We start from the raw sequence: 117,223 nt of genomic DNA, 5'->3' as shown, positions 1-117,223 counted from the left end.
CTGCCCCGCCTCCCCCAAGGAAACCAGCGCAGAGCATTTACACAGCTGCCTGAATTCCTTTAGCCACTTCCCAATATTAACATTTAGGTGGATATCCATTCTCCCAAACCTTCTCTAGCAGATTTTGAAACTTAAAAAACGAATCAAAATGAACAAATGGGACTGCATCAAACTTTAATTCTTTGCATAGTGAAGGGAACAAAAGGAAAAGACAACCTACTGAATGGGCAAAGACATTCTCAGATATGATCTGATAAGGCATCAACATCAAAAATCTATAAAGAACCCATAAAACTCAAAGTTAAAAAACAACAAAAGGGGAGCCTGGGTGGCTCAGTGGGTTAAGTGCTTGCCTTCAGCTCAGGTCATGATCTGAGTGTCCTGCGGAGAGCCTTCTCCCTTGCCTCTGCCTACTTGTACTTTCTCAATCTACCAAATAAAATATTTAAAAGACAACAAGAAAACTCTCCCAACCCCAAAAATCAATTCCCTTAAAAAATGTGCAGAGGCTCCGCACAGATACTTTTCCAAAGGACACATACAGATGTCAACACGTACATGGAAACATGCTCAATATCACTAATCATCAGGAAAAGGCAAACCAAAACTACAAAGAGCTATTACAAGTGTTGGAATAGCTATTATCAGAAAGACAAGAAGTAACAAGGAGAGTAAGGATGTAAAAAGGGAACCCTCATGCACTATTGGTGGCAATATAAATTGATGCAAACCCCAGATGACTGGATAAAGATGTCTTTATACACATATGCACAATGAAATCTTCCATTTACAACAACAGAGACCCAGAGAGTACCATGCTATATGAAATGAGTCAGAGAAATACCATAGGACTTGACTTACATGTGAAAACCAAAAACAAGTGAAACAGAAACAGATTCCTAGAGAATAAACTGACGATTGCCAGGGAGTGGGAGGAGTATAGTGATGGATAAAGTGAGAGGGATAGGCAAGAAAAATGGGATAAAATATTGTCGAATGTTTATGAAGGTGCATTTTTTTGTCTTGGATCAAGCAGGATTTTAGATCTTAATAGGAGTTTATCATTTATTTTTCCAGATTCTTTATTGTTTAGGATTTAGTATTTATTTAGTATATTATTATTAAGTATTTAGTATTTATTAAGTGTTTAGGATTGCCAGATGGATTTAAAAAAAAAAACCACACTGAGATTTCTCTCAATGATAAAAATTCTCACAATCGCATTTTTTTTTTTTTTAAGTAATTTCTTCACGTAATGTGGGGCTTGAACTGACCACCTGGAAATCAAGAGTTGCAAGATCCTATGGGGCCAGCCAGGAACCCCTTCACGATGGCATCTGACGCAGAAATTTGAAGAAATTGTAATGAGGTTTTTATTTTTTAAAGTATAATTTATGTACCATACATTTCACCATTTTATTTTTTAAGATTTTATTTATTTATTTGACAGACAGAGATCACAAATAGGCAGAGAGGCAGGCAGAGAGAAAGGAGGAAGCAGGCCCCCCGTAGAGCAGAGAGCCCGATGCTGGGCTCTATCCCAGAACTCTGGGATCACGACCTGAGCTGAAGGCAGAGGCTTTAACCACTGAGCCACCCAGATGCCCCTAAATTTCACTATTTTAAAGCAAACAACTTAGTTTTTAGTGTATTTGAAAGGTTATGCAGCCACCACTGCTAATGCTAGAGCACTTCATCACCCCAAAAAGAAACTTGATGCCATTAGCCATCACTCCCTATTCTTTCCTCCTTCCAGCCCCTCACAAATACTCATCACTTTCTATGTATGGATTTACTTTTTATATTTTATATAAATGGAATATGTGCCCTTTTGTGTCTGGATTTTCTCCCTTAGCATAAAGTTTTCAAGAAGGAATAGTATCTTACATTCAGAATGGCAGATTCTTTGTGGGAAAAGTATTTCTCCTTATGAGAACCAGGTTCACCAACAAAAATGAACCTGTGGAATTTTTGTCCTCAAATATTAAGTTCTTTTATCCCTGATGATGACCTCTGTTTGAATTTTTGTATTTTATAAAGTTATTTATATGACACACAAATCACTCAAAGTATAATGTAGTGCACTTGCAAAGAAAAGCCATTTCACCTGATTTGGAGGCCTTTACGAAAACATCACATTTAACTTCATGAACTGGAACACATCTTCGTGTGTATGTAATTTCCAAATAAAAAACCTACCTTCAGTGACTCGTAGAACTTGCCCTGAGCAAATAAAGAATTCAAATAATTAGTGATGAGGTTTCCAATTTGAATTTCAAGCGGAAGAGTGAATAAACAAATGACAAAGCCAAACCAGTTAGTTCCTTACCCTTGTTTTCAGGGTCTAGGGACAGATCAGAGATGTTATCAGTGATTTTAGTACAAGAATGCTCACAGACCTGTTATAGCCGCATAAAGTTAAAATTGATGTTTTGGAAGAATATTTGAACCATGTAATGGACAAATGGTATTTTAATTCATAAACAACATAGCTATAATTAACCATGCAGTATCTGAGGCTTGGACTCCTCACCCTCACATCACGTACCAAAGTACATTCTAGGTGATTTTTATAAACTTGGGATGGGGAAGATCTTAAGGTAGAAACAAAAAACCATGCTAGCACTGAAAACCCAAAAACCTTTTGGGAGTAAGTAAGTTAAGGAGGAGTAAGCAGTAAGGGGTGGTGGGTACTGTAATCAGTTAAGTGGAGACTATCCCTCCACCCCATCCCACTCACTATGCCCGGTCCCTGCCCGAACAAAGGTATTTAAGTTCACATTAAAAAGTTTTAACATGTCAGACAGGACAACTCTGCTGTCAGTCTGCATCCTTACTTAAAAAGAAACTAGACAAATGATTATGTAATTAAAAAATTATTGGGGCACCTGGATGGCTCAGTGGGTTAAGCCTCTGCCTTAGCCTCAGGTCATGATCTCAGGGTGCTGGGATTGAGCCCCACATCAGGCTCTCTGCTCAGTGGGGAGCCTGCTTCTCCCCACCGCCACCCGCCTCACTACCTACTTGTGATCTCTCTTTCTCTATCAAATAAAAATAAAAATCTTTATAAAAAATTTCTGGCAAAAGCAGAATACAATGAAATGACATACAATAGTTTGGAAAACATTTTTCACATGTAAAGAGGTTACTATCTCTTACATATTTAATATAATTTATATAAATACATTATATACATATTTATATATTTTAAAAAAGCTTTGTCCAAAGTAAAAACTGCAAAAAAAATACTAAAGCCAAGAATAAAATATTCCAAGGAGGGGGGGAGAAAAACATAGCCAATAAATATGAAAATAAGCCTAACTCCTGCACTCAGTCTGCCTCGTTTAATATCCCTAACCTGCCATTAACTAGCTGGGTAAGCTTGGGGGAAATTCCTTAATTAAAACCTCAATTTCTTTAACTATACAGATAGAATAGTAGTGCCTACATGTGAAGACTAAATGAAATAAAAAGCGTAAAGCAGGGCGCCTGGGTGGCTCAGTGGGTTAAGCCGCTGCCTTCGGCTCAGGTCATGATCTCAGGGTCCTGGGATCGAGTCCCGCATCGGGCTCTCTGCTCAGCAGGGAGCCTGCTTCCTCCTCTCTCTCTCTGCCTGCCTCTCTGCCTACTTGTGATCTGTCTCTGTCAAATAAATAAATAAAATCTTTAAAAAAAAAAAAAAGGCGTAAAGCAGAGAGAAAACGAGTAGATCAGAAGAAAAAATCTCACTGTCCAATAAACATGGAAAAATGCTCAACCTCTACATGCAGGGAATTATTTATTAAAACTAAGATACCATTTTTCACTCACATTGGCAAAATTAGTAGAGATTAATATTTGATGTTATCAAGGGCATGGATATGGAAAGCTATTTTCTTCCTGGAAATAATTGTTTAAAATAGCGAAAACATGTACTCTACCATTGTCCTAAGAATTCTATCTTTAGGAATGCATTCTTACAGAAATAGAAGAACATTATAGGTTGACTGTATTATAGAATAGTTTGTAGTAGCAAATGCTTGAAAACATCTTCAATGTCCACGAGTAAGGAAGTCACTGGATAAATTACTATATATCTACACTATGGTTAGATCTATATGGACTGACCTATAGGATGGCTTAAAAAAAAGTAAGTTATAGCTAAGTTTCCCTGTTTTTGTTTCCCATTTTGTAGTGGGTGAATGGTAGTCCCCAAAATATGTCCACCATATTTTGTGAATGTGACCCTATTTGGGAAAAAGGTTGTGCTGATGTAATTAAAGATCTTAAGATGAGATCATCCTAAATTAGAGTGGGCCCTAAACCCAATGACAACCATCCTTTTAAAAAATAGGAAGAAGCCTGGGAAAAGAAGGCTATGTGAAGACAAAGACAGGAGTTAGGCTGCCACAAGCAAAGTAATGCATGAAGCCAATGGAAGAGGCAAGCAAAGATTTTCATTTAGAATCTTCAGAGGCCATGTGGTCCCACTGACAACTTGCCTGTATACTTCTGGGCTATAGAACTGTGAAAGAATAAATTTCGGTTCATGTAAGCCCCCAAGTTTGTGGTTATTCGTTATAGCAACCCAAGGAAATTCTCCACATTCTTTAGTTATGTGCTTAAAGTGCTTGAATGAGCATTAAGGAAAACTAGACAACAATTTTATGTATTCTATGACCCAGCAATTCCACTGTTAATATTAAATAGAAATACAGATTTATGACCCCTAAAAGATATATATATATATGTATGTATGTATATACATACATATATATATATATGTTGTATGTATATACATACATATATATATATATATTTATGGCAGAATAATTTTTAAAAGCTCCAAACTAAGAGCAAACCAAACGTCATGAAAAGTAAAGTAGATAACTAAATCATGGTATATTTTTATAACAAGATACTACACAGCCATGAAGATGATAGAGCTACTGACACACAAAACATAAAGCATTCTTACAGACATCTATTATTCACGGGATACACTCTTGGTTCTATCATCTTAGGTGCCTGCCCTCCCCTTGCTGAAGGGTAGGCATGCAACCCAAATAAGTTCATTTGGAGGAACTCTGAATGACAAAGACTGAAAATAGTTGTCAAAACTTCACCCTGAGAGGAGCATTGTGGAATAAAAAATTCTCATAGGACCTGGAGCTCTTCCAACTCTTGACCTTTCCAAAACCTTGAGTCTTCAGCTTTTCCTCAGACTCTGGAGTCTCTCATCCACTCAAATAACTGTTGTGGTTATTCATAATTAATGAGTCTGTTTGCAACTAGAAATTTTAATATACCATCAAATCACAGGTTTAATGGGCTTGTATTTCTTCAAGCATGCATTAAAATACATAACTCTCTATTAAAGGTCTATTCATAAGCCACCTTAGCAGTCATTTGAGTGTACGAGGCTAAATGAACCTTTGACCAATAACTCCTCCCTCCCAAAATCCAAAGCCTTCAAAAAAGCCTTTGTCATGCAATATGTTTATAAAAGGGAAGTACTCAATAGGATTTTGTCTTGATTACAGCCAGGTTGGTAGGCAATTTCTTAAAAACTAAAAACTTGTGTAAAAGAAGCTCCATTCAGTAATACTCAAGGAAATATTCCTATGGACACACCAGTAAGCAAAGTTAGATCCAATTGATAGAGTAGCATGAAAAGCAGTAGGTGGCGTGAAAAATATTTCTATAAAAGTTAGGTTATAATCAAAGTATAAATTTTAAATCTCAACTTTGCTGGACAAATCATCTAACAGCGGGCTGCTTATAAACTTTTCAAGTGTATTAGCAGATTTAGTGGTACGTGAAAGGGTTTTAAGAAGCAAAGTTGTACAGAAAAGTCTATATGACGTTTAAAATTTTGGTGCAATTTATGGGAAAGTGCATTTCAGCAACCTAGAGTCATTCCTCTTTTCCCATTGACATTTTCATGACTTGGCCATCTGTAAAGCAATATATCCTAACATGTCATTACCAAAAAGCAAGTACTTCAGCAGATAAAGTCTTCGGAGGTAGTTTAATAAACTTTCTTACTCTCTTTTGTTCTAATGGAAAATTATGGTTGACAATTTCATAAAGTTAATTCAGTTTCTCAATTCAATTTTTACTTTAGGTTTTCATCACCAAAGGCAATTGGGAACTTAAAGTCACACGCTCCCTGCTTAGTTTTAATTACTGCTGACACAGATGATAAAATGTACAAATCTCAAATTCTGACTGCCAAAGTGAATTTTATATTGGGTTTTCACTTTAGGGGTATTTTTCTTCTCACTGCTTCAATGAGGTATGATTTACTATTAAAATTGTTTATAGGGGCACCTGGGTGGCTCAGTGGGTTAAAGTCTCTGCCTTCAGCTCAGGTCATGATCCCAGGGTCCTGGGATCGAGCCCTACATTGGGCTCTCTGCTCAGCAGGAAGCCTGTTTCCTCCCCTCTCTGGCAGCCTCTCTGCCTACTTGTGATCTCTGTCTGTCAAATAAATAAATAGAAATCTTAAAAAATGTTTATATTTATGGTGTACAATATAATTTGTTAGATGTATACACTGTGAAGGGATAGCCTTTTTAGAGTTCAATAGTTTTCAAACAGCTTTTAGACAGTATGAGTACTAACAATATTAGTACGACCCTTGCCTTCAACAGAAAAATTCTTACAAAGCACAACTTTAAAATACATAGGTGCTCACTCTCCTTGAGTGAGTAACCTCCTTCCATCTATAAAAACATGCAGAAAAACTATTTTTAAAAAGTTAGAAAAATGATGTCAGTAATCAGTATTTCCTGTGAGTCCTATTTTTCAACACTTGCCTGTGTTGAGTGGGTAACAATTTCTTACACATGCAACTAATAGAAAGGGTACTCAAAAGGAATCAAGGAACTGATGAATCTGACCTCCCTGTTCTCACCTTGGGCAGTAGCAGCTGCTCCCTCATATATCTCAGCAGGACTTATGACGATTGCTAATGACAATCCACTACCACATTAAGGATAATGCAAGGTAGCAATTTTAATGCCTATGAGGGTGTTCCATGGAGTTCAGTATTTTCTAAATTACATTTTCGAGTTGGCACTACTTCATTTAAGTAATTTTATCTTGCCTTAGCAACATACCAAAACAATAATCTAAAGTTAGTGCATAAATTAACTTTACTGATTGGAGGTAATTATTCACATGTATTTTCCTTTAATATCTTGTGATTGAGAAATTAAAAAGTATCTTGACCCGTTACCATCTTTAGAAGTTTAGCTATTTTAGTTACGTTGCTTAACTATAGTACAAGAAAAGAAACTGAAGTGTCAATAAATTACAGCAATTACAGTTCATTTTCTTCCTCTTGGGTAACTTTTCTGTCTGCCTTGAGGAAACATGTGGTCATGTTTTAGTTAAAAACCAAACCCTTTATCTTAAGAAATAACTCATTCAACTCATTCAAGTGCCATAATTTTTTTTTAAGATGCAGTTCTGGATTTAAGTCTTTTTTTTTTTTTTTTTTTTTTTTTAAAGATTTTATTTATTTGACAGCGATCACAAGTAGGCAGAGAGAGAGGGGGGGAAGCAGGCTCCCTGCTGAACAGAGAGCCCGATGCGGGGCTTGATCCCAGACCCTGGGATCATGACCTGAGGCGAGAGCAGAGGCTTAACCCACTGAGCGCCCCAGGCGCCCCTCTGGATTTAAGTCTTAATGATTAATTATAACACAGAGATCTTTCTTATCCTAATACCCACGTTCTTTTGGAAAACGTGGTTTTCCCCAGACTGATTAAGGATTAACTTTTGAAAAGCTAAAGTTATTCCACTACATTATTCATTACTTAAAACAAAAAACAGGGGCGCCTGGGTGGCTCAGTGGGTTAAGCCACTGCCTTCGGCTCAGGTCATGATCCCAGGGTCCTGGGATCAAGCCCCGCATCGGGCTCTCTGCTCAGCAGGGAGCCTGCTTCCTCATCTCTCTCTGCCTGCTTGTCATCTCTCTCTGTCAAATAAATAAATAAATAATCTTTTAAAAAAAACCAAAAAACAAAAAAACCAACAAAGTATACAGCTGAAAGCATAACAAGTTCTTTGTATTCATGACTTACCACTATGTAAAATTCTGGAGATAGGATTATAGAAATCAAAACCATAAATAAGCTTTGCAGTAAAATCAGACTTCATCATCCTTTTTATTAGAAAGTAACTTAAGCTGTTGTAATCCTTTTGCCCTGATAACTCCCCATATAAAGTTTGAAGACTTAAGTTAACCTAAGACAAAGTTTTACTTTAACGGAAAAGCTGTAGTAATATGAAGATAAGAACTTCCCATTTGCCTCTTCCAGTATTAGAGACACTGAGGATTCCACCCCATTAACAGGTGGTACCACGGCCAAGGGACTTATCTCAAGATTATCAGAGTCTTTGTTAAAATAGGAGGCCAAGTCTTAAAGAACTGTCCACTGACTGTCCATTTCCTCAGTGGTAGACTCTCTTTGCAGTAATTATGCCTATTTGCTCCAGAGTAGTATAGTCATAAATCCTTCTCTAGATTAATGTATTTCCATTATTTATCACTGTCAAGTCACAAGTTTTTCAGTCTCAGAACTGACTTAAAAAATGACACTCTTACAACACCAAGACAGAATCCTTTGAACTTTGGACTAGTAACCTTGTACTTTGGGTGATTATGATATGCTACTATAGATTCATCAATTACAACAGACTTACCACTCTGGTGGGGCATATTCATAATGGAGGAGGCTATGTATAAATAGAAGCAGGGTATACATGAGAAATCAATTTTATTGTGAACCTAATTCTGTTCTAAAGAACATAGTCTATTAGAAGAAAGGCACTCACTAAAAATTTTAAAGCTGTAAGCAAAACTCAGAATTTTCTCGGTAAATTACTCTTCATTTAATTTATATTCATTTAGTTGCCATTCCAGGTGGGTCTGTGCTATGTTAAATTCTTCAAACAAACCAGTTAATCACAAAACAACATAGATTGTTTAAGATAAATGTATCTTAAATTCTATTATACAATCAAGTTGATTGTAAATAAGATCTACTTTAACAAAGTTTATGACAAATATTCTAGATTTATAGATTTTATTATCTCATCACATTATGTCTCTAGCAAATTATATAAATGCTCAATGCTGATAAAAAAAATAACATCCACCAATATATCACATGAATGGTTAGTGTTTTATTCTTTGAAGAATGGTTCTGAAACATTACACTAAGTCAGGCTGAAAGGTAAAGTTTAAAATAGTTTTATAAGGATATAACATATAACTGTTAGCTTCACAAATTTTTGACCCTTCGAGCTTATGATACACCTAGTCGGCAGTGGCACCCAGGTTTTTCCAAATAGTCATCATTTTTCTCTTGTCTGCATAGACTTCTTCTCATTAGCTGCCTTCTGCTTTTGTTGCATTATCTCAGAGTCCCTATAATGGGGGAAAAGGCTGTAAGTTGTTATAGAAAAACTGATTACATGTTCTTGTTTTGTATACATAACCCATTAAACATATTAGAAAACAAACTAAAAGATATAAAGATTCAAGTGTTTCTGTTTTCATGGCAACAGAATGGGAAAACAAAGTATGGAAGGACTTTGAAGTCACATCTTATTTTGAAAACCATCTCTATTGTTATGATCTTGGGCAAATAATGACCTTTCAAAATCAGAAAAGTAGTCACTAGGGTTGTTTTGTGGCATAGCTATGAATATATCTATCTGACATCAGGCAGCTATATACAGAAATAATGGCAATTACTTTTGTTTTCAACAAGGTTAATATACTCTATTTTTCTCTCAAAGAAGGGGCATTTAAGAAGTCTCCTAAAGCATAAGGAATAACACAGAGGTCATGGGGAGATGGAGAGGAGAAGGGCGTTGGGGGAAATTGGAGGAGACAAACCAGGAGAGACTGTGGACTCTGAGGAACTGAGGGTTTTGGAGGGGAGAGGAGTGGGGGGTTAGGTAAGCCTGGTGGTGGGTATTGTGGAGGGCACGTATTGCATGGAGCACTGTGTGTGGTGCATACACAATGAACTCTGGAACACTGAAAAGAAATTTTAAAAATTAAAAAAAAAAAAAAAAGAAGAAGTCGTCTTCTAGATACGCAAAATGGTCCTAGCTTTAGGACATAGATGTTATGAAGCAATTCAGTTTCTTACAAGCCTGAAAGCCCAATAGCTAGTGATTAAAAATGGATTACCCTAAAAAACAACAGGATATTCAGGCGTTTCCTTAACACTGTGTCTCTGGCTGAACCTCTATATCATATTAATGGTGAACTACAATCAGACTACCTGGGCTAGATGGTTTAGGAAGTCCTTTTTTTTTTATTTAAAGATTTTAGTTATTTATTTGACAGAGAGAGATTACAAGTAGGCAGAGAGGCAGGCAGAGAGAGAGAGGAGGAAGCAGGCTCCCTGCTGAGCAGAGAGCCTGATGCGGGACTCGATCCCAGGACCCTGAAATCATGACCTGAGCCGAAGGCAGTGGCTTAACCCACTGAGCCACCCAGGCGCCCCAGAAGTCCTTATTTTAAAAAATACATTAAATGGCTTTGTAATCGACACCTGGCTATGTGCCAATTTGCTGGCTCTGGGTTAAGTCTAATAGCAACTGTTATTACCCCCATGATTCAAATTAAAAAAGAAAATAGAAGTTTAGAACTAAATAATTTACCTTAAATCATTTAAAACCCAAGTTTGTCTAATTTCAAAGTTCAGGCTCTTTCCTGTTATCACATAGATTTAGTGTGAGATTTTAATACAGGTGAGTAGCTCTGTGCATTATAATAGACATTTCTGTAAAGCCAATAGCAAAGATGAGGAATGAGGATGAAGGAAAACCAAGATGGCTATAAAGAAAGGAAGTATTGGACACCTGGGTGACTCAGTCGTTGAGTGTCTGCCTTTGACTCAGGTCATGATCCTAGAGTCCCAGGATTGAGTCCCGCATCAGGCTTCCTGCTCCGTAGGAAGCCTGCTTTTCTCTCTCCCACTCTCCCTATTTCTGTTCCCTCTCTAGCTGTGTCTCTCTCTGTCAAATAAATAAATAAAATATTTAAAAGAAAAAAAAAAGAAATGAAGTATCATGGAAAATAATAGCATAGTAACTTTTCTGGTTGAAACTGAACTCTATTGTACTTGCTTTACCCTTAGTAATGTTACTGAAATTCAGAACCTCAGTTTCCTATCCTATACATCGAGGCTAATATCACTTTTCAGGGTAACGAATAGAGATAATAAGTATAGAGTACCTAGCACAGAGCTTTCTAACAAATGGATATTCATTTAACAAGGACTATTACTGAGCTAGACTAGGGTTCCCCACTAAAAATTTCAAGGTCACTGATTTGTACTATGTTCACTTTTATTGCAACGTGGGTAAACAGAAATTTAAGGCAAACCTTATCACTTTAATATCACAGAAAAAAAGCGTGAGGTGATAATTAACCCAATGTGGGACTTGAAGTAATGACTCAAGATTCACATTCTCCACTGATTGAGCTAGCTAGGCAGCCCCAAACGATTATTATTATTATTTTTAAAGATTTTATTTATTTGTGTGACAAACAGATCACAAGTGGGCAGAGGGGTGGGCAGAGAGGAGGAAGCAGGCTCGCCGCCGAGCAGAGAGCCCAACTCGGGGCTCGATCCTAGGACCCCGAGATCATGATCTGCACTGAAGGCAGAGGCTTTTTTTTTTTTTTAAAGATTTTTATTTATTTATTTGATAGAGAGAGATCACAAGTAGGCATAGAGGCAGGCAGAGAGAGAGGGGGAAGCAGGCTCCCCACTGAGCAGAGAGCCCGATGTGGGGCTCGATCCCAGAACCCTGAGATCATGACCTGAGCCGAAGGCAGAGGCTTAAACCACTGAGCCACCCAGGCGCCCCTCAGACGATTGTTCTTAACTCTAGTTGCACATCGGAATCACCTGGGGACATTTTTAAAAGCAGGTTTAACTTAGTCACAATAAAATTTACCTAGAGCACCTACTATGCCCAGCCCCAGACCAATTAAATCAGGACTGAATTTAAGGTACAGGTTTGAGTAGCCTTTAGGGTTTCCCAGGTGTTTCTAATGTGCAGGCTAGAGGACCACAGAGAAGCCCCACTGAAGCATGTGTAGGCAATTCTCCACCTGCCCTCCAAGTTGTACCCAGACAAAATTTGTTTTTAGAATAACATTGAGCTTGTTTATATGAATGCTTTTTAAAAAATTTAAGCTGCAATCCAAATATTTCTGTAGCAATTTTGTATTATTTCTCACATATATAATCATATATCAAGGCGGTGCACCTGCAATTTTTCCAACACAAAGAATCGTAAAAAGTCCATACAGCTACATATACTTTTTTGTGTCTCCTTCAGAACCTTAATCCCTGTAATTGAGTCACCTGTCATCTCGACTAGTTTGGGTAGGATGCCTCCTTTGAAAATGCTGTATCCCTAGCACAGAACAGTGCCTACCACGTGGAAGGCATTCAGATATTTTGCTAGATGAAATTTCTATGGTTGTGGTGACTGAAGCCTGAGATTCTCATCAAGACTATTGCTTGAGAGCTGGAAATTTCTCATTCACATATCGGGGATAATTGCTACCTTATAGTTTCAGTGTGCATGTAACAAATGTTTAGCTGTTACCCCCTATGCAGTTCTAGTTCTACCAAGAACTTAAAAAGTTCTCCCCGTTCTCCAAAACACAAACTTCAGTGACTTGAAAATTCCTTTAGTATTGCTTACCTCTGCTTTCTCTGAGAGGTGGTCAAGCTATCCTCTTTTCTTTTTCCCTTGCTAATTTCCTGGGATTTCTTCATGTTTTTCTGGCGGGCAAGTTCTCGCTGATTTCCTCCTACAAAGCCAAACAGTCATGCTTTTTCCCCCATCTCAAAAATAATCACGAATTCCGCAAAAACGCTCTTATTTAAATGCATCTGAAGCTGGCTTTTTAACAGACACTCCAGCAGAGCAATTACACTGAACGCTGTTCCCGTATCTGACGTGGAGGAAGCACAGAGGTAAACACACAAGGTCTTAATACTATCATACCAATGAACGTGTTCACTGGCTGTGAATACCAGGTTTCTTACAACAGGCATTCCACGCCTCTGTCTATGCCGGTTAGTATTCCAGATTAAAGTCTAGCTTTTGAAAACCGTGTATGAAAAGAAGAATAGATACACAGGGAACACAGCTCCACAAGTTGGCCCATCACAACTCGACTGTTAGGCGAACAAATGCGGCTGTTCGAGAACATTACCTGTAGGAGCCAAACAAAAGAACTACGGAGGAGACTCAGTCGGAGCTTCTAGTCCTCATCAGGCCTCAGGATCTTTTAAGTACCAGACAGAAACCCCTTTCAGACCAGGACCCCTCCCGGGGCCGCGATCCACACACCTCACCTCTGGAAAGGTGTTTTTTTACCGTGTAAACTCACACCTGAACAGCAGGTGCATGCCCGATTTCTCAAGCGGACCCGAAGCTAACCATCCCTCTCCCTCTGCGGACTGAGGACAGGATCCTCGCGCAGCCGGACCGAAGGGGATACACCAGCCAGTCCCCGCCTCCCGTCCGGCGGCGCCTCGGAGCTAGGCTCTCTCAGCGGACGTTCCCCGCCGCGTTCCCACACCCGTCCGCACACTCACGGGCCATGCCGACACCGGACCGAGCCTGGGAGAAAGCCGCCACAGAAAGCAACGGCCTCTTAGCACGCTGAGCAGCCGTCCCCACGGGTGGCCCTTGAAGGCTGAGCCCGCGCGGGCCCTCTGCGGGGCAACGCCTCCGCACCTCCCATGGCCCCGCCCACCGAGGCTGGACCGCGGCCGCCCGCAAGCCGGGCGAGGGACTGCGCGTGCGCTGCCGGGGGTAGGCGGGGAAGCCCGGCCAAGGGTCCCGGACCGAGAGCGTCCTGAGATTAATCCGTTCTCTGGGGTCTTTCTGCCACGCGAGTATGGTCGAGTCTAAAACCAGGTCATGAGTCTGTGGATTTTACGCACTGTGTACACAACACTGGGCCCTGGCCAGCCTCCATTTTTTGGTAACGACAAAAACAATAAATGCTACTATATCTCATTTTTCAACAAAGAACATTAACTTTTATTCATCCCTTGCAGAAGTGGGAAGAGAAGGAAGGGGACAAAACAGATTGAGGGTTAACTCTGTAAAAGTCAGTATGGCTCTTTACATATTTTCTTCCTTTATTCCTGCACCAATGCTGTAACTCAGGCTTCATTGTTCTCACTATACAGAAGAGGAGATTGAGACTGAGACCAGGAGCGACTGACCTAACAGGTAGGGAGTTGTAGAAGGGAGATGACAATTTAAGATAGACTCTTAAATCTCATCATTTCCCGTTTAATCCCAGTGCCTTTGTCATGGTCGACAATACTTTAGGAGTTGTAGGTTAATGGCTTTGTGCTTGGGTTGTGTGATGGGAAGGGAATGAGAGGGAATGCAGTTTTATCACACATTCATAATAGCCCAGGATAACCTTGGAACCTGGGTAAAGGCCGTGGTGCGTTTGCCATTGCTAGAAACAGACGTGGAAAGATGCCTGTTGGTCAATGCAATAGTTATATTCTTCATCTATCCCTTAATGATTACAAACTGATAAATGTGTGGAATTCTGTACACCCTAAAATTGCCCTGTTTTTTAAAGAAAAGATTTATTTGAGAGAGAGAGAGAGAGGAATAGACAGCACAAGAAGAAGGAGAAGGGGAAGGAGAGAGGCAGCTTCCCCTCTGAGCGGGAAGCCAGTTGTGGTGCTCCATCCCAGCACCCTGAGATCATGACCTGAGCCCAAACCAAGGGTTGGCTGCTTAACCTACTGAGCCACCTAACTGCTCCCCTAAATCGTCCTGTTTCTAGAAGAATTTTATTTTGGAAAATTTCAAACATATACAAAAGTATAGAAAATACTACAATGCACTCTCAAGTATATATGACCAAGATTCAATAATATTTATTTTAACTCTGAAGAATCACCTATTTTAGAGAAGGTAGGAGAAAATGGTGAAGACTTAGAGCACTGGAATGTCTTGGTTGAAAGCCCAGCTCTACCATGGAGTAGATATGTGAACTTGGGCATGTTACTTCATTGCAGTAAAGCTTCCTTGCCGGTAAAATGGGAAGGCAGATGTTCCTCCTTAATTAACTGAATTAATGTACGTGAAGTACTAAGTGCCCAATATATGGCAGCCCTCAATAAATTAGCTATTATTGTCATTCTTTTAAACTCAGAGGGCCTTGTGTACTTGTCACACTTCTTAAGCCCCACCTCTCTTCAACAGTGCTTATGGGCCAAGTGTCTGATTCCAGTTAAGCAACTTCTTCTGGAGTAAGGAGTAGGGGGAAAAGATTGACTTTCTGGCCAGGCTCATAAAGAAGGAAACGAAGCAGTTTGGGATTGGAAGGTAAGTGGTAGAGTTGTTTCTGTATGTGGTCTTAATTTACAGTCTAATTGAGCTTTTTCTTTGTGGCTGCAAATATACTTTGTGAGTTGTAGGGTTATGTAATGATGTACACAAGAAGTGCTGGGTGTATCTGCCAGAGAAAACGGAATACTTTTGAAATTACTGTGCTACCCTTATGAATTTACTCCACAAACTTGGTTCTGTAACAAATATCTTAGGACTTAATATTTACTTTTTTGTTTTTATTTTTATTTTATTTTTTAAAAAAGATTTTATTTATCCATTCATGACAGAGAGGCAGAGACAGAGGGAGAAGCAGGCTCCAGGGAGCCAGATATGGGATTCGGTCCCAGGATCCTGGGATCATCACCTGAGCTGAAAGTAGTCGCTTAACCGACTGACCCACCCAGGTACCCACTTATTTATTTTTAAATATTTTATTTATTTATTTATTTGAAAGAGAGAGAGAGGGGGTGGGTAGAGAGCGAGCTTGCGGAAGGAGGAACAGAGGGAGGGGGACAAGTAAGACTCCAAGCTGAGTGAAGAGCCCCCACTGGGGCTCAATTTCAGGTCCTGGGAATCATGACCAGAGCTGAAATCAAGAGTCAGAAGCTTAAACAGCGGCGCCATCCAGGTGTGCTTGACTTTATATTTAATAATAAAATTAAATCTGACTTTGTTCCCTTCTTTATACTAATGAGAAATTAAATCATTGTCATTATTGATTGCCTTCCATACAGAATTGTGGGAATGCCCTAGATTCTGAGGTGGAACAGAACATTTGGGGAAAGGCAATGTGCTCTTGTACCAGAATATATTGTGCAAAGCCCTGTGGTCCTGGTAGTGGCTCCAACATTCCTGAAACATCTTTAGTAGGGGTTTCTTTGTTAAGTTCTGGAGCTTCTCTAGGTGTATCTGAAGCCCTGTTCCCTCCCTCCGGGACCCCACAGAAGCTACAGACCTCCAGTTTCTTTCCAGTCTGAAAGGAATCTCTTCTCTCTTCTGTGCTTTCCATCCTTGTTATCTTACTCTCAAAAATACTTGCGTTTCTTTCTCCTTCTTGATGACATAGTAAGGATTAATTAATAAAGGGTTTAATTCCTTTGACATTTTGTTTTTTTTTGTTTTTTTTTTTTATTATTTATTTGACAGAGAGAGATCACAAGTAGACAGAGAGGCAGGCAGAGAGAGAGAGATAGAGGGAAGCAGGCTCCCTGCTGAGCAGAAAGCCCGATGCGGGACTCGATCCCAGGACCCTGAGATCATGACCTGAGCCGAAGGCAGCAGCTTAACCCACTGAGCCACCCAGGTGCTCCTGACATTTTGTTTTTAATGTAGCAGGGTTTTTTGTTAAATCTTGTCCTTCCATGAAGGATGTCCGGCCTCTCTGTTGCAACGAGTCAGAGAATTTATACTGCAAGTTTGAAAACTGGCTCATAGTGTGTAAGGCCAATCTCATCTATGGCCATTTTTCCTGACATTCTAGAAGCCTAACCATCCTACCTAAAATAAGCCAGGCTTCCATTAACTCTGTCATAGTACACTTTACTTATTTAAACATTTTATTTATTTGTTTGACAGAGAGAGAGACAGCACAAGTAGGGGGATTGACAGGCTCCCTGCTCAGCAGGGAGCTGGATGCAGGGCTCTATCCCAGGATCCTGAGATCATGACCCACCAGGAAGGCAGGTGCTTAAGCTACTGAGCCACCCAGGTGTGCCTGTCATAGTACCCTTTAAATTTGTTTCATAGCATTTAATAAATTCTTAAATTATCTTGTTCTTTTGTTGTATTTTTTTCTCCCCAATTCAGAGTGTCTTGTTTATTGCTCTATTTCTATTTTCTGAAGCAGATTAGGAATACTTATGTTAATTTACTCTAACTATATAGTTTTAACTATAATAGTTTTTGAACAGTTATATTAAAAGTACACAAAGGTATACAGTGAGTGGTCTTTCTCCCACAGCATGGTCCAGAAATCTAGCTCCTCTTCTAGGAAGTAATTTACCAGTTTCTTCATACCTGAATTTGTAATTTATGTTCTACTCAATTTAGAATTTCTAAGTTCTGGGGATGTGCTGGTGAACAGGCACTACTATACAACACCGTTTTTTATTTTTTACAAGTTTTTTAAAAAAGATTTTATTATTTATTTGACAGATATATATATATATATATATATATATATATGACCCTGAGATCATGACCTGAGCTGAAAGCAGAGGCTTTAACCCACTGAGCCATCCAGGCGCCCCTAAAAAAAGTTTTTTTTTTTTTTTTAATTGTTTTTAGTAATCTCTACCCCCAATGTGGGGCTTGCACGAAAGTCCCGCACTTTTTCTGATTGAGCCAGTCAGGCTCCCCATGATTTTCATAGTCTCCGAAAGGTTTGGGCTGAGGGGCTTGACTACCTCCTTCCCCTCCTTAAGGATTCCTGATGAGGTGAGAGGGGTTCACCGTGCATCCCAATTTCCGGTTTACAAGAGACTCTATAGTTTGACAGTTACCATGGCTCCGGGAGCTGTGCGTCTTACGTTCTTCCGCGGCGCTGGCTGATGGCGTAATCAGTTCCGGCGCCCTATGAGGGCGGGGAAGCAAGGTACTGGGGGGAAACTTAGCTCTTAGTGTAGCAGGGTCATGAAGAAGAGGCGGCGGCGGGAGGAAGGAGGAGGCGGCGGGGGTGAGAAACTGCGGTAGCTCCCGGCTGGACTGGTGGCGTGGCTGTGTGGAAAGGGCGTAGTTCTTAATCCCTTCTCCGGGCAGCGGCCGGGGCTCGGGGCTGAGAGCGGCCTTGGGGCCGCCTCCCCGGGCCCCCTGGCTCCGCCATGTTCCGTAGGGCACGCCTTAGCGTGAAGCCGAATGTCAGGCCTGGTGTAGGCGCCAGGGGTTCCACCGTCCCCAATCCCCAGCGTGGACAAGAGGCGCCCAGGCCCCAGGATCCTGCAGCGGCCTCCTCCCCGAAGCCAGCAGAGTCTACAGATGTGCCCCCGGTGGATTGCGGGGGATCTGAACCCCAAGAAAAGGCTCCCAAGAGCAGGTAAGTGCATGCGGTGGGGAGCATTTTCCTCTGCCCCGCCTCTATGGGGTTGTCACCTGGAAGCTGACCAGATGAATTCACCGTAGGAGTCTTCCGTCGCCTGCATTAAGCCTTAAGAGTTGAGGCCCTATGAACCTACTCCCAGCTGCAGTTTGTCGTTCTGTCCACAAGGTGTGGCAAATGTGGATTTTGTTAAGGTTTGTAGATTCCCGGGGTGAGGACCATGTCTTCAAAAGGTGGTGGGAAGAATCCACATGTAACAGTTTTGAAGTGAAAAGTATCCACACGTGGTAATGTTCATTAGCTTAGATAACTTTACCGTAGTTTTTATTCTTCCGGAGTACACTGAGGAGGTTAAGTAGTTTTTAAAATTTTAAAAACATTATTCTTTAAAAGACCAATGTTACTTTGGTTCTGCTAATTTGTGTCAGTGGAAAGGAGATGTGGTTACTTGCTTTTCTTTGAGGGCGTGCCCTTTTATAGTGGTCATGTTTTCTGAAGGGAAAAAGCATGTGCCAGTGCCACATTTGGATTTAGGATTTTTTTCTTAATTTAACAATTTGTCAGACTTGGCCGGGCAGAACTTACTTACTCTAAAATGGAGATAATACTACGTGCTTTGGAGAGTTATTGTGGAGTTTAGAAAAAACCGACATAAACTGTCTTGCATAGGACATGGCAGAATAGTTGCCTACAAAAAGTTATTTGTTTAAAATAAATGCGATAAAAAAAAATGCTATGGTAGTAATTAAGAAAGTAATTAAAGTTAAGACATGTTGGGCTGCTAATAGCCCCTGTTTCTGTAATGTGAATGTGAGGAAAGCAATAAAACCTGACCTTATTAAATGACAATGAGATGGTATAAATTCTCTGTATGCTCTGACAGGAAGGTGGAAATTTTACTCCCTTTCTTTTTGGCCATACTTTTGGCCTGTACTGATGCTGGTTATAAGGTGTTATTTTGCCAGCTTAAGTGATGGTAGTAGCTTACAAGTTTTTTGTGTGAATACTTTTTCAAAATTTCTCTAAAAAAGGAAATACAAATATTAGTCACTGTTAATGAAGTTTGAAGAGATCCTGTTAATTACATATAAGTGTGTGAGGTTTGATAATTTATTTATTTATTTATTTATTTTTAAAGATTTTATTTATTTATCAGAGAGACAGAAAGGGGAGAGAGCGAGCACAGGCAGACAGAATGGCAGGCAGAGGCAGAGGGAGAAGCACTCCCTGCTGAGCAAGGAGCCCGATGTGGGACTCGATCCCAGGACGCTGGGATCATGACCTGAGCCGAAGGCAGCGGCTTACCCAACTGAGCCACCCAGGCGTCCCTGAGGTTTGATAATTTAATAAATTACTCAGGTTCTGTAGTCTTGAGACATTTGAGGTTGAGGATATTTGGTTTCTTGGAGTTGGCATATGGGGAGTATATTTGTTTTTTTACCTTTTTTTTGGGTGGGTCTTTGCAGTTGTAAAAATACGTGCTAAAAACACAGGATGTATGTTTTGTCCTTGGGGTTTCAGCATAATTGGGTGAAATGTACATGGTGCATGTATCCCGTTATAAAGGCTGAGATATGAATTTAAATTGGACAATTTTTGGGTACCTGGCTAACTTACTCAGAAGAGCATGCGACTCTTAATCTTGGGGCTGTAAGTTTGGGCCCTATGTTGAGTGTAGAGATTATTTAAAAAAAAAAAAAAAAGAAAACTTCAAAAAAATGGAGATTTCTTGGGACGATTATTCTTTTTTTTTTTTTTTTAAAGATTTTATTTATTTATTTGACAGAGATCGCAAGTAGGCAGAGAGGCAGACAGAGAGAGAGTGGGGGGAAGCAGGCTCCCTGCTGAGCAGAGAGCCTGATTCGGAGCTTGATTCCAGGACCCCAAGATCATGATCTGAGCCGAAGGCAGAGGCTTTAACCCGCTGAGCCACCCAGGTGTCCCTAACCCCTGTATCTTTTTGACTTAATTTCCTTTCAGGCCATTCCAAAAATACGTATATCCAGTCTGAGCTATATGCTTACTATGTAATTTGGAGTGACTGAGTCTTTGAGTAAGGAGTTTGATAGCTTTGTAACTAGTTACCCAACAAAAGATAAATGATTTCTGCTCCATATAATATTTGATTTGATTAATGAAGCTAAATGAATATTCTCAAGTATTGCAGTAAAGATATTTTATAAGTTTGAAGTTTTGTATGTTTGGTTTGGCTGATCTTAGGTTGATAGAGTAAAATTTCAGTAATTTAGGTCAGTTCAGGAGGATGTTAGTATAGATTATAAAGAAAAACATTTGTCAGTTATCTAGTGGTTCAAAATAGGGTAAACTTTAATTTTTAACTTGGCCTTTTGTTTTCCTTGAAAGAGCGTGAGCATGAAATAATATGTTCTATTGTCCTACGGGATTTGAAGTTTAAAAAAGATCAGTAGTCTTTTTAGAATTAATATATCTATTAAAAAATTTAATAAATAAAATTTTTATTGCAGTTGCTGTCATGATTACTGTATATCTCAAGTCAGTGAGTTTTTTAATAATGAGGTTCTATTGTTTTAGATTTTCACCAGGCTAGTTTTTTGAAACTAGAATATAAAAGATCCATGGTACTCTTTTTTTTTCTTTTTTAAAAATTTCAACAGTGATGAAAAGACTGACAGTGAGAATTATGTTGAAGAATCCAGTAAATCTTCCTCTACTGTTTCACAGAGAAGAAAGAGAATATCAAGCACTCCTACTCTGGTTAAGCCTGGTGTCACTGTTCCTTCAGAATCTCATCCCTTATCTACAGTTAATCAAGAAGTTGCACAGCCGAACCCTGTTTCAACAAAAGAGAAACAGCCATGTTCAGACAGATATCGATTATATAAAGCCCAGAAACTAAGAGAAATGTTAAAAGAAGAATTGAGGAAAGAGAAGGTAAGGGAGACAAAAAATCACATTTTGACCGGTCCCTGCTAGAATTCTGTTTTTCTGTTAGGCATCATTTGGAGTAAAAATATCTACAGCATTTAATGGAGCGTAATCAATTCATATCCCTTTTTTTTTTTTTTTTTTTTTAAAGATTTTATTTATTTATTAGAGAGAGAGAGGGAGAGAGCGAGCACAGGCAGACAGAATGGCAGGCAGAGGCAGAGGGAGAAGCAGGCTCCCTGCTGAGCAAGGAGCCCGATGTGGGACTTGATCCCAGGACGCTGGGATCATGACCTGAGCTGAAGGCAGCTGCTTAACCAACTGAGCCACCCAGGCGTCCCTGTTTTTGTTTTTATTATTAACATATAATGTATTACTTGTTTCAGGGGTACAGGTCTGTAATTCATCAGTTAATATCCCTTTTGTTAACTGATTAATAAGCACAATGGACTTAATAAATTTTTTTCCCACTATGTTAATTTTTATATATTCATCTATATCTTTCATTGGTTTTGGTGAAGGCCACAAATAGAAGTTCTGTACATATACATACATAAAAAGTATACCAAGTATATTTATAAAATAAATCTTCAGTCTGGTTTTTCATGATGTCCAAGTGACATGAGTTCTATTTGTTTTAATTAAGACAAATATACTTGAGCAAAATGAATTGGTAATATTTTCTAAGCTGACAATATGGAAATTATAAATGGGAAAAATTGGCACGTATGCGTAGAGTCTGTCTTCTTCCTTTTTTTTTTTTTTTTTAAAGACCATCTTTTAATCTTAAAGATAGGTTATTTTTTGAAAAGGGCACTGTACCAATAGAGAAGCATATAAATCTGCAGTTAGATACTTAAGATTCGAATCTGAGAGTCATTCCTTACTATGTGACCTTGCAAAATTTAATTAATTTTTCTGTGTCCTCATCTGTAAAATAAGACTGACGATAGTATGTATCTCATTGGAGGTTGTAAAGATTAGATGAGCTTATACGTGTAAAACACATTTAGACTACTTTCTGCGATAGTAAGAGCCCAAAACATGTTAGTTCTTATTCTTAAATACAGAATGCCCTTTTTATTTATTTAAAAAAATTTTAAATTTTTTATTAGCACATAATGTGTTATTTGCTTCAGGGGTACAGGTCTGTGAATCATTAGGCTTATACATTTCACAGCACTCATGATAGCACATACCCTCATCAGTGTCCATAACCCAGTCACCTTATCCTTCCTCCCCAATCCCCCACCAACCTTAAGTTTGTTTCCTGAGATGAAGAGTCTCTTATGGTTTGTGTCCTTCCTGGTCCCATCTTGTTTCATTTTTTTCCTACCCTCCACGACTCCCTGCCCTGCCTCTCAAATTCCTTATGTCAGAGATACCATATGATAGTTGTCTTTCTCTGATTGACTTTTTTTTTTTTTAAAGATTTTATTTATTTTTTGACAGAGAAATCACAAGTAGGCAGAGAGGCAGTCAGAGAGAGAGGGGGAAGCAGGCTCTCTGTTGAGAAGAGAGCCTGATTCAGGGCTTGATCCCAGGACCCCGGGATCATGACCCAAGCCGAAGGCAGAGGCTTTAACCCACTGAGCCACCCAGGCACCCCTCTGATTGACTTTTTTCGCTTAGGATAATACCCTCTAGTTTGATCCATGTCATTACAAATGGCAGGATTTTGGTTCCTTTTTGATGGCTGCATAGTATTCCATGGTGTGTGTGTGTATGTATGTATGTATATACATACCACATCTTTATCTGTTCATCTGTTGATGGACATGTAGGCTCTTTCCATAGTTCGGCTATTGTGGACATTGCTGCTATAAACATTTGGGTGCACATGCCCCTTCGGATCACTACATTTGTATCTTCTGGTTAAATACCCAGTAGTGCGATTGCTGGGTTGTAGGGTAGCTCTATTTTAAACTTTTTTTTTTTTTTTTAAAGATTTTATTTATTTATTTGACACAGAGAGAGAGATCACAAGCAGGCAGAGAGGCAGGCAGAGAGAGAGGGGGAAGCAGGCTCCCTGCTGAGCAGAGAGCCCAATGAGGGGCTTGATCCCAGAACCCCGAGACCATGACCTGAGCCGAAGGCAGAGGCTTAACCCACTGAGCCACCCAGGAGCCCCTATTTTCAACTTTTTGAGGAGCCTCCATACTGTGTTCCAGAGTGGCTGCACCAGCTTGCATTCCCACCAACAGGGTAGGAGGATTCTCCTTTCTCTGCATCCTCACGAACATCTGTCATTTCCTGGCTTATTAATTTTAGCCTAGAATGCCCTTTTTAATTAAGAGGAAGGCACTTAACATGGTGCTTTATATTTGTTATTTAATTCTATTACATTTGTGAAGTAGACATCACTGTTTTACACAGATGGAAATAGGCTCATAGATGTTACTTGCTTTGTGTCAAACACCAGTGGGGTTTGAATCTGTTCCCCTAAAATTGAAGTCTTTCCAGATGTTCTATGTTTATTGAATCTGCTTAGGTAGATTTATTCTGGGGAACTAAAAAATTAAACAAACATTTGCTTCAAGAATTTTATGAAATTCACAGAAATCCAATTCACTGCAATGTAAAAAAAAGGCTGTATGTTTATAAATTCTTAGTAAACTCCTGTAGTTAGAAGACATTTGTATGATTTATACATTGAGCTTTTGTCCAGTCCTGGAGACTTTTGTTTTTAAGGTTCCTTGATGCGCTACAACTTTTTAACATTCACTTTTTAAGAAATTTTTCCTTAAATTAGGAATAATTGTGGTAGGAATAATATTAAATCACTTGGAATGAATGCAGCAGTGAGCTATACCTTGGAGTATAGTACATGTGAAATTCTTCCGTATTTGTAAAATAAAAGTGGATCTTTGTATGTGTTTGCGTGTAACAGAAGCAATGGAAAAACAAATATGCCATAAATGAAAGTCAGAAGCCACCAGATCGTTCAAAAATGACTATGAGAGATTTCATATATTACCTGCCAGATAATAATCCAATGACGTAAGTAAACTTTACTTGTTTTCCTTTCTTAGAGTGTATAGTGATTTAAGTATCACTTTTAGAGTAGAGTTTCAATGTTTTCCAAAAGCATGTTGATAAAATTTATAGCACATACAATGTTCTTTTAGAGAATTTTTTAACAAAACTTAGTGATATTTCAGGTAACTGCTTTCTTGGGATGGTATCCTTTACTTCTGAGATTAAAAAGTAAGTTTCTTTTCCTATATTACTAAGTTGTTGTAAAACCAACTAAACAGTTTTTCTCTAATCGATATTATGGATTCTATTTCTTGTACGCTATAACCTGAATCTAAAGGAATGGTCTGATTTTTATGCCCTACCTCCTAATTAAATATAGTGGCATTTGATTAACAAGTTCTCCAAGAACAAAGCTTCTTTAATCAAGTTAGCCTGGAGAAGCAGATGGCTTATAATAAATTTCAGTGTATGTTCTTCATGGTTTAGCTGGTGGATGTAGGAATAGTGCCATGTTTTCAGTATAGCCTTTTTCAGGTTCAGCAGGTCTTTGGCCCAGTGAAGGAAGGGCCAAAGACCTAGGTTTTGCATTATTTGACATCTAAGGGTTGGGAGAAAAGCCACGGCTAAGTTGCTTTAGGCCTTAGGACTAAGAGAGCCTCCTTTTGCTAAGGAATTAGAGAGTAAAAACATTCTCTATGTAGAGTGTAGCAAATTATTTATCCTTTTTTTTTTTTTTTTGTTAACGTATAATGTATTACTTGCTTCAGGGGTACAGGTCTGTGAATCATCAGATTATTTATACTTGATGACAAAAGTTTTTGACTGAGAAATTGACTCTTGGACCACACACTGTCATTAATAATGATGTTATGGTGTATCATTAAAAAAACAAGTTAAAATAATTTCTTTCTTGTGATGGATAGAATAGACATGATGTGTGAATTACTTAAAAGAATTTTTTTACATATTTAAAAACAAATGTTATTTATTTGTTAGTTCTTCCCTGGAGCAAGAAAAGAAAACTGAAAAATCTTTGACACCAGTCCAGACAAGAGAGTAAGCATTTATCATACTGTTTTTTTTTAAAAATAAATTCTTTGGGGGGTAGAGTTTTTAAAAAATGAAATCAAATAAAGCTTTTTGTTATAGTCAAGTCACATGGGATAGGAATGTTTAAGTAGAATAACAAAAATAAAAGTTAATGCTTGATTTAAATCAAAATGAAAGGTCCACACTGTTTGTGTATTATATATGGAAATGGTCAGTGGTATGATTTCAGTTAAAGCTTTCAGAATTAAAAAGGATTTTGTTTTGTTTTAGAATAATGATATAATACAGTTGTACAAAAACCACAGGGAACAAAAGTATACTGAGAAAAATCTTCCAAATCTGTTTTTCTGTCTTCTTGTTCTTCTGTGGAGATAACAAATGTTACTGTTTTTTAAATGTATCTTTCTAGTTCCATTCTGTGTCTCTCCAAATAAGCATGTATATATTTTTCTTTTTCCTTTTCTTTCCTTTCTTTCTTTCTTTTTTTTTTTTTTTAAATATTTTATTTATTTATTTGACAGAGAGACAGAGGTCACAAGGAGGCAGAGAGGCAGGCAGAAAGAGAGGGGGAAGTAGGCTTCTTGTTGAGCAGAGAGCCCGATGTGGGGCTTGATTCCAGGACCCTGAGATCCTGACCTGAGCCGAAGGCAGAGGCTTAACCCAGTGAGCCACCCAGGCACCCCTTTTTCCTTTCTTTTTATAGTTTTGATCCCAGTAGAGAGTCTGTTTTTTTGTACAAGCTTCTTGTTGCCTTCTACGCTGCACTGTAATGTTCCCTTACTACTAGGAAATGTCTTCAAGAGGCTTCCTGGGAAGTTAATGTAGTTTTGAAATTCAGGATGGGGGGATTATGGAAAATTGCCAGAAACATTGGGATTTTCTGGTTGTTATTTCAAAGGTTATTAACTAATGATTGATGTTTTGCTTAGAATTTATATCGTTTTAAAGTAGAAGTCTTAGACTTTATAATAGGCTATATTTTTATAGATTTATGGGTTATGTTTGCTTATGTAAAACCTTAAGGAGACCATGTAGTTGAATGTAAGGTATATGGTATTCAGAATTATTATTTGGGAAACTGTGTTTAGCTTCTTGGTCTGCCTTTATTGTTGTGAAATCTAAAGCAAAGATTATTTATCTACTACAAACCTCAAATGGGTTTGAAAATACTAATGCATGGGGGCCTGGGTGGCTCAGTTGGTTTAGTATCTGCGTTCAGCTCAGGTCATGATCCTGGTGTCCTGGTTTCAAGCCCCACATTGGGCTCCCTGCTCAGTGGAGAGCTTGCTTCTCCCTCTCCCTCCCTTCCTCTCGTGCTCGTTCGCTCGCTTTCTCTCTCAAATAAATTTTTTAAAATCTTAAAAAAAAAAAAAAAGAAAATACTAATCTCCAAGGATTGTTATGAAGAGTTAATAGAATGATCTGCAAACTAATGCTTTATAACTGTAAGGGTGTGTGTGTATGTGAGTGTGTGTGTGAATTCCCCAGTATCTATTTGGTTTATCTGATACTCTGTTGGGACAGAGAAGATGAGAGTTTTTTTCTTTATTTTCAAAAGTGAGTTTCTTTATTTTCAAAAATTGAGGCTTTTTAATAAATGCTACTGGATAGAATTAGAAAAATCTTATAGCCCTGTCCTTAACGTGAATTTTTTCATTTAGGTTATAGGGAAAGTTGGAAATAGAAGGTAGAATTTGAAGTAATTTATTTCACAAGTTCATAGTATTCAGAAGATACTTCTCATGGATATATGAATTATCCTGTCTTTCCGTTTGGTAGGCAAGAAGGTAAGAGTACTCCTGATACTGCAGATAATGAAGAACTAGAAGAAGAGGTGGATGACGGGCCATTGCTGGTTCCTCGAGTAAAAGTGGCAGAAGATGGTTCCATTATTTTGGATGAAGAAAGGTAAGTTTAAAAAACAAAAAAGACTGTGATTTCAAACCTGAGAACAAATGTGCTTTGTTTAATGAGAGAGAGTGTTTCCACATCAGTCATTGTCACTTAGACACTGATTTTTTAAATTTTTGTAATGGATGTTGTAAATGGAAAAGTGAGTTAGGAAATTTTTTAGGAATTTTTATGCTATGTTTTATATGAGAAGATAGTACTCTTGATCTATCATCCATTAACCTACCATCCATTGTTTACTATCTTTACTGATAATTGGGATGAGCTACTGAACTAATCATAATGCTGGCCTCTACTGATGATAGATTTCAAAAATTGTCTTGAAGTCAAAATTCAGGTTTTTGTATTAACTAATACTATGTTTTATTGTCTGATAAGTAATGAAAATGGAACAAATCATAGGTTTAGTATTCTATGATTTCTGTTTTGACAATGTTTAATTCACCTTGTAGTTTAATTTTTCAATTATAACATTAAATTTTTCAGATTTGACATTGTGGAATTTGTTGTTTGTCCAAAGTATGTTTTTTTAAAAAGAAAATAAATTCATAGGTAGTAAGTAAATAGGAAAAGGGTGATAGATAGTCTTCCAACAGTTTAGTTAGTTAAAAAGTCTTTTTATAGCATATAAAATTCTATGATAATTAAACATTAATGCAATACTATTAGTAATTGTTTTTGTGTGTTTATATTGTGATAATGATTTTACTGGCCATTAAATAGTTAAAAGCATTTAACTGCTTTGTGTATAGGAACATAGAACATTAATATCAAATACTTATATTTCTTGATATTTTCTGATGGGTCTAGTATAAGAAAATGCATATTAAATATAGGAGACATTCAGAGGTTAATAAATAATTTTTTGGGGGCTCAAGGATAATGCGTAAATTTTATATTGCTGATAAGGATTTTGGAAAAATGTTAGCATTTATATTTATTCCTTGGCAATCATATTTCAAGTGAAAATTAATAGATTCTTAGAAAATATGCATATCTCATAATTATACTTTTTTGATATGATTCTGCCATGGCTTCAAAAGATAACTATTCAGATATCATTTCTTTTCTTTTTTTGCTTTTAGAGCAGATCTATTTAAAAATGTGTCTTTTTCAGTTTAACTGTAGAAGTTTTAAGGACAAAAGGTCCCTGTGTGGTTGAGGCAAATGATCCCATATTTGAACGTGGTTCTACAACTACATATTCCAGCTTTAGGAAAAACTATTATTCTAAACCATGGTCAAATAAAGGTAACTAGTTTTCATTTTATTTTATTTTATCTATCTATTTATTTATTTTTTAAAAAAGATTTTATTTATTTATTTGACAGAGAGATCACAAGTAGGCAGAGAGGCAGGCAGAAAGAGGGGGAAGCGGGGTCTCAACTGAGCAGAGAACCCAACGCAGGGCTCCATCCCAGGACCCTGAGATCATGACCTGGGCCGAAAGCAGAGGCTTAACCCACTGAGCCATCCAGGCACCCCACTAATTTTCATTTTAAATTGTATAGGTTATTTATTTGAAATAAAGTGAATTATTTTCTGTAAGTAAATAAAACACAAACTGTATTATTTTCTCTTTAGCTACTTTTATTGGCACCTTCCAGTGGGGCTCCCTCTCCCAATATTATAGAACTATGTTTCTGGCTTTATCTTAGTATTTTAGGAATTAGCAATGTGGTCATTTGGGCCGGAATTTTCCTGTCAAATCTCTGTATAAAAAATAACATTTTTATGGAAAATTATAGTATTATTAATACTCATAATAATGTTATACCTTTGTTGTATAATAAAGTTTGTAAAAATTAGGCTGTTAAAAAAGCACGTAATACCTATTGAATGATATTGCTTATTCTTATAAAAATAATGCAGGTTGTTTTGGGAAAAAAGTCAAACACAACAGACTGATACAGGGCAACAAGAAAGATTCTATACTTCCCTCCTCTGACTTCCTCAATCCTGTTCTGTTGAGGTTACTTCTATTAGTAGTTTCTTCTCTGTGTTTTTTAAGCTACTTTCTTTCATACACTAATTAGCACATCTCATTTGCTTCCATTAAAGCGATAATTTATTGGCTGTGACTGACAGTTTTGGTCACTTGGAGACCAGAATGTTGTCGTCTTTTTATTTTATTTTATTTTATTCCAGCTGCTTTGGTATGAACATGCAGATTTCTTTTATCATGTTTCTGTATAAAAGTTTAGAGGTATTTGAGATTCATCAAGTTCTTTGCAATAAAATTGAAGATTTCTTAAATAATATTTAAGTACTCTCAAATTTATTTTTAACTCAAAATATATACTTAATCTAAGATTTTTTTTTCTCTGACATACTGATATTAATTTTCATTCTTTCTAAATCTTTTATTTTTACAGAAACAGATATGTTTTTTTTAGCCATCAGCATGGTAGGAACTGACTTTTCTATGATTGGACAGCTTTTTCCTCACAGAGCAAGGATAGAAATTAAGGTAAAGTAAACTCATTACATTCACTGATTGGAAAGGACCAAAAATTACTAATACTATTTTTTTTTAACTTTATTTAAATCTCAGTCCATTCTTGTTCACTACAGTGTTTTGGGTAGAACTTCCCCTTTATAGCTCAGAAAGTAATGAAATGTTCCTCAATTCCTATATGAGTACATCCTCCTTAGTTTTAGCATATTATCTTATTTAGGTGTTGCCCACTTCGGAAAAGGATTTGAGGAAGTACCAATAAAACCAAAGAAATTAAGATAAAAGAAGAGCTAAGTAATGAGGAGGGAGGATAAATAGACCAGAATATTTGGGTTATCTTCTGAACACAATGTGTTTCTGAATTCCTCGGAAGGCATGGAGAGAAACATTTTAAGTTAAATAATTCTCAATCTGAATTAACCATTGTTTTCCTAGGCTACCTTAACTTTCTGGATAGTTAGGGACACTGTTAACAACAACAGTGGCGTAAATTAGTGCTTTAATATGCCTGAAAGAATAAGCATTCTCTGTTCTATTGTTCTTTTTGTGAGAAACTGAATTATAGGTTTCCTGGGATAGAGTGCATTTGAGTGCACTATGTTGCTGTAATTCTCTCTCTCTTTTTTTTTTTTAAAGATTTTATTTATTTATTTAATAGAGAGAGATCATAAGTAGACAGAGAGAGAGAGAGAAGCAGGCTCCCTGCTGAGCAGAGAGCGCGATGCGGGACTTGATCCCAGGACTTTGAGATCATGATCTGAGCTGAAGGCAGAGGCTTAACCCACTGAGCCACCCAGGCGCCCCGTAATTTTCAATTTCCAATTGAATTTTCAATTTCCAATTCATTTCCAATTTATAGTGAGATCTTTATTCAACCATGGGTTTTTTCCTTCATTAATTAAAAGAATATTAGGAAAGTTTTTTTTTTTTTTTTGAACTAGACTGGGCATGGATCCTTCTCATGTGGACTATGTACAGTGTAATGGTTATTCTGTTTCTGCAAAAGATGAAGAATTGTTCATATTATTTATGTTCCTTTTCTAATGATCTTTGTAAAGAACAAAATGTTAAAGCTAGAAATTGTCTAGGGGAACTTTCTAATCTCACTGATAAATTTGTCACTAGACTATTTCTCTCAAAAATTATTTAGATTTCTCCCCTAAGTTTAGTATAGTCCCAACAGGTCTTTGGGCAAAGTATAGAAAAGTGAAAATAGACTAGTCAGTCATATTGATTTTCAAGTGTTGAACCAGACTTGTATTATCTTTTTGTATGTTGAATTTTACTTTATTTCCTGAGGGTTTTTTTATTTTTATTTATTTTTTCTTTTTAAAGATTTTATTCATTTATTTGACAGATAGAGATCACAAGTAGGCAGAGAGGCAGGCAGAGAGAGAGGGGGAAGCAGGCTCCCCGCTGAGCAGAGAGCCCGATGCGGGGCTCGATCCCAGGACACTGAGATCATGACCTGAGCCGAAGGCAGAGGCTTAACCCACTGAGCCACCCAGGCGCCCCGAGGGTTTTTTAAATTTTTTTTTTCATTTTTGTTCACAAGGGATATTCTGCAATTTTTAAAAATTCTTTGTCCAAAATGTTTTGGTACTAGGATTATGCTGGTCTTAGAAAATGAGTTGGAAAGTGTTCCCTCTTTGAACGGATTTAAGATTAGTGGTGTTTCCCCTTTAATGGTTGATAGAATTCAACAGTGAAACCATCTGGGCCTGTAATTTTCTTTGCAGGAAGAGTTTTGGTTATAAATTCAATTTCTTTAATACCTATAGGTGTACTCAGATTTTCAGTTTTGTCTTGTGTCAGTTTTGATGGTAAGCTTTTTAATTTATAGGTATGACGTTTTTATACTGTTTACTGAAATTTTTAATGTGTGGTGGATAGTCCTCTTTGATCAATAATTGATGTTTTCCTTTTCTCTCTCTCTCTTTTTTTTTTACCTTTGTCTTGCTAAGGGTATTTTGACTTCCAAAATCTTTTTAATGATCCAACTTGTAGATGTAAGTTTTCAGTTATTTGTGTATTCTCATTTTTTTTTTTTTTAAGATTTTTATTTATTTATTTATTTGACAGAGAGAGAGAGAGATCACAAGTAGACAGAAAGGCAGGCAGAGAGAGAGGGGGAAGCAGGCTCCCTGCTGAGCAGAGAGTCCGACGCGGGACTCGATCCCAGGACACTGAGATCATGACCTGAGTCAAAGGCAGCGGCTCAACCCACTGAGCCACCTAGGCGCCCCTGTATTCTCATTTTTTAACTCTTTAATATTTCCTTTCTTCTGTTTACTCTGCCTTTAATTTTCTCTTTTTCTAGCTTCTTAAGATGAAAATTTAGGGGCACCTGGGTGGCTCATTCGCTAAGCGTCTGCCTTTGGCTCTGGTCATGATCCCAGGGTCTTGGGCACTGTGTCCAGCTCCCTGCTCAGTGAGAAGCCTGGTTCTCCCTCTCCCTCTCCCCGTACTTGTGTTCCCTCTCTTGCTGTCTCTCTCTCTCTGTCAAATAAATAAAATCTTAAAAAAAAAAAAGTTAGATTGATTATAAGCTCTTTTTCTTTCCTAATTAGACATTTAAATCTATACATTTTTATCTGAGCACTGCTTACTTGCATTTCTTAAGTTTTGATAGGTTGTTTCCATTGTTCAGTTAAAAATATCGTCTAGTTTTCTTTGTGATTTCTTACTTTACATATCAGTTATTTAGAAGTGTGTTGTTTAATTTCCAAATATTTGGGACATTGCTAAATGTCTTACCGTTTTCTAACTTAATTCCATTGTGAATGTCAAATAACATAATCTGTAAAATTTCCATCTTTCTGAAATTTAATGAGGTTTATTTTAAAACCTTTCGTAGTTAGTATTCCTGGTGCACTCACTTGAAATGAGTGTGTACTCTGTAGCTGTTGGATGTGTTATTTAGTTCTGTCAGTTAACAGAGAATTGACATCTGCAACCATGATTATAGATAGATTGGCCTGTTTCTATGCTTACATCTATTACTTTTCGATATATATGAAGTTCTTTTATTTGGTGTACTCATTTTTAGTATGTTGTTGAACTGATGATACATCATTTGTCTTTCTCTTACTTATTTTATTTACTCAATGCTTTCAATGTCCATTTGTGATGTTGCAAATAGCAGGATTTTTTTCTTGATGGCTGAATAATATTCCTATACACACACATGTACGTGCCACATTTTCTTTATTCATTTGTCACCGGATTGTGTTGGCTGTTGTAAATAATGCTGCAGTGAACATGAGGATACTATTATCTTTTTACGATAGTGATTTTATCCTTTCAGGTCAAGATCCAGAAGTAGAATTGCTGTATCATATGATCATTTTATTTTTAGTTTTTTTTTTTTTTTAATATTTTATATATTTATTTGACAGAGAGAAATCACAAGTAGATGGAGAGGCAGGCAGAGAGAGAGGGAAGCAGGCTCCCTGCTGAGCAGAGATCCCGATGCGGGACTCGATCCCAGGACCTTGAGATCATGACCTGAGCCGAAGGCAGCGGCTTAACCCACTGAGCCACCCAGGCGCCCCTATTTTTAGTTTTTTTGAGGAGTACCCACACTGTTTTCTGTAGTGGCTCCAGCGATTTATCCAGTCTGATACTCTACCTTTTAATTTAATCTAATTATTGCATTTCTGACAGAGATGAGGAAGTATTCATTGAAAATCTTATCTGAGGGGCGCCTGGGTGGCTCAGTGGGTTAAGCCGCTGCCTTCGGCCCAGGTCATGATCTTGGGGTCCTGGGATCGAGTCCCACATCGGGCTGTCTGCTCAGCAGGGAGCCTGCTTCCCTCTCTCTCTCTCTCTCTGCCTGCCTCTCCATCTACTTGTGATTTCTCTCTGTCAAATAAATAAATAAATAAATAAATCTTAAAAAAAAAAAAAAAAAAAAAGAAAATCTTATCTGACCTTTGATAAAAATAAGACAAAATGTCTGTTGTACATTTCCAGGTAATAATTGATTTACTGTAATGTGATAATTGATATGATTGGACTTAAGTCTACCATCTCAATATTTCCCACTTAACCCATCTGTTTTTCAGTTCTCATTTGCTGCCTCCTTTGGGTTATTCAGATAATTTAGTGTAATTTTTTATTTTCTCTCTTGTACCATTTTACTTTTTTTTTTTTTTTTAAAGATTTTATTTATTTATTTGACAGAGAGAGATTATAAGTAGGCAGAGAGGCAGGCAGAGAGAGAGAGGAGGAAGCAGGCTCCCTGCTGAGCAGAGAGCCCAATGCGGGACTCGATCCCAGGACCCTGAGATCATGACCCGAGCTGAAGGCAGTGGCTCAACCCACTGAGCCACCCAGGCGCCCTACTTTTTTTTTTTTAAAGATATTATTTATTTATTTGACAGACAGAGATCACAAGTAGGCAGAGAGGTAGGCAGAGAGAGGAGGAAGCAGGCTCCCTGCAGAGCAGAGAGCCCAATGCGGGGCTCGATCCCAGGACCCTGGGATCATGACCTGAGCCGAAGGCAGAGGCTTTAACCCACTGAGCCACCTAGGTGCCCCCCATTTTACTCTTTATACTTAATACTCCACAAGAATTAAGCTCTTAAGAGTACATTCTGTTTATCCTTCATCTTTTGTGCTATTATGCGTTTCATTTTTACATTACCCAATTTTATGTCCAACTTATTTTGGCTTACAGTCTTTTATCTTTAAAGGGAGTTGAGCACAAAAGAGAAACTAGTTCTAATTTGTAGCCATGTTTAATATTTATTTATTTATTTATTTATTTATTTTTTAAAGATTTTATTTATTTATTTGAGAGAGAGAGACAGTGAGAGAGAGCACAAGCGAGGAGAAGGTCAGAGAGCGAAGCAGACTCCCCATGGAGCTGGGAGCCTGATGTGGGACTCGATCCCGGGACTCCAGGATCACGCCCTGAGTCGAAGGCAGTCGTCCAACCAACTGCACCACCCAGGCGTCCCACCATGTTTAATATTTAGCCACCAATTTTGATGCTTTTCATTTCTTTTTGTAGGTCTGAATGTCAGGTCAGTTGTTGAAAATTTCTCTCAGTTTTGATTTATCTGAAGATCTCTGTTTTAGCTTCACTTTTGCAGGATATTTTTACTGGATATGCAGGTGGTTTGACAGTTTTCCTTTCAGTGTTCTAAAATTGTCATTCCATTGTCTATTGGCTTCTAGTATTTCTGACAAAGAATCAGTCATATTTATGTTATTCTTTCCTCATATGTGATAAATTGTTTTCTGTGGCTATTTTTGAGATTTTTTTTCTTTAACTCTGGTGTTTAGCAGTATGGTTATGATTTGCCCAGGGATAGTGTCTTTTCAATATTTTTTGCACTTTGTTCTTGCTCTCTGGGACTCCATTTATATGTGTTAGTCAGGTTACTAATGCTCTGTTCGTGTTTTTCAGATTTTTTTTATATTGGTTTCCGTTACTGTGTTCACAAGTTGACTAACTTGTCTTCTCCTTTCTTCAGTCTGCATATAAGCCCAGTCAGTGAATGTTTCATTTCTCATGTTATAGTTTTCATTTCTGTAATTAATACTTGGTTATTTTTCTTAGTTTCCTTTCTTCTGCTGAGATTTCCCTATCCATTCTTTATTTGCCTTTAAATCATTGAACATATTTATATCAGGTGCTTTAACTTTCTTGTCTACTAATTTCAATGTTTATGTCATGTTGATCTATTTTTGTTGAGTCTCTTTTTATTTCCTTGTGTATCACATTTTTCTATCTTTTGTCATGTCTTATGGAGGTTTTATTTATTTATTTATTAAAAAGATTTTATTTATTTATTTGACAGAGAGAGATCACAAGTAGGCAGAGAGGCAGGCAGAGAGAGAGGAGGAAGCAGGCTCCCTGCTGAACAGAGAGCCCGATGCGGGGCTCGATCCCAGGACTCTGGGATCATGACCTGAGCCGAAGGCAGAGGCTTAACCCACTGAGCCACCCAGGTGCCCCATTATGGAGTTTTTTTTTTTTTTTTTTTTAAAGATTTTATTTATTTATTTGGCAGAGAGAGATCACAAGCAGGCAGAGAGGCAGGCAGAGAGAGAGAAGGAAGCAGGCTCCCGGCTGAGCAGAGAGCCCGATAGCCCGATACGGGGCTCGATCCCAGGACCCTGGGATCATGACCTGAGCTGAAGGCAGCGGCTTAACCCACTGAGCCACCCAGGCGCCCCCTGGAGTTTTTTTTAGTTGAGTACTAGACATTGTGGATGGTATGTTTGACAATGTCTAGATTATGTTTGTTTTTTTCCTTTGAAGAGTGTTGTTTTATTCTAAAGAGTAGCTAATGTTCTCCCAACTCTCCTTGTTCCTTTCAAGGCTTGGTTTTAGGCTTTAATAAGGCAAATCTAGACTGGTCCTATTCTAGGTTTCTCATCTGAATCATAGAAAATAATTTGAATTACTGTTTTCTATCTTCTCCAAGGACTATCATATTAGTAGTGTTCTAGATGCACAGGAGAGAAGGTAATTCATTATGTATAGGGGATGTTTTAGGGCATTAGGATTTAATTCTGCTAGAACCCCAGTTGAGAAAGGCTGTTGTAAGACTGTGGTCCTTATCTCTAAGGACTGTGGCTATTCTGGTGTCTGAAGTAAACGGGTGAGAACTTCCCATTTGTGTGGGCTAGGATTCTCTCACCTCATTGTGTTGTGTGGCTGCTAGTATCTTTCTTTTGTTCTCCTTCCTAGTAGAGAACAACCCCTCCAGGAAGGGGTTGTTCTCTACTAGGCCTTATGCTTTGGGCACGTGGAACCCAGATGTAGAATAAGGACCTGTGGGATACTTCTACTGGGCTTGGGAGGCTCCCCTCCCCCCCTTTTTAAAGGTTTTATTTATTCATTTCACAGACAGAGATCACAAGCAGGCAGAGAGGCAGGCAGAGAGAGAGGGAAGCAGGCTCCCTGCTGAGCAGAGAGCCCCGATGCAGGGCTCAATCCCAGGACCCTGGGATCATGACCTAAGCCGAAGGCAGAGGCTTTAACTCTCTGAGCCACCCAGGCACCCCTTGGAGGCTTCCCTTTTAAATAGCTGTCTTTTCTCTAGAACCCCTGAAGATTCTCTGTCTCCTTAGCTCAGCGAAAGTTCTGCTCCCTTTGGCCTTTATTTCCTTTTCATTGCTTAGGAAATGTAGCCCAGTCAGAGAGAGCCAGGGTGAACACTGGTACATCTTACGTGTTTCCATTCTTTCTGGAAATGTGGGATTGTGGTTTTCTTTGCTCTTACCATTGTTCAGTGTTTGGAAATAGTTGATTCATTTATTTTGTTCAGTGGTAATAAAGTTATTTTTGGTGGGGTTGGATGTGTTAAGTAAGCCTGTAACCAGTTACTTTACTAGCGTTAGAGGTGGATATAATGGAATTTTATAATCATGGAATTTAGTCTGGAGTAGTTCCTGCCTATAAATTCAATGGAATAACAATTTAAACATTTAAAACATTTAAAAAATGTTTTATATTGTTCTCAATTATATTCCCATTTAGGTAAAATATGGTGTAGTGTTGTTTTAAAATTGAATAATGCCTAAAGCCTATTTGCATTTCTTTTAGGATGTTTAATTTAGTGATGATAGCCTGTAACTTTTGAGGAGATTTTTAAAGAATAAAATAATCTTCATAGGAGGGCGCCTGGGTGGCTCAGTGGGTTAAGCCGCTGCCTTCGGCTCAGGTCATGATCTCAGCGTCCTGGGATCGAGTCCCGCATGGGGCTCTCTGCTCGGCAGGGAGCCTGCTTCCCTCTCTCTCTCTCTCTGGCTGCCTCTCCATCTACGTGTGATTTCTCACTGTCAAATAAATACATAAAAAATCTTAAAAAAAAAAAAATCTTCATAGGAGAAAGATGATGATCTTTGAAAAGTTCTGTGTTACTTGGTAATAAGTTTTATGAAGAAGATCAAGATTGGAAAAGAAGGGTAATCTATAGATGAAAAGATGTTAAAGTCCTATGAAGTTTTTAAAAAGTGGGCCAGGTTAAAGTAAAGAGTTTAAAGATGTGCCCTTGAGTGATAAACAGTAAGGAAAGGCAAGAAAGTGTGTTCTTTTAAAGTCAGGTGGGTGGTTAGGTTTTTTCAGAGGGAAGAAGGGGGCCATGAAGCGCTTCTTATAATTGTTCTCTGTTTTTGTTCACTAAAAACTTTGATTTTTATATTTTCAATAAAAACTTTTAGACTACTGATCTGTAGAAGGGAGAGATTAGTGATTATTTACTCCTCCAGGGTATGTATGCATTTTTTGACATTCTCAAACACAGACTTTAATGACTTTTGGATGGAATCCTAAACTTTAACCATCTCCATCTTAAAGTAATCTGGAGTGCAGCTGAGAATGATGCAATCTTTGGTGCTCAGATAATCAAGAAATATTCCTTAATATGAAAATGGTTCTAAAGATAAACTTTGCCTGATTCAAAAATTGCTTAGTTGAGGGTGCCTGGGTGGCTCAGTGGGTTATAAAGCCTCTGCCTTCAGCTCAGGTCATGATCCCAGGGTCCTGGGATCGAGCCCTACATCGGGCTCTCTGCTCGGCAGGGAGCCTGCTTTCTCCTCTCTTTCTCTGCCTGCCTCTCTGCCTACTGGTGATCTCTGTCTGTCAAGTAAATAAATAAAATCTTTTAAAAAAAAATTGCTTAGTTGTTTCTTTACAGTCTCTCTTTCATGTCATAAAAAACATTAAAATAATAACAAGATTTTAATTTGATGCAAGTATATTAGTTTTTAAAAAACTAATAGTAGTTAGCTTAATTGATTATAGTTTGATCTATTACCAGGCTAATGGACTTTATTTATTTGTATTCTCTATAAACTTCACTTCTATTGCTGATTTATGCTGTTGATTACAAGGAGGTTCAGATTCTAAGGAGGTTCAGGAGGTTCATAAGTTTTTTTGAAAAATTTTTTCATTTGAGAGAGAGACAGAACGCAAGCAGGGGGAGAGGCAGAGGAAGAGGGAGAAGCAGACCCCTCACTGAGCTTTAGAGCCTGACGTGGGGCTCAATCCCAGGACCTGGAGATCATGACCTGGAGATCATGACCTGAGCTGAAAGCAGGTGTCCAACCATTTGAGCCACCTCGGCACCTCTTTCATTATTTAAAGCTGGAGGCTTAAGCTGCTTGCCTCTGGGCAAAGACATTATTTATTTATTTTTTTAAAAGATTTTATTTATTTATTTGACAGACAGAGATCACAAGTAGATAGAGAAGCAGGCGGGGTGGTGGGGAGCAGGCTCCCTGCTGAGCAGAGAGCCTGATGTGGGGATTGATCCCAGGACCATAGGATCATGGGATCATGACTGGAGCCAAGGGCAGAGGCTTTAACCCACTGAGCCACCCAGACGCCCCTGGGCAAAGACATTATTTAGGAGAGAATCATTCGTTATTATAAGAATTTTATTTTAATGTTTATTTTTAAATGTAATCTTTACTTTTTTTGATACTCTTTTCAGATACTCTTTTTTTTTTAAGATTTTATTTATTTATTTGAGAGAGAGAAAGAGAGAGAGCACAGGCACAGAGGGAGTGGGAGAAGCAGGCTCTCCACTGAGCAGGGAGCCTGACATGGGGCTTGATCCCACAACCCTGGATTGTGACCTGAGCCAAAGGCAGATGCTTAAGTGACTGAGCCATCCAGGTGCCCCACTTTTTAATTTTTTTAGAGAGAGAGAGACACACACACACACACGCACACAGATGTACATGTGAGCAAGGGGGATGGGCAGAGGGAATGTGTGTGAGAGAGACTTTCAAACAGACTTCATTTATGCCCGGTGCTGAGCCTGAGCAGGGCTTCCTCTCATGACCCTGAGATCATGATCTGAGCTGAAACCTAGAGTTGGATTCCTAACTAATGAGCCACTCAGGCACCCCTGTAATAGTTACTTTTTTAATGGGAGAAAATTACTATAGGTGTTTTTTTCTTTTATTAACAGAATAAATTTAAACGTGAAGAGAAAACAAATGGATGGAGAATAGACAAAGCCTTTCGTAAGTATTAATATCTCTTTTACAACATATCATTTGGAGATCGTAAAAAATGACCAATCTTTTGTGTTTAGTTCCATTGTGTTTTAGATTTGTTTTGTCTCTTTATTGTCATAGGAAGAACAAGACTGGAGATTTTTCTCTTGAGGAGTGCAGGTCTGGGAACTGATAACAGATCTGTAGGGAAGGGAGGGGATAAGCAAAAACATCAAGAAGCAAGAAAGCAGAGCTCTGAGTTCCAGAAGTTATAGAGGAACTGAGATAGAGAGATCTCATGCTGGGGAGGGGCAGAGAAGGAGGGAGAGAGAGAATCTCATGCTGACTCCCCCCTGAGCACCTGACGCAGGGCTCGATCCCAGAACCCAGAGATCAAGACCTGAGCCAAAATCAGGAGTTGTATACTCAACTAACTGAGCCACCCAGGTGGCCCCTGAAGACACCATTTCTAAATGTTTTTTATTTGAGGAAACTGTATTCAAGAAATTTCTAGAAGAGCTTACACTATAGATGATTCATTCTTGTGGTCATTCAGTAAACAATACTGAATATTTCCTGTGTGCTAGTTAGTATTCTAGGCATTGGGGATATAATGGTGAACAGGGCGGATGAGAAGCTTGTTAGAGCCATAAGTCTAACTGAGTGGGGGAAAGGATAAAGTCAGTAAGCATCGTTAATTGCAGAAAGTGAGTAATTTCTAAGAAGAAGAAAAGAGCGGGTGAAGAGTGGATGTGTAGATCAAGTTGTCAGGAAAGTTTTGTCTGAAAAGATGGCATGTGAATTTATACCTGATTTGAAACAATGATACATATTTTTTAGCTTTTAAGTAATAACCTCATTGAAATGAACATTTTTTATTTTTAAGTCTGGAGGAAAACATCAAGGGATCTGACCGAAAAACAAATTTGTATGCATTGTTAAAAATAGTACTTGTAGTAACTCCTGGCTAGCTCAGTCAGTAAGAGCTTGCAACTCTTGATTTCGGGATCATGAATTAGAGCCCCATATTGGGTGTAGAGATTACTTAAAAAAAAAAAAAATTAAACCTTTATCTAAATAAAGGTTTGATACCAGGCGCTTGGGTGGGTCAGTCGTTACGGGTCTGCCTTTTGCTCAGGTCATGATTCCAGGGTTAGGGGATTGAGCCCTGCCATTGGGCTCCCTGCTCGGTGGGAAGCCTGCTTCTGTCTCCCCTATTCTCCCTGCTTGTGTTCCCTCTCTTGCTGTGTTTCTCTCTGTCAAATAAATTAATCTTTTTTAAAAAAAGATTCAGTACTTATTTAAAAAAAAATAAAGTAGTACCTGTATTCTTCGTCTGGAAGACAGTTATCAATGTTTCATGATAAATAAATGTATTCAGTATCCATCTGCTGGAGTGCTAATCTCAGAACAAAATCTCAAGTGAGAACTGATAATGTGTTTACTTTATGAGTAGGCACTAAGGCAGGTGACTGGACTCTACACCCAATGTTGTGTTGGGCTCTCAGGGACATGACTTCCAGGAATGACTCCTGGAATATCTGGATTGTTTTGGTCCTCAGCCTTCTCCATTTTGGAGACGTAGTCCTGAAACCGTATTACATTTGGTGCATTATAATAAGAAAAGAATCTATAGATCTGCAGTCTTTATGGGGGTGTAGAGGCATTGTTAAAATCATTATAATAGAAAACTGTTAAATTCACTGATTTGGGTGCTTTATAGTGGAAAATTAAAAAAAAATTAAAACCTCAATTTTTTTCTTTTATAACATTTTCAATTCCTTTGAGAATTTTTTTTTTTTAAAATTTATTTAAGCATTTTCTAGGTCCAGCTTGGGGCTTTAACTCACAACTCCAAGATTAAGAGTTGCATGTTCTACCAGCTGAGCCAGCCATGGGCCCCATCCTCAGAGAATGATTTTAATGGTGTATTTTTCAGAATCATTGTTGTGGGTGGTCAGAACAGAAAAAGACTGGGTCCACAATAAACAGGGCCTTCAGGAATTCCAGGTTTGGGCTTGGTTTTTGAGGCTGATTTGTTTTTGTTATGGTATATGCCGCTATTTCTTTCTTTCTTTTTTTTTCTTGAAGATTTTCTTTATCTACTTGACAGAGAGAGCAAATGAGCACAAGTAGGTGAGCAGCCGAGGGTGAGAGAGAAGCAGGCTTCTTGCTGAGCAGGGAGCCGACTGCGGGGTTCAATCCCAGAACTCTGGGATCATGACCTGAGCTGAAGGCAGATAGTTAACTGACTGCCACCCAGGCGCCCCTATATACCTCTTTTTCTGAGGCCATGTTGTAGTCATCTTGCAGTTAAACCAATCTTGGTGCTTATGTATATAAAGCACAATTTCTTCTACATTCACTGTATTGTTGGATGTAGATATTAGGCAAGGATTTGACTCCTGTAATGGATTCATTCCTGGTTTGTTCATGGCTCGTTCTTTTTCTTTTTCTCTTTTTTAAAGTAGGTTCCACACCCAGCATGGGGCTTGAACTCACGACCCTGAGATCAAGAGTCCTGTGACTCAGTCTGCTGACTGAGACTGCAAAGCACCCTGTTCATGGCTTTTTCTGGTGTAATGTTGTTGTTGGCTATTTAGTGAGCATGGTCCTGATCAAAATTCATTTGCTTCCTTTTTTGCTGATACTTGGAAGAGTAAATAGTGAAAGGGTTGTGTTGAAGAGAGGACATATGGTGGTGGGGAGGCTTTTGAGGAATTAGTCATACTAATTCTGAGCAATTCTGCATCCTTTAGTCTTTTCTTAAAGTTGATTGATAATTTACTTACAGTGCAATTTATAGTTTGAGTTGTGACAAAGAGTATACCTGTATAACCACCACTCAAAATAAGGTGTGGAACATTTTCATCACTTCGGAAAGGCCCCTTGTGTCCCTTTCTAGTCCGTTTCCATGGCTGTCTTGATGCAGGACCACCGCGATTTTCATTTGAGTCATCATAGGTTAGTTTAGCTTTGTACTAGAACTTCTTATTCATGGCATCATACAGTATATATTCTTTTATGTCTGCCTTCTTTTAGGCAGCATTTTTGAGATTTTTCCTATAGTATTACTTATATCAGTACATAGTTCCTTTTTACTTTTTTTTTTTTTTTTTTAACTAATGCAGCTTATTCCTTTTTATTGCTCGGTTTTCCTTTGTTTGAATACTACAGTGACTAGAGTTGGTTGTGCATTCTCCTGCTAATAGGTCCATTTGCTTTTGACATCATGATACTTGAAAATTCTTTCTCTTTTTAAAATAAAAATTTGAAGGTTCTTTTTCTTTTTTTTTTTAAACAGAGGAAAAGCGCCCTTTTGACTTCGATTTTTTTGCTCATTTGCTTCAGAAAGTTCTTGCTGAAGAAGAGAAAAGAAAACAAAAATCTGTTAAAAATCAGAGTTTAAAGGAGAAGAAATCCTCTAAGCCAAGGAAAAATGTAAAAGGTAAAAGGAAATGTGTTCTATTATTTAATAATAATAAACTTGGAATGTTGTCCCTTAAGTCTTTGAGCATTCCTTTGTAGTTCAGGTAGTTGAGATCATCAGGGCATCAATTGGGGAGAATTGGTTTTTCTCTAATCTTTTAGTTATCTTGCCCAAAGTAGTACTTCCTTGTAAATTTTATAATCGGCATGGCTGGTCTCTTTGACATCTTTATTGCATCTAGGGCATAGTTGTGGCTAATAAAAGAGCATTGGAATTTGGGGGTGTCGTGTTTGGTTACTTATCATGATTTTCCTTTGTATAACCTGGCAGTAAGTTATAATATTTAAAAAGTGGAACTCTGATACTTTTTCTTGTGACTGGATTGTATTGTTTGAGCACAGTTTATTTCTTAGGGTTAATGTTGACTTGTACTGGGTAGAAACTTGTTTGTATGTAGGTATTTGTATTTTTAGGCAGATACTTTCTTAATCATATGAATTTTGGTCTAGGAGGACAATGTTTACCTCTAGGAGGACAATGTTTAAACATTCCAGTACTTTAAAGAATCATGGAACTATGGCGATCTTTGTATGTTAGGTAGTCCAAATCCCAGACCCCTTCTGTTTGTTTTAGTCACTTGGAAACAGCCTTGGAGATCTTGTTCCTTTTTCCTCAGGTCTCACAGTTTTCGTAGTGGAAGAGGCAGGACTTGAGCCTAGGGCCATTAAGAGCCTGCTTTGGGGGTCTGCAAGACTACTGCTAGGTTTGATTATTGGCTTGGAGAGTCACAAGATCCAGCATATAGTTATATAAACAGTTGAGTTTTTTTTTTTGTTTTTTTTTTTAAGATTTTATTTTATTTATTTGAGAGAGAGAGACGGTGAGAGAGAGCATGAGCGAGGAGAAGGTCAGGGGGAGAAGCAGACTCCCCATGGAGCTGGGAGCCTGATGTGGGACTCGATCCCGGGACTCCAGGATCACGCCCTGAGCCGGAGGCAGTCGTTTAACCAACTGCGCCACCCAGGCGTCCCAACAGTTGAGATTTGTTAAAGTAAAAGGATATGGAATAAATTCAGCAGAGGGAAATACATGTAGCTCCAAGTTGAGGGGAATTTAGGTGCAAGCTTATGAGTCCTCTCACCTAGAGTTACCCAGGATATGCTGCTTCATTCCCATAGCAACAAGTCGTGAAGAGATACGTAACAAATTGTCTACCAGCAAAGCTTGTTAGAAACCCAGTATCTGAGGTTTTTATTGGAAGTTGGTCATATAGACACCCTCTGCCTGGCACATATCAGAATTCAGAACTCCCAAAACGAAAATAGTTTTTCAGCATAAACCACATTGTTTGTACAAACATTTTAGGCCACTTTTGTCAGGCTGGTGTGAATTCTCCCTAAGAGCAAGTTTCCAGACACAGCCCAAAGGCCAACCTTTTAAGCAGGCCTTTGAAGGGATAGCAGTGAGGCCTGCCACATTAACTCTCTTCTGCACAGAGCAATTCTGCATTTCTTTTTCTGGAGCATGTCTGTATCACTTTAAACATCGTATTGGTAACTACAAAATCATTTCATTCTTTCGTCATTTCTTTTAGTAACTATACATGGCCCTTGGAGATTAAAATAGGTATATTAACATGATTATTATGTTATAGGTGAAAGCATGAGTAAATCATTGTATCTTACTTAATGGGAGAACTTTTCAGATATATAATTACAAGTCTCAGAATTTAAAAATTACTGTTTATTATTCTGTTAGAGAATCCAGTTGTCTTCCCAGTTTTAAAATCTTGTTACGACTTTTTTTTTTTGAACCAACGTAAATGACACTGAATTTTATTATTTTTTAAAGATTAGATATTTTTAGAGAAGATGTCTTGATCGACCATGGTTGTGAAGTTAAGTTTGTTTTTGGTTGATGTCTCCATGGTGATCTCTTGTTTGGTTTTATAAAAGTGATTTATTGTTTTCATCTTTTGATACAGTTAACTGTGAATATGCCTTCATAAAAAAGGCACTAGAAATTGTTTAAAAATATTTGTTAAAAAGATTGTTCATTGAAAAATAAATGGTGCAGAAAATAAGTTTGTTGAATTATCTTTTGTACCCTGCCCTGAGATCAAGTTGTCCAGATTTTCTTTCTTTTTTTTTTTCTTTTTAAAGATTTTATTTATTTATTTGACACAGAGAGATTACAAGTGGGCAGAGAGGCAGGCAGAGAGAGAGAGGAGAAAGCAGGCTCCCTGCTGAGCAGAGAGCCCGATGCGGGACTCGATCCCAGGACCCTGAGATCATGACCTGAGCCAAAGGCAGCGGCTTAACCCACTGAGCCACCCAGGAGCCCTGTCCAGATTTTCTAGGGATAACTATTAGTAAACTTTTTGTTCAAGTGTATGGGTGTCTTAGAGGATATGTAATTGTTTTTGCTTAATGAGATCATATTGTATATATTTTCTGCAACTTGAGTTTTTTGGGCAACAATTTTTTTAAAATCTTTCATATTACTACTTACAAACCTACCTCATTATTATTTGTTGTGTGGATTTTTTTTAAAGACTTTATTTATTTATTTGACTGAGAGAGAGACAGTGAGAGAGGGAATACGAGCAGGGTGAGTGGGAGAGGGAGAAGCAGGCCTTCTGCTGAGCATGGAGCCCGACACTGGCTGAATCCCAGGACCCTGGGATCATGACCTGAGCCAAAGGCAGATGCTCAATGACAGCCACCCAGGCAGCCCTTTTGTGTGGATTTTTTATAGCATAAGTGTATTACAACTTCTTTAGTCATTCCAGTTGGATGTGTTAAGTTGGCTTCAAACTTTTGCCCAGATATCCTTCAGTATTTATCTTCTCCATCTTTTAAGAATTTTTCTTTAGGTTATTTATATGTTTATGAAAATATCTTTTATTTTCAAAGTGAAAAAAGTTGCCAGTGAAGGAGGAAATGATGATCCAGATGTATCTCCAAGCACCAGAAATTCAGACACAGAACCATCTCAAAAGGGTGCTCAGATAGTTGAAGAAGAACAGCACTCTCAAACTTTAACAGCACAGGATTCAGAACAGATTGCATTAGAAACAGACCTAAATCAAAAGAAAAGAAGAAGAAAGAATCAGGATGAAGTTGGTCAACAAGAAGTAAAAAATCTTTCAGAAAATGCCACTGTTCAGTTAGGTCATTCTAAAGGAGAAACATACGAAAGTAAGTTTCTTATATACATTAATAGTTCCTGTATTACTAGAGAAAACTTGTACTGTAGTATGATGTGTAATTTAAGTAATTCTGAGTAGCACCAACTAGTAGCACTTAAGTTTTGTAGTCTGTATTCATGTTACTGTGTTGAATCCTTTTGTTTTCAATTTAAAGGAAAGAAGTTTATTGTTGAGGGGTAAAGAAACCAAAGTGACCTGTGGAAATTTTTCTCGGATGTTTCTGGGGCACTTGGGTAGCTCATTTGGTTAAGCATCTAACTTTTTTTTTTCTTTAAAGATTTTATTTGTTTATCTGACAGACAGAGATCACAAGTAGGCAGAGAAGCACGCAGAGAGAGAGGAGGAAGCAGGCTCCCTGTTGAGCAGACAGCCTGTTGGGGGGCTTGATTCCAGAACCTGGGATCATGACTTGAGCCAAAGGCAGAGGCTTTAACCCACTGAGCCACCCAGGCGCCCTGGTTAACCATCCAACTCTTGATTTCAGCTCAGGTCTTGATCTTTTTTACTTAAAACCAAACAGTGATTAGGAGTCATTACAATGTATATAGTTAACTGTATATTGCTTGTGTCTCTTTTCTTTTTTTTTTTTTGAAGATTTTATTTATTTATTTGACTGGCATATATCACAAGTAGACAGAGAGGCAGGCAGAGAGAGAGGAAGGGAAGCAGGCTCTCCACCGAGCAGAGAGCCCGACGCAGGGCTCTATCCCAGGACCCTCAGATCATGACCCTAGCCAAAAGCAGAGGGTTAACCCACTGAGCCAGCCAGGCACCCCTATTGCTTGTGTCTCTTAATAAATCACAAGTGTTCATGATCTATGTCTATAGAGCACCTTTGAATCCACAATAAGTTGTTTAATTTTTATACAAGAGCTACTGAAATGTTTCCTTCCTTCCTTCCTCCTACTTCCTTCCTTTCTTCCTCCCTCCCTTTTTTCATTTCTTTTCTTCTTTCTCATTCTTTTTTTCTTTCTTACTTTTTTTTTTTTTAGCTCTGTTAGAATGCAGGCATTTTGACACTCAGGATTTGCTAAGGTATGAGGGCTAAGAGATTTGGGCATTTTTTAGTCTCTTAAGAATTCATATGTGGATTACTTAAATAATCAAGTAAATAGAGAAGAAGAATATAGTAGCAAATCAGAAAAATGTTTCTATAGAATTTAAATTTTATGTAATTCAGTTTTAGCAATATGATTTTAATAAATGAGTCTTGGTTGTAGCGTAGTATAAGTTTTAGGCATCACAATATTATACTCATTTGTGGTTTTCTAGTAAAGATACTACATAAAAATCAGAATAGCTCAGTAATTAAGAAGTTGGACTTTGGAAATCAAACAAACCTTGGTTTAGATTCCAGCTTTTTTGTTTGCTAATTATGACCTTAGGTAAGTCACCTAAGATCTTGAACGCAGGTTCTTTTTCTCTCTGATGGGTTTACCACCTTCTAATAGGATTGTTTTCACTATTAAAGGAGATAATGCATTTGATGGGCTTAAAGTTTCTGCACTTAGTAAATACTAAGTAAATGATAGCTGTTACTATGTTATTAATTATGATTTTTCTGAAGGAGCAGAATAGATGAGTCTACCTGTAACAAGTTATTTTAACCATTTAAAATTTAAGCAAGATAGGGGCGCCTGGGTGGCTCAGTGGGTTAAAGCCTCTGCCATCGGCTCAGATCGTGATCCCGGGGTCCTGGGATTGAGCCCCGCTTCGGGCTCTCTGCTCAGCAGGGAGCCTGCTTCCCTTCCTCTCTTTCTGCCTACTTGTGATCTCTGTCAAATTTAAAAAAAATAAATAAATTAAGCAAGCTAAAAGAATGCTATAAACTACCCAGAAAATTTGGGGTGATCCTCAAAACACAGTTACAACTTAAACAGTTGTAAGTTCATTATCTTTTTAAAAAATTTTTTTAAAAACTTTTTTCTAAAAAGAAAAAAACCCACTTTTTCCTAATTTAAAAAATTTTTTAGATTTTAAAAGTTTTTATTTGTTTTTTTTAAATTAACTTTTCATTAATGTTCTAAAATTAAGATCTCTGCCTTACATAGAGGAACTTGAATGTGGAATGCTTTAATGATTGGTAGGAAAAATGCTGTTTTATGTAAATTCCTTTGGCTTTAACCTGGGTGGCTCAGTGGGTTGGGCCGCTGCCTTCGGCTCTGGTCAGGATCTCAGGGTCCTGGGATCGAGTCCCGCGTCGGGCTCTCTGCTCAGCGGGGAGCCTGCTTCCCTCTCTCTCTCTCTCTGCCTGCCTCTCCGTGTGATTTCTGTCAAATAAATAAATAAAATCTTTAAAAAAAAAAATTGATGTTTTTAGAATAACGTGCATTTTGTATTCATAGATAAAGATCAGTCTTTAAGGGAGATAAATGAAGATGAAATCAATAAGGAACAGAAGCTTTCTTGCATACAGAATATGGATGACATTGTGGATTTATCCTCCAGTGAAAAAGCTGAGAAAAGAACTGACCCTATCCTTTCATCAAGGTATTTTGCTATACCTTTTCTGACTTTGTTTACATCTCCTATCAGTTACTGAGAGGGGAGTGAAGTCTCCAGCTGTAATTGTGAACTTGCCTGTTATTCTTTTCAGTCGTATTTGTTTTTCTTCAATTCTTTTGAAGCTTTTGTTAGGTGCATGCCTAGCTAGAGTTGTTGTATTTTGGTGAAATCACCCTTTTATCATTTGTGTGTATCATTCTGATATTGCTCTTTTTTTTTTTTAAGATTTTATTTATTTATTTGACAGACAAGAAATTACAACTAGGCAGAGAGGCAGGCAGAGAGGGCGGGGGAAGCAGGCTCCCCAAGGAGCAGAGAGCCCAATGTGGGGGCTCAATCCAGGATACTGAGACCGTAACCTGAGCCCAAGGCAGAGGCCTGACCCACTGAGTCATCCAGGCGCCCCACTGATACTGCTTTTTGTTCTGATGTTTACTTTGCTACAGCGGTCTTGTGGTTGGTGTTTGCATGGGTTTCTTTTTTCCTTTTCTTTCTTTTTTTGTTGGGAGAGAGCAAGCACGAGGGGTGGGTTGGGCAGGATAGGGGCAGAGAAAGAGAGAGAGAGAGAGAAGCCCCAGCAGGCTCTACTCTCAGTGTGGAGCCCTTGTAAGGGTCTATCTCATGACCTGACACTTAACCAACTGAGCCACCCAGGCGGCGTGAGTGGCTTATTTCACTTAGCATAATGTTTTCAGGTTTCATCTGTATTGCAGCATTTGACAATATTTCCTTTTTTAAATATATTTCTTTATTCATGCATCTCTCAGTGAACATTTAGGCTGTTTTCATCTCTTGGCTATTTTAAATATTGCTGTAACAAACATTGGAATGCAGATATCTCTTTGAGGTTCTGTTTCCATTTCTTAATTTCTTTTAGATAAATACCCAGAACAGGGATTACTGATCCTATGATTGTTCTGTTAATATTTTTTACATTTTATTTTATTTTTTTACCTAAAAAATAGTTTAACCCCAATGTGGGACTCAAACTTATAGCCAAGATCAAAAGTCACATGCTGTACTGAATGAGCCAGCCAGGCACTTTTTTATTTTTATGTTTTTGAGGAGCCTCCCCACTGTTCTTCACAGTGGTTGTGCTATTTTACCTTCCCATCAGCAGTGCACAAAGTTACCAGTTTTCCATATTCTCACCAACACTTACTATTATCTGTTTTCTTTGTGTTTTGAAGGTGGTTATTCAGATATAGGGGAGATGATACTTCATTATGGTTTTGATTTGCATTTCCCCATTAGTGATTGAGGAGCTTTACATATGTTTATTGGCCATTTGTATGTCTTCTTTGGAGAAATATCTATTCATTCCCCTTTCATATTTTTTAATTAGGTTATTTAAATTGAATTATAGGCATACCTGTTATATTTTGGATATTAAGCTTGTGTCAGACTAATGGTTTACAGATTTTTTTCTCCCATTCCATAGGTTTTCTTTTGATCTTGTTGATTATTTCCTTTGCTGTGCTGAAGCTTTTTCGTTTGATACTGTCCAACTTGTCTGTCTGTGCTAGTTCATACAATTTGGAAGATTAACAGTTTCTTTGAAGCTGGGCCTATGGACCTTGGGTCCTTAATTTGCTAGGTGACAGACTATTTATTTATTTATAAAAAGATTTTATTTATTTATTTGACAGATTACAAGTAGACAGAGAGGCAGGCAGAGAGAGAGAAAAGGAAGCAGGCTCCCTGCTGAGCAGAGAGCCGGACGCGGGGCTCAATCCCAGGACCCTGGGACCATGACCTGAGCCGAAGGCAGAGGCTTTAACCCACTGAGCCACCCAGGCGCCCGGTGACAGACATTTATATTGTGACTTCAGAGATATAACTAATTTAATAAAAGTACACCTAAAAGATACTGTGGCAATTTTTAGGGGAGAAACAACCCTGTAATGACTGCTAAGATTCTAGCTGGTTTTGTAAAAACAGCTGATTCTTAAATTATCAATTACACAAGAGCAAAGTGTCATGAGTGGTAAAGACAATTTGAAATACATTTCTGGGGTGAAAATGTATTAATAAATCTAAAGCTGAAGTAATTAAAGTAGTGTATTACTGGCACAAGGACAAATTGTCTCAGCAGAAGTGAATATAAAGCCTAGGGGGAAAAAGTTAGGAATCTGATAAATGGGGCAGAGGTAGCATTAGAAATTTGTGGGTGAAGATGGAATGAAATATTCACTAGATGTTTAGATATATCTAGTATTAGATAGTATTGGATCCTTATTTCACCCTGTATGCTAAATTTCTGATAGATTCAGGACTATAAGGATGCTGAGTGGGTCAGTTAGTTAGTGTCTGCCAACTGAGCCCACTTAGTCAGTGGGTCAGTTGGCAGACACTGGTTAGTGTTTGGCCTGATTATGATCCCAGGGTCCTAGGATCGAGTCTTGAGTCTCGCATTAGGTTCCTTGCTCAGCATGGAGCCTGCCTTTCTGTTTGCCTGCCACTCCTCCTGCTTGTGTGTGCTCCTGCCCCCCCCATAAATAAATAAATAAATAAAATCATGTGTAAAGCAAATCTTGAAAACTTTTAGAAGAAGGTATTTGGAAATACCTTTGTGATGTCAAGGATTTCTTAAGGTGTGAAAAACAAAACTTTAAAAGATAAAATTGACGAATTTGACCACAGTAAACTATTTCTTTTGACAAAAGGTTTCACAAGGAAAGTGAAAGGCAAGCATAGTATTGGGGAGGTTTTATGTATGGTATCTAACCAGCAAATAACATATAAAGAGTTCTTATTGATTAGTTGGGAAAAGAAAACACGCAGTAGGAAGAATGAGGTGAATGTTGTATGTGTTGCTTTTGGGTGCCAGTTAGTACATGGCCATCATTTATATCATTATTGGAGTATTTCATAATATGGCAGTCTTGCTTTGGCATACAGTGCTAAGTGCAGCTTATGCATATTGGCGCTGTGTCCTCGGATTTATAAAACTTTTGGTTAACAGACTACCATGCCTGTATAAGATTGAAATGAGAGATTATTCCTTAATATTGCTCTGATTTTGCACATAGATTTGATTTGTCAACCCCATATAATTAAGAATTTTTCATTTTGACTTGAGTGTTTTCCTATGCCTTTTAATTTGTGGCTGTTACTTTCTCTCTAGATACAGGTTTTTTGTTGGTTGGTTGGTTGGTTGGTTGTTTCTGAGAGAGGGAGTGTGTGCGAGTAGGGAGAGAGGGGCAGAGGAAGGGGGAAAGATTGATTCTTTTTTTGGTAGAAAACTTGCTTTCTTAAGATTTTATTTAAATTCATGTTAGTTAACATACAGTACATTATTAATTTCAAGGATAGATTTTAGTGATTCGTCACTTGCATATAACACCCAGTGCTCATTATATCAAGTGCCCTCCTTAATGACTATCACCCAGTTATCCCATCCCCCAACCTCCTCCCCTCCAGCAGCCCTCAGGTTGTTCCCTAGAGTTAAGAATCTTAAGCAGCCTCCACGTTCATTGTGGAGCCTGACTTGGGACTTGATCTCACCATCCTGAGGTCATGACCTGAGTCAAAAATCAAGAGTTGAATACTTAACCGACCAAGCAACCCAGGCACCCCTGAAGATACAGTTTTTAGCAATATGGTACAAGAAGGATCATAGAAAAGCCAAAATATTTATATTGATAATACCAAAATACAAAGTATCGTTTTCCCAGTTGTTTTATATATTAAGAAATATTTTAAGTAGTTATTATAATTATTATAAGTAGTTATTATAAAACACATATTACTAAGAATTCTTTTCCTCCTGTATTTTCATTTGCTTAGTGGTCAACAAGATGCCACATCACTAGGAACTGAAGCTTCAGAATCAAGCCCTTCAGGTTTGCCTTTATCAGAAGCTGGAATTAGTGCACTGTGTGAGGTGAATAATGTTGAAAGGAATTATACAGAAGAAAGCAGTGTTGACCTAAAAAATAAATCATTGTAAGTATTTTATATGTTAGGATTTTAAAATTTATTTTCAAAATTGTGATGATTTCTTATTTAAGAAAGGATAATGTTTCTTTCTTTAGGGATTAGAAAGGGATGGTACACCATTTAATATAAAATTGTACTGTGGTCTGATTGTGACTTAAGGGCTTATCACTTTGTATTTCATTATAGAAAGATGCTCTTTTATAACCATGATAGGAATTTTATGCACAGTGGTGACTTATGCTGAAATTCTAAAATAATTTAGAAGCCTAAACATTTGCTGTGAGATACTTTTACTTGGTTTGAATCATTTTTCAAAGTAGTAGATTTTTGATATTGATGACATTAAAGAAATTATTGTTTCCTAGTGTGTAAATATTGATTAATATTTGCACTAAAAACAGAATAAAAACACTATAAGAATCTGCCTTTGAAAAGAGATAGCTCAGAAATTCAGACTTCCTTGAGTCCCTCCTAAACTCCTCATATAGGCTTACATGCTATTTAGTTTATGAATTCTTACTTATTTTCAGTAAAGCACAGTCACACTGAAAATGAAACTTTTTTTTTTTTTTTTTTTAACGAAAGTTTACTCTTTGGAATAGGCAAAATGGTCTTATGGCACAAACACCTAGAAGTATAAAAAGAGTAAAATATCCCTCCTCCTATGTCTGCATTCACTCTAAGTAACTTGTGTAATTTCTTTCTTTCTTTTTTTTTAAAGATTCTATTTATTTATTTGACAGAGAGAGAGATCACAAGTAGGCAGAGAGGCAGGCAGAGAGAGAGAGGGCTTCCTTCCTTCTGAGCAGAGAGCCCGATGCGGGGCTTGATCCCTGGACTCTGAGACCATGATCTGAGCCGAAGGCAGAGGCTTTAACCCACTGAGCCACCCAGGAGCCCCGTGTGTAATTTATTTCTGATTTTCTTTCTGAGATTTAACAAAAAGTACTTTAAAGCTAATGCAAATACATGTTCTTTATATTTTTTTACTCTTCTTAAAGCCCTAATGATGATAATGTATGTGTGTACAGACACACACACACACACACACACACACCCTAGACTCACACAGATACCATTTGCAATTTATTCGTTTTATATCTTGATACCTTTGCATGAAGATATTCCTTATTTATTTTATTTTATTTTTTTCGATATTCCTTATTATTTTTGAATAGCTGCCTAGTGCATAGTGTTCTGGTGTTTGTGTGCTACTGAAGAGAGCACTTCATAGTGTTCTAGTATATATAGATGGATTAGAGTTTATATAATCAAAGCTCAGCTGATGGTTATGTAGGTTATTTTTTCAAACAGTGCTTAAAATCTTAAACCTCTGTCCTTTAACCTGCAAGTAAGTACAGTGGACCCTTAGGAACAACACAGTGGTTAGGGATACTGACCCCTTGGCAGTTGCAAATCCACAAATAACTTTGACTCTTCCAAACTTAACTACTAATGGTCTCCTGTTGACCAGAAGCCTGATGACATAATTGGATGATTAACACATATTTTGTATGTTATATATATTATTTGCTGTAATCTTACAATTAAAGTAAGTTAGAGAAACAAAATCATAAAAATGACAAAATAACATTTGTGGTAGTGTACTGAGCAGGGAGCCCAATGTGGGGCTTGATCGCAAGGACCCTGGGATCATGCCCTGAGCCAGAGGCCAGCACTCAACTGATTGAGCAACTCAGGAGCCTCTCTTTGTCCAGTTTTAAAATGAGTTTTTGATGCTATTATTTGCAGGAGCTCTTTTTATTTTAGGGAGATTAGCCTTGTTCTGTGATTTGCAAAACATCCTTTCTTGGTTGGTAGTTTGACTTTTGACTTAGTCATGTAGAAGTTTTTGATTTTTATGTAGTTAAATTTCTGAATTTTCTCTCTTTTTTTCTTTTATGGCTCTTGAATTTTTAGTTAAACTTTATAAAGGCTTACCCCAACTCAGGGTTATAAAAGAATTCATCCTTGTTGACTGTATGGCTTTATTTAACTCTGATATGTTGGAACATACTACAAGTACAGTGCGAGAAATGGAGCTAATCTTATTTTAGTCCCCAGTGTTAGTTTTCCCATCACCATTGCTTTTGATACTGTTTGTAACAATACATTATTTTGTATCTCATTCTTGCTGTTTTAAATGCTGCCTTTTTATTTTTATTATTTTTTTTATGCATTTTTTTTTAAAGATTTTATTTATTTATTTGACAGAGATCACAAGTAGGCAGAGAGACAGGCAGAGAGAGAGTGAGAGAGGGAAGCAGGCTCCCTGCTGAGCAGAGAGCCCGATGTGGGACTCGATCCCAGGACCCTGAGATCATCACCTGAGCCGAAGGCAGTGGCTTAACCCACTGAGCCACCCAGGCACCCTAAATGCTGCCTTTTTAAATGTATTTCTTTCATGTGTGTTTTTTTAAAAGATTTTATTTATTTTTTTGACAGACAGAGATCACAAGTAGGCAGAGAGGCAGGCAGAGAGAGAGAGGAGGAAGCAGGCTCCCTGTGGAGCAGAGCCCGATGTGGGGCTCGATCCCAGGACCCTGAGATCATGACTTGAGCCGAAGGCAGAGGCTTTAACCCACTGAGCCACCCCGGCGCTGCTCTTTCATGTGTTTTGAAGTCATCTTCTAAGTTTTCTTTTGTGTTTCATTTATCTGTTTATTCATGTTATCAGTACCAGTGTTTTAGTTATTAATGCTGCATAGTTGCTTTTTAGCATCTGGTAAAATAAGTTACCTCCTCACAACTCTTGTTTTTCAGTTTTCTTTGCTACTCTTTGAGTAAACCTACAGGACTTCTTTTCTGCCTCTGAGTGGATTTTTAAAGAATTTTTCCAAATTTTATTTGACTGTGCCTCTGTGTTGGTGCGATTTAAATAATGTTCATTTAAAAAAATAAAAAATAATTTTCATTTCTTAGGGAAACAGATCAGTCAGGAAATGTTAAACTAATGGGACGAAGACAACTACAGAGACCTAAACCCAATTTATCAAGGGCAGTTGGGAAGAAATCTGTTCTTTCACAAGGTAAAACAGATGCAGAGAGCAAGAGTTTACATGCAGAAACTTCATTTGAAAAGGTATGGAATAAGACTCTTTATAGAAAATAAGATTACAAAAATTTTCCCTAAGTAGTTGGGAATAAATTGTTTAGTTGATAATTACATGATAATGTAACTGATACTAAAACAAAGGTGCGAGAACTTATACATGAATATGAAATGTATCTTATCTCCTGTTTATGCATTTAGAACCTAGGACATACCATTTCAAACATACTCATTAGCAACAAATCTCTTTTGTTTAACATATATAAATTTTCAAAAATTAAAAAAAAATTTTTAAGATTTTTATTTATCCATTTGAATGAGAGTGAGAGAGGATAAGCAGGGGGAGCGGCAGAGGTAGAGGGAGAAGCAGTCTCCCTGCTAGGCAGGGAGTCTGACTCAGGGCTCTATCCCAGGACCCTGGGATCATCTGAGCTAGAAGGCAGACTCTTAACTGACTGAGCCACCCAGTTGCCTCAGGTTATTATAATCTTGTAAAATTCAAGAAAATTGGGAAAGTACAGATTATTTTAAAAATGAAGACAAAAAGTACTTGTGATCTCATTATCCATCTGCAACCAACATTTTAGCATATATCCTTCCAATTTTTCTATTACAGAATTTAGTAGTATTCAGTTTTATCTCTTTCTTCAGTTCTTTTAACATTTCATAAATATTTTTCCATATTATTAAATATCCTTTGAAAACATGGTTTTTAGTGACTTCATAATATTCTGTCAATGGGTAAAACAGAATTTAACCATTTACTCATTATAGAATATTTAGTCTGTTCATGGTGTTTGACATTTTATATAATATTCTAGTGAACATTCTTATAGTTTGTCTAAATATTTACTTAGAATCTTAGAAATGCTATTATAGTATGAACATTTTTTTAGTAGATTTTATTTATTTGAGAGAGAGAGAAAGAGAGAGAGAGTGCACCAGTAATAGGAGCAAGGGGCAGAGGGAGAGGGTGAAGGAGACTCTTTACTGAGCAGGGAGCCCAACATGGGCCTTGATCCCAGGACCCTGAGGTCATGACAGCAGTCGAAGACAGATGCTAGCCAACTGAGCCACCCAAGTGCCCTGAGTATGAACGTTTTTTAGGCATTTGATTTCATATGGGCAAAAGGATATACCAATTTTTGTTCCTGTCAGTAGTAGGTGGAATTATATGTTTTATAGTGTTCACAGCTGCATCGATGATTTATAGAACTATTATTATTAGAAGAACAAAAAATGAAAAGTCATTGTTTTAATTTCCATTTATTACCAAGTTTGGACTTTTTTATGTTAACTCAATAAAATGTAAAAAATTGAATTTATAGAATCATATGGAAAAGGATAAAGTGAATACATTGGACATTTCTGGAATGGAGAATACAGAGAGAGAGAACTCAGAAGCTGAGACTGTATCTATGTAAGTATTTAGGAAGTAGAATTCAGGTAGATTTTAAGAGTGACTGTAATAAGTTCTGTACTGGATAATGTCTGAATTTTACTTCCATTTAGTGTGCTTAAGTCTTCTTTTAACTGTAGGTGTATTGAAACATTTCAGTAGTGCTCTTTATGCTGCTGGAGAAATAAATTATGATACAGATCCATTGGGTATGCAGTTACATTTCTTCCTCAACTTACTAACAGGATTTTACCAAAGTCTTACTAGATTAATTAATGGTTAAGGTACATGTTTCTGGATAGCAGGTGGTTTCAAAGGGAATATTTAACTAGGAATGCACATTCAGAGTAGGTCTTATTCTAATATGAATTTGAACCATTGGATTCTGGACTGTATATTTATGCCATAATCTTTGTCTAGGGCCCTGGAGGTATACATTACAAACTAGTATTCTTAGTGGAGAATGGTATTAAGTGTATGTCCAATATAGATGTTTTTCAGTTTTGTGATGAAATTATTTTTATAGTTGGGGTTCCAGAATAATGTCTGTCCCAAAACGTTAAGGTTTAGAAACAGGGTGGGTATCTTTGAGGATTTTTTTTTTTTAAAGATTTTATTTATTTATTTGACAGAGATCACAAGTAGGCAGAGAGGCAGGCAGAAAGAGAGGGGGAAGCAGGCTCCCTGCTGAGCAGAGAGCCCCGATGTGGGGCTCGATCCCAGGACCCTGGGATCATGACCTGAGTCTAAGGCAGAGGCTTAACCCACCGAGCCACCCAGGCGCCCCTTTGAGGATGTTTTTGAGGACACTTGTAATTATTTTTATATTCCAGATGGTTTACTTATTTGTATCATGGAGAAGCACTACTGAAAACAAACATGTAACTTCAGAATAACCATAGTTCTATTCTTTTGTAGTTCTGGTTTGAGTGAAAAAATTGGTCTGCAGGAAGATGATCAAACAAAGATTGTCAGACCAGCACGACTAATGAGGAGCCGATTGCAAAGGCCAAAGCCAAATGTAGGTAAAGCTGCTGAAAGAAAAATTCTAGCATCACAGGAAAAAATTGAGGCCAATGTAAAAAAGAATGAAAGTGAATCCTGTGTTGCTAGAGATGTAAGTACTCTGATTCTTTGCAATTTTTTTGTTAAACAAGTACTTCAGCCTTCTTTTACTCCCCTCTTTAAATAGCAAGACTGTACCGTTGTATACATTGTATATTAAATTTAAAGCCAAAATCTTAAGAGCCAGCAACTTTGCTACTTGTAAATCTGTTTAACTCTGAGCAATCTAGATTTTGAGCATTTACATAATGGAGCATCTGCTTTGATCTTACTACTTCATGTTTACTTGCCTCCCCCCTCCACATTATTTAGGTGTTTAAATTATGCCTCCTTTTTGCAATTTATTTATGATTGCCTCCTTTTTGAAAATATAGCTAGATATGTGAATTTTAGCTCTGGCTTAAACACAGTAAAATGTTAAAAGCTTCCTATTAAAATAGAATTCCAAGAGCAAAGATGATGAATTTTAGGTTATTTACATAATAACTAGTCTTTGTGATGAGGGTAAGAGTTCAGATCATAGTTATATTTGAATTTCTTTCGTTAAAATTCTCAAGGTCTATACAGTAATGGTACTAAGCAGAAGATAGACCCCTGGGAATAATTCTAAGAGACAAGACTGAAGCGCTATAACTTGCTTTCTGATTAAGAGGAAAAGAATGAGGGATTTGAGATTAGGTAGAAGGTGTAGCTTATGAGATTTTTTAAAGATATTTAAATAACATTTTGAAAAGTGTCCTTTAAGAGTGTCGTTGAGTATCATTTTATAATTGTGAAATGTTTACCATTTTCTTTATACTCAAATTGGACAAAGTTTTCAATGCAATTTTTTATAAATGAGTGTTTCATTGTGAAACCTTAAAAATGTGTTTGTTGTTAAGAGTCCTGAACAAGTAGAAGATCAGTCATGTAAAAACGTTGACTTTGAAGACATCCCATTACAATCTGAGAAAGAAGATAATTTTTTCCAAATGAATGTTAATGAATGTGTAAGGTAAGCATCATCGTAATGGTTATGTAATCTTTGAATTTTGTATGAGGTTTTAGAAATGTTTAATCAATTTTTTAAAACAAAAGCAAATCAGATAGATTTTTTATGATTAAGATTACATGAGGGGCGCCTGGGTAGCTCAGTGGGTTAAGCCGCTGCCTTCGGCTCAGGTCATGATCTCAGGGTCCTGGGATCGAGTCCCGCATCGGGCTCTCTGCTCAGCAGGGAGCCTGCTTCCCTCTCTCTCTGCCTGCCTCTCCATCTACTTGTAATTTCTCTCTGTCAAATAAATAAATAAAATCTTAAAAAAAAAAAAAAGATTCTTTCTTAAAAAAAAAAAGATTACATGATATTCACTATATAACTAGACTTTTCAGGGCAATTTATGTCATAGCTTTTTTTTTTTTTTTTTTTTTTTTAAGATTTTATTATTTATTTGTCAGAGAGAGAGAGCACGAGCAAGCAGAGTGACAGGCAGGGGCAGAGGGAGAAGTAGGCTCCCTACTGAGCAAGGAGCCTGATGCGGAACTTGATTCCAGGACCTTGAGATCATACTGAGTTGAAAGCAGCTGTTTAAGCAACTGAGCCACCCAGGCATCCCATAGCTTTTTTCTAATTTCTTAGTTACTAGTGATTTGATGAGTTGATTTACTCCTCACAAATTAGACCTGATTAATATGCATATTAGATTAAATGTCTATGTTCAAACATGAAATGCAACTTACTTTCTTCTCATTGTTTCTTTGGGATTAGATTGATCCACATATGACCTTTATTCACATAAATTTTATGAAAACCCATACATGGAAACCCATACTTCTTTTAGCCACATGCGTTTTTTTTTTATCTGTTATGTTCCCTCTGGAGGGTACCAAACAAAATCTATGGAATTACTAGTATACTTTAGAAAATGTTTTTCCTTTAGAAATATTCAGTGTGCACAAAAGTAGTGAGAACAGAATAGTGGACTCCTTGGCACTACTATATGTAGTTTTGTGTGTGTGTGTGTGTGTGTGTGTGTGTGTGTTTTTAAGATTTTATTCATTTATTTCGTCAGAGAGAGATACAGCTACAGAGGGAACACAAGCCGGGGGAGAGGGAGAAACAGGCTTCTCACTGAGCAGAGAGCCCGATGCGGGGCTCGATCCCAGCACCCCGGGATCATGACCTGATCCAAAGGCAGCCGCTCCACGACTGAGTCACCCAGGGCGTCCCACTGTTTATTATTTGTTTTCTTTTGTTTTCCTTTTAAATATTTAATTTATTTATTTGACAGACAGAGATCACAAATAGGCATAGAGAGAAAGAGGGAAAGAGAGAGAGAGAGAGAGAGAGAAGCAGGCTCCCTGCTGAGCAGAGAGCCCAATGTGGGGGCTTGATTCCAGGACTCTGGGATCATGACCCAAGCTGAAGGCAGATGCCTAACAACTGAGCCACCCAGGTGTCCTTTTAGTTTCAACAATTACTAGTATTTTTTCAATCTTCACATTCAAAGTCTAGCCTTTCTTCTACTTTTTTGTTCAGGTCATACTTCAATATGGCTATTTGAGATGCTGGTCAAATCTGGCCATATAAATGCATTGCTTAACTCTTAAGGCAATGCATATGTCTGGATAAAAGGAGGGGCCAAGAGGTAGGAATAGTAGACATAATTTCGTCTAGCTCCATTGCAGAGGACTGGAGACTCTTAGCCAGTATTTGAGAAGGATTGTGTGGTTGACAATTAGGTACGGTTCAGAGCCAGTTGACTACTACTCTAATTGACCTTATTGATAGATTTCTCTTTATACATGTCTGTATGTGAGTAGATATTTTAAAAATTCATTATTTCAAAACATGGTTTTTTCCCTCTCCTTTAATTTTTAGGTTTTACCCTGAGATGCCTGAGGCTTTCTTAATTTATTTTTTAGTTGAGAATTCCTTGTCTTTCAGTAGTATTTTCTCAACCATCCTTTCTTTAGCTGGCAGTATGGTTTAAAATTTGATTGTATGTTTTTTTTTTTTTATATACATATATAGTATTCAAGAGGATAAGAAGGTCCCAGTTCTAAAGACTCGATTTCAGAAACCAAAGCCAAATATAGGAAGAGGAGCTAGAAGAAGAGAAATTTTCTCAAAGAAAGAGGTGTCAGAGGAGATTGAATCTGGGCAATTTGCAGCACCTGTGAGAGAAATTACAAGAATGGAAGAAGCCTTACCAACGGAGAGCATATCAGTGGAGGCTAATTCTACTAAGGAAATGGAGTCATATTTAGGGAAAACTGAAAGAGACAAGTCTCCCAGAGAGAAGATACCAGAAATGATGACCAGCACTGTGGAAATGGAGACAGATTTGAAAGAAACAGGAGGAGAGGTTTCCCCAAGGGACACTATATCAGAGGTGTCTGATATCACTGAGGAAAGAGTGAAGAATTTGGAAGAAACTGGAAGAGAGGTTTCCCCAAGGGATACTGTATCAGACGTGTCTGATGTCACTGAGCAAAGTGTGATAAATTTGGAGGAAACTGGAAGAGAGGTTTCCCCAAAGGATACTGTATCAGAGGTGTTTGATGTCACTGAGGAAAGAGTGATAAATTTGGAGGAAACAGGAAGAGAGGTTTCCCCAAGTGATACTGTATCAGAAGTATCTGATGTCACTGAGGAAAGAGTGATAAATTTGGAGGAAACTGGAAGAGAGGTTTCCCCAAGGGATATTGTATCAGAGGTGTCTGATGTCACTGAGGAAACTGGAAGAGAGGTTTCCCCAAGGGATATTGTATCAGAGGTGTCTGATGTCACTGAGGAAAGAGTGATAAATTTGGAGGAAACTGGAAGAGAGGTTTCCCCAAGGGATACTGTATCAGAGGTGTCTGATGTCACTGAGGAAACTGGAAGAGAGGTCTCCCCAAGGGATACTGTATCAGAGGTGTCTGATATCACTGAAGAAATATTGGCAGATTTGGAAGAAACTGGAAGAAGAAAAATATCCCTACAGGAAAATGCCCCAGAGGTCAGCACTATAGATGAAGTAGAAACACATTTAGAAGAAACTGGAAGTGAGGTTTCTGTAAGGGAAAATATACCAGAGATTGTTGATGCCATTAAGGAGAGAGAAACACATTTGGAAGAAACTGAAAGAAGAGAAATAGACATAGAAGAAAAGGCCCCAGAGGCTAAGACTCAAGGTGAAATGGAGACAGATTGGAAAGAAATTGAAAAGGGAACTTCCCTGGGGGAAAAGGTACTACTGGGGATCAGTGCCACGGGGGAAAGGGAGATTGATTTGAAAGAAACTGGAGAAGGAGATCTTTCCCTGATGGAAAAGGTATCAGGAAAGATGACTGCTATTGAAGAAACAGAGGCAGAATCAAAAGACACTGGAGACATTTCCTCAAAGAAAAGCAGATCAGAAGAGATTAGTGCTCCTGAAGAAATGGCTGCAGATTTGGAAAAAACTGGAAAAAGAGACATTTCTTTAAGGAAATATGGAGCAGAGGAAACCAGGACCTCAAGGCAAAATGACACAGATTTAATGCAGAGCAGTAGTAGTTGCTGCAGCACTGTGTCTTCACTAACTATCAAAGTATGTATTTTTCTGTTCTTTAGCAAACCTATTTTTGAACACTTTTTCAGGGAAAAATTATCAAAATAAAAACGGTGATTATTGCTCTTAAATCCCACAAAATTTAAAATCTCTAAAAGCTTTGAAGTCTTTCCCAGCCCTAAATTCTGTGTTTTAGGACCTTAAAGAAACTATGTATCTTTTAAAAAAGTAACTTAAAAATATATTTAAATGTGGTTAAGTTACTGTTCTTAATGTCAGTTTGAAGTTACTCTTCGCTAAAAGGAGTGTAGGGAATTAGACTGGATTAGTGCTAACTGTAATGTGAACATGTAGTAGAATTATTTCTTTTGACCAAATGTCTTTCTTTTTTTATTTCCTGTCCCACTCCACTTTTATTTTTTTATTTTTAAAATTATTTAAGGAGAGCAAGTAGGAGGGTGGACTAAGCAGACTGCTCTGAGCATGGAGCCCAATATAGGGCTCGATCTTAGAACCCTGAGACCATGACCTGAGCTGAAACCAACAGTCAGATGCTTGAGTGACTGAGCCATCCAGGTGCCCCCCACCTTCCCTCCACTTTTAAATTTTCTTTTTTCTTCCTTTTTAAAAAATATTTTTAAAATTTTACTTTATTTTAGAAAGGGAGAGAGAGCACTTATGGGGTGGGCCTTGGAGAGAGTCAGAGAATCTAAGGCAGGGTCCGCGCTCAGCATGAAGCGCTTTGTGGGGCTTGATCCCACACCCCTGAGATCATGACTTGAGTTGAAAATGAGAGTTGGACGCCCAGCTGACTGAGCCATCCAGCTGCTTGTTTCCAGTGGGGCTGCTTGGCTGGCTCAGTCGGTGGATCATATGACCTTTTTTTAAAGCATGTGACTCTTGATCATGGGGTTATAGGTTTGAGCTGCATGTGAGGTGTAAAGATTACTTAAAAATAAAATCTTCAAAAAACCTCAGAAGTTTACTTGAAGTTCACATGATTGTGACATTTTCCATTTGTGCTGATTTCCTGTGACTATTCCTCTAGAATGTTAGCAGTGAAGTACTATCCGTGGTGCAGACACCTGAAGAAGAAAAAAATTCTGAAAAGGAACTGTCAGGTCACTTGAGTTGTTTGGAGACTTCTTTACAGACTTCTGAACCTGATAAAACAAATGACAAGGGGATGCTATCTCCAGATGTTCCAGAACAGTTTTCAAATACTAATTTAAGGTATAAACATATTGGTCTGTGTGCTTTTAAAGACAAATCATCTTTGTTTTTTATTTAAAAAAATATTTATTGGAGGGAGAGAGCAAGAGCAGGGAGAGGGTAAGGAGAGGGAGAAGCAGGCCCCCCACTGAGCAGGGAGCTTGATCCCAGGACCCTGGGATCATGACCCAAGCCAGAGGCAGACGCTTAATTGACTGAGCCACCCATGTGCCCAAGACAAAGCATCTAAGGAGACATTTTCGGATTATCAGTAAGATTTCAAGATTTCTATAGCATAGTGTTAAACTGCTTCAGCTCTGGAATGATAGGGAGAGAATTTTGAGGTCATTATGACACTAGATTGAGAGAATTACTAACATCAGAATTGTATGTAACACATACTCCTAAGTCAGTATGGGTGTGAGAGCTGGTATTTTCTCTTTGCAAAGATGATAGGCTTATATTTCAGTTGTACTCCTTGTATTTTTCAGGATCTGCCAAATAGCCCAATTTGTTTACCTGTTAAGAATTAGATTTAAAGGGACATTGGGGAGGGAGTGTGTTAATGGTGAGTGCTGTGAAATGTGTAAGACTGATGATTCACAGACCTGTTCCCCTGGGGAAAATAATACATTATGTTAATAAAAATATTTTTAAAAAATTAAAAATAAGAATTAGATTTAATATTTATTGCCAGTTTCTCAAGTTGTCCTAAGACTCTGTTCTCATTGCCCCTTCAACTCATTCTAAAGTTTGATAATCCTTTTTCCAAAAGCAAATCTCTTCCTCAAGAGCAGAAGCCACTTGAAGTTAAACCAGCACCTTTTATGAGAAGTCGATTCAAGAGACCAAAACCGAACTTAGCAAGAGCAACTTTAAAGAGAGAGACTACAGAAGCAGAAAAATATGTACATGGGAAGAAATTGGAAACTGATAAAACTGAGACTGTTGTGGTGCAGCAGACCAGTGAACAGGTGAGTACTCTCCCTTCTCAACATGTGAGTGCTATTCAAGGTGGATATTTTTTGTCTTAGCTATTGTTACTAAAGTAAAACAGCTGGGGTTAACATTTAACAGATATTTTCTCATATAATTTCTACTGCATGTGATACTAGTTTGCCATAATTAATGTGCCTCCTTATTCCATGTGGTTTTGTAAGAATCTTGTATCTCTCATGATGGGCAAGTATTTCATGGAAAGGAATTTAAGAATCCTGGGATCTAGTAAGTTTATTGCAGGACCATAGCCAAACGATGCAGCTAGTTTCTTCACAGGAAGAATGAGTTTGATAGTCATACTTCATTTTATATTGTTGTTAAGGTGAATTAAAAAGTTAAAAGCTTGAGAAGAGTTAAAGGACGTGTTTTATTTACTTTGTTAACTTGGTCCACAACAGATTAAGATTGTGTATATAATATCAAAAACCTTGAATGGAAATTTTAACATTTATAAGTTGAGTGTTCTAAATATAAAAGTACTTTTTTGGCCATGAAGATGGCAACAGGTACATGAGGAGATGTTCAACATCACTAATCTTCAGGAAAACACAAATCAAAACCACAATGAGTTATCACCTCCTACCAGACAGATTAACTAGTATCAAAAAGACAAGGAATAGCAAGTGTTGGCAACGATATGGAGAGAGAGGAAGCCTCATGCACTCTTGATGGGAATGTAAATTGGTGCAGCCACTGTGGAAAACATTATGGAGGGCCCTCAAACAATAAAAAGAATTATCATATCCAGTAATTATAGTACTGAGTATTTGCCCGATATGAAAAGACTAATTCCAAAAGATAGATGCACCCTTCTGTTTATCATAGCATTATTTACAATAGAGAAGATAGGAAGCCAACCAAAGTACTCACCAAGAGGTGAATGAAGAAGAGTTTTATATACACACGTGTACACACACACACACACACACACACACTGTGATATTACCCAGCCATACAAAAGAATGAGATATTGCCATGTACAGTAACATGAATGGGCCTAGAAGTCCTTTTTGCCAAGTGAGATTCTGAGCTAAGAGAAGTAAGTCAGAGAAAGACAAATACCATACATTTCCCTTACATGTGGAATCTGAAAAATAAATGAACAGAAACAGACTCAAATACAGAGAACAAACTGGTGGTTGCCAGAGGAGAAGGAGGTGGGAAGATGGGGGAAGTAGGAAAGGGTGATTAAGAGGTCCAGACTTCCCAGGGCTGCTGGCTGGCTTAGTTGGTAGATATGCAAACTCTTGATCTTGGGGTTGTGAGGTTGAACCTCATGTTGGGTATAAAGATTACTTATAAATCCTTTAAGAAGCACAAATTTTCAGTCATGAAATAAGTAACAGATAAGCACGGTATAGGGAATATACTTAATAATATAGTAACATATGTAGTGATATAGTAACGTATGGTTATATATAGTGACTATAATTACTGTGGTGAATATTGAGTACTGTATAGAATTGTTGAATCACTGTGTTGTGCATCTAAAACTAATAAAACATTGTCAACTGTACTTTAATAATAATAAAAAATCCCAGTTCATAAAAAAGATAATAAAATGATGTATTTTTAAAAAAATGCAATTTTGGATTAAAATTCTTTTTGTTTTATTTTTATTTATTTTTAACTATTTGTTCGAGAGAGAGAGAGAGAGAAAGCATGACGGGGGGAAGGTCGGAGGGGGAAGCAGACTCCCTGCTCAGTCGGGATCCCCATGTAGGGCTCCATTCCGGGACTCTGGGATCATGACCTGAGCTGAAGGCAGATGCTTAACCAACTGAGCCACCCAGGTGCCCCAAGTGTTTTAAAATAGCTTAGTTCTGGGGTGTCTGGGTGGCTCAGTTGGTTAAGTGTCCAACTCTTGATTTTGGTTTAGGTTTTGATATCAGGGGTGTGAGTTCAAGCCCAGTGTGGAGCCCATTTAAAAAATAAATAAAGAGGGCGCCTGTGATTGAGTGCCCGGCGGGTTGCCCGCTCAGCAGGGAGTCTCCCCCTCCCTCTGATCCTCTCCCCTCCCATGCTCTCTCTCTCACCCTCATGCTCTCTCAAATAAATAAATTTTAAAAAATCGTTAAAAAAGTAAAACAGCTTAGTTCTTACAATGCTTGAAAATTTGTATTTTTTCTTTCTGTTCTTAAATTTTAAAAAGGTGTATCTTTTTTATTGATTATTTTATCTGGTTATAGAAATTGCAGATTGAAAAAATACATAATCTAAAAGTGAGAGTCCATTGTGATGTCCCATTTCTTCCTCCCAGGTTAATCAGTCATGTAACTATTTTGAGTATGTCCACCCATTCTTTTCTGTATATATACTTATTTACATAAAAAATAAAATGTGTGGATATTTTCTTTGTTTTCCAAAAATGGTGTTATAACTTGCCTTCTCATATTTTTCACTTAATATTATGAACATATTTTTGGATCAGTATATACAGATTTATCTTCTAAATTGTTCTGTATTGTTCCACTATAAGCAAATTATAATTTATTCAATACCCTGCTGGTAGGTTTGTCTTGTTCCCAGTGTTTTGATTTTGTTCATTGCTTTTTGGGGGGGCTATTAAATGGGTATAGTAAACATCTTTTATGTACTTTTCCATATACTTACTTGAATATGTTTGTAAGATACATTTCTAGAAGTAAATTTGCTGAGAATTAAAATTTTAGTAGATACCTTTCTGTTGTCCTCTGCAGAGACTCTACTAATTTATTTTGCTCGTAGTGTATGAAAGTTCCTGTTTCCCTATACTTTTATCAACCCTCAATGAAATTTTCCTTACCTGCCTTCTAGGGTGTGGCTTCCCTAATGACATCAAGAGAAAAAGACAAATCAGGTCATAGGGAGGAGGAGACTGTAATATTACCGTGTATACAGACTGAAAAGGACCGTTCACCTTCAAGTTCTTGTGATCCTGAAGCCATGTCTCAGCCTGTACAGACCCAGGAAAAGGAATTAGTTGTTTCTCTGGGGTAAACAGTGATACTTCTTTGAAAATCTAAAATATATGTATATTTTAAAAAAAAAAAAGCAAAGGAAAATCTAAAATATGAGAGAATTCTTCAAGTATTTCTTCATTGTTACTAAGATGTGTTAATGTATTTTAAAAGTGAATATCAAGAATACTTGGTTTATTTTTATTTATTTATTATTTTTAAAAAGATTATTTGAGAGACAGAGAGTACTCAGGGAGGAGGGGCAGAAGGAGAGGGAAAAAGAGTCTTAACCAGATGCCATACTGAGCACACAGCCCGCTGTGGAGTTTGATCTTATGACCCAGACATCATGACCTGAGCCAAAACCAATAGTTGGATGCTTAACTGACTGCACCACCCAGGCTCTCCAAGAATACTTGGTTTATTTTTATTCATGTGTCAGACTGTCTAAAATAGAAAATCACACTGAGTTAACACCTTTTGATGCTTACCTGCCTGTATTCACTATTAGCTACTTAGGGTTTTATGCAAACCACTGCATTTAAAAATACATGTATATAAGGATTGTATTCATTATCTTCTTAAAAACTGTAGTAGAAAGATGCCTGGGTGGCTCAGTTGGTTAAGCATTTGCATTAAGTTAGGGCATGATCCTGGGGTCCTGGGATCAAGTTCCACTTTGAGTTCCTTGCTTAGTGAGTCCCTGCTTTTCCCTCTCTCTCTGCCTGCTACTCTCCCTGCTTCTCCCTGCGTATGCTCTCTCTCTCTCTCTCTTTGTCAAATAAATAAATAAAATCTTGACCAAAAAAATTGTAGTAGAGTTTTAACCATTTTTTATATAGATGGTCTAGTGTTATTAATGCACATTCACAAAAATGCACATTCATGTTGTTTTGCAACAGTTACCACATATATCTCCAGAACTTTTTCATTTTTCCAACCTGAAACTTCACCCGTTAACAAGAATACCCCATTCCCCTTCTTCCATTCCCTGGCAACTACCTTTATACTTTCTGGCTCCATGAATTTGAATTTACTACATTACACAAATTCATTACCTTTTCAGGATTAAAATAACTATTTTTTTAAAATAAAAGAATATATATCATTGAAGTAATTTGATTTTATAGTTAGAGAAGATTCAAATTTTATGTTTTTACAGTAGTTTTCATCTTTTTACAGTCCAGCTCTCTCTCTTTCTCCCTGTCCTCTCTTCTAGGGCTCATAGAACAAACACTTTTCAGCAAGAAGTGAAGGAAAGCATTATCCCAACTGCTCGAATAGTAAGGAGCCGACTTCAGAGGCCCAGACCAAACATAAAAAAGGCTGTACCGAGGCAAATAGAAAAAGGTGAAGCTGAAGGCATAATTAAGGAAGAAAGAACAGTAGTACAAAAAGATGAAACTAAAAAGTTCTTGACTGTGGTAAGTTATTGTTATGTAATTGAGTCTTCTAATGCATGTTAAAATACGAAATGGCATCTCAGACTAGGTTTAGAATATAAGCACGTGACACTCTCATCAATGAATATATAACATATCTAGTTCTGTTCTAGATTTACCATTCTAGATTTTTTTCAAATGAAAACAGATTTTCCCCCTAATTAATGAACCTATTCATTATGAAAATACTCAATTAATACAAAATATTATAATAAATTGAGGTAACCACTGAAAACCTTCTGACGTATCTTACTGGGTATATCTCCATGCATGCATGTGTGTACACTTATGTAAATTTAAATAATACAATCTCTGGGGCACCTGGCTGGTTCAGGTGGTAGAAAATGCAGCTCTTGATCTTTGGGTTGTAAGTTTAAGCCCCACATCAGGTATAGAGATTACTGAAACGTAAGATAATAATTTTTTAAAATAGTAAAGTCACTGCGTACATGGTTTTTTAAAAAAATATTTTATTTATTTATTTGATAGACAGAAATCACAAGCAGGTAGAGAGGCAGGCAGAGAGAGAGGAGGAAGCAGGCTCCCTGCTGAGCAGAGAGCCCAATGTGGGGCTCGATCCCAGGACCTGAGATCATGACCGAGCTGAAGGCAGAGGCTTTAACCCACAGAGCCACCCAGGCACCCCGTACATGTTATTTTTGTGACTTATATTTTACTTAATATATTAAGTGACTTTTCATGTCAAGAAGTATAGAGGTATATCGTTTTTCATTGCTGCATAACATTCTGCTGTTTGACAGTTTAACCAATCTTTTTTTGATATATCTTTTGGTATAAATCTAAGTAGTGTAATGCACTTTTCAACAGATCTTATTTCTTTGTCCTTCTTTTTCTCTGTCTACCAAGGGGAAATCTAGATTTAAAGCCATTGTAATCTTGTTTGAAACCTCTCTATCCCCAGAAGAAATCATTGAACTTTTTGGGAAAAATTTTGGGGGTGAGGTGGGAGGGCTGGTAGGCGTTCACAACAGATAATTATTTAGTTTTTAAAGTGTCCTGTAAACATAATAATTGCAGTAATTGAAGCTTCTCTCTGAATTAGATAGTTTTATTTTGGACAAAAAGTGAACATTGCATACCTAGTTTGACTCTTTGTTTTGAAAAACTCAATATCTAATGATTGAAATATTTTGGGAGGTATTAGAAAAAAAAATGCTACCATTCTTTTGTCATTTTAGCCAAGCTCTCCAGTTGGAACTGAAATTGAAGTTGTATCCTCCAAAGTTTCAGAAGGTATAACGTGTGAAAACCAGAGTCACATGGTCCTTGCAGAACCTCTTCATCTTAACAAAATAAATGTTTTAGATGAAAAGATGAGGTAAGTTTGCTTTTAAGCAGAAAAGCATAAAACTTCTGAAGATAAAGGTTGGAGAACTTGACATCAAGAAAATTTTGTGAAAGGTTAAAGCAATACTTAATTATGAAATGGAATTTTTTAAAATTTTTATTTTTTAAAAATTTTATTTATTTGACAGAGACACAGAGAGAGAAGGAACACAAGCAGGGGGAGTGGGAGTGGGAGAGGGAGAGTCAGGCTTCCCGATGTGCAGGGAGCCTGATGTGAGCCTTGATCCCAGAACCCTGGGATCATGACCTGAGCCGAAGGCAGGTGCTTAATGACTGGGCCACCATGTGTCTGAAATAGAATATTTTAAATATGCTTCTTCAAATACTATAAGAATTGCATGATTGATATTCTCTTCATTTATGATTTCTCCACAAAGTTTGACGAGCCTCCTCATATTTTATTTTAAAACTAAATTTAATAGTAGACAAGTTCTTAAGTTCCTGGTATATTTAGAAATTTATATCCTACTGACTAAATTCATACATAGGAAATGCTATATCCTAGAATATCCCAAACCAAATGTTAAGAATGATATCTTTTAAATGAGTTAGACCAGAAAGGTGAAGATATTTCAGTACTACCACTTTTATTTATTACTTAAAATCTGCTTTATTATTACTGATACTACTTTTTTTTTTTTTAAAGATTTCATTTATTTATTTGACAGACAGAGATCACAAGTAGGCAGAGAGCAGGCAGAGAGAGGGGGAAGCAGGCTCCCCGCCAAGCAGAGAGCCTGGTGCAGGGCTCGATCCCAGGACCCTGAGATCGTGACCAGAGCTGTAGGCAGAGGCTTTAACCCACTGAGCCACCCAAGCGCCCCTCTGATACTACTTTTTTAAAAAAAAGATTATTTATTTTAATTTTTTTTAAAAAATTATTATTATTTTTTTATTTGACAGACGGAGATCACAAGCAGACAGAGAGGCATGCAGAGAGAGAGAGAGGGAAGCAGGCTCCCGGCTGAGCAGAGAGCCTGTTGTGGGGCTTGATCCCAGGACCCTGGGATCACGACCTGAGCCGAAGGCAGAGGCCTTAACCCACTGAGCCACCCAGGCACCCCTCTGATACTACTTTTTTAAAAAAAAGATTATTTATTTTAGAGTGCAGGTGCGCATATATGTGCATGTGTGTGAGTGAGCAGGGAGGGGGCAGAGGGAGAGAGAGAGAAAATCTCAAGCATTCTCCCCATTGAGTGCCGAACCCCATGCAGGCCTCGATCTCATGGCCCTGAAATGACCTGAGCCAAAATCAGGAGTTGGACTCTTAACCAACTGAGCCACCAGGCACCTTAATACTATATTATGATTAGCAATGATCAAAAGATGCTTCATTGCAAGGGTACCACTATAAGGAAGACCCAAAAGAAGTGAAGGAACAGCAGGTCCAGGGGTTGTCGAAGGGGAGAGGGAACAGCAGCTTCGCAGTACTTAAGGCGAGAGCATGCCTGGCTTGTTTGAGGAACGGTGAAGGGAGCTGTGTGAAATGGGGAAAAAGAAGGAGAGTAGTAGATGTAGGAAAGGGTAAAGGCAGACTAGGGAGAATGGCAGATTATATTGTAAGGAATACAGACCATTGTAAGTATTTGATTTTGACTTACTGAGCCTTTAAAGATTAGTGACCTTCAAGTTCAGCCTTTCTTAGTGCTCTCATTTGTCATTAACTAGCTAGACCAAGAGGATTTGAATGGCTTGTTCAAAATAAACACTGGCAAATTAGTTTTTAAACTTAAGTTTTCAGGATTTGTGACTTTCAGACTAGCAGATTCTTGTAGTTACATCAGCAGACTTTCCTGAAAGAAACTTTACATGTTTCAAGAGATTTTATGCTCAACTTTTGTGTTTTTTAATGAGAGAAATCAAACTTTTAATTTTTTTATGGAAACCCATGCTCCAGCCCACCCCAACCCTTTTTTTTCCTCTTGAAAACCCTTTTTCTATTCATGAAATTTATTCCAGCTCTTCACTTTATCATGACTGATGCTTTCTTCAGAGTAAAAATCTTTATAGTTTTAAAATTAGGTTGTTCCTAAGTCCAGTATTGTCTTATTGTCCCTTTTGACTTAAGTAGTGTGTTAGGTTTATATATTTATTTTACTTTTACTTGCCTTTGTAGAATCACAGGTGACTGTAAATAACTTACTTTAAATATAATCTGTTTTCCTAAATTCATTGGCCTACATTGGAATGTATTTAGCTAGCATCATAACCTTGTTAGAATATCCAGTGAACTTCCTTGGTGTTTTGCTGCCAGAAGAGCTTGGCAGAGTTGGAACATTGGGTAATGTAACTGAGTATTTCTCTGCTAGGTAATTTGTTAGAAATATTACTTAAGATTAGTTTTTAAGGGGCACCTGGGTGGCTCAGTGGGTTAAAGCCTCTGCCTTCAGCTGAGGTCATGGTCTCAGGGTCCTGGGATCGAGCCCCACATTGGGCTCTCTGCTCAGCAGGGAGCCTGCTTCCCTTCCTCTCTCTCTGCCTGCCTCTCTGCCTACTTGAGATCTCTTTCTGTCAAATAAATAAATAAAATCTTAAAAAAAGATTAGTTCTTTAATATAGATGTTTTCAGAGAACTCCTGATAGATACTTATATGCCTAATTTTCTTTATAATATCCAGGTTTATTTTAGTTTTAAGCTTCTCTAATTCAGAATTCAGATCCTTGCCAGTTATTAAAATATTTTCCAGGAGAACTTAAGATAGCTCTTCAGGGGTTGTTTTGGGAACTATACCTACTCTGTTGAATATTAAACCTTGTCTTTTTCTGATTTGGCAGACACAAAATGATTATTTTGAGATCCTGTGACAGTGGCTATTAGTAAACCTTTTTCCATAAACTGATAGGTCTGTGATGGGAGAATGGACTCTGGCTTTCAAGCCTGGTCTCCAACCAGAAGGACCAAGGATGTTGTGACATTATATATTTGTTCATGTGTCGGAGCCCAGTTGAAGATATTTGTTTAAAGTACCATTGTGGGGGCACCAGGGTGGCTCAGTTGGTTAAGCTGATGCCTGCAGCTCAGGTCATGATCCTGGAGTCCCAGGATCAAATCCCGCATTGAGCTCCCTGCTAAGTGGAGAGCCTGCTTCTCCCTTTCCCCTGTGCCTTCCGCTCTGCCTATTTGTGCTCTCTCTCTCTCTTTTTTTCTGTCAGATAAATAAATAAAACCTTAAAAAAAAAATACCATTGTGAAATTCATGTTCAACTACTGGCAGGTTTTATTTTTTTTTTTTGTATCTAGTTATCTCTCTGAAAATTACTTAATGTACCATGACACTACACACCAGAATCTATGAGTGAAGTAAAAAAAGATTAATATTACTGAAAACTATTTTCCAGATTATACAGAAAATGGAAATTATAAAAGCTTTTATATTCTTTTTATCAGCATATATGGTTTCATTTTATGTTCTTGGTTTTAAAGCCAATTTATATGCAGTCCTTTGAACACAGTATTGGTTTGTGTTCCAAATTGTTTGATATAACAGCTCTCTTGTCGATATGGGATTCTGATTTTGGTTTTTCATCATAATTTGTACTTCATTCTAGACATGAACCTAAAAGGTCTGTTCCTAGTCCAGCACATTTGGTAAGAAGGCAGTTCCGAAAGGTTAAGCCAAATTTGGGACGAGCACATGGTAAGAAAGATGAGCCAGGCATAGAAAAAGACAGAGCAGATGAGAGTGAGGCAAGGAAGCCAGAAGATAATTTGCTGCAGCCCCGAGATTCTGACACCCACCTCCTTCAAAAAGTAAGTTTGAAAAAAATACTTTTTGTTAGTGGGCTCTGTTTTGTCAAAATCATGAAGGAGATAATTTTTAAAAATATAGTTTTGTTTTTTGTATTATAACTAATTTTATAAAAATTGAGTGACCTTCTAATATTATAAAAAGTTAGAAACCAGTCACTTGTATGTGTGTAAACTTAGAGCTGTAGGCCTAGCCACTGAACCAAATGATCATAAATATTGTTTCCTTGGTAATATGAGCTGTTTCTTCTTAAACTTAAGGAAAAGGCTGAGTTTCTGACATCTTTGGAGGTTTCAGCAAGAAAAGATTGTGTCAATTCCACGGAGGCTACTTTGGCCAAAAGCAGTGCTCATTTAGAAGTTGGACCATCAGGAAGTGCTGGAGGAAAAACCGTAGGGGATAATTCTGTGTCTTCAGTTGCTGAAGAGCCATGTCTCAGTAGACTATCAAGGTAAAGTTTTATTTAACAAATACTTTCAGAATAAGAAATAAAAGTAACTTTTTATGGATGTCTTGCCATAACTTATTGGTAGAGTAAAAACATGGTTTGTTAAGAAAAGTGTAGATTGGTTGATAATTACAGGTCTTCTCCTTTCCCGCTTAGGATTTTTATTTATTAAAGTTTACCTTTTTCTGATGTTCTTAGGAAGATTTTTCTTTCCTACAGTTAAAATTTCTGGATATTGAGTATATTAGACATGAGTGGAAGCCTGACCAAAGTAGCAGTATCTGTTACTTAAATAATTAAAGTGCTAGTTCAGGTGGGGTCACAAATACACCTGAAGGGTGCTTATGTTCTGTAGGTTTTAAGAATAGTGGAAAAGAACTTAAGTTCTAAAAAACAACTGTTCTGGTGGATTTTTTACCTTTCCTTCTTTATTTTAACCTAGTCTGTTTACCCAGTAGGATACACCAGTATCACTTTTTAAAAAAAATTTAAAATTTTTTATTAATATATAATGTATTAATAGCCCCAGGGGTACATGTCTATGAATCATCAGGCTTACACACTTCCCAGCATTCACCATAGCACATACCCTCCCCAATTTTTATAACCCAGCCACCCTCTCCCTACCTCTTCTCCCCCCAGCAACCCTCAGAGTATCACTTCTTTTTGAGCTCATTTTGTTTTATTGGACCATTTTCCTTTTCTCATTTTCTTCTAATAATTTCCAGTCTTATATCACCTCTTCACTTAAATAGCAAGGAAAAAATGGCCCAGAGTTAAAAACTTACTATGAAAAATTTGTAGGTAGGTAACTAAGAATAAAAAAGGAACTCTGAAAAAGGAACTGGTAGTAATAGTACATTTCCTTCTTCATTTCACAGAGTAAGTTTTTGACTTAATGGATTGTGGTCATTTTCAATTTAAATGCTTGAAGTGGGATTTCATTCTGAAATTTTGGTTTCATTAAAATGTCCTCCATGTGCATGTAATGACTATTGTTAATTTGATTAAACATCCAGCTCTCCACAGCTGTTAAAAGAATCAAATTACTCTAAAAGTGGTCTGGATCGAAGAACAACTGCCTCTTCTACTTCTGAGTGTGAGTTAGATCATGGTGGAAGGAGAATGCATCGCAGGATGAAACCAAGTGTCACCAGAGGGCGTGGATCAAAACGAGTTCGAAGTAAGACCTCTAGGAAGGAACCTCGTGCTTCCAAGGCCACGCTGGTGACTCTTCGGGCTTCACAGGAAGAAGAGGAAGATGATGATGAAGATTTTGAGCCTGATTATGAAGATGAAAGTTACCATCTTGCTCCAGAAGAAGTAAACAAAGCTCCAGTGTTTGTTCCCATTGGTCTTAGGTCTCCTGAACCTGTTCCTGCTCAGATCGAGGAAACAATGGAAGAGGTAGTTTGTTTTTTGAATTCTTAGAACTTTGCCTTGTTTTTTTTCTTTTAGCGTATCATTGTTTCGTCTTAGTGATTATTAAGATTTGAAAAGTTCATTCTCTAAATAGCCTCTACCAAATGTAATTTGTTTGAGGCCTGGGGAATATCTGAAGGAATCAGTTGGAGCCTCCTGTGATTACGTACCTCTGTGACCCAGGTCCACCATGAGGTAGTTTATTATAATAATAAGTATCGAAATCTAATTTCATTTGTATGAGGAGACTGCTTAATCTATTTTGTGATTAGTTTTTCTTTTTCATTTTGGCAGGTGTTTTCTGGGGCTGGTTGGTAGAGAGTGTAGAAGGGGCGTACTTTTTATATTTTTCTTTTCTTGTTAAAAATTTTGGTAAAATATACATAAAATGTATCCTCTTAGCCATTTTAAGTGTGTAGTTCAGTGGCATTAAGTGCATTCATATTGTGCTACACCATCACCACTATCCATCCACAGAACTTTTTCATCTTGCAGAACTGAAACTATACCCATTAAATGATAATTTCCCATGACCTCCTCCCCTCTTGCTTGTGGCAAACACCATTCTCCTTTCATCTTTATGACATTACTCTAGGTACTTTAGGTAACTGAAATCATACAGTGGTCCTCATTGTGACTGGCTTATTTCATTGAGTATAAAGTTTTTAGAGTTCATCCATATTGAAGCATGTGTTCTTTTTGTGTTCATCCATCTTGAATTAGAGTGTTCTTTTTTTAAGGTTGATAGTACTTCATCATGTATCTGTACCACATTTGTTTATCTTTTGATCTGTCAGTGGATGGTTGGTTGCCTCCACCTTTTGGCTGTTACTGTAGAGAGTGCTGCTATGAACATGGGTATACCAATATCTCTTCTAAATCCTGTTCTCAATTCTTTTGGGGATATACCTAGAAGCGGAGTCACTAATTATATGGTAAATTGTACACCAGTTTTTACTCTTCTGAAAAACTTTCATACATAGCATAGCAGTTGTAGCATTTCTCCCTCCTGTCGGTAGTATACAGCGCTTCTGATTTCTCTATATTCTCACCAGCCCTTTTATTTATTTATGGCTATTTTTATATTATGGCTATTTTTCAGAATAGCCATCCTAATGAATAGATGATAGAGGAACATAATATTTCGACTTTGTTAAAAGCGCTCCTGTTTTGCCTCTTGGTCTAGTATTCCATCTTTGTTTTTCCCTCAATTTTTAGTAATTTACTTGGCTTAAAGAGCAGCACAACCACATCTCTTTGGTATTAAGCATTTGTGATTGTTTTTGAGTCATTTGCGACAAAATTTAGGAATTAACTGAGGTAGTAGTGATGATGATAACAAAAGAAGTAGGAAACGCAAACCAATTCAAGTAATGTTAAATCCAGAATTAATGGATTATTGAATCTGTAGCTTCACATTTATGATGAATGGAAGTCCAGAACTACCTTTATTTATTCACTGTTAATAATCACATACTAGATATTATAAAGTTCATGAATTAGAATGGTTGAAACTAAATAAAAATGATGCAAAATGAAATTTCTTATAACTGAAAGTTCTAAGATGAAGATAATGAATTTATGTTTTATTTGAAACCAAGAAAATACAAAAGGAAAGTTAGTTTTTTTTTTTTAAAGATTTATTTATTTGACAGAGAGAGATCACAAGTAGTCAGAGAGGCAGGCAGAGAGAGAGGGAGAAGCAGGCTCCCAGCTGAGCAGAGAGCCCGATGTGGGGCTCGATCCCAGGACCCTGGGATCATGATCTGAGCCAAAAGCAGAGGCTTTAACCCACTGAGCCACCCAGGCGCCCCCCTGGAAAGTTACTTTTTTTGCAAGGACAGCTGGTTAACATAGCATGAGAATTCATTTAGTTTTATGTTTTGTATTTTACTATTTTCATTGGTTGAAAGGCACATTGTTTTTTTGTTTTAAAGGTTTATTTATTTATTTATTTGGTGAGAGAGGGAGAGAGCTAGAGAGGGTGAGGGAGGAGCAGACTTCCCACTGAGCAGGGAGCCCCAAGGAGGGGTCCTGATCCCAGCGCCCTGGGATTACAACATGAGCTGACGGTAGATGTCACCCAGGTGCCTCTGAAAGGCACGTTTTAAGTGAAAGAAGTCAGTTGCAGAAGAATCATATAATCACATAATTATCTATTCGTATGAAATGTCTCAAACAGAAAAATCTATAGAGACAGAAAATAGATTAGTGGTTTGCCTTAGGGTTTTGGAGATGAGGGGTTAAAAGAGTGATAACTAATTGATATTGGATTCTTTTTTGAAGTGATAAAAATGTTCTAAAAGTGACTGTGGTGATGGTTGTTCATAACTGTATATTACAGAAACATCAAATTATATACTTTACGTGGGTGAATTCTTAGTATGTACATCATATCTCGGTAAAGCTGTTTAAAAAAATAAAGCTTGAAAACTAGACAGTGCCTTAAAGAACCAACTTTCAGAAATCTATAGTATTTCCATTTGTCATCCATTCCCAACTCTTGAGAAAATATTTTGTTTATTCAAGTCACTTTAACTTTCTCATTCATCCTGGATAGTAGCAAAGATTTTTCTCTAATATTTGCTTCTGAGAAAACAGATACAGAACGCATAAGTGTTACTACATTAATTATATCATGAAGGCAGATTTTCATACTGGACTCTTTACTAACTTTCTGTTGAATCATAGTTTTTTATACTTACCTTTCTATAAATAAGGGACTAGAAGCCAGATTGTCTTGTATACAGTCAAGGAGAGAAATCTTAGTCCTTTAGTCCCCAGATTGTAGGGATCTATGACCAAAAAGACTATTACGTGAGCAAATGTGAATGAATTCAATTTTTTCACATGTCCATGGCCATGGTTATCATGGTGCAGAGGCGGATGCATGGTAAATCTTTCCAAGTGCTTTCAACTCATCTTTATTACAGCATTGAAGATGGTATATAGTTAAATAATTCCATGTCCTTTTTTTTCAGATTGTGAATTCCTTGAAGGTAGGGACTACACTTGAGTTACTCAGCTTTATACACTTGTATCTGTACTGTAGCCTTCTAGTTTTTAGGAAGCGCTGCATAAATGTTCACAGATTGGTGAGAGAAATTATGGGAACATAGAGACAAAGTGGGGATCGTAGACAGGGAAATGCTAGGTACTAAGGAGATTACCTTGGAAATTCTGTTTACTGTTTGTAAGGATCACAGACCCTTCCAAAACCTTAAATGTTTTACTTTGCCAAGTTGCTGTCGAGTTACTATATATCAGTTTTTAATTGTGTATGAATGTGAGTTGTTCATTCAGTTTAACACTTCATTTTACTTAGTCATTTTTTATACCGACTAGTATCCCAAAATGAAATAATGAAACTTCTCATTTTGACAGCTTGAAATAACTGTGAATGTACCAGATATAGGCATAGCTGTTGTTGAAAATCCACTGTCAAACACAGATGTGACTACTCAGGAGATGAGACAAGAAGAAAATTTGAAGGCATTATCTGTCGTAAGCACCCATTTTATTATGTTTTGTTTTTAATTTTTTGTTTACTTTCAGAAGAATGGAGGTTTATTTTGAAAGCTTTAAGTTTACGAGCCATTCTTGCTAATTTCTATCTTGTAGGGAGCTGTGAGTATGAATAGGAGAAACTGGTGAATAATCCATAGATTTTGTGTTTCAGTTGGAAAGCATTGATTTTGTGTATGTGCCTGAAGAACTCTTAAAGCCTCATAAATTTACGTTAAGGGTCTGTTGCATAAAATCTATATTTTGGGGGCACCTGGGTGGCTCAGAAGGTTAAGCTTCTGCCTTCGGCTCAGGTCATGGTCTCAGAGTCCTGGGATCAAGCCCCGTGTCGGGTTCTCTGCTTGCTGGGGAGTCTGTTTTTCCCTCTCTCTCTACCTGCCTCTCTGCCTACTTGTGATCTCTCTCTGTGTGTCAAATAAATAAAATATTAAAAAATCTATATTAAATATAAATTACTTAAAATATATTTAGTTGCATTTTGTTTGGTACTCTTCCCTATTTGGTTAGTACTTCTCTTGTTTTTGGAGAAGACAGCAAATTCTACTTTTTTAACAACTTTATTTTTTAAATTTTTTTTAGTTTTTAAAGATTTTATTTATTTATTTATTTGAGAAAGAGAGGGAGGTAGAGAAAGCATGGAAGGAGAGAGAGACTCCCCCTGAGCAGAGAGCCCAACGCAGGCCTTGATCCGAGGACTCTGGGATTATGATCTCAGCTGATGGCAGACGCTCAACCGACTGAGCCACCCAGGCGTGGCACCCTTTTTAACAACTTCATTAAGTTGTTAATGTCACACACCAAATAAGTCACGCACTGAAGTGTAATTCATTGGTTTCTGGTATATTTATAGGTAGGTGTAAATATTGTAATAGTCAATTTTAGAGCATTTTCATCACCTCAGAAAGATACCTTAGGTCTCAAAGCAGTTGTTCCCCATTTCCTCTCAACCTTCCCCAGGCTTAGGTAACTAGTAATCTACTTTTTGTCTCTATAGATTTTCTATTCTGGATGTTTCATACAAATTGACTCCTACAATATGATCTTTTATGCCTGACGTTTTTCACTTAGCATTCAGGTTCATCCATGTTCTAGCATGTATCAGTACTTCATTCCTTTTTGTGGTCATCTAACTCTCCCTGTAGACAGTACTGCATTTTGTCTGTCTGTTCATGTGTTCATGGACATTTAGGTTGTTTCCATCTTTTGGCTTTTATAAATAATGCTGCTGTAAACATTCACGTGCAAGTTTTTATACTGACATTACGTTTTCTTTCTTTTTTTTTTTTTTAAAGATTTTATTTATTTGACAGAGAGAGAGAGATCACAAGTAGGCAGAGAGGCAGGCAGAGAGAGAGGGAAAAGCAGGATCCCCACTGAGCAGAGACCCGATGCGGGTCTCGATCCAGGACCCTGAGATCATGACCGGAGCCGGAAGCAGAGGTTTAACCCACTGAGCCACCCAGGGGCCTCTGACATTACGTTTTCATTTCTGTTAGATACCTTCTTAGGAGTTGTAGTTGCTGGCTTATATGGTAACTGTATGTTTAATCATTTGAGGAATTAGCAAAATGTTTTCCAAAGCTGCTGTACCATTTTAACATTCCCACCAGCAGCGTATGAGGGTTCTAATTTCATATCCTTACAAACATTTGTTACTTGATTTTTTGGATCTAACTATACTTAGTGGATTCGAAATGGCACCTCTTTATGATTTTGATTTGGGTTCCATAATGACTTATGTCATCAAGCATGTTTTCATGTGGTTATTGGTCATTTTTATATCATCTTTGCAAAAATGTCTATTCAGAACCTTTTCCCATTTTTTTTTTTAAAAGATTTTTATTTATTTATTTGACAGAGATCGCAAGTAGGCAGAGAGGCAGGCAGAGAGAGATAGGAGGAAGCAGGCTCCCTGATGAGCAGAGAGCCCAATGTGGGGCTCGATCCCAGGACCCTGGGATAACGACCCGAGACGAAGGCAGAGGTTTTAACCCACTGAGCCACCCAGGCGCCCCCCTTTTCCCATTTTTTAACATTACTGGTTTATTTGTCTTTTTATTATTAAGTTATAAGAATTTTTTATATTGTCTGGATACAAATCTCTTATCACATATATGATTTGCAGATATTTTCTTCTGTAAGTTGTATTTTAATTTTCTTGATGGTTCACTTTAAGGTACAAAAGTTTTTAATTGTGATGAAGTCCAATTTATCTTTTTTCTTTTGTTATTCATGCTTTTTTGTATTATCTAAGATTTCTTTGTGAAAGCCAAGGTCCTCAAGATTTACTCCAATTTTTCTTCTAATAGTTTTATTTATTTCTTATTTTTTGAGAGAGAGAGTGTGCACACAAGCAGGGGTTGGGGGTAGAGGCACAGGGAGAGGGAGAGAATTTTTAGCTGGACGTGAAGCCTGACATGGGGGCTCAGTCTCATGACCATGGGATCATGATCTGAGCCGCAATCAAGAGTCAGACCCTCAACTGACTGAGCCCCTCAGGCGTCCCACTTCTTTTTTTTTTTTAAGATTTTATTTATTTGACAGAGATCACAAGTAGGCAGAGAGGCAGGCAGAAAGAAGATGAAGCAGGCTCCCCGCTGAGCAGAAAACCCGATGCGGGGCTCGATTCCAGGACTCTGGGATCATGACCTGAGCTGAAGGCAGAGGCTTTAACCCACTGAGCCACCCAGGCACCCACCCAGGCATCCCACTTCTAATAGTTTTATAGATTTCACTAAGGTTTTACATTTAGGTCTTGATTAATCAACTTTGAGTTGATTTTTGTATGTGGGGTGATGTTACAGTCCTTTATTCTTTACATATGACTGTACAGTTGTTGCAGTATTTCTTTGAAAAGACTATTTTTCCCTCATTGAATTACCTTGCATTTTTGTAAAAAATAAATCAGCTGTACATGAGTGAATTTATTTCTGAATTCTTGTCTCTATTCCATTGATTTATATGTCTGTCCTTATACCAGTGATGCTCCATTGACTGCAGTTTCTTTGTTTAAGTTTTGGAATTGGGAAAGTGTGAGTCATCCTACTTGATTCTTTCTTTAGAGTTGCTTTGGCTTTTGAGGGACTCTTGCATTCCATATGAATTTTAAAAAATTGTCAGTTTCTGGACATTATCTAAGATTCTGATTGGGATTGCATTGAATCTGTATATCACTTTGGGGGAGCTAGTCCCATCTTACTACTGAGTCTCCCAATCCAAGAACATGCGTATTTGCCCATTTACGTAGGTTGTCTTTGATTTTTTTCGGCAGTGTTTCATACTTTGCAGTGCACTTCCTTTGTTAAATTTATTATCAAGTATGTTGTTATTTTTGATGCTGTTGTGAATAGAATTGTTTTCTCAGTTTCACTTTCAGGTTCTTCTTTTTTTTTTTTAATATTTTGTTTATTTATTTGGCAGAGAGAGAGAGAGAGAGATCACAAGTAGGCAGAGAGGCAGGCAGAGAGAGAGGAGGAAGCAGGCTCCCCGCCGAGCAGAGAGCCTGATGTGGGACTCGATCCCAGACCCTGAGATCATGACCTGAGCCGAAGGCAGAGGCTTAACCCACTGAGCCACCCAGGCGCCCCTCACTTTCAGGTTCTTCATTGCAAGTGTCTAGAAATATAATTGGTTTTTGTATATTTTGTATATACTGCAACTTTGCTGAACTCTTTAGTTTTTTCTTTTTTAATGAATAGCTCTTATTCAGAATTAAATAAGCAAAAGTTTAAGAAATGTTCACAAAGTACTTACATAAAAGAAGGTTAATAGGGACAGTCACAAGTTTGCAACAAATAATTATAAAAGTACCCAGGGCAGCATGAATATAAACCATGTCACAGCATAGTGATCTAATTGTGAAATGAATAAGGCATAACTAACATTTGTACCAAGACCAGAATTAAAAAATAAACATACTTTAAAAGCTTAGTTCTACATTAAGCTGCTTCTCTTCCCCAGATCCTTAGTGAATTTATACTCTGTAACCTTAATGAGTTTATACTATGTAATTCTTTTAAACAAACATATCATGTTAAACTATAAATTATATAGATGGATAGTGTGAAAAGCCTCCTAAAATGTACAAACTAACTGGTACTGAATTATGAGCCCTTTAGTTCTAATAGTTTTTACTTTCCTTTTTTTTTTTTTTTTTTTTTAGTGGATTCCGTAGGATTTTCTACATATGAGATCATGACATGTGACTAGAGATAGTTTTTAGTTCTGCCTTTCTGTATTGATTTCTCAGTGCTGCTATAACACAATGCCATGAACAAGGTAGCTCAAAATTGCAGGAGGTTATTTTTTTATCGTTCTGGAGGCTGGTCCAAAAATCGAGGTGCCACCTTCTGGAGGCTCTGAGGGAAAACCATTTTGGCCTTTCTCCTACTTTCTAACAGTTGCCACCAGACCTTGTCATTCCTTGGTTTGTGGCAGCACATTTCTAATTTTTGCCTCCAATGCCACATGGTAATCTCCCTGTATGTGCATCTCTATGACTTTTTTCTTCTAACGACACCTCTCATATTGGATAGGGCCAACCCTAATCCAGTATGACCTCCTCTAACTTTATTACATCTAAAAAGGTCTTATTTCCAAATAAGGTTACATTCATGTTACTGGGGTTAGGATTTCAACATATCTTTCTGGGTGAAAGAATTCAGTTTATAACACTTTTTTTCTTTTTACTTTTTTTTAAAGATTTTATTCATACACTGATAGAGAGAGAGAGCACAAGCATTGGGGGGGAAGGTAGCAGGCAGAGGGAGAGGGAGAAGTAGGCTGCCCGCTGAGCAGGGAGCCCAATGCGGGGCTCGATCCCAGGACCCTGGGATCATGACCTGAGCAGAAGGCAGATGCTTGACCACCTTAGCCACCCACATGCCCCATCTTATAATGCTTTTCACTCAGCATCTCTTTTATTTCTTTTCTTTTCTTTTTTTTTTTTTTTTAAAGATTTTATTTATTTATTTGACAGAGAGAACACAAGTAGGCAGGAGGCAGACAGAGGGAGTGGGAGAAACAGGTTCTCCCTGAGCAGGGAGCCTGATGAGAGACTTGATCCCAGGACCCTGGAATCATGACCTGAGCCAAAGGTAGCTGCTTAACTGACTGAGCCACCCAGGCGCCCCAGCATGTCTTTTATTTCTGCTTACCTAATTGCCCTTGCTAGAACCTCCAGTATAGTGGTGAACAAAAATGGCGAGAGTGAGCATTTTTTTCTCATTACTGGTCTGAGAGGAGAGTATTGAGCCTTTCACCATTAAGTTTGATGTTAGCTGTGGACTTTTCATGTTTTATTTTTTTATCAAACTGAAGATGTTCTAGTCTTTTCCTAGTTTGCATAACAGTATTACCATGAAAGGGTGTTGGATGTTGTCATGTGCTTTTTCTACATCTATTGAGATGATCGTGTGATTTTACCTTTTTATTGTATTGATGTCATGTATTACATTGAATTTTGATGTTAAATAATAAATTTTTGGGGCGCCTGGGTGGCTCAGTGGGTTAAACCTCTGCCTTCAGCTCAGGTCATGATCTCAGGGTCCTGGGATCGAGGCCCACTTGGGCTCTCTACTCAGCAGGGAGCCTCCTTCTCCTCCCCACCCCGTCTGCCACTCTGCCTACTTGTGATCTCTGTCAAATAAATTGTCTTTAAAAAAATTGCATCCAAGTTTTATATGTTGCTGTGTTTGGTTTTCTGGTATTTTATTGATTTTTTTGTGTGCAAGTTCATACTAAATAATTCTGTTTTCTATTACAAATATGACACCAGATTCTTGTGGTGTCAGGAGCTGAAGTCCTGTTCTTTCTAGAAAGAAAGCCTTCCAGCTGGGGCCTGCAAGGAGAAAAGACCCTGTTTTCTTGGTTGCAGGTTCTGACATGGGGTCTCTGCTTCACTGAGCTGCAATAACGACGGGGAGAGAGCAGTCTTAGTTCAAAACCACGGGCTCTCTACTTTGTTACTGTATTTTCATCAGTTTTCTCAGAAAGATGTGTCTTTTGCCCTCTGGAACATTTCCAGAGGCTTTAAATGTTTGTTTTTAATAAATTTCATCAGTTTCACTGGAGAGAGGGTTAGCAGAGCTCCTTATGATATCATATTGGACATAAATCATGTAACTTTTTAATATGTTAAAATTTATTTAAGTTTTAAGCCACCTAGTCTGAAAAATTGGCAGGTTCTTTAGTTTTTGGTTTCCACTGGTTTAAAACTAGTGACAGATACGACTGAAGCTCAAAGATTATGAAAGTGAAGGAGTAAATTAAGAATGGTAGGTGCACATGGTAAATGCAATATGATTAGAGTTAAAAATTTGCGTGTAGGGGCTCCTGGGTGGCTCTGTGGGTTAAGCTTCTGCCTTCAGCTCAGGTCATGATCTCAGGGTCCTGGGATCGAGTCTTGCATTGGGCTCTTTACTCAATGGGGAGCCTGCTTCCCTCTCTCTTTCTCTGCCTGCTCTCTGTCTACTTGTGATCTTTCTGTCAAATAAATAAAATTTTAAAAAAATTTGCATGTAATACAAGGAAAAGGTAAATAAGGAGCAAGAGACAAAATAACTTGGCTTTTAAATTACTTCTGTATGAAATGTTAATAAATAATTGTATAGGGAGAAAACAGTTTGCACTCCTTTGTAATCAGAAACATTGAAGTTCTGTAAAACATCATGGATTTTGAGACACAAAACATATATTTGGGAAAATATGTAAGACATTGCTTATCTTTTCCTCTTTTAGGAAATGAACACAGATGAACATACCCAAGATGAAACAGGTAACTGTTAATAAGGAAACTGATAAAACTACTTGGTTAACACTAACAAAGTGATTTAGTATTGGTGTTAGTTAGCAAGTGAGTAATTTCACTGGAGAGTTGAACAAAATTTTAACTTTTGTACATATTACCCTTAGGAGAAACTTGGATTCTTGGAATAATTACTTTATGAAGTGAGTTAAGAGTTAAATGTTTAATAAAGAAATATTACATACTTCCTCTGTTCTGCCCAGATGTATTTTCTTTGAAGGTATTAAGTTATTTAGTAGGAGGGAGGAATTTTCAATGAGTAAAAGCTAACAGTTAATGATTTCTTGTTTTGTAGTAACCAGTACTGCTGTAAGGAATTAATGGTATGCAGGATATTGAAACTTGTTACTAGAGAGTAAATGCTTGAATTAAAAATGTTTTCTAAGTAAACAAACTTCAATTTTCAGCTTCATTTTTCTGTTTTAATGTTGGTGTATTTCCTTACAAGGTACCAGTGATGGAAGCACTGAAGCTGCTATAACATTACTTGCAATGGGAGATCTAGTGTTGCAGTCAGAGATCGGGGCAGAACAGAGTGATGGTAAGAATGAAAGTTAAGTCTTAACTGAGAAAAGCCTTTTAAAGTACAGCTTTTAAGAAATTATACCCACAACTGAGTAGTCAGTCAGTACCTGCCTTTTACATTTGAAGTTGGTCGGTTTTTTTTCCCCAGAAAAAGGTAATACTGTGTACATTGATCCATCTAACTTAGTCCCTTTAGATATAGTGGCCACCATTTCAAAATAGTGCACTTGCTTTATTAAGAAAACTTTGTATTCCTGGAATAATCTAGTGATTTACTTTTCTTATCATAAACATTGATTAACTGAACCCATTGATCACTGATCATTTAACACATATTTCCTTAGCAAAGGGACTTCTGCTTTGGATTGTCTTCACAGTTAACTGTGAATCTATAATCACATACAGTATGAAGGGACAGTAGCAGTTACTGAAATAATTTAATTGCAACTATTCTGTTCGTTTGGACTGGGCCAAAAGATATGTCAACTCAGATTTTCACAGTATTTTAGGCTGAGCTTATGGAATACCTTCTATTTTAAGTCTACTAAATGGATAGTTAATTATAGTCCTGTTAATTATTTTGTCTGGAGATTAGTGGCCTGCCATTTGTTTTAGGTGTTAGACTTCTAGCCCCATAACTATACATTTATCAGGAAATTTTCTGGTCTGTGTTCCTTACACAGTCTCATTTCTCTCTCTCTCTCTCTCTCTCTTTTTTTTTTTTTTTTGAGTAAACTGTATACCCAGTGTGGGGCTTGAACTCATGACCCCAGGATCAAAAGTCACATATTCTGCTGACTTAGCCAGGCAGGTGCCCGTATACAGCTCCTTTCTCACAGCAGAGTATTGCTTTTGTGACAGGACCTGTCACAAATCTCTAGAACATAAAAACAGGTTTTAAAAATTTGTGAATGAAGGTGATCCTATCTTGAAACTCATTCGAGGCTGTGTAGTTAGTCAAGATAACAGATTCATTTTTACTTCCTTTTTTTCCCCTTAAGATTTTATTTATTTATTTGTCAGAGAGAGAGAGAGAGCACAGCAGGGGGAGCACAGATAAAGGGAGAAGCAGGCTCCCTGCTGAGCAAGGAGCCTGAAGTGAGACATGATCCTGGGACTCTGGGATCATGACCTGAGCTGAAGGCAGACCTCCAACTGAGCCACCCAGGCGTCCCTTATTTTTACTTCTAATAGCACAAGAATTCTAGTCTGTAAGAATGATTTGGCCTAGAACAAGTCAAATCTCTGGCATAAAATATGTAATCATATTTATTATTTTTTTAAGATTGTATTTATTTTTGAGAGAGAGAGAGAGCATATGTATAGGGGGGGAGGGCAGAGGGAGAAGCAAGGGAGAAGGGAAGAGGGAGAAGATCCCAGGACCCTGAGATCATGACCTGAGCCAGAGGCAGACTTTAACTGACTAAGCCACCCAAGCGCCCTGATCATGTATTTAAATTCAGAACGAAAAAGAGTAAACTTTAAAAGTAACACAGAATTGAAAATAAATAAATTGGAAAAAAAAAAAAGTAATACAGAATTTTACAGTTGCTTAATGTTGAGGGATTTATTTTCTTTGGATGTCTACTTGTATTGGGTCAATTTTAATTTTCTGTTCTTTTCTGTAATAGGAGTATGTGTACTTCTTGATGTTCATTCAAAGGATAAAAGCTGTGTTCCTTTTAGCCCAGATAATGTAAATCACAAAATTGTTCGTGAATGTCAGGAGCTTTCTTCACCTGTCAATAGTACATCTCCTTCTTCATTAGAAGAAAACAAGATTGTATTGGAAGAGCAAAGTACTAAAGAAGAAATTGGTTTAGTGGAGAGAGTAAAGGAAAACGCTGTATCAACCAGGTTTATTTTGCTTTATTAAACTCTTGAGTTTTACAGTATTCAATTAATAAATATATTTAAACTATCATTTTAGTTAATAGCTTTTGAGTAATACTTGTGTAAGTGTAAAGTAGGCATTGCTGATTTCTCAGCTTTTATTTTTTTAAGTATTTTATTTATTTATTTGAGAGAGAGGGAGTGTGAACGAGAGAGACAGAAGGAACAAGGGGAAGGGCAGGAGAGAGGGAGAAACAGACTCCTCTCTGGGCAGGGAGCCTGATTTGGGGATCGATCCTGGGACTCCGGGATTGTGACCTCAGCATAGGGCAGACACTTAACCAACTGAGCCACCCAGGTGCCCCAGTTTCTCAGCTTTAAAGTGAGAGGATAGGTTGGTTTGGTTTTAGTTTCATGGTTTGCTTTTTTTTTTCCTTAAGATTTTATTTGTGAGAGAGAAAGAGAGAGAGAGAGAGAGAGCATGAGCAGGGGAAAGAGGCAGAGGAAGAGTTATAAGCAGACTCCTCACTGAACAGGGAGCCTGACACGGGGCTCCATCCTAGGACCCTGGGATTATGACCTGGGCTAAAGGCAGATACTTAACTGAATGAACCACCCAGGCACCCCTGGCTTGCATTTTTTTTTTCCCCTAATAAATTTTTTTAAGTAGACCCCACACCCAACATGGGGCTTGAACTCAGGAGATCAAGAGCCACATGCTCTACTCACTGAGCCAGCTGGGCTCCCTTAATGGTTTGCATATTAAAGTAAATGTAATATGTACATCTTTGAAGCTTTAATGAAATAGTTTTCTGTAAATATGGTCTCTGTTTTATAAACATGGTCCAGATTCTCTTCCCTTCTCCAGACTTGCAGTAAAATTGCCACTGTATATTTTCAGTATTAAAAAATGAACACTTACAGATATTGTGGCACCTGAGACGGTAGCACATAACTGTATCAGAATGTATGAAGGTGAGAGAGATAGTTATTACATGATTGATGGATTTCTCTCTTCCCATCTTTCTTCTAGGAATACAACTTCTGAAGTGACCAGTAATTTGAGAATAAGAAGTAGATTTCCCAAGCCTAAACCAAATCTTAAGACTTCAGGGACCAGCAGGTTTCGTGTTCATCAGGAAGTTCCCAATTTGTTTGTAAACAAAGGAGAAGTGATAGAAAGTCAAAGAGGTAAATTTTGTTCCCTTAAAAAGCTACAACATTATATTTACAAGAGAAATTGCATTAGCATTTCAAATGGAATATTCATTTAAAATTATTTTAATTTAGTATTAAAAAGTTTCAAAAAATAGAATGAACTATAAAAAAAAAACAATCCATCAACTAGCTTCGGTCATTATTACAGTTTTTCTGTTTAGTTGACCCCAAACCCAAAATAACATGGGTTTGAACCCCATGGGTCCACAATACATGGATTTTTTAAAAAAAATTTTATAAATTTATTTATTTATATATAGCAGGGAGGAGAGGGAAGAAGGAGAGAGAGAATGCTAAGCAGAGTCCGTGCTGAGCATGGAGCCTGATGCGGGGCTTGATCTTGACCCCGAGAGCATGACCTGAGCTGAAATCAAGAGTTAGATGCTTAGCTGCTTGAGCCACCCAGTTGCCCCATACATGGATTTTTTTTTTTTTTTAACTTTTAGAATATGTTTTATTGGGGCACCTGGGTGGCTCAGTGGGTTAAAATCTCTGCCTTCAGCTCAGGTCATGATCTCAGGGTCCTGGGATCGAGCCCCACATCAGGCTCTCTGCTCAGCAGGGAGCCTGCTTCCTCCTCTCTCTCTGCCTGCCTTTCTGCCTACTTGTGATTTCTGTCAAATAAATAAATAAAATCTTTAAAATATGTTCTATTTGGAAATAATTTCAAACTTAGAGAAAGCTTACAAGAATAAGAAATAGTACAAAGAGGGCGCCTGGGTGGCTTAGTGGGTTGAAGCCTCTGCCTTCGGCTCAGGTCATGATCCCAGGGTCCTGGGATCGAGGCCCGCATCGGGCTCTCTGCTCAGCAGGGAGCCTGCTTCCTCCTCTCTCTCTGCCTGCCTCTCTGCCTACTTGTGATCTCTGTCAAATAAATAAATAAATAAAAATCTTAAAAAAAAAAAAAATGGAACAAAGAACATCCAGATACCTCTTGTATATGTAAGCTTACACTTAATTATACATGGAGTTTTTTTGATAAAGACAGTACAGTACTATCAGTGTATTTTCTTTTTCTTATGATTTTCTTTTTTTAAATTAAATTTTATTTATTTATTTGAGAGAGAGGAGAGCACAGAGGGAGAGTGAGAGGGAAAAGCAGACTCCCTGCTGAGCAGGTAGCCCTGTGTGGGGCTTGATCCCAGGACCCTGAGATCATAACCTGAGCCAAAGGCAGATGCTTAACCAACTGAGCCACCCAGGCATCTCTTCCTTAGGATTTTCTTAATAACATTTTATTTGTTTGAGCTTACTTTATTGTAAGAATATAATATCTAATACATAAAACTTAGAAAATATATGTTAATCGACTTAAATCATCTGTAAGGCATCTGGTCAACAGCAGACTATTGGTTGTCAGGTTTTTTGAGATTCAGATATGCAGAATTTCTACCGCATGGGAGCTTTGTGCCCTTAACCCCCATGTTGTACAAGAGTTAACTATATTTACTTAACGTTTTTGTCATAGTTTGTGTTTGTGTATGTGTGTGTGTGTGTGTGTACGTGAATATTCAAGCAAACAGTTTTTAGAAAGCTATACATGCATGTGGCAAAAAATAAGACATTGTCCCCAAGTTATAAAATTTAATAAACTTCTTTGGTTCCCAGTCCCCAGTCTCATCTCTAGTGGTAAATTGCCATTAAGTTTTTTTCATGGACTTCCCATTATTTTATAGACATAAGCATCTAAATGTGGGACTGTGTGTGTACATAGATAGATACATCAGTATATACATAAACACATGTATTGGGGGTATAGCTCAGTGGTAGAGCATTTGACTGCATAAACACATGTATTTAAATATTAATATATAAATATTAATATATTTATCAATATATTTAAATAATAGCACACATATTATTTAATATATAATATATTAAATATAATGTATTTGAATATATGTCATTCCTTTCAGAAAGAACAAAATTATGAGCATACTATATTGTATATACTGTTTAGCACATTTATTTATTTACTTATTTTTTAAGATTATTTATTTGAGAGAGAGTGCCTGGTGGAGAGGCAGAGGGAGAGGAACGGAGAGTCCCAAGCAGACCCTGGCTGAGCCTGGGCCCTGATCAATTCCATGACCCTGAGATCATGACCTGAGCTGAAACCAAGAGTTGGATGCTTAACGCACTGCATTATGCGGGTGCCCTTTGTTCAGTACTTTTTTTTTTAAAGATTTTTAAAATTTATTTGACACAGAGAGAGAGACACACACACACACACAGCGAGAGAGGGAACACAAGCAAGGGGGAGTGGGAGAGGGAGAAGCAAGCTTCCTGCATGACCCTGGGATCATGACCTGAGCTGAAGGCAGACGCTTAAGGACTGAGCCATCCAGGTGCCCCTGTTCAGTACTTTTGAAAATAACAGTTTCACTGAGATAATTCTATATCATACAGTTAAACCATATGAAATGTTTACTGCAGTGGCGTTTAGTATATTGCCCAAGTTGTGTAATCTTCTTCATTAGTAGCCACTCCGTATATCCTTCAACCCTTCCCAGCCCTAGGCAACCACTAATCTACTTTGTCTCTGTAGCTTTTCCTATTTTGGATGTTTCATATTGAAGGAATCATATAATATGTGGTCTTTTGTGTCTGGTTTCTTTTACTTAGCATGTTTTCAAGGCTCATTTGTGTTGTAGCATGTATCAGATATTTCTTTTGCTTACCAAATATTCCATCATACTACATTTTGTTTATCCATTCAGGGTGTTTAGGTGGTTTTCTGTTTGTTAGCTATTGTAAGGAATGCTGCTAAGAACATTTATGTGTAAGTTTTTGTGTGGACGTAAGTTTTCATTTGTCTTGGATTTACACTTACAAGTGGCATTGCTGGAACATACGGTAATTCCATGTTTAACCTTTGAGAAACTGCCAAAATGTTTCAAAAGTGGTAGCAACGTTTTGTATTTTCTTTTGTTTTTTTCCTTTTTTTTTAAAGAAAAAATTTTTTCTCTACACTCATTTTTATTAAACAAATTAGTCTGGTAGTGGAACTTTTTTATTTAATGCATAAACATATATAAGTCCCTTTATTAGAGAAATTATACATATTGGTGAATGTGGTCAGTGGTGACATCTATGGGCTAATTATTTATTTACTTATTTTAAAAGATTTATTTATTTATTTATTTATTTGCCAGAGTGAGCACAGGCAGACAGAGTGGCAGGCAGAGGCAGACAGGGAAGCAGGCTCCCGCCAAGCAAGGAGCCCAATGTTGGACTCAATCCCAGGACGTGGGGATCATGACCTGAGCTGAAGGCAGCGGCTCAACCAACTGAGCCACCCAGGCGTCCCTGGGTTAATTGTTTAAATAGAAACAATAATTAGGATAGATTCTATGCTCTCTTTGTTACATTGTGAAGTATCTTGTGTAGTCATATTCTATTGTTGGAATGACAGCTTGTACAAACTTGAAGAAAATTAGGAGATACGTGTGAACACCAAATTCTCCCCCTCCTTCTGCAACAGTTTCAGTTATTTTCTTCATCACCTCAGCATGCCTGCATGGGTGAACTGAAAACATAGGAGGCGGTGGGAGATGAGGATGATTTTCAGTGGTCACTGTTTTCTTCACATATCTTTTTTTTTTTTAAAGATTTTTCTTTTTTTTAAGATTTTTATTTATTTGAGAGAGAGAGATCACAAGTAGGCAGAGAGGCAGGCAGAGAGAGAGGAGGAAGCAGGCTCCACGCTGAGCAGAGATCCCAATGCGGGGCTCGATCCCAGGACCCTGGGATCATGACCCGAGCCAAAGGCAGAGGCTTAACCCACGAGCCACCCAGGCGCCCCCCCCCTTTTTTTTTTAAGATTTTTATTTATTTATTTGACAGAGATCACAAGTAGGCAGAGAGGCAGGCAGAGAGAGAGGAAGGGAAGCAGGCTCCCCGCTGAGCAGAGAGCCCGATGTGGGGCTCGATCCCAGGACCCTGAGACCACGACCCGAGCTGAAGGCAGAGGCTTTAACCCACTGAGCCACCCAGGCGCCCCTCTTCACATATCTTGACTGATGTCTTTATACATGTGTTCAACTGTTAAAGGCTGCCTTTGCTTATCATAGCTGAACAACCATAATTGTGGTGTCTGGTAGTATTTATCATAAGTGATATAAAGGTCATAAGTTCTTGTTTGCAAAATAGCATCTTCACCTCCAGCATCAGTTTTAGTTTTACAAGCTTCTCCTGTTTCTCTTGTGTTTAGGGTAGCCTCATCTGTTTCCAACAATCCACTTTCTTCATGTTCTTCCATATCTGCAGGTTCTCCTTCATCATCTTCTTCCTCCTCCTCACATATTGCTGCGCAATCTTGAAGTTTTATACTGTCCTTGCTTTCCAATGTAATCTCCTTAACTGCTTCAGTTATTCCTGCAATACCTGTGTTATGATAAGTATCTACCCTTCCCCCATCACCATATTCGTCTTCAATGATAGCTTCCAATTCATCTGAATATTCCATCTGTTTGCACCGGTTGTAGCATCGCACATTTTTGGTAACCAACAATTGTTTGCCTGTTGGTAGGTATGCCTTCACTTTCAATTCTTCCCCTGTAGCCCATTCCCATGTTGGATAGTGGTGGACTAAGTGATCTCCATCCGCTACAAACTCTTCTGGGGTGATAACACCTGTTTCCTTAAACTTTGATTCCTTGAAGACTGGGGTCAGGTACTCAGCTATTTCCAGTGCTTTTTCCTTCACCGTGTTAATCACATTCTGCATCCTGGGACCAGAGAAGTGACCAGCCCTGCGACAGGTCAGGAAGGGCAGCCAGGGAAGGGACCAGGAGTCAGAAAAAAGCCCTGCTGCCACCAGTGCGCATCGGCACTGGCACCCGAGGGGACGGGACAAGACAGGATGTGATGGGACGGACTGGATGAGGGGCTATTTTTAAGTAATCTCTGTACCCAATGTGGGGCTTGAATTTATAACCCTGAGATCAAGAGTCACATGTTCTACTGAATGAGCCAGCCAGGCGGCCCAATATTGTGTCTTTCATCAACATTTTGTGAGGATTTTGCTTTCTCTTTATCCTCTCAGACACTTGTTATTAGATAGTCTACTCAGTTTGAAGTATCTCCTGGTTTTGATTTGAATTTCTTTCATGACCATTGATACTGAATATCTTTTTATGTGCTTATTTTTCTGTTTTCTTTAGAGACATGTGTTCACATCTGTGCTCATTTTTTTTTTTTTAAACTCAACATGGGGCTTATGACCCTGAGATCAAGACGTGAGCTGAGATCAAGAGTTGGATGCTTAACCAACTGAGCCACCCAGGTGCTCTAAATTTGTGCTCATTTTTGTATTGGGAAACTTGTTTTATTACTGAGTTCTTTATATTGTAGCACTCTGTTTTTATTTATGTATTTTTATTTTTTAGAAGATTTTATTTTATTTGACAGAGATCACAAGTAGGTGGAGAGGCAGGCAGAGAGAGAGGGGAAGGCTCCCTGCTGAGCAGAGTGCCTGATGCCGGGCTCGAGTACAGGATCCTGGGATCATGACTTGAGCCAAAGGCAGAGGCTTTAACCACATTGAGCCACCCAGATGCCCCGAGTTTTTAAAGATTTTATTTATTTGAGAGACACAGAATGAACAGGGGGAAGGAGCAGAGGCAGAAGGAGAAGCAGACTCCCTGCCAAGCAGGGAGCCTGATATAGGGCTCGATCCCAAGACTCTGAGATCATGACTTGAGCCAAAGGCAGACACATAATGGACTAAACCACCCAGGTCCCCCAGTAGCACTCTGTTTTTTAAAGATTAGTATATTGAAAAAATCTTTCTATATGATTATCTAGCGTTCTCTTCTTCTTTTTTTTTTAATGGCCTCACTAGATTGCGGTGTACATGTTGAGTCCTACTCCAACTTCCTTTTCTACCTTCCCTCCCTGCCAAGGGCCCATCTGCTTCACATGCTAGTAAGAGCAGGAAAACAGTGTATATAGTAGGCTGTCTAGATTGTCTTAAGCCCTGTAGGTAGAAGATCTGGATAGTTAGCATCATCTTTGCCCTGTTTTGGGGTTCCTGATTTCTGGGATTTCCTTTCAGCCAGCAATGCTTAATAATTCAGTTAGTTGATTCTGTTACTTACTCTGAGTTCAGAAGTACCCAAAAGATATTTCAGTGTGTAGGCTGAAGTTACCTTTTTTATTTTTATTAAAAATTTGTTTTTATTTGAGTGTGGTTGACACACAGTATTATATTAGTTTCAGGTGTACAACATAGTGATTCAAGAAGTTTGTTCATTGTGCCGTGCTCACCACAAGTAGAGCTACCATTTCTCACTATATGATGCTATTCTAGTACCATTGACTATTCCTTATGCTGTGCCTTTTATTCCTGTGATTTTTTCATTCCATAACTGGAACCTTGTATCTCCCATTTTGTCTGTCTTCCTGTTTTGTCTGTCCTCCTATTTTGTCTGTCTTCCTACTCCCTCCCCTATGGAAACCATCAGTTTGTTCTCTGTGTATTTATAGGTCGATTATTCTCTTCATTTTTATATTTGCTTTCTTATGATTCCATATATGAGGGAAATTATATGGTATTTGTCTCTCTCAGTTTGACTTACCTCACTTACCATAGTACCTTCTAGGTCCATCCAGTTCACAAACAGCCCAATTACAACTTTTTTAATGGCTTTGTAATATCCCATTGTGTATACATACCACATTTTCCTTATCCATTCATGTACTGATGGGCACTTAGGTTTCTTTCATATCTTGGCTCTTGTAAATAATGCTGCAGTAAATTTTGGGGTGGTACATATATCTTTGGAATCTGTCTTTTCATTTTCTTTGTGTAAATACTTAATACTAGAATTTATCATATGTATTTTTACTTGTGATTTTTGGAAAAACATCCTTACTGTTTTCCACAGTGGCTACACCAATTTACATTCCCACCATTAGTGCACAAGTGTTCCTTTTTCTCTATATCCTCATTAACACTTGTTATTTCTTGGGTTTTTGTTTTTGTTTTTGTATTTAGCCATTCTGGTTGTGATATCTTGTAGCTTGGATTTGCATTTCCCTGAGTTAGTTAGTTAGTTATTAGTTATGTTGAGCATCTTTTCATGTCTGTTACCTGTATATCTTCTTTGGAAGACCCCTTTTTTTGTTTTTGTTGTTGTTGTTTGTTTGTTTTTAAATAGGTTCCATGTCCAGCATGGAGCCCAGTACAGGGCTTGAACTCATGACTCTGAGATCAAGACCTGAGATCAGGATTCAGACATTTAACTAACTGAGCCACCCAGGAGCCCCATCTGTGCCCATTTTTTAATTAGATTGTTTTGTTTTTTGGTGTTGAGTTGTATAAGTTCTTTATATATTTTGGATACAAACCCCTTATCAGATGTATCATTTGCAAATATTTTCTCTGAATTGGTAGGTTGCCTTTTCATTTTGTGGATGGTTTCCTTCGCTGTCAGTCCCAATAGTTTATTTTTGCTTCTGTTTCCCTTGCTTCTGGAGACATATCTAGAAAAATGTTGCTATAGCTGATGTCAGAGAAATTATTGCCCGTGTTTTTTTCTAGGATTTTTATGTTTTGGTCTCATGTTTAGCTCTCTAATTCATTTTGAGTTTGTATTTTGTTTATGGAGTTAGAAAATGGTCCAGTTTCAGTCTTTGGTAGCTGTCTAGTTTTCCAAGCACCATTTATTGAAGAGACATGTCTTTTACACATTGTATATTCTTCAGAGTTTTTTTGTGGTCCCATACAAATTTTAGTATTATTTGGTGTAGTTTTGTGGTAAATGCTGTTGGTATTTTGATAGCGATTTGAAGGTAACTCTTTTATGTAGAAGTCATTTTCTTCTTCTTAGTGACATTGTTTTTAGAATAGCTCCCTCCCTAACAACTTTGCCCAAGGTGGAACTAGCCAGACCTCATGTGTACCCACTTCTAAAATTCTTTTATATGTGGGTTTGTAATTACACTGCTGTCACCATGGAGTGGACATAAAATTGCTATGGCAGCCATGAGTATATGTATAGTGTAGGATTCGTTAATCATCTGCCTCAAAAATCTCATTGGCCAGGACCACTCTTACTGCTGCATGTAAGTTTGATTTTTGGATTAAGAGAAATTTGGAAGAGCCACTATATAGTGATCAGTCTTTAAAGAGAGAACATATTTCTAACTAATGTGGAGGTTTTAGCTGTACTGTTTTGGACTGTATCTTAAGTGTATTTTTTGTTTAAGAAACTGAGAAGAATATTTCTGAAGCAACGGAATTACAAGATGAAAACCTTGGATCACTTAGAACAGCAGAGAGTAAGGAGCAGAGCAAATTGGCTTGTGAACATGGTATTGAAGAGACTGCTGTTTCTCAAGAAGCAAATCTAACTGAAAGGTAAAAAGAGAAATTCTGGGATTTAGTTTAAATTCTGTTTCAACTATAGTCATTAGCTATAGCTATAACTGTTTGGTTGGAAAAGGAGGGTTCTGTTGCATTAAATATATTTTAGAAACTTGAACACCATTAAATCTTTGACTCACAGCTCTAAACATTACTCTGTAGTTGTCCACTTGGTTTCAGTACAGAACTTTAATACATACTCTGAAATTCAAATATGTACTAATCTCTTTTTCAGAAATGATGATCAGGAAGAGGAATCTCAAAAGGTTCAGATATCATCAGTTGCTCCAGTTTCCTTTGAGACAAGGCCCCATATACTTGGTTCAGATGTGGTTCTCCCTGAGAGTTCTGTTGAAGAGCCCCAAGGGAAGGACTCTAATGGAGACAGTGTGCTTGCTCTTCATATGTCAGAGGTAAAAGAACATGAAATATAACATGGGGTGGCAGGGTGTTTATTCCCCATTAAAAAAAAAAAATAAGGTGTAATTTACATACAATAAACTTCACCTTCTTAAGTGTGTACTTGTACAAGTTGTGACAAACATATATAGTCATGTAAATAACACATAAGCATTTCCATCATCCCCCAGATTCCCCAGGGCCCTTTTTTATACCCCCCCCACCCCTTAGCACCCTGGCTACTTGGTGATCCCTTATCTGTTTTCTTTCCTTAGTTTTGCCTTTGCAAGAATGTATTGTGATAGAATTTTTTTATTGAGTGTGTTTTTAGTCTTTTGAGCACAGATAAAACAGCCAATACGTAGCTTTGCTGTGAAAGTTTTGAAAAAGGGTTTTGTACAGAGTATTTACCTCTTGCTTGTGGGCCACTGAATCCGAGAACTACTTTCACGTTGCAGGTATTTTTTTGAGGTGTTATTAGTACATGTTCGGTATCGCGTAAGGTATTGGAGGGACAGAGTTGTGAGAAATAATTGAGGATAAGAATGGTTAAACTCTGGTAGGTGCTGTGAAAGCAAGTTGCACAAGACACTAAAGGGGTGGTGGTCCTCAACCCAGTCTTCGGAAATAGGGTTTAGACATTTGCTTTCTGTTGCTGTTGTTAAAATTCCTCAGGTTATTCTGATGTGTAGCCAGGACTGAAAAAGCCCTTGATCTAGAAGAACAGATATGAATTAGCCAGTTGAAGGGAGAAGAACGTGTGTTAAGAATAAGTATGAAACAGCATTTCATGTTCAGGGATAAGTAGATATGAGTAGGATATAAATGAAGAAGTAGTTAAAGATGAGTGAGGTAGGCAACCTGGGAGCGGATCATAAAAGGGGTTTTTATGACTTGCAAGGATTTGGAGTATATCCAAATGTATGGGACTTTCCCTAGCCCCCAACTTGTTTTACTTTTTATTTTGAAATAATTTCAAACTCATTGAAGAGTTGTAAAGATCTTAAATAGAATTCTCATATAACTTTTACTTAGATTAATTAATTAATAACATTTTGCTTATTTGCTTTTTCTGTCATGCTCTCCATCTCTGTAGATAGATACTTTCAAGAAACTGAACCATTTGAGAGCAGATAGGAGCCTTCATTCATACATATTCCAGCTTTTATTTGATACCATCAAGGATGTTTTTAATAGAGAAATGATGATACTGTTGTCACAGTCAGTATTACCATATTATCTAATACTGATATTAAAATTATATGTAATACATAGTTTCAACCAGGGCTCTCGTACTGCATTTAGTTGTCATTCTCTTTACTCTCTTTTCATCTGGAGTAGGTCCCCTGCACTCTTCCCTCTTTTGTGAGCTTGACATTGCAAGCTAATTCATAATCTGGATTTTTGTGCTTTGTTCCTCATTTTAGATACAGATTGAACAGTGTTTGGCACAATTACTACTTAGGTGTTGTTGTGTTCTTCCTTTTGTATCCCCTCAGCAGGCATGTGCTGTCAGCTTGTTTCATTGTTGGTGATGTGGACTAATTACTTGGCTAGCATGGTGTCTGCTAGATTTCTACATTAAACAGCATCTTCTGTACATTGTGTTAGTATTTTCAGGCTCAGCCACCTTCTCCCCAGTAGTTTTAGTATCCATTGGTGATGCTTGCCTGAATCGATTACTGACGTTGGTTACAAAATGAGAGTTTGAAAATTTTAAGCAGTAAAGAATTACAATAAGAATTGCATTTTAGAGAAGACAGTGTTGGCAGTTTTCTGGAGAACAGATCGGAAGGAGCTGTGCTGGTGGTGAGGAGACAGGCAGTTTGCTTCCATTCAGATAGGACAAGAGCTGCTGTAATGGGGATAGAGGGAAGGTTGAGGGGTTTGAATCTCCCTTTCCTGTTACTTTAAAAATAATTTTATAAAATTCATGTATTTAACAGTTTAGTCTGAATTCCTTTGTGCATATATATTTATATAAATAATCAAAAGTTATTCGTATAACTGAAAGTTTCAGAACATTTGAAAAATTGTATATGGTTAAAAAGTTGAGTTTTGAAGCAGTAACTCTTATATCCAATTGTCTGGAAAACTTTTTAAAACTAGAATTCGGGGTGCCTTGGTGGCTCAGTGGTATGCCTTGGGCTTAGGTCATGATCCCAGGGTCCTGGGAACAAGCCCTGCGTTGGGCTCCCTGCTCAGCGAGAAACCTGTTTCTCTCTCCCACTACCCCTGCTTTTGTTCCCTTTCTCATTGTCTGTCTCTGTCAAATGAATAAAATCTTAAGAAATAAATAAATAAGTGAAAATTTGGTTAACTTCATTCTTGTATTTTAACTTTTTAAATTTTTTTAGGGTACACTAACTAGTATGCCAGAAGTCCAACAAGAGAATGTAATCAGTTCTCAAGACTTAACAGGTATGATAATCTTCTTCGATAAAGTATCACCAAACCCTAATAGTATAGCTTTTATCCCCCTACCCCATTTGACTATGGAAAAACAAAATAGTTTTTTTAGTCTATGACAGTCTTAAATTAAAAACAAATGAAAAACTTGAAGTATTTTGTGTATAAGTTTTGTTATTCCGAATTAAAAATCTTCTCTATAGTGAACTGTCTTTTTATCCTTTATGAAATTACTTTTTATTTTTGTGGGTATAATTTGCTTTTTATTCATGGGATAAATTATAGTGAGACTTTTTAAGAAATGTAATAAATTAATAAATTAATGATTTTCATAATTCAGCTTTTCATGATTAACTTTCAAACTTTGATAGTGAATCTAGTTGCTAATGTACATCAAGATGGTGAGGATGAACAAGCATTCATTTTAACTCTGGTGGAAATCCCAACCAATGCTGTTGAAGAATTTAGTGATACCAGTGCACAGTTAATGCCAAACCCTTTACTGCCAGCACCCATATTGATCAAATCCGTGAATACAGAAGAAAGGAGTGACATGAGGTAATGAATAAGCTAAACTATTAATTTTTTACTTTTTATTTAAATTCCAGTTAGTTATCATACAGTGCAGTGTTAGTTTCTGGTGTACAATATGGTGATTCAACACTTCCATACATCACCTGGGAACTGAACTCTTTTTGCCAGGAGGAAAGGTGCTTTATGAGTTGAATAGTATTAACTGAGTAAATTGTTCTCCAGCATTATTTATAATTGTCTCAAAGCTCTTATTTAATAATTATGTGTTAAGTTAGAGAAGAAATTGTTGATTTTATGCCTGATAAAGCTGCCATTTAAATGTATAATACTTTTTTGTGAAACTTATTTGGTATCCTAAGCGTTTTGAAAGCTAAAAAAATTTAGCTGTTCGGATTGTAAAATGTTGTCTATCAAAGGCGTGTGGTTACTTTGTAAGCTTATATATTTTAAATTCTGAAATAAATACACATTCACAGAAATTGCAAGAAGGATAATGTTTCTGTGTGTGTGTGTGTGTGTGTCTGTGTGTGTGTGTATTTTTTTTTCAAGTAGGCTTCCATGCCCAGTGTGGAGCCCAACATGGGGTTGGAACTCACAACCCTGAGATCAAGACCTGAGCTGAGATCCAGAGTCAGACACTTAACCAACTGAACCACCTAGGCACCCCATTTCTATATATTTTAATACTGCTTTTTAAATTCCTTACTAGAGAATTGTTGTATTTTAACAGTCACTGGTTAAGATGCTTAGTTCTCTGTCAAGTAGCATTAGATGTTAGCCTTTTATATAAGTAAAAGGCATTTTAGATTAAAATTTTAACTTTATAGATAAGGAAAACACTATTTTTATACCTTGGATTTAATTTAGTATTATGGATTTAAGTTGTGAGTTTTTGAGTATGAATGGATCTCAAAACTAACATTTTTGTGACTACAGCCATGTATATATATTAGTTACTTGGAAGTTTTTGGGCAGTTTTCACTGGAATATTTCAACCTTTTACCTCATTAAGTAGCTTCTAATTTGCTAATTTCATATGTATGCATTTTCTATACAGTGTGAGTTTTCCAGTAACTTCAGTTGGTCAGAATACCATCTGTTTATCTGATCCTGGAAGAGATGATTCTGAAAAGCTTCCTCCTGCTAATTTGGATCTTATATCTAGGAAGAGATTTCACTGTATGCTTGATGAAAGTGACCAGGTTCCTCCTCCCAAAAAAAGTTTGCTCACTTCAGGAGATGATTGTCAAAATTATACTTCCGAGGTAAGATAGAATCATCAAGCAAGTAAGATGGCCATATTACAACAGATCCATTTCTGTTTCTTTCTTTAGACTCTTTATATAAAGATAGTTCTAATACTTTTCACCATTAATAATCCAGCTAAAACTGGTTTTGGATTCTCATTTTCAGCTGTTCTAGATGAAAATTGATGGACATTAGTCAGGAAGCCCATTCATAGTTCTTTGTAAATGGCTTAAAAAAAATAAGCCAAAATTGTCCTACAGATCTGGATCCCGGCTGTACCCTTTAACAGTTTTGGGACCCGAGTTAGGATTTTTTATTTCTGTGAATGAGTTTCCCGTTGTGTAAAATAGTAATAGTAGTATCATCATCAGTATTACCATAACGCATAAAGCTATTCATTGCTTTTAGGAAGAGAACCAGAACCTTAAAGGCCCTCTATTTGTCTGGCACATTTCTGTCTCTGATCTCACTGTGTGCCTCACTCTGTAACCATATTGGCCATCTTTCAGTTTCTAGAAAGCACCATCTTTCTTCACATCCCAGGGCATTTCTTTTATTACCTTTTTATGAAACATTTTCTTGCCAAACATAGAAACTTCTTTAGCTCAGTCATCACTGTCTTTGGGAAGCCTGAAGATACTTTGCCGATTTGATCACCAGCCACTATGTTAAAGGTTTCTTAGCACCCACTTGTTTATGTTTCCAGTACTCATGATAATTTATCTCAACTGTGTATCTACACTGTGGAAGAGTTAATTTATTTATTTTTGGGAAAGTTGATTTAGAATCTCTTTTCTCAAAGGGATAGTTGAAGACCAGTAGTCCTTAGGTGAGGGCAGACAACAAAGGCAGTGGATTCTATTTCTTCTTCTTCTTCTTCTTTTTTTTCTTTTTTTTTGGCAGTGGATTCTTGTATATCTGATGGGTGGAAGATGGTATCACAGAATTTTTTTTTTATTAACATATAATGTATTATTTGCCCCAGGGGTACAGGTCTTTGAATCATCAGGTTTACACATTTCACAGCATTCACCATAGCACATACCCTCCCCGATGTCCATAATCCAACCACCCTGAATGTTTTTAATTTCTCTTATGACAAGTAAGATTGAATATCTTTCATATACTTAGAAGCCTTTTGTATTCCTTTCTCTGTGAAATGACTTTGTATTCTTTAGACATTTTTGTGGTTGTGTTGTTGATCTTTTTCCTAGAGATTTGGAGGAACTCTGTGTTGTTTATGTCTTTGAAGGAGTTGCATATATTTTTCCCTACTTTTTGTCTTTTGACTCTACTTTTTTTGTGTGTCTTTTTTTCTTGCAGACCTCTTTTTGGTTGATTTTTTGGGTATGGGGTAAGATTTTATTTTTAAATAATCTCTACGCCCAATGCAGGGCTTAAATTTACAGCTCCAAGATCAGGAGTCACATGCTCTATACATTGAGCCAGCCAGGTGCCCCAGTTTTTTTTAATACGAAAATTTTTAAGAATTTAAAAATGTAAGGAAGTGTAATGTATCCCTGTGTATCAGTCACCCAGTTTCATCAGTTCATCAGCATTCCTTTCAAACATTGTGGTTTTTTAAAAAAATTTTTATTTATTTATTGTAAGATTTTACTTATTTGACAGAGAGAGGAAGAGCATCACGCAAGCAGGGGGAGTTGCAGTTGAGGCATAGCGAGAAACAGGCTCCCCACTGAGCAGGGAGCCCAGTGTGGGGCTCAATCCTAGGACTTTGGGATCATGACCTGAGCCAAAGGCATATACTTAACCAACTGAGCCAGCCAGACCCCTCTTTGATCTTATTTGTAATTTTTATTTTTTAAACTTAAAACATTCTGACAATAAAAAAATGCTTATAAAATGTTGAAGTTATAATTGTAAATTTTAGAATGCACACATACTGCAGTCACAGAGACATGCAGACTTTTTTTTATGTAATCCATTTATCAGTCTTTTTATGTATGGCTTCTGGGGATTGTGTTACACATTGAAAGTCTACCTTGAGATTTAGTATAAATTCTTAGAGTTAACATTAATGATTTGTTTAGAATTTATTTTGGTGTTAGAAGAGTGGAACCAATTTCATGTTTTCCAGGTGCCTACTTAGTTGTACCAGCACCATTTGTTGAATAATTCATTTTTTCTCCACTGACTTAAAATTCCACTTACTGGGTATGAAGTACCATATGTATTTGAGTGTACTCCCTGAATTTTCTTCTACTTTGAGATTCACCTGTTTGTTCTAGAGCAACAGTGTCCCACTGTTTTAAATTACTGTAGTTTTTAAATGCTTTGCTATCTTAAATGGAAAGTTTCTCTCTCCCCTGCACATTATTTTATTTTTTTCAAGTTTTTCCTAGCTGGGTATATGTCCTAAAGTTGATGTTAATTTTAGAATTTACTTGTTTAGAGCTTTAAAAAAAAAAAAAAAGAAACTATTGATACTTAAATTAGGATCATATTAACTTGACCAGTTAACATAGGGAAAGTTGGTGTCAGAATTTTTGTTACGTTGGATTTTTTTTTTTAAATTCAAAAACATAGTATGTCTTTCCACTTGTTTAATTACTCTTTTATGTCTCAGTGGTATTTTTAGTTCTTCATTTAAATTCTTGTCCGTTTCTTATTAGGTCATCCCCTAAGAATTTTATCTTTTTTGTTGTCATTATCACTGACAACAAAAAATTAGAGAGCTTACTGAATTTCCCTTACCACCTACAGTAATTTTTCACTTGATTCTGTTGGGTTTTCTCATTCTTCTCATACACTTCGTATACACTTAATTTCTTTCTCTTTTCTATATAGGCTAACAAAACTCAAAAAATATCAGAAAACAGTCCTGATAGTAGACATCTTTTTCTTATTCCTGATTTAAATGAGAATATTTCCAGTGTTTATGAAGTGGGATGCTATTTTTGAATTGCAGTAATTACAGTTTATGGTGTTAAGAAAATGTCTTTTTTTTAAAGTATGAATAATATTGGATACTTTCCCCATAAACATACAGATGGGGGTATTATTTTTCTTCTCAGTTCAGTTGATTTATACTAAATTTCACATACTCAAACGTCTTTGCATTCCTGAGACAAACGCTGCTTGATTATGATGTGTTAGTCTTTTGATATGTTGCTGAATTATGTTTGTACTATTATATTTGATATTTTTGTACTGGTTATAATCAGAATTTGAATTAATATTAACACTGGTTTATTAAAAGCATTGGAAAACTTCTCTTTTACTGTGCTCTGGAATAGATTTAGTAACAGTAGCAATGTCTTTTTTATAAATGTTGGTAGCATTTCCATAAGACATCTTTTACCTCAGAGGTTTCTGGGAGATACATGCTTACTTTATTTAAAAAAAAAGAAAAAAAAGAACGAAGTTTTACTTGATAAATTTTTTTTTCTTAATTTTCTTAAAACAGGTGTGTTCAAAGGAAATGATAAATGCTTCTGAGGAAACAGGTGAGTGAAATAAATTTTAATATGATTACAATTGTCTATTTTTAATGTATCTGTTGAAATTTGGAATTGAAGAAGAGATCTTGCTCACTTTCTCTAAGAATCTTGCTTTGATTCTTATGTTTTTCTCCCCAGCTGAGATCTTGGATTTGGCACTTTCATAGCCATACAAAGCTACTTTAATCCTGTAATTAATAGAAAACCATGTGGCTACAGGATGTCCTATAAAAGCTGAACAATTATATTTTAGGAATTAGAAAGCTGAGCATAAAAGAGTTTTTATAGTTCCTTTGGTTTACTACCCAGGGATTAGCAGGTAATAACTCTTATTTTGTTAGTTGAAGATAGATTTATGGAGAAAGATTTTCTAGGTCAAAATATGTTGGTAGGACTATTTTGTATCTGAATGAAAAAATTCTAACCATTCCTTTTTTTTTTTTAACCAGCTACAAAGTTCTTAATAGTCCAGATGACTTACATATTAATTTATAATTTAGTTTATTCTTACTAGAGTAAGTTAATGGTATGTTGTATACACAGATTTCAATATGTGTTCTCTTTGTTTATCATTTGTCTTCATTTTTTGAAGGGGAGTCTTACAAGGAACAAGGTATCTTCCCTACCTCAGGAGGCACACATACAACTCCAGAACCTCAGAAAGAGCAACTTGAACCAACTTTTCAGAGTATAGAATCTGGGTCTCTTGATAAAATAACAGATACACATATAGAAAAAAGTACATCTCAGTTACCTCAGGATGAGAGGATTGTGTCTGCTAAGGAGGAGGGAACTTGTGCTGCTTCGAAGTCTGAACAAACGAGTAACATTGCATCATCTTCAAAAACCCCATTATCCAGGTACTATGAGATGCTCTTTAACAGAGATTCTCTCCATTTCTCTTTCTCAAAGGGTAAATGTGACCTGTATGCAACAGATATGATATATATGTAAAGACCAAGTTCACTACTAAGGATGCTGTTTTATAAACATATCTCTCTGTCAGTAATGTAAAGGGAAGGAGTTTTATCAAAGGAAGTTCGGTAGTCAACATTTTGTAGGACTCTTCAGATAAATACTACATTCCATATAACAAGAGCTTAACTTTAAATGCTGAAACTAACTTTTTAGGTAGAAAATCTGCATTGGCACCCGATGGTATGATGGTATACCAGCTACTGGTATATAATGATCAAAATAATAAAGATATTTAGTAGATGTGCTGATGCCACTAATGTGGTATCACATGTGCCATTTTAGCATTCATGGAAAGAAGTTGGTATTAGGAATCTATCTTCTTGCATATTTTTGAATATCTTTACATTTGCGTTTCTAGACCTGGCAGAAGACCCCTGGGATTTTTGTCTTTAATATGTTCAAAGAATAGTTTGGAGTCTGATGAACCTACTCAGGTTTATAATAAGAAACGTCTAAAACCTCTTATACCTGTATCAAGAAAGAATCTGAAAAGATCAAATCCGCTCAGTGAAAGCCAGAAAAAAATCCAAGAGTCCTCTGATCAGCCTCCATCTCCAAGTGTTGTTGATACTCAATCTGAGAATACTGGCAGTTCAGCAACTCAGGTATATGACAACTGTTATATTTTATTGTTTGTATAGAATGGGTTAGAGAGGTGCCTGGGTGGCTCAGTGGGTTAAAACCTCTGCCTTTGGCTTGGATCATGATTCCAGGGTCCTGGGATGAGCCCTGCATCAGGCTCTCTGCTCAGCGGGGAGCCTGCTTCCTCCTCTCTCTCTCTGCCTGCCTCTCTGCCTACTTGTGATCTCTGTCTGTCAAATAAACAAATAAAATCTTTAAAAAAAAAAAAAAGAATGGGTTAGAAATCAGACTCAACTAGGAAAAACATGGCAATTGCTATTTTCATTTGGATATTAGAAATTGTTTCAGAGCATCTCTTGTCTGTCTTCTCCCCATCATACCTCACTATAAGAAAGGAATATAAGGTATTAAACTAGGAAGTTACAACTCCTTTAGTACAGAGGCATTTAAGCCAGCTGTACATGGACCCTTTAATTGTCATTCCTTTAACGCAGAGAACTTTTTGATCTGTGGAAGCAAAACAAAATGGTGCTGGTGTTTTATTTGTTTTGGGGGAAATGAAATCCATAAGAATTCAAGGAGTAGTAAAATTAGAATTTATTTGCATGTTTCATTTCTCTTCATGCTATAGATGTTCATATGGCAAGTCCTGGGATGGAAACATATATGAATTTACATCAGAAACTTTGGAAGAGTATTGGGATTGGTTACTTAGGATTTCAACACAGAAAAGGCTGGTAACCTATTAGATAGCATGAGTCTCAAAAGGAGTACTTTTGCAAAGACTGTCTTTAAAATTTTTAAAAATACTTTATATTTCCTAGAATTATTTTCTGGAACCAGTATGTTATGAATCTTTATTGTAGCCAAATGACTGTGGAGAACAGTTGTTAAAATTATCAGCAGTGTAACTGTGCCAGTTAAGGTCCTAGTCTTGCCAGCTTTAGATATTAACTCTTGAAAATAAATTATTTTCTTATTTAATATGACAGTAGAGGGTAGAGATGTAATTTCATCTGTTTAATTAGCATTTCTTTTGTTATTAGTAAAGCATGCTCCCTGCTGAGCAGAGAGAGAAGCAGGCAGAGAGAGAGGAAGAAGCAGGCTCCCTGCTTAGCAGAGAGCCCAATGTGGGGCTCCATCCCAGGACTCTAGGATCATGACCTGAGCCAAAGGCAGAGGCCTCAACCCACTGAGCCACCCAGGCGCCCCATGCCCTCATTATTTTTAATGACTAGATCATGTCCCACTGTTTTGATGTACCATAGAGTAATAGTGGTCTCACACTAGTAGGCATTTAGGTTATTCCTAATGGATTTGCTGCTTCAAATAATATGGTAATAGCTAACTTATAAATGAGTGATTTTACACATTTATCTACAGGTTGAATTCCTAGAAATAGAATTGTTGGATCAAAAGGGGGTTATTCTTTTGATAGAGATTGCTTGAGTGTCGTCCATACGGAACGTATTAGTTTCCATTTTTAGCAGCAGTGTAGGAGACTTAAGTTCTTTTTCCTCACACTAGATGTCATCATTTTTTTTCACTTTTGGAATGTAGATTTAATGAGCAAATGAGTGAGGTTGAGCACTTCTTCATGTATTTGAATCATTTATGCTTTCTCCATGAACCATCTAATCATGTTTGATTTTTTAAAAAAGATTTATTTATTTATTTATTTAATTGACACAGAGAGAGAGTGAGCACAAGCAGGGGGAGCAGCAGAGGGAGAGGGAGAAGCAGGCTCCCCACTGAGCAGGGAGCCCGATTGAGGGACTCAATCCCAGGACTCTGGAATCATGATGCACTGAAGGCAGACGCTTAACCGACTAAGCCATCCAAGCACTCCATGTTTGGTTTTTAAAAAAAATTGCATCATTAGTATTTTTCATGTTGATTTGTAGAAGCTCTTCCATTAACGAAAACCCTTTGTGATAAAGGTTATATGTATATATTTGTTAAATTTTTAAAACCTATATGTCATTTGTTTTTTGATTTTGTGTACAGTAGTTTTTGCCATGTGGACATTTAAAAGATTTTTACATAGGTGAATTTATCAATCTTTTCTTTTATGACTTCTGCATTTCGAGTCATTTAAAAAGGTAACTCCCTCTCCCCCAGTCCAGGATTATTAAAAAGTGTTTCCCATGATATTTTAGAGTAGATTGTTTTTTAAGATTTTATTTATTTATTTGAGGGAGCATGAGCAGGAGGTGGTGGGGGTGGGGGAGTGGGGAGGGGAGGCTGCACAGCAGGGGGCTGACTTGGGGCTCAGTCTCAGGATCCTGAGATCATGGCCTGAGCTAAAGGCAGATGCTTAACAGACTGACCCACCCAAGCGTCCCTAGAATAGATGTTTTAAAAAATATTTTCATATTTAAATAATTTGATTTATCTTGAATTTATTTTGGTTTGACTTCTTTTTTTCCTAATATGGTTATATAGTTGTCCAACACCATTTATTAAATAATCCAACTTTTCTCATACTAAATTTGCAGTATGTGTTGGGGATATTTCTAGTCTTTTTTGTTGATATATAAGTCTGTTCCAATGACAATACCATGTTGTCTTAATTTTTTATAAGTTCGTAAGTATGCTAACTTTTGATAGGATTGCTTTAATTTGTAGTTGCCTTGGAATACTGTTCTATTTTGTGGCTCTGTATTCTTATGCAGGTTATCAAAATGTTTCATTATAGATTTGATGTTATGCTTTTCTGTATTAACATTTTTTCCATTGAAATTACGGTAAAATAATGGATCATATGTACACTGTAATTAATCTAATCATACCCACTGTTGTGTTTGTTGAGTCCAATTTTATTATTTTAACTAATACTTCAAAGGTTATCTTACTCATAAAATTCTTACTATGTTTAGTATTATTTCCCTAATAGAACAGCACAGAAACGAAATTATTGGGTCAAAGAGTATGAATATATTTAAAGCTCTTAATATTTATTACTGTATTGCTTTTCAAAGAGATGGCAATTTGGATGACCACTACCAATATATAAATGTTATATTGCATACTTATTTTTATTATCTTTTTAGGCTTCTTGTGATCGTCCCTTACCAAAAGAAGAATGTAAAAGTAGCCAAAACCGGGTACCTGAGGAGGAGCCAACCACAGTCTCAGAATATTTCTTCGGTGATATCTTTATCGAAGTAGATGAAACAGAATAAAAGTCTTTTTTTTTTTTTTTTTAATTTTTTTAAGTCTAGTATTTCCAGAGTCAAATATCAACTAAGCAGTATTTAGAAAAAAGCATCACTGGCTTTTTTTCTTTAGATTGATTTTGAATATTTAAGAGCTTGATTTGAAGCTTTTATAATCAGTGGAAAACATTGCTGAGGTTCCTTTCATTCTGATTGATTCAGCATTTTGGAAATACAGAGCAATTAAGACTGCTTCTGAGACAGAAATAGCTTCTCTTGTTCACGTTTTGACTCTTCCTGTGCTGAACACACGTGGACATTTTGGAGTGCTGTGGGTAAACTCTCTGTATAAATCACAGTGCCGACTTATTTGGAGGTGGATTGTATTTAGCATTTAGTGAACTTATTTTGTAAAGGCTTTTTTCTGTTTTTTTTTTTTTTTTTTTTATTTGTTTGTTTGTTTTTGTGTTTTATTTGTTTTGCTGAAGACCTTTACAGTTGCCTCTGAGTATATGAAAGCATATTGTGAAATCTCCACTTTAGTATGGTAAATCTTAAAAACTTTTCTATTATCAGCTATTTGACTGGAAAATACGTATTTTTCTAATTCATGTTGATGTAACATTAGTCCTAATTGAACAAGTAGTATTTAAACTTATTTATAAAAATGAAACATCAAAAAGTTTATTTATTTTTAAATTTTTTATTTAAAGGAATATTCAGTTTTAATTATTTTCACCACTCAGATTATGGGTAAAGACAACATTGACAAATTTGTGTTTGTCCCTTTTCCCTTTAATTTTTAAAGATATTTATAGTTATATCACTAAAAGTATTTGGATAGTATATATGTTTTGAATACATTTTTTTCTCATAGTTTAGTATATTGAATTTGTACTGTGAAGTTTTTGTTTTTCTTATTTTTTTGGATAATCTCAGGATTTGTATGGGAAAAAAATCCCTTAATTTATGAGGGAGATTTGCCTACAAAATTCAGTCCCTTTTACACACACACACACACACACACACACACACTCACATACATTCCTTTTTTTAAAAACTAATTTCTTGATAGCTTTTTCCCCCCATTAAATTTTGCTTAAGGGGCTCTTAGGCCTTTAAGCACAGAACATAATTGTGATATTAAAACAGAAAATAAGATAATAAGACTTTATTTAGTCAGTGATTATCATCAGTATTAATTTAAGGGTTGTTTTTGATTTTGAAATTTTGCTTTTTATACATGTAATTCCATTATCTACCCAAGCAAATCTTCGGTGGTTCAAATCAAACTTCTCAAAAACAAATTTGTTCTTTTACTTGAAAAGCCCCAGAGCAGGAGTTAGAAACATTTTCTGCAAAATATTCTTGAATTTGCAGGCTGGATGGCCTCTGTGGCAGCTGTTCATTTCTGCTGTTTCAGTGTGAAAACAGCCATGGACAATACTGAAGGGATTGACATGGCTGTAATGGGCTTTTCATTTGACCCCTATATTAGATAGTAATTTTCTTACCTTAAGGTGCTGACATTTTATCTTTGACATATCTGTCATTGAAGTTATTAGTTGTGCATCACAAAACCGTGATGATTGCATTACAAAATGATCAGTATTTCAACTGGGAAGGTATTTTAATGTCTAGATAATTGTGTTTATATATTGAAAAAAATAGTGGCAAATTTTCAACTTCATTAGTAAAATAGGATGTGGTTCAGCAAATGTAACAGTAATCCTAAAATTGCTATTAGAGCATTTCTTATTCATTGCTTTATAGTGAAATTTATAATTTAACTTTAGTGTCATCAAGGGGGATCTATAAATCTGAGTGGAAATTCTCAGTAGGTATGCATTAATTTATTTCATGTGATTAATATGTCACAAAAATCATGGTTGTCAATCACATAGCTATTTTAATGCCCTGTTTTTATAAAATTTTTAAAGTCTCATATTTTGAAACAGTTTCTTTCATTTAATCTTAGTTTGGATGTTAGGTTGCCACAGTTAAACTATTATTCTATCCCTTGTGTAATATTTATTTTTTAACTTTGTTAACATCTGTCTCTTGTTCATCTATAATGAATTCATTTTATGGAAGGTGTAACTTCTTACTATATAAAAAAATAATTTTATCTTTGGGTATTCATTGTGTAAGAGAATCAAGTCAGCCAAGATAAATTGTCCTACTATTATATCCTTCAAACTAATCTGGGAAAATAAGAAACTTAATCATTGTATTTACCTTACAAGGTGGAAAGAATTAGTCACACCCTTTGTTTATATTCCTGTAAAGATGATGTTGTGAAGAATTATTTTGTAAATCTGAAAGGAGGTATGAATAATGGTCTTTGTTTTCTTGACTTTTCCTCCTGAATACTTATATTTTAGCAAGTGGTCAACATGATGATTTTAAAAGCCTAACTGTTGGTAAATGATTGAGGCACAGTTAAAAATATGAGTATCTGCTGCTTACCACCATGTTATTCAAATTAGAAGTGACCATATATACTCTCTTGCTTGAAGGCGTTTTTGACAAAAAAGCAATACCTATCATTTGTAAATTTTCTTGTTCTAAAGAAAGCAGTTATGTTCTATAGATATAAATTATGTAAATAAAAGTTATTTTATACTACTTCTGTTGTTTTTTCTTTTCACATGACTTTTTTTTTTTTAAAGGATGTCTTTTTTTTTTTTTTTAAGATTTTATTTATTTATTTGACAGAGAGAGATCACAAGTAGGCAGAGAGACAGGCAGAGAGAGAGGGGGAAGCAAGCTCCCCGCTGAGCAGAGAGCCCGATATGGGGCTCGATCCCAGGACCCTGAGATCATGACCTGAGCCGAAAGCAGAGGCTCAACCCACTGAGCCATCCAGGCGCCCCTCTTTTCACATGACTTAAAGATACTGTTTAACCAAAACTTGTCAGTTTTTCACCTACAGCATATACTTTCTTCCATCCATAAAAATGTAAGTGGAAGAATTAATCTTTTGTCTTATAAGCATGCTGTGAAGGATATTTTTTTGATCTTATAAGAATAAAGTATAGACTTTTCCCTTCCTCCCATTTAGGACATGTGAAGAGTTGCTTTCTTGTTTATTCCTTATATAATGAATTTTTAGGTATCAGAGCTCAGTTTCTTTTACTGTTTTTTCTTCCCACTTTGTTTTCTTTGTAGAGAAACTTTTGTCCTGGCCATAATATAATCCTGGACATATAATCTAAAGCCCAGGATGGAATTTTTATCTTGAATTTACTCATATTATCAAAGAGCTTTATATATGAGCTGCCTATATTTTTTGGTCTGGTTGTGTTTAGAGACATTATGTGAAATCGAATAAAAGCCTAAAGAAATTGATATTTTTACTGTAATGGTGTTAGAGAGTTTTAAATAGTTATATCACCCAATATCCTACCTATGAGAATCCTATTTAGGATAATTTCTCTTTGGCTTCAGTACCAGGAATAATTGGGCTTCTGTTCGACTGGCTTGATTTTGTTGTTGTTGTTTTGTTTTTGTATATGTGCTGTGTGAACCCTCGTATTATTTTCTTTTTCAATGCAAAGCTACATTTGGGGTCAATACTTCACACAAGTTTTGTACTAAACTCACTCTGACCCTTTTTACCCTCATCCCCCCTCCCACCGCAGATTTTTAAAACTTTCACTTTTTTAAAACAACAGGCTACCATTTATTATGCTAGACATGGTACTAACCTTTTAGTATGCATTATATCATATTTTTAAAAATTATTATACATGGCTGAAAAAGTCAAGTAGTGCTACATTTCAAACAAGCTGTGTCTTCTGCTGTTGTTATTGTTATTTATAGAATTTACAATGTTAGACACTGATAAATGACATTCCGTCATGGTACTTAAGAATTTTAGCTTTCTTTGGGCGCCTGGGTGATTCACTCAGTTAAGCATCTGCCTTCAGCTCAGGTCATGATCCCAGAGTCCTAGGACTGAGTCCTCCATTGGGCTTCCTGTTCAGCAAGGAACCTGGTTCTCCCTCTCCCTCTGCCTGCTGTTCCCCCACTTTGTGCTCTCTCTCTCTCTCTCTGTCAAGTAAATTAAATAAAATCTTAAATAGCTTTCTTAAAACTCCCCTCCTTGCTTCCCTCTTAGTATGTTAATCATAAGGTTTAGTCCATATTTAGTATTGTTACTGTATTAATTGTAATTATTCAGTGCTGTATCTCTTTGTGTACTAAGGTGACATGGTACAAGCTTTTGTTTTTCTTGGAGTTAATAATTGCTGCACTTTTTTCATTTGCTTTGGGTTTTGTTTTTGAACCTGTGACTTAACTTTCCACACTCTCCAGCAAGTGTTTAAAATGCCTCTGCATATAATTTTCCACATGGTCAAACTATAAGGTAAACTGTTTTCTTCTTTTTTTTTTTTCCTGGAACACTTTCTGGAGCTCATTCTTCCTACTTTAAAGTGGACCAGGGGCTTTACAGATATCTGTGTGCAGTATAGCTGTTGTCATGAGACTTCCCTTGTCTATTACTCTGTGAATTTCCTACCTCTCTTTCTTGGTTTAGATTCTGTTTCTTGAGCCCATGCCATTGCCTTTCTTGATTGGTTTTTTTTTTTTTTTTTTTTTTTTTTTTTTTTTTTTTTTAAATTTTTTTTTTTTTTTTTAAGATTTTATTTTATTTATTTGAGAGAGAGAGACAGTGAGAGAGAGCATGAGCGAGGAGAAGGTCAGAGGGAGAAGCAGACTCCCCATGGAGCTGGGAGCCTGATGTGGGACTCGATCCCGGGACTCCAGGATCACGCCCTGAGCCGGAGGCAGTCGTTTAACCAACTGCGCCACCCAGGCGTCCCCTTTCTTGATTGTTTTGGCATATCTTCCACTGTTTACTGCAAGAGTACATTGCTGATAGCATTGTTTAAAACTTCATGTGTCTGAAATTTCTTTATTCTACTCTCAGTTGGGCTATGAATAGAATTTCCTGAATAATTTGAAAATAATTTTTACATCATTTTAAAGGCATGCTCCATTGTCTTCCAGTTTTCAGTGTTTAAAAGTTTGGTGCCATTCTGATTCTCTATCCTTTGGATGTGGCTTACCTATTTACAGTTTTTTGACCTGGTATTCTGCACAATAATGAACTTTGGTATAAGCCCGCCCTCCTTTCCTGTCATGCTGCTGGACACTTAGTGGACCTTTTTAATAGGGAAAATCATTTACTTCCCTTTTGGGAAATGTTTTTGTATTATTGTTTTGATAATTTTGTTCTTTCTGATTTCATTGTTCTCATATCTGCAACTTCTATTAATCATTTTATTTTTTTACCACTTTTATTGGTTCCCTAAGTTACCTTTTCTCTACTGCTTTCCATTTCTTTGTTCCTCCCTCCTTCTCTTTCTTTTCTTCACTTCTGTTGTTTTGTTCTTGTTTTGGGAATGGCGAGATTGTCTCAATTTTGACTTCGGGAGAAAAACTGAAGCATCTATTCCTTTTTAGAAGCGACTTTTGTTAGTCACAAGATTGGCAGAGGGAAGGCCTAGACAATTTTAATGCTTCTAACAAATTGATAGAATCAAATCACAGAATGTGAGTCATCATGTAAAACCATCATCCTTTGATTTGGTTCATAATTTTGAGTCAACACTGTTTTCTTCAGTTAATGTTTTTAAGGCATAGTATGCATTTAATTAATAGATCTTATATATTCAGTTTGAGGACTGACAATACATACGCCTCTGTAACAACCCCACAAAACGTTTCCATCACCCTAGGAAGTTCCCTTAAGCCC

The 117,223-nt window shown here is 37.1% G+C and overlaps 3 protein-coding genes across 3 annotated transcripts; 1 reads left to right on the top strand and 2 right to left on the bottom strand.

Annotated features, from left to right (window-relative positions):
* Window positions 1-9,157: 9,157 nt before the first annotated feature.
* Window positions 9,158-13,778, bottom strand: SERF1A (small EDRK-rich factor 1A). Its single transcript, XM_044240646.1, has 3 exons — window positions 13,638-13,778; window positions 12,736-12,844; window positions 9,158-9,421 (listed from the first exon to the last, which is right to left on the bottom strand). The coding sequence occupies exons 1-3, from the start codon at window positions 13,642-13,644 to the stop codon at window positions 9,349-9,351; spliced, it is 189 nt and encodes a 62-aa protein (XP_044096581.1). The 5' UTR covers window positions 13,645-13,778; the 3' UTR covers window positions 9,158-9,348.
* Window positions 13,779-17,771: 3,993 nt separating this feature from the next.
* BDP1 (B double prime 1, subunit of RNA polymerase III transcription initiation factor IIIB) lies at window positions 17,772-114,087 on the top strand. Its single transcript, XM_044267515.1, has 39 exons — window positions 17,772-18,442; window positions 21,082-21,358; window positions 24,243-24,352; window positions 25,328-25,387; window positions 27,161-27,289; window positions 28,410-28,543; window positions 29,668-29,762; window positions 39,689-39,743; window positions 43,021-43,164; window positions 46,062-46,346; window positions 48,703-48,847; window positions 52,652-52,810; window positions 55,727-55,886; window positions 57,185-57,276; window positions 58,174-58,372; window positions 59,202-59,314; window positions 61,331-62,873; window positions 63,883-64,067; window positions 64,822-65,020; window positions 67,842-68,020; window positions 69,204-69,408; window positions 70,626-70,765; window positions 74,344-74,545; window positions 74,804-74,994; window positions 76,011-76,398; window positions 79,798-79,917; window positions 86,677-86,713; window positions 87,192-87,284; window positions 88,900-89,125; window positions 90,135-90,292; window positions 98,534-98,684; window positions 98,926-99,103; window positions 101,447-101,510; window positions 101,870-102,056; window positions 103,090-103,297; window positions 106,708-106,747; window positions 107,334-107,601; window positions 108,078-108,324; window positions 111,355-114,087. Exons 1-39 carry the CDS (start codon window positions 18,231-18,233, stop codon window positions 111,484-111,486), a joined length of 7,710 nt encoding a protein of 2,569 aa, XP_044123450.1. The 5' UTR covers window positions 17,772-18,230; the 3' UTR covers window positions 111,487-114,087.
* Window positions 93,664-95,050, bottom strand: LOC122918741 (ubiquitin-like-conjugating enzyme ATG3). The gene is made up of 2 exons (XM_044267528.1): window positions 94,330-95,050; window positions 93,664-93,913 (listed from the first exon to the last, which is right to left on the bottom strand). Exons 1-2 carry the CDS (start codon window positions 95,046-95,048, stop codon window positions 93,685-93,687), a joined length of 948 nt encoding a protein of 315 aa, XP_044123463.1. The 5' UTR covers window positions 95,049-95,050; the 3' UTR covers window positions 93,664-93,684.
* Window positions 114,088-117,223: the final 3,136 nt, after the last annotated feature.

This window comes from Neovison vison, chromosome 1, assembly GCF_020171115.1.
Source record: "Neovison vison isolate M4711 chromosome 1, ASM_NN_V1, whole genome shotgun sequence".
Taxonomy (NCBI): domain Eukaryota; kingdom Metazoa; phylum Chordata; class Mammalia; order Carnivora; family Mustelidae; genus Neogale; species Neogale vison.
This window is presented reverse-complemented; position numbering and strand designations above follow the sequence as displayed.

Coding starts and splice junctions, on each gene's coding strand:
- BDP1 (XM_044267515.1), top strand. CDS start 18,231: ATGTTCCGTAGGGCACGCCTTAGCGTGAAGCCGAATGTCAGGCCTGGT. Junction 57,277..58,173: donor GAAGCTGAGACTGTATCTAT/GTAAGTATTTAG, acceptor ATTCTTTTGTAG/TTCTGGTTTGAGTGAAAAAA. Junction 70,766..74,343: donor GTTTTAGATGAAAAGATGAG/GTAAGTTTGCTT, acceptor ACTTCATTCTAG/ACATGAACCTAAAAGGTCTG.
- SERF1A (XM_044240646.1), bottom strand. Junction 9,422..12,735: donor ACCTCTCAGAGAAAGCAGAG/GTAAGCAATACT, acceptor CCCCCATTATAG/GGACTCTGAGATAATGCAAC.
- LOC122918741 (XM_044267528.1), bottom strand. CDS start 95,048: ATGCAGAATGTGATTAACACGGTGAAGGAAAAAGCACTGGAAATAGCT. Junction 93,914..94,329: donor AAAGACATCAGTCAAGATAT/GTGAAGAGGGGC, acceptor AAAAAAAAAAAG/ATATGTGAAGAAAACAGTGA.